The sequence below is a fragment of the Anopheles gambiae genome, chromosome 3 (genome assembly GCF_943734735.2).
Source record: "Anopheles gambiae chromosome 3, idAnoGambNW_F1_1, whole genome shotgun sequence".
NCBI classification, from domain to species: Eukaryota; Metazoa; Arthropoda; class Insecta; order Diptera; family Culicidae; genus Anopheles; species Anopheles gambiae.
This window is the reverse complement of record NC_064602.1, coordinates 7,381,034-7,485,132: the sequence shown is the minus strand read 5'-3', so window position 1 is coordinate 7,485,132 and position 104,099 is coordinate 7,381,034. Positions and strand designations below refer to the sequence as shown.

Genomic DNA, 104,099 nt, shown 5'->3' with positions numbered 1-104,099 from the left:
AAGAAGAGAAAAAAAGAAAAAAAAATACCAGGACTTTCTTCGCTAGGCGTCGTCGTGTTACCGTTGCTGTTCGTGAATGCTTTCACGTGGGTTTGTGGAGCCATTTTTAAAGGTTTGAGTTTGGCTTGGTTATGCTTTCATTCGTTTTTTTTCTCCTTTTCTGTTTCACTTCATCTTTTGAAGGATGGATTGAAGATCAAATTAAGTGGTTTTTCGGTGAATTGAATCAAAGACCAAATTCCTTAAATTCGTATTTGTTTGCAGCAGCAGTAGCAGCTTCGTGGCATTGCGTTTTCCCTCCCCCACAAAGGTAACAAAAACAAATAAAAAGTCGAGCAATCATTAAAGCGATGATCGGATTTACGTCGATAGGGTGGCAAGGGGACGGTTTAGTGCTTGAAAAGGTGAAGTCCCGTCACGACATGATTCGTTATCCTGTCGGTTCGCTTGGCATGGATTGGCATGGCAGGAATGTCATCCATTAACCGGGAACAATTGTAAGCGTTGTGTGACGCAAAGCTGGAGCAGCGGTTGGAGCGAAATCAAGATGTTTGTGTGCGCTGGGAAATGTAGCCAAAAAGGCCAACAATGGTATGATATGGGATGAAGAAGGATAAATTTAGTTTGTTTAAGAGTGGATTGGAAAAAGCGATGAGATAGCTGTACTGATGAATATTGAAGATTTTAGAAGTTTAACATGAACAGGTACCATGCGTCTCCATTGAAGGTTGAGCGGGAGGGAAATCTCAGCAAATGCAATGACATATTTAATCAAAATTAAGTTTACAGTACTTTTTATCTATTTATGTATCTTTTTCATTATTTTAAATCTATAAAATCTCCCCCAAATGTCTTCATCAAGCAAAATTATCGTAAAGAAAACCTCCCATTCTCAGCTGAGAGCTTCCAAAAATAGCTCCAGACTAAAGTGGAAAGAGTGCAAAAGTGTGTATGTGTGTGTATGTGCAGTAGTTGCGTTTGGGGAGGGATGGTGCATTCATGGTCTATGTGTGTTTTGTTTTCTGCAACAACAAAACCCACCGTCGGCGGCCAAGGCCTTCGGACGGCTCGGTCGATGTCGAGTCGATTCGGTTCCGCTTCGCTCGTGTTAACCCGCTCACACACCACATGTGCGATACTGGGCCACCGTATGGAATGAGGGGGAAAACGCACCACACATCCACACACACACATATATGGGGTTGGGTCGTAAAAAATAGTTTTCTTTGCACATTTGACGCGTCGCGAATGGGAAGCCTTCCCCCATTGTTTGTGTGTCTGGAGGTATCGTTCGGTTGACGATTTCTGCCTTTTGGACCTGCTTCGCTTAAATGAGTGTTTGTTTGTCTTTATGAGTTATAGCTTAATTAAGATAATTTAAAAAAGTAGTTAACAATTTAGTGAACTGTTGCAATATTATTTAATTTATTGACAAATTTTATAATAAGAGCATGCAAGTCAAAAATCATAATAAAGAGTGAAAATTTTCGAAAAAGAGAAGCAAACAACACAAATAAAATAAAAAAGTAAATTCAACCAACACAAACTATCACATTTTCAGACATCCCATTTATCTCCTTTCTCCACCAACGACATTCCAACATGTCTTCCATCCCCACCCAAGAAGCTCCCTTACAAAAAAAAACACAAAAGAACAGCACAAAAAGGGCCACCCTTAATTAGGTGGAATTGAATGAACCCAAGAGAAACCATCCCCCGGTGAGAGTGAGAAATAGTAATAGTGAACGCCTCGCCTCGTGGAGAGAGTGAGCAAGAGAGCGCACCGCGCGCAAACCACGGAATAGTTTTTCCACCACCAGGGCATCGCGAGAAAAAAAGGAAACTAAAAAAAAGGCCAACAATTTTCCGAAGTTTTCCGAAGTGAGTGTAAAAGCGAATACGCCACGGTGTGGGTTGATAGGAAAATCGAGTAGGTTCGAGTGTGTGAAGACCTTCTCCCTGGGAGGTCTGGTCCGAAGTGTGTCCTCACGGGTTTTGGTCGGGCGACGGTTGAAAAATCAAACACATTTTGAGTCACATCCACTTGGGGCGTGGGGCGTTTTTTTTTCTCTTCTCTCTTCCCCCGTCTCGTCTGTTCTTAATCCGTTTACTTCCATTCCCACACTAACACACAAACGCTCTATCGCAGCACACGCTCATCGGGCGGCGGCGACGGCAACTACCGCGACATGAACACTAGCCCCGGACCTAGCAGCAGCAGCAAAAAAAAGAAACAACAAACGGGGGCCCGCTCCATGGGCCGGATAATTCGAGTCTGGCGATCAGTCGTCGCGAATACTCGCCACCCAGCAGTAACGGGTTTACACAGCACCCGACAGAGCGCCCGAGAGTGTCGTCCGCGGCCTCGAAAACTATTGCCCAGCACAAGTGTTAACGTCGTCCGTCCTGAGCCCACGTGGGTGGTTTGGCGGAGGGGAGGAGTGAGCGTGTCAGTGGGGTGACCAAAAACAAAACAACGGCAAAGGAAGACTTTTGTGTAGAGGAGAGGCCTCGAGCGCGGACAGTAGTGAACGATCCATCCCAGTGGACAGGAGGTTGAACATTTGCATGTGTGTGTGTGTGTATGGGTGGAAAACGGGAAAACACATATTGACGGTCGGAAAACTCCTCATTTAGTCAGTGGAAGTGCATCTCTGTGAGTGTATGTTTTGTATTTTTGGAGTTTGTTTTCGAATGTAGGCGCACCGATGTCTAGAACTGTTGGTGTGGTGTGCGTTTGAAGTGATGCTGGTACTCACAATGCAAGGTGTTCTGTCTGGTGCATGTTTCTAAAAAAAAACCGAGTACACTGTACACTATTACTCGGGGAGATGACCACTTCGGGCGTGTAAAACCAAAGACAACTTCAAACGAGCTGCTTCTTCTAAACCGGGAACACGTGTGTCGAGCTGATTCTATTTACCTTGGGCGAAAGAGCGAAATTCCCATGCTCTTTCTTTTTGGCATCCTAGCAAGCTGTGAATTTTGAACAGATGTTGTTGATGGTTGTGTGAGCCGCTGTCAAACGGTGCGTGTGAATTCTTCCTGTACTCTTGTAAGCTCTGTGTGTGTCTGTGGATTTTTAAGTGATCTTCAGTAAATATACGTTCTAGTTGTGCTGCTCCAGTGTTGAATATCTCGTGATGACTCTCAATTTACTGGGAGCCATAAAACAAACCCTGTGAAACAAAACCTCACCAAGCATAGAAGCGTCATATCAGGATGCGGTCCAAGTCTGTCGCACGACGATTCGCTCAAGGTAAGTGTTGGGAGCTGATCGGTCTCTTGGCGTTACGGAGCGCGAGCCGCTTCATCATGAAGCCGCGCGGCTTAAACCGTACACGCCCGTTGCTCAGTTGCTTCTTATCGCATTTGCTGATAATTGCATTAGTGACGGAGATGTGTGCCGTACATAGCAGTTGTATCGTTTGTTCTTTTTTTGTTGGGAAAGTAGAATATTACTCGCTTGATGAATAATGTGCTGCAACTGGTTTTTACGCTATTAATATTGAAAGTTTCACACCAAACGATAAGAGACGTAAAAACCCAAGAATAGTAAGATCAAAGTCTAAAACCAGTACAAGTCATTTACACACAGCACAAAGACGGCTCCCCAACATTACCTTAAGTCTTCCTTACCGACAAAAAAAAAGAACAATTTCTTTTCCTTCCCATTTCCTTTTCGTGTGCCTGCTGTCTGCCGATCAATATCATTATACTGTTCGCCAATGACGCCAACGGTCACTGTCTTCAAAGGTGGGGAACTTAACAAAAGAGGCAAAACGGCAAACCCTAAACAGCGCACGAACACCGGATGCGGACAGTCGATTAGAAGTGTCCTGTCGCATGTCCGCATGTGCCAAATGGGCAACCGCAGCGCTAGCGGTGGTCCACATTGTCATATCACTAAACCTACCCACCAACCTACCGCCTGCGTGAAACTCCGTACGTCTCTGTGTCCCAAATGACAGTCCCCGCGGTGCACGAAAAGCGACCAATCACCTCCGGTACTTCAGTGTTTTAGTTTCTGCCTCCCAGCACATCAACGACGCCCAGGCACCTAGACCCAGACGACGCAACGTCGGCAACGACGACACAGACGACCGAATGATGGTAATGGATGTGACACAGAAAACAAGAAAAGGGACGACGATTCGCATAGCAGCGAAATCGTTTAACCCTGGAGTCGCCAGTGTCCTGACAACTGTGTCCTGACTCCACTACATTCTCTCTCTCTCAACCCGTGGTCTTTGGGTTTCATGTCCAGTTTTTATGAAACGTCTTGCAGGAGGGATATGATAAGACTGAACTACTCTCTCCACCTACCCCCTCCCCCCCCCACTTTCCTCTGAAAAGAAAGACGCAATCACTGCGCTGCGCTAATGGAACATCGGCACAGGGGGTTTCGTTGTGCGAGCATGTTGCGGTGGTTGTGGTGGTGGTAGTAAGATCTCGTATCGAGATAACAATTGACAAGTGAAATAAGTTAATATTCCTACGGAGGGATGGGAATGGGGTCCTTGAAGGACATGACATGCAATCATATCATAGAGCTACTCACACGCGCACCGCTGGAACCTTTTGAAGACGACAGAGGGAGAGAGAGTTTCTTTGGACGTTGGGTTTGGAGCGGAGGGGTCCTGACCGGAAATACAGCGGGACGAAGGGAGACGCACAAGGTAGCGAACTTCCGGCAGTGACGCTGCTGTGAGGGTCGGCTGTATCGTGTGTAGATCGTCACGAAGTTATGGGTTTATGTCATATTTTTCAAAACAGGTACTGACCCCAAGGGTTCCATGGTGAAGGTCCCAATGCTTTCTTCTACCGTCTAAGTAGTCGCCAAGTCTCTAGTTTATGTGACCACAAAAGCGTCAATAAATCTTGGGATCAATGAGGTGCTAAAGTAAGCAGCAATAGTAGCATTTCCCTTCCAATTTCCCTCAAAAGAAAATGGTTGAACAGATGAACAGAGCACCACCGCCCAAAAGACCACCGGTTTTACTAAATCTTGTGACAGTGATGTAGTGTAAGAGCGAACCGTGCGGTGCATACCTAACGTCTCCAGCGAACTCCGAACTGCACACTAGCTGGCACTGGCCCGAAAAACCCCGCGGCAATAATTATTACCCTGCATCGTTATCGAACCGTTGCTTAGCTCACAACGAGCTAATGGACGTTGGGATGCCGGACGCGCCCCAACCCAAGAAATAAAAAGAAAACCCCATGCGGCGCCACTCGTTAATACCGGCGCGGTCCTCGGGCGTGTCTATGCGCTGTCCTGAATTCGTCGTGTCTGAGGTGCTTCCAAATCCGCGCTGCCCAGACGGAACAGTAACTCCTGGCCACATACACAGACACGTAGACACACAGACACACAGGAAAGACACTGTTGGTCTTTGGAATGGACGAGCTGGACAGTAGCGGGAATTTTTATGGCCCCATTTAGGCCCATTCCAATCGTGTTACCGCACGATCCGTCCACTAGAAGTTACTGTTATTGCCGACATGGCCCAGCGCTGTCCCCGTGCGGTACGGTGCACAGGGATTGGTTCAGTTTCTACCTCCTTATCGTATCTCAGTCACTCTCAGCGTCTTAGCGTCACCCTTGCCGCAACTCCCACGGAACGCCGAGGGAAAGACATCGAGCGTCATTAATAAACTGCGGCGTGTATAACGTCACATGCACATCTTGCCCCCTTTGGGGTGGGTAGGTGGAAATAAAAATGTTAGACCCTACAGGGAACTACCGAAGGGGGTACTGTCCTTGTCCGGGGTGTCCCCTGTGAGCGATGAGAGATAATAAAGGCACGAAACAAGGAAGGAAAGGAAAAAAAAAAGAGCCGGATGTCAGGTTTTTGATGGCTCCGGGCTCGACCTTCTCCACCGCAGGAGGGTGGACACGAAGTGGACAGTCGATGCACGGCTCCCGGGTTTGTCCTCCCCGTGTTAAGCGCTTTTTTATGGTAAACAGTACCAGGACCTTGTCTGGGGCTCGCTTCCTTCCCTGCTTTCCTTCGTGGATCCGTTTTTCGAAAAGGACAACCAATAGGAACCAATTGTTTTAATTTATCATTTGCCGTTAGGAGTTTTCGGTTCGTCCTGCGACCCTAGCAGACATTCAGGCGCGACCACCACCTATCATAAACGTGAAGTACTGCCGGGAAGTGGTTTCATCGTACGGCTTGTGCTCTCTCTCTCTCTTTCACTGTTGTGTCATAAAATTTATGATTACAATAAACGATCGCGTTCGTAAAGCGTGGAGACAGGGATTTCTGGCTAGCCCCGATTGTTAGGGTGTAGAGGGGAGGGGGGCCCAGGCAAGTGCATGACCGGGGGTTGGTTTTATGATGATGGGCTGGCCTGATCTCCGGGTCCGGACTGCCCGCAGCGCCCGGAATTGTCCTGTCAACTGTCACACCGGACACGAAACCGAACGGGAGGGCCCTCCTTTGTGACCTCCTTCATTTAGTGGCCGTGCACAACACGAAGACATGGGCCGGCGAATGTGTATGTGTGTGTCCTTTTACTGCCACCCATTTCATTTATGGCTTCTGCGTACATTAGAAATCCTTTCCGTTTCCCACTGTCTTTTGCTGGCTCCTTTCCCTCCCTGCCCGGTTTCTTCTGGACACATCAATCTTGCTCCGGGGTAGCGGGAGTTCGTGTCCGCATGGCGCACGGATTTGCTTCTTCTTGAAACACGCAAAGCATACACACACACACACAAACACGCTGGAAGGGGGAAAGGCAAGATCCGGTGCGGTTTTGGAAAATCCTTGTTGCCGCCCTCCTTGTCAGGAGCGCAAGCATTAATTGGCGCACAGGCGTAGTGGGCGCACGGAGCGGAGCCGGAGAGATGACCGGGTGCAGATAAAAACTTTATTTATGACTTTGATTACACGATATTGAAATGTAGCGAGTTTATGTGCGCGTAGGGTGAGGCTACACAGGGTACTAAGGCGTCTTTCGGGATCGTTCGGGGTGCGTGTGGTAACTGAGAGCGAATTTTGGCGCATTTGGTTGAAAGGAGGGGGTCTCCCTGTTTTTATTTTCGGTGGGTCCCAACAGTGTCAGGTTGACAGTTGGCGTAGCTGTCAAAATTGGGAGCGTAAATCAGTGGAACGGGGAGCATCATCACCAGCGTTTGCGTGAGCGATCGGTTGGCGAGTGAATTGGTAATAAATTTCGCCTGCGTTAAAATTCTCCCCCTTGGTGGAAATTGTCATCTTTTATGAATTTATGGCATTGCGTTGGAGACGTGGGAAACGGTTCAATGTAAAAGAAGTATGGACGTGGAACATGTTGGTCACAGTTGCGGTAGCAAGACGAAAGATCACACAGATGGAAGCGTTTGACCATTGCAGTGAAAGTACAGCACTACCTCATCATCTAGCTAGCTGATGATCGTGTCAGTTTGGGTGGTGCTTATTTTTAGCGTTTCGAACTAGGTTTCGATCGTAAAACCGCAATGCGCCCTTCGCAGAGGGCACTGCTGTGATCACGAGAGTGCGAAGGAGTGGTGGGTATTGCAACAGTGAGACACGTGTTTTGGCGGTTGGCAGTGATTCCAACCCGAAGCGGATCGTTTGGTTGAGGTAACTTACGCCCAAACAGAAGCGTGTAGTGCAGCTGCAGTGAAATAGATAGTTGAACCGCTCGCGATGAATGTTGTGTATTTAAAAGGGTAATGATTCTATTTTCAAAAATAACTCATTTGAGAAACATTTGCTATGAATCGACAACACTTACCAACACTATTTGGTTGCAGAGCCAAACATGACCCAGCACATTCCAATACTGTTCCATTTACCGTACAGTTGCAGTTGTATGGCCGTTGAAAAATGTGTTCAAAACTGTGATTACCGGGTTGAAGAAGGAAATTGGGACTTCTAATTGTTTTCCTGCCGTTTGTTTTTTTCCTCCCAGTTTTGCAATGAATGAAGGAGCTTTTGCCAGTTGAATTCATAACAATTTATGTCAACAGTTTGGCAAAAGTTGTGCATTTTAATTGCGATAGTTTTTGCAACAAGCGGTAAAGCGACTATTAGAAAAATGATATGTATTAGGCAAGCTGAAAGTATTGGACTGCAAATATGAAATTTACTACCTTAATTAGTAGGTAATTACAATTCAGCACACTGCTTGTGACATTGAAACATAGTTGAAACCTTATCCGACAAAGTCATAAAGGAAAATAGTAATATTAGAGTTGAACAATTCTTCTACAAGCTGTTACTACTCACAAATCGATTCTTGCTAACAAAAACTAATCAGGAAAACCGACACAAGAAAGCAGCGCCAGTTAGTAGTCGATTAAGAGTGCAACAAGGATGGAGGGACACAGGCCGTAAAGGGGTAAACAAAAAATGGCCGCTTGCATGTTATCATCATTATCATGCATACACGAACCGAATGCATCTTGTTCGTGGAACGCGTCCCGCACGAAAGGGTCCCGCCTCTTTGGAGCAAAAATTACTTATGGAAATCATATTTTTCCATGCGCGCTGCTTGCACATCGCCCGTGGAGGAAATTTCCTTTGACTGGACTTTGTGCATTTAAAGACAGTGCAGAACTAAAACACACACACACACACTCACAACAAAAAATCAATAAACATTTAGTACACTGGTCAGCGCTGGTCAGAATGCAATGCATTTGTGCGCCTGATGGGCGTCGCTGTTTGCGAACGACAAGACACGACACACACACTTCCTGCGGTGAGCTTTTGTTAGGATTTTTTTCTTCATTCTTCGTTATGCATATTTTCCACCCTTGCACGTAACGCACGGGGCGCAGTCATCAGGGTGCACCGACACGGAATGATACTTGTGCGGAGCAACGGTTATGACCTTTTTACAACCGTGTTGAACATTGTTTCGACTTTTCTTGGGCGGGATCGGGTTCGTGTGTTCATCGTTATCGGTAGGGCGGGAGGAAAACCAGGACAGGACAGAGGAAATCATCCTGCACCAAGTGGACTGCCATTATTAGCCGTTGGTCATTTAGATGGTGCCGGAGGGGGCCCGCGCAGTAAAACCTCAATCTTATCTTCATGACGGAAAATTACTACACAAGGCCCAAGGACCTTCCTTCCTTCCGAATGTGAAGCGTTCCGCTCCTTATGCCTCTCGTACATCACTTCCTTTAATTCTTATTATCATCGTCACGCTCTGCCCCGTCGTGCGATAGTTAGTGCAAAGGATGGCCCCCCCGGAACCACAGCGGGTTAAGTAAGTGCAGCAGTGCAGTTGGCGTGTCACGCTTAAGTATTCAATTCTTAGTCACCATTACCATCATTAAAATCAACATCACCATCATCATCATCATCATTATTATCAGCGCATTCACATTATCATTAAGAGGACGGGTCGTCTGTCGTCTGTCGGGCTTTCTTTCTGGCGGTGCATCACCTTCGAGCGCGCCCGTCCTGGCGCTGTGTTTGTTCATTAAAATTCTAAGGAAAAAAGCAATCATAATCATTAAAATAAATTGTTTTAACCCGACCCGAGCGTTGATAAATGGATATGGAGCCTTTTGGGTGGCAAAGTGGTTCGTTCCTTCTAATGCATGTATGCGGTTTCATCGTACGACGTGCTGAGTAAAAGATTGGAAGAGCGCTGGCGCGGATTGCGTGAAAATGGTGCTCATCAGGGTTGAAGTGGTTTGCGGGGAAAGCATTACAGTAGGAAGCGCCAGTAATGAGAACGGTATGAATGTACTTTTGCGTGCATCGAGGTGTATTTAGAGTGATATTTAGCGTGAAGTCTTACAGAAGCTGGTGATCGATCGAGGGTGCAATTGATATGAGTATGATTTAGGATGGATTTTCCATAATTATGCTTTTAGTTTGGTGCCATGACCAGGATATGGATGATAAAATGGTTCTGAAATACAAAAATTCTCCAATATTATTTAAAAAAACTCATTTTCCAATGGAATCTTGTCGTTCCTGGATCTCCTCAAGAGGGCATGAGAAGGAAGGATAACCCTAGCAAGATACACGAATGAAAAAGGGTTCCATTTTCCTTACTAAAAGGACATTTTCAAAGCCAACTAGGCATACTTGGCTCAATTGATTGGGCCAGTTGTTGCGCAGTGCCCACTTTAGCTCAAGCCACGATGCACGAAAGGATTGTGTACCCCTTTTCTTTTGTACGTCCTCGCACCGGTAGCCATGACAATTGAAATACGTTCGAGCGGCCAATTTTTCGTACATACAGGCAAACGCTCGAGAGGATAGAGAACGCACTTGAGCGTCTTTTTCATCCTATTGCCGTTCTAAGATGCTGAAGTCACCGCATACGCGCATACGGCTGGCTTGCCGAAAATTGTTCATGTGAGAAATTCTCTTGACAAATGCATAGGTTGTGTATAGTTGTGCGCTGAAGCCGTTTCCATGAAAGGCAGGGGCTTATTATGGGACCCTGCTGTGTATAGATTTGATCGTTGGACAGCTTTGATGGTTGACTGAATTGGCTAGTCAAGAGAAAGTAGTGACCGTAAGTGGTTATGGGCTACAACAGAATGCAGTGAAAAGGTTTAAATCTCTGCTGAAATGCAGTAGCAAACTGTGTTTGTAAAACAAAAAGAATAATAGCAGTTGCAGAAGTTGCCACCCCGTTGCACCACACTTTTTATGTGTATAATCTTCTAATTAAATGCATAAATAAAACATCCAACCATTGCCGGGATTCGGAGCTAAACAGATTGAAAAAGAGAAAGAGAGATGGTGCCCATGTTTCACCAACACTTTCATCGATTGTTCTAATGTACTTTCCCAAAGTAGAGAGAGCGACTTTCCTCCACAAAAACTTTCCCGTGTACTCTTTTTTCTACTACTGAAAACTTTTCCCGCAGGAAGAGAATCAACCATACGTACCCCGAAAGGAAAAGAATGTCGGGAAATTGGAGAAAACTCTCGATGAATTATTGATCTGCAAACGTCGGGCGCAAGTGCGCATCGCGTCACAATGAGAAAATGAAAGAAAATGGGAAGAGATATTTGGCCGGACTTACACCGGCAACGTTTCGGCTTCTTGCTGCTGCCGGGGAAAAATACATCACTGTAAAAGCGCAATTTTGGGATCCCGGGAGTGAGTTTTAATTTCTTTTGCTTTTCTGGACGTTGCAGGGAAGACGATAAGGAATTACTGGAAAGGAGCAAGAAGTGGCAGCTGTTGTTTCGGGAGAAATGATATAGACGCTTCGATTACTTGCCTTCGTGTATGTTTTTTTATTCGCAAGAGAATTGGGAAATTTTTGCAATTCGTTCTGGATTCCTGCTTTCAAATCCCGATCTCACAAAACTCGACTCGTAACTTAACCTGCCTAACTTTAGCCCAAGCGGGCAAAGCGAGACGAGACTCCCACATTCAATTAACTTTTCCATTTTCCCGTGCCCGTCCCAAAAGAACAAAAGCCCGCGTCTCCCGGGGTAATAATTATCAATTTTAATTATCAAAAGATTTTCACACACATAATTTTCCCCCGGGCTTTGCGTCCCGTTTAACCGTTATTCCGGATGGCGGCAGAAGGGGCCGAAATGGTTTCCCTATTCTCGAACGACTCAGCCTTCCGCGCGAGTGCCGAGCGGCCATAAAGATATGACAAGTGAAGGAAATAAACGTTTTTGAGCTCGAGACATTCTGGAAGTATCAAAAGCTGAAGCTGAACGTGTTCCGCTTACCGTTTGCTTTCACTAAAACAGCGGAGGATCGCAGCGCAGCGATGGTGTGAAGTAGTTTACAACAGCTGCTACACCGAGCGAACCTGATGAGGTTTCCTTCGCTTCCGCACTAATTAGCCGAGGACGCTAAGAATGATGCCGCACGCGTGCGAACGAACGATTCAGAACGAATGCGAATGTTGGGTTGGGATGATGATGGCGGATGGTAAATTGGAGGAAGCAAAGTTTGGCCCTGACGATGTCGTTTGTCTGTTTGGGTGACTTTGGGTAAGGATCGTGACTGGAATTCGCTACCAGGTTGCGAACAGGATAGAGTGAATATTCTTCATTGTTTTGCACAGGGGAGTTGGTGCTAGGTGAGGCTCAAGTTTTTACCATTTGTCTTAATTTCTGTGCCATGCCGGTTGGCGCACGCCCGGTCCGGGTTTGAAGAAGCTCTACACGCTGGTGCTATGTGTTCTAGAGGACAAAACGCTCCCACCATCTGAAGAAGGCGTAAGAGAGCGAGCAAAGACATTTGCGAGCAAATTAATTTGTTTATTATTATTCATAAATTTGGGCGCGTGATTTTCGGCATCAACGGTTTCAGAAACTAAACGAGGCTACAGGAAAAGCAAAGCGTGGGAAGGTGATAAAGGTTCCGTGGGTGGGTCGGGTTTTAGTGTTCTCCAGCTCAAGCTGATCTTTGTCCTAAGATGAAGAAGCATATTTTTCATCATTTTCTTACCAAGGAGGGCGAAAAAGGGACCTATTTCTGCGTTCACAACAGATTTGGTGCTCTTTTATTCTGACGGTTATTGTTATTGGTAGGCATAATTCATCCCGGACGGTGTGTCGAGTTTGATCGTTTGATTTGCTGTGTTAGGAGTAATTCTCTAAACGGATTCCATTGATGCCGTTTTGGATTTGGGAGTTGAAAGCACAGCTTGATGCTTGATATTGAGTTTTTGGGGATGGGAAGGAGTGGATTTGTTTGCCGGATTGTGTAAGGCATTAGTTTTGCTGGTAGAGTTTGTGCATCGAGTGCGATATGGAGTGAGGTTGTAATAATTATTTGTTTAATTATGTTCAGCTTAATATCAAAATATTGAGAGCTTATATTCATCTTTGGGTTAAAACTTAAACTTGTATTGCTTTAAAATGTCTGAAAAATTGATGTTTTTTTATTCTTCTTTATTTTCGAATTGTTTCACAAAATGTCATTATTCTACGAACATTTTCCTCATTTAAATTTGATCGTAATAAAGCTTTACAATGAACCCAAATTCGAGTGAAAGCGATTTTTTACGGAATGAATTGATTAAATATAGAAACTTATCATTTTCTCACTTCAAACCCTGTCAAGCTGATCCAGCGTAAATTACAGGTGAAAAGTTAAATTGATTTCCCCTCCACCGTGCAGGAAAAATTGACATCTTCAACCACTTGCTGAAGGTGTGTATACATTTTATTTATTTAGCTCCCGGATCGGAGCAACTTTTTATCTGCTGTTTTGTTCTGACGATGAAAGGCGGAAAATTGCTTCCTGTACATTTCACCTACTACTGTCTATTCAACTCACCCTTACCGAATGATGGACATCAACCAACGCTTCTCTTCTGGCTATCGGAAAAGTGGCTAGAGTTTCCCTTTGGTGTTACTACACCGCTGCTACATTGTAGCGCGATAGCTATCTTCCCCTACCGCTGCGGAAGGAAGCCCGCTTGAACCATGAATCGAGGTTTTGGGCGGTGGCGGTGATGGTGAAGTTGATGATACTTCACTTCCGGTGACAATTGCTGTATTCCTTCCTTTCCAACGGGGCGATGGTGTGTGTGTGTGTGTGTGTGGGTGGATAGCAAGCAATTCCGAGGGTGTCGAGTGACATAATTGGTGTCTTTTGTAACGATCGCTTGGTTTGTTGTTTTTGTACGCTGCACAAACGAGCGCTCAATTAGGGAAGACGACCTTCGTTCGCGGTATGTTGGGGGCCTGGTTATTGTATCGAGTAATTGAAAGTGTCCTTCTTTCGGGGTAGGGAGGCGATATTGCGTGGTCGTGTGTCATCTTTCCGTTGTTTGTGATCGATTATCTGTACTTAGGGTTGTTGGCCGTAAAATTATGTCATTAGAAAGGAAGGAGGATAGTACAGCAGATAGAAGCGGTTTACTTGTTGTCACTCATTATTCAATTACACAAACGATGTCATAACACACCTTTGGGACTGGGCAACACTTATATCAACGAAACACAAACGTAAATATGGAACATAATTTGAATTTATCTTTTGGTGTCTATTTAAGAACAATGTTCTGCTAGCTAAGCTGTGCCATTCATCATCTGTGCAAATTTAAGCAAATATAAACTCGTGCATTGCATCAGATACAAGCAAACAGGGTAGATACCAACCAGCTATACCAATGCAACACGACGATTTCATTCTATTTTGCAAATTTAAATTTATGTCTGACGATAAATTTTCATCTAACCCTCCAAATGGGGACAAACGTTCACGCTTTGTACCTTTTCGCTGTATGTATGCGGGAACGTATCTGCCAGTCGTGTGTCATGGTAGGATTTGTGAAGAAATCATTCCCACACATGATTACAATGATACATTTCTGCTAGCAGATAAAACGTTAGAATTTGGAGAGAAAAAAGGCATTAAATAGCTTGGCAGTAATATAGTTCAATAAATCACATTTTTGGAAGGTGTTTTGGATCGGGTTCGAAGGACCAAATGTTGTCAAATTACATAAAGGTTGCTAATTTTGATTTAGAAATTTAAAGTCATGCAATGCATGCGTCTCACTTGAAGGTCTATCGTATGTGCACCAATTTTGCAAAAAAAAAAGAGATTACACGCACACCAACTATAAGGTGCACGCACTACTGCCAAAGTTAAATCCGACACCTCATCGAGCACCGGAAATCACACGGATCGAGACTTCTTCACACACACCAGCAGTCGCTACTTACTGCTGGTGTCAGTTTCGCCGTTTCGGACAGGTTTGTGGAGGTTGCGCTGCGGCAAAGAATGCTGCACTGGTGCTGCGGACATTGATTATTTGGCGAGTTGGAGTACGTATTTTGGATCATAAAATTTACTTGCAAGCAAGGCTTCCGGCCCATACCTGCCGGCTGGGTGCGAGATGACAGCCCAATTTCCTGCGCTATTGCTGGGACCGTCAGATCTGCGCTGGTGGTGGAAAATTTTGCGTAGACACCAACCTTTTGGGGTCTATAATGTGGAAAAAGAGAGACAGAGAGAAAGAGAGAGAGCAGGGCGTTTTAGGTAGATTGCTTCCCATATATCTTCGGTGTCTTCGGACGGGACCCTCGGGTGGTCTGAGCAACAAAAACCCCGTCTGTACGCAAAGTCTCATTCGCATCATGCGGAATGACGGGGGGGCGTGCGTGCGTTCCGGTGCGTGTGTGCACTGTCAGAAGTTGCTTCTTCAACGTGGTGGCCAAATTGGTGAAAAACGACTCGCTTGTACGCACTGCCGAACGGGTAAGAACCCGATTTCCGGACGTTCCATCTGGTGCGTCACTCAAGGTGTGCGCTGCCACGTACTGCCGTTGTCAGCTGACTTCCGGACTTTGTTGTATTAACTATCTAGGCAAACTGGTGGCGCTGGTTGCGAACGGTTTGCGATCGAACGTGCGAAAAGTTTTAATTCCATGCATTTGACTGTGCGTGTAGAAGTTTCCGTGGAGCAGCGGACAGGTGCGGTAGTTGTCATTTACTTTTGGGCGGTGGAATGATAAGTTGTTTCCTTTGACACTGGTGCGAAAAGAAGGAGGGAAATTAGGAACAGTGGCAAGTAGTGCGAACTGTCACGTTTAATAAAAAACAACTTCATCTACTTAAACTACCGATAGGTACCGAAGCCGAGAGTGGCACCGTGTTTTTATAGTGGAGTTAAGAGCTTCTGAGCAGTTAATGGGGTATGAGGGCGTTGATAATGGTACGGAGGTCAAAACAGGGTGTTATGTGCTATGCGTATTTATGAAACATCTAGAATCAAGTGAACATGGATCCCCTTTTCCGAAATAACGAGCTGCTGGGCTGAAAGTTTATCTAATAACTCGGCACATGATAAGACAAAGTGAGTGCTGGCAGGGCTCCAAAAATCCTGACCAACGCTAGCAACAGTAAGATAGTTGAAGTGCGACGACTCATACAGATAAAAGTGCTCAGCGACAGCGCGTCTGGATTGAATGTCCACAAACGGCACCAGCCTGTCTTGGGCTGTGGATCTGTTCTTTTTCGTTTTTTGGACGCTAGGTCCCTGGGTCTATCAAATGTTTGCCCATTGGAGAGAGCAAATCAGCGTTTCGTGGGTTTTCCCGTCTTATCTTTCGTTTGAAGACTTTTGCATTAGTGAGCTGGTCTTTGGATGGGTTTTGATTCCGTTCTGTCAACAAACAGCCACTCAACAAACAGTCTACTTGGAAAAAGCTGGGTCAGAGAGCTTGGCGAGATTGAAAGTTACAGGCGGAGAAGAAACATGATATCTTAATTATGTAAACTGGTTATATCTGTTCTTAAGATCTGGTAGCTCTTTCCTACCCAACTTCTTCTTTTCGTGTGTAGCAGCCGTGCATTCCATTCCAAGACGACAGACGACCATATGGTGTCAAAAAAACTGTACCCTTTTGCCTATTCCGAATTGAGAGTTCTTTGCTCAAAGACCAGCTTAAAGATAATATCCGGAAGGAAGCAACACGTTTCATTGTCCGCTCCGTCGTTCCGTGTTGATAATTTATGAACACTGTTTAGGGGTGTTCTTCTGTGCAAACGCACAATAAAAGCTATCATCGCCCCAGCGTTTTTTTTACTTTGCGCCTTCCCGAAGATGTACCGTTTTGATTCACCAGGTGCAGTTGGCAATTTGAGAGATAGAGCGTGTGCGCGGCTGTGTGGAGAAGAAGCGCCCGGAAGGAGGCAACAGCGCACACGATGCCAGCGGTGAGCGATGACACGTGGCAAAGGGCCTGTGACGATCCTTCTGTTCGCCCTCCGGGTGGTTGTGGTGATGAGGTGTTTTTTTTTACGGTGTAAGGCGGCGTTTCTCATTTTCAATTACAGGAAACACGTGCTCGGGGATGCGCTGGAAGGAACATATGTTTGTTGCTTGGTGTCTGCCCAGTAGGGCGTCGTGTTTTGCGACGGAAAGGGGATGATCCGAAGCAATGCATCATGGTATCTTCGGTTTGGTGTTTTCCCTTGGTGTTTGATATTTACATTTAGCAATGAAAATTCTATACTGCGATGTTAAAGCATTCAAGCTAGAAGAGATAACATTATAAAAGATAAAAGGAGTAACTCTTTCAATCTTTTTGTACACAAAGTACATAGCAAAGGATTGTTGTAAAAAAGTTATATCTCCTGTATGAAAACGGTTGAAATCTGCGTTGAGTGAGACACGTAAACTTTTCAAACAGAGGGTTTTCTGTACTGATAAGATAATAGACACAATATCCCATTATCAGAGAAACATTAGCTCAAGTTGTTTCGGAAAGCACTACAGGGACACAGCGGTCAGGCTCATTCATTCTCATTACTGTTCCGTTGTAATAACTTTTCAGCACACCCAGCCTGTCCTGTTTGTGCTCCATACATTCCCGAAAAGGTGCTCCAGTACATAGACCCTTGTTTTTTTTTACAAAGGGTCACTTTAGGCATCTGTCTCCTTGGTTTCGATAGTACATTTTGCCGGACTAATTAGCAATTCTAATGTTGAGATCGTTAGCGTTTTTTTGGTTCTAGTCGGCCCTCCCTAAGCCCTTACAATTCCACTCGGAGGTCAATATATATTCATGACACGCTTTGTGCTTTGGGGTCATTCGTTTTCGCTCGCTCGGTTCCGTGGACTTTCGGCGAAGTGTAAAAGGGTATGATAAGCGAATTATGATTTCATAAATTCGTAACCATACTACTGCCAAGGGCTTGGTGGTGGATATGTAGAAAATGTGTAGCAAGAAAATCGTTGTTCTACATGACGATAGGGTGTGCGATATGAGGGTGCAATAAGTTTACGAAAGTTGTAACCAATGAGTCAGGTTGTGGAGCAGCAAAGTCAAATATTTCTGTAACAGAGAATGCTAATGGTTATCATTTCTTTACTAATTATTCCAAAAAATGACTGTACGTCCGTATGCTCATCGAATCCGTTTAACCACTTGCTCTGCATTCATGTACGGCCTGCTCTGTAGCCCTCTAAATGTATATAAATTTAATTAACCTTCCACATCCACATCGCTGGCAAACACGCTTCCGGCGTTTGTGGTGAGCAATTTTTTCACCCCCTACACGGGACGAGCGAAAAAGGGAAAGTGGAAAACTTTCCGTGGCTTCCGCGGTCAAACGTGCAATGAGTGTGTGAGCCTGTGTGTGCGCAAACGAAACACAATTATAACGCAAGCAAAAATCAAAACGGCGAATGCCTGAGCCAAATGTTAAAAATGTTGCCAAAAATGCCTTTCCCCTTGTCACCCGGCCAGGGATAGAGGACAGTTTTGGGAAAGCAAACTCGGGCGCCGTGGGTGTAACACGAACGTTGTGTGAAAGGTTTTGCGGTACGTCATCGTTGGCAGGAGACCGTAGGTCGTAGGCACAACTTTAGATTCGAAACTTTGTTCATTCTCTCGTAGACTTTTATTTTCTTGCTCGGCCGGTAAACGATGTTGAGCAATTTTTCGGGAAAAACTTGAGTTTTTATTCCGACCTTTGTTTGGTTTGCTCGCTATTTTTGGGGCGGCACGTCGCGTGTCGCTTGCGTGGCAGGACAGCGTGATCGTTTGGAAAGTTTGCCGAATTCCCCATGCAGGTTGAATGAATGCATGCTGCTTCATATGTAAAGAAAAAAAAAAATACATTCACTGGAATCGAAATTCAATCATAAGCATGTTGAATGGGGCTTGCAGGTCGTTCATTGATACGTAAAAATCTGTTACAAGATTAGTATTTACTTTGGCAGTGATTGGTACGGGTCTAAAAATAAACCCCAGCGTTGGGAGCCTCAAACGATGATGTATGCTTTTGATTTTGTTTCGACGTAGGGACGTTGCAATGGGCGAGGTAATGGAAAAGATCTGCCGCGCAAACCTTATTTCAGTCACATACTTTGAAGGTTTTGTGAGGAGCGAAATAAAATAGAAAATTTTGTGCTCAACCAATGGATGGAAATCGGAAATTCCTTCCCTAATTTAGCTGTCTTTCAAGAGTCAAGCAAATGGAGTCTTACGGTTCAGTTGAGCTCGCTTCCTTGTACGGGCTCTTCAGAAGTTTTCTATGGGAATAGGCATAAAGTGGTTATTTTGGGAGAGTAGCTGCTTCCTGATCAAGAACAAATTGGGGCAAATTTGGAGCAAATTTGAAGCGTTTTGTGCTTTTTTGGAAGCAGGTGACTATCACAATCAAGGATGCAAATACTTTGTTGCGAGGCAAAAGAAATATTTCTCAACAAGCGTTGTTTGCATCGAATTTGAGTTAAATTTTACAAGATTGTCCTATTCCAACCTTTATGAGAACTTCGTTTAGGCTCTTCAAACTAACTTAACGCAAAATGTTATCAGATATATCGTTCAGTCACTGTTTGCACACCTCACCAGCACTGGAACAGGTATGATTCGTCGTTGGCTGCATATGTCCACAGCGCCTATCCACGACTTCCACAACTTTATCAAAACAGTTTATCATTGTCGTGTAACCAAACGGTTTGCGTTTAGGTAATTATGGGCTTAAAAAATATTCTTATCTTCGGTTATTAATTTCAAATCCTCGTTCTATCAATGTCAATTGCGCAGAGCGACGGCACCATGACCAGGGGTTTATGCGGTGGTGTGGCATCTCTCACTCTTGGAACCGATCCAGGGAACGACTACAGGCCCGCTCGTACCTTATCAGACATTGGGGAAGCGTTAGGAATCCAAAATACCTCCAATCAAGCTCGCCAAAAAACCCAACTCTCTAAAAGCGTGAATAAAAAACCCCGAAACCGGAGATAATGCTAATCCCCTGCGCTTTCGGACTGTGAGGCTCCTCTGCTACGAAGGCAGGGGTGTATTCTCACGTGATATATCGATAGACTGTTCGAGGAGTGAGTTTGTGTTTTGGTCATACGCATTGTCGATTGATGTTTATAGTTACCTTTGGGTCGGTGAGCGTTGTCCGACGGTCTTTTGAGTGCTCCGACAAGTGAGTTGGATTAAGTGATTTGTCACCATAAATGTGCCACTTCGCTGGCACTCCACGTATCATGGCGGATCATGTCAGAGAGTTTCGGGTAGCCCGGGCTCGGTAGCCATCGAACGAATGGGCGATACCCATGGTGGTTGTCTTACAGCATGAGTACAAATTGAGTAATCGCTGGAGAGCCCAAATTGGAGATAAAATGTAGCCTTTGTTCGGAAGAGATTTTAGGTAGCACTCGTTGTGATTGATTTGCTATCAGCAGTTTTGGTTAGATTGCTAATCGTTTCGATTTATTTGAATTCTTAGAAATGGGAGAATAAATTCAGTAGCAACAATGATCATGACACTATATTTGTAGCCAATGACTAAAAGGAAACATCATTCGCCTGGTGATGCGAATCATCTTAATTGGTCATCTTAATGATGTAAATGCCGAACCAACCAAGTCACAAATGCAGTACATTGTTATCACTCAATCTTCCTGCTTCCAACACAAACCACTTACCCAACATCTAGAGATAGGATTACGTCGTTGCGCTCGCGTGATTTGCAAAGCCTGGCGTCATTGATTGAAGCTTGTTTTTCGATTACCCTTTATCTCCTTCTTTCTCCCTCTCTCTCTTTTTCTCTTTCTCTATCGCGATCGTTCGTCCGAAGTACAACTGCAATTCACGCAATAGCGGCACAAGTTTGCAGTAGTCACAATCAACGACGGTGTCCTCGGTGAACTACCGCCAGTGAACCAATCAATTAGTAGGCAATTAAAATGTCATTTTTGCAGGCCTCGGTGTCGCTATCGCTTATCATAATCCCATCATCGCGGGCCCCGAATCGAGTTGATCTTCCTTATCGCGGGAAACGGTTGCTGCCGGAGTTCACCCGGGTTTGCTTGTTGCAGCATTTGTGAAAGGGTGAGCGGTGGAGCCATATCTAGGGGAGGCATGTTTGAGATCTTACTATCTCTGAACGCATGTGATTGATGACTACCGTATTATCTTCATAAGGATGACAAAGGTGCACATTATATAAGATTGTTAAGAAATATCAATGTAGTTATTGATATTTGGAAGGTGTAATATTTCATATTTTATTTAACTTAATCAATTATAGGACTTTAGTTAACTTGAAACACAACATTGAATTTGAAGTTTTGGGTGTTGAAATAGATTTTTGAAAACTCCAGCGACATTCTTTTCCATTCCGAAAAACAACTCTTAACTAATTTGTGACATTCACGCAAAAGCAACACCGTCTCATGCGTAATGAGAGAATTCGTATTCAAAAGCAGCTCCCAAGCAAAAGAATTTCTTGCTTAGAAACCTTACTAGATCCTTATCATCCGTTTCCATCATCCGCCACTCGCTAGTTTGGGTTGGGTAACGAAAAAAGGGTCAACTATGCCTAAAACAGAAAGGGAAAACGGGTAACAGCAACAACTGACAATTGCTGCTCGTGAGATTGCCGTACGTAGGCGCTTTTAAGGTAACAATTTGTGTTCTTAATTTAATAAGAGAGCCTGATTTCTAACGGAAATTATTCAATTGCGCTCGAGGCGAAAGCGTTTCTTGCCCTAAGTACGTTTGGTGCGTGTGCACTGATTACATTGCTGGATTCCGCTGTTATATTTTGGATGGTTGATGAATTTCGTCTAAGAACGATGATTTAATGCACAGGTTGACCCGAGAGGTTGGGCGGAGTAATAAAAACGCAAATACACAGTACTTCTTAGTTATTCGAAGTCTGGGTGTTGAGTGTGCAAAATTATGATAATGTTCACGCAACTCAAATTCCTGCATTTATCAGAGCGATTGCATCGATTCTGAGGTTTTGAATGTTTTGTTAGGTTTTTTTTTGGAATTTCTAGAAGGACGCTCGGGGTAAACTAATTACAATCAAAATTCCTGAATTGCTTTACTGAATGCTAAGCAATTGCATGAGCTTCTATGATGAAGAAGCGAAGTTAGAAAATAAGCTAAGATAACACAACAAAAGGTATAAAACCTTGTGTCTGGAGTAACAAAAATGACTTGAGGAAATGAAAACAATCGATCGAATTAAAATGTTTAAAAAACAGCATTTAGAAAACTTTTCCAATAAAAGGCGAAACTGTTTCAAATACATGAGGGGTCATGTTGATACTTTTCTTTTAATATCTCTAACCCTCGCCGTGTTAGAGAACCCAGCGAGGGTGAATCCGAGCACTGAACAAGTGTTGAACAGGCTGGTAATGGATGTCAATTATCACCCACCATCAACACCAACCCAAAACATCGACCAAGTGTAGCCTGGAACGGATGGGATGGTTGGCAGATAATTGAATGTTATCCTTCATGACACAATCTGGCGAGGGATCTTCCCTCTTTTTTATTGCAGGGAGAGTTGAGAGTTCGTGTCTACCGTGAACAGATATGAATTGTTCGAGCTATTAAGCACACGTAAGGTCATGTGTTTTTGATGTTATAATAGAGTGTAACACTCTAAAGGGTGATTTACAATACAGGAATGAGTGCTACCGAGAAAAAGTGTCCAATAGAATGAGGTCATTTTTGTTTCTTTTTAACTGACACAACCTCGTCTCCGTTAATTTTGGAGCGAAAGTGAGTGAGTTCATCATCATATTACCAGAATTATATGCAGCGCGCGTGTACAAATTTGCATCTTGAAAAGCGATTACTGACAAACAGAGGTGGACGTAGATGTGCTTTGTGTAACTGCCCAGAACAACGGCACGATGGGCTAAGAGCGGGCACGCACACCGGCATGAAATCTTCCTTCCGTGCCGTGCCAGCTGTCGTACACAAACCGTACGCTTTAAACGGCTTCTTCCTGGCAAACGGCGCCACCAGCAATGAGTTCCTTTTCACCTCTCCAACACAACGCACAATGAAGTGCCTCCTTATGCTTCAAGGTGGAGTTTTTTTTCATGTTCAATTCCGAGTTGATGTCTCAATTTGGTCGAGAAGACGGCAGACTACGGTCTGCAAATGCATCCGTTAGTTCGGTGCGTTCGGTGTGGAAAGGGAAGTTGTTAATCATATGACACCGGAGCCCTCATCCATGCCCTCCGCGGTGAAACGAGGTGATGGTCGGCCGATGTGATGAGGCGGATACTTGTCAGAACACACAGACAGGAAGAGGGAGTGTACCGGGAGTTGTAGGGGCTCGTACGAATGAGTAAGAGATTTTTATCTTTCAGCAGCACCTGGCTAGACATTGAGGTAACAGCGGGTCGTTGCGTTGCATTGATTTTACCCCTCGAGTCGGTGGACGCGTGTGCAGTTTGATTAATGCGGAGACGCGTACATCCAGCCGCCGATGATGTGTGCGCCGGGCGACTGTTGTCTGGGCGTTTGTTGCAAAAACGAGATTGACCTTGATCTGGTTTCGCGATACGTCATGCGCTATTGTGGAAGGTTGAAGAGCAGTTTTTCTTCTGAGTGAGTGAGAGAGAGAGAGAGAGAGGGGGAACAAATCCTCGATATGTTTGGTAGTCGGTTATCGAACTTCAATGGGTTGTGTTATAAAATACACTTATACATCGTTATCATCCTATGGGTTGATCGTTCCGGCTCGTGTTATCATGTCCATTAAATGGCTGTGCAAACCGAAAGTTTAGATCTTCCTCTCCTTTGCAGAACTCTTTCCTCAAAAAGATACCACTAGAAGCGCCAAAAGTTACATTTTTGGTAGTCCCACGGGAATCCATCCCTCAAGATAACGATTTGGGGAGCGCACTTTCCACCATGCCCAAAGCAGGCTCAACAGAGGGTACCGCAACCGATTATTATTACGATGCTTTTTTATATGACTGGAGCTATGATGAGTTTATGACTTCCGCGGAACCCTGAGCTGTCACTACCCACCGAATATGGTTCCGATGCGCTACTGTCACTCTAAACATGGGGACCCCACAACGAGAGATACTGTCGCAACTGTAGGGAGAATAAAGTTTTATTGCACTTCTGATATCTCTCCTTGCCATTACTTTTTTTGGTGGTCGATTTGCGCAGATTGTGTGTAGAAGTGAAGGGTTCTTCGGAATGATAGACGTTGATGACGCCTTATCCCGAATGATTGACCGTGGTCGGCGGACAAGCTATACAGTGGTGAGCTTCATTTTCGTAATATCGTTACGGTAGGTTCGCTGATAGATAATCGGTTTGTTAATAATAGGCTGTAAAATGGCATTGATAGCGAATGATTGTTGCTGCTGCTGGTTGCACCAACCGCATCACTTTGCTGCTACCGTTTCTGAGACAAAGATTTCCGTGCAAAGGGCATCTGGCTGGAGATATTGCGATTGTTACAATCGTTCAATGATTTCAGGTGAAAAATACTTCCAAAACGGTAGCATTGGCGTATCACATTTGAGGAACAACTCAGATTATGCAATTTAATGAATGTGTGTCATGCAAGAGCTGTTAAAATAATTGATGCACTAGATATATAAGAAGGAGAGGAAGACTCATGATGGTGAGCAGATTATTTACAGATTTTTTTAATCAACTCTCCAGAAATTGGAAAACGAAGTTACTAGTCCACCAACACGGTACAAGCATGCGCCTGACGCACAGGAAAAGCCGGCTTTATCTGTCGTACAGCGGGCCAAACTGACAAGATTTATTGTCGCATCAGTCATTTCACTAAGTCCGCGACCCAGCCTAACCAGACACGATGCTATAAAACGGTCAATGCGTATGAAGCAGCAACGGCGAGAAGGGGTCAATAAAAATCCTATCGCTATCATATCCCCGACCAAAGGAGGGGATCATTTTGCTGCCGTTTATCTTGGAGGGCGAGGTTACTTACGGTTGGAAACGGCTCTTTTTTGTGGTATTCAAATCGAGCCGTAATCGAAGCTTCTAGGTGTGTTTTATGACTATTTTGTAAATGTAGAAAAGATGTATCTAAAATATAAGTTTGAAAGACTTAAATGATAAAACAAAAACACCAGTGCTGTCTTGTTGGACATAAATCTTCATTGATCTTTGCTCAAACTAAATGAAAGTGGCTTAAACGATCCTCATCACCAGATCAAACAAAAAAGCTATCTCACTCTTTAGCCCATCAATAAATGTTTATCTGTCGAGCAGTTTTGTTTGATCGGCTTCTGCAACTTCTTCAAACACACCACGCCGCCAGGGATGTGTCACGATTACACGTGTTATTATTATGTCTTTGCGTCGCATGCTCATCACTGGTATTATCTCTTCTTTTTTTCGACACCGGAACGCAGAATATTTGTCCACATTCGTGTGTAATGATGTTGATAAGCCAATACCCCCACACGACACTAAGGAAGGGAGCTCCGGTGAGGTGAAATCGATAAGGGAAGACTCACGCCCCACTCTGCTGTGAAGAGGTATGGATACGATTCAAGAACAGTTATTAGGAGGTTTTGTCGGTGTATGTCGCCGATGGAGGCTAGAGACGGTGGGTTATTATCATTTAATTCGAGCCCAAATTCGGGACGACCCCCTGTGGGACTGCGAACATGGTTTAGCTTCGGTAGGTAGAGGTCTAGATTAGTCGATTCCCTATTGGACCGTTCAGTCAGTGTGGAGTCGGACGATAGCGCGGAACACGAATTTCGCGCCTTCTGTGACGCGTGCGTGCTTGTGCATTGTGAAGTTAAGCTCGGATTGTGTGTACGTGGTTTTTTTTGGTCTACCACTTAACTACTCGAATCGATTGCTTCGCATACAGAGTGTGCAGCTGATCAATTCTTTTCTGGAGTATAACCGTGCACGTGTAACCGTTTTGCGACGAGAGCGAACACCGAACGAATCACAATACAGCGTGTAGTGTCTTTATAGAAATCTTTAACCGATTGTGGCCGAAACTGAATCGAATACTTGATGACAGTTAAATACGCCAACATTATTAACTGAAATAACGAACGAATAAGTCCTTTCCGGACACAAAGAAAGACAAAACAAGTTGTGTGGAGAGAGTTGCGCATACAAAACTGTGCACACAACCCCTTGGTGGCTTATAATTGTGGTTTCAACATCAAAACAAGCTCGATCAGCTTGTGCGGCAGTAGCGTGAGCTGAACTCCGTACCATCGTGCCGTGATTGTTGCTGCTGAAGAGGAGCAAATTTTCGAGTTGCATGTTTAAGGAAGCGTCAACCGTATGCCGACGGATCGAGTACGGCACGAGGTCGTCTATTTGGCTCGAAACTGTTTGCAGCATTGTTATTTTGTGTTCTAATTGCCGTGCGACGAGGTTTGTAATGGTTGGTGAAGTGGTTTGCCAGTTTCGCTCTTGCCTCCGATAGGGAGGACTACAGATTGTGTATGTGTGTGTGTTTTTTGCCAACCCCACCGAACAGTTTAGATTGGTTCCGAAGCATAAGGATTGAATAGAGCTGGTGGAGTGGATGTTGATTCGGTTGATGCGGAACAAACGAGTTGAGCATATTGAGATGCATTTCGTTTCCGGGTTTGTGGCCGATGTGTTGTGTTCGAGTGGTTTGTAGAAAATATTAATTTTCTGGCTTGGCGTGTAAAATACAAGGTGCGTTAGCTATTTTAGATCATTTAAATTAAATTTGTTTCCAATCAGTGCTAGTAAAAAACTAAATTTGAATATGGTACATGACCATTTCAGATATGATTGATATGTTTTTATAGAAATGCAATCAAATTCAGTAAAATTTACCAAATTATATTAGTACAAGCAGATGTGGATTTACCTTCAACCTCTGTAAAATGCCTGATAATCACTTTTGATCTGATCACAATATAGAGTTGAAGTGTCACATATTCTTCTACTTTCAGTATGCATTCTTCGCATGCCCTTTAAAAAGTCCCACAAAACGTTCAATCGCTCAGCTTTGGGAAACCGTCCATACAGTCACCCTTAAAATGTGAACTCTTGCTCGCTGTTCACTTACCTATAATTATAATTTCGAGTGATACGGTGAGCGATAAAACGGTTCCATCAAGACAAAGGAAAATTCGTTAGCTCTTTCGGAGGAAAAAAGACCTGCAAGATAACCATCACACACGGAGGGGGGAAATCAGTGAGCAAAAAGAAAGGGTAGTTTCCAACCCGCTCCCCGATCGGTGCGATAGGGAACGATCGAAAATATGCACGCAATGGGATTATGAGATTTTCATTCGCAGCCCCGAGATGAAGGTTGTCGCATATGAAGTGGGTGATTTGGCTGGTTGTGTGGTTTTTGCGGGACTTGTAAATGCATTAAAATGAGTGTGCCACACCGTTAAGTGGAAGGTGGCTGCTGCTGCTGCGGTTTCTATTGATTCAACAGTAGCTGCAGTTGGTCGGTTGGGACGAAGGAGTGCGAACAACGGACTGAAGTGGACGACAGTTCTTGAAACGGGCAGAATTGGATCAGCTGTTTGAGTTTATTGTTTCAAGGACTTGCTTAGAGATGCAAGCCGGCCAGAGTGCTGCCACCGAATGAGGAGGGCTTTCATTTGGGCGAGGAAGTAGCGTGTTTTGGCGCGAAACTGCTGCTTTTCATTTTACAGCTTTGAAGACGAGGCGAAGATTTCGTTTAATTGCTGGTTCCTCGTCTATTTCAACATTCAATGATCCGTTCCTCTTGCGTAGCCTCAAAGCGTAATGATTACTCGTAAGGCGCGATTTTTTGTTGCTGCATCCTTTCATAAAGTTCTTCGCTTTAGAGGGGAATCTTACAAATAAACGCTGGAGGTCCTTTTCCTTCGGCTTCCGACAAGAACACCGTACAATATCTTACAGTCAATTTCTTCCCCGAACCTGGGAGAGATGGAACATTTCGGTGAGAACCAGAAGCTCTCTTCGCCCTCCCCATGTACTGTGCGAGACGAGCCCGGTCGGCTAAACACTATAATTAACTCCGTCAGGGGTCGCTATAGTTTAAAGAAGTCAGCTTGTTGGAACATTTCCCGATACACGCAGGCACCGCCGCCTACCCTTTTCTTCGCGAACCGTTTTTCTATTGCAGTGACGATGCCGACGGAAACAGAAGTAAAGGGGAGAATCGCTTCGGCAGCATGGAACCTTTGCAATATCAGTTTTGTGCGTCGTTTCGCATGGTTCAGCTGACACGGGAAGACAGTGGCTGCTATGCTTGAGCATTACCCAGGAACTTGGGAGGAAGTTTTTCGTTGAGAATAACAAAGGAATTTCCTACCCGGGGAAGTGGAAGTCAATTTGTCAGCGGAAGTAGCACCGGTGATGGATGTAAAATGCGAGATAAAACATATGTAGTGAGGTTGTATGTGTGATGATGACTTTTTTCTTTTAGGAATCGACAAAAAGGATGGTTAGTTTCCACACCATAACAAGATGCTTTTGTTGAATTATGAATACTTTGAGTTTATTCACGACCAACCTAGGGGTGTTTTTTTGAGGAGATGTTTAGTACAATCCGGTTCGAAGGACCAAAAACTGTGGTTAATTTGTGTCAGACATTTTTTGTGTAAAAATCTGATTTGCTAGAAATGTTGCTGTTATCACTTGATCTGTCACAACTAAGGAGCAATAAAAGTGACTAGAATTGGACTGTGATAAACATGCGTGCTGGATAAAATCGTGATAATAATTCAATTTATCAATAATGAGCTGCCATGCAATCAGCCGTTAACTTAAAGCACGGTCTGCAAAGATTCGGCGAACAAAAGTGACAGACGAAATTTACAACTTGTGTCGATCATTAGCCATAGGGTCAGGAAGCTACTAACGACCCCAAAACCAACAGTTTGCTTCAGATTCATCGCCTTACTGGTAGGAGGTAAACAGTAGCAAGTTCCACTAAATCATAAACGATCGTATCATGCTTGGGATGGAGTCGAATTGGGGTCTAAAACTAAAAGAAAAAAACGTAGGGGTCTGTTCAACAGTTCGACGGTAACCGAATTAAAGAATCACCGCCTCCGAAGGGAGGTGTAGAAATGGAGCTATAAAGGTGTAGAGTGTTCGATGAGAAATGGCCATCATTGCTGCGTAGGGCGCTGTGTTGTGCGAAAGGAAGCTCGTTTGCGCGATAATAAAGACACAGTGAAGGAACTTTCCGAACCTCGCCCCCAATCGTTCCTGCCCATGCGAACGTGCTTAATAGACCACCACCACCCAGTAGTGTACATCTCGTTAAGGGCTAAAACGGTGGGTTCTCAAAATTGACTCATACCTTCCCGCTCGTAAAACATTATGCCATTAAAGGGGGTAAAAAACTGTAGGGGAAAAGTGGGAGGATTTGATCAGGTTTGTGTGGTTTAGTTAAAAGCAGTTCGCGCTCGCTGTTGTGTACCGTGCGTTGTTTGCATAATACGCACACAAAACAGTAGCGAAATGATACGCCACCACTGGTAATGAAGCGAAAAGATATCGGTGCGATGTAAATATTCACGCATTCCGTTCGTTTTCACTGAAGAGAGAAGGGGGATGAAAGCTTACAAGGCTAATAAAACCTGTGGTCAAGAATTATGGTAAGCCAAAGCGCCATCAGTTTCCACGGCACACTTTCGGCTGGGCTGTGTGTGTTTTGGCCCCGGCCAAAAAAATTATGTGACCATAGACTGTTTTGAAGTCATTAAACGCAATACCTTTAGTGTGAGCCATGGCACGATCGGTGTGGCCCCGGCGGTGGTGGTTAGTTTTATGGGTTCTTGTTCCCTGGAATGAAAAAAAAAAAAAACAGCATGCCGTATCCAAGAATCATTAGCATGGATTCGGAATCAGTTGGTGGATTGGATTTATTTTATTTGGATACTTTGGTTAGTGAGACGGCGCTACTTGCAGCATGTAGGGTTAGTTTGAGAGTATTATTTACGATATCGAATAGAATTTCATTGTTATGATGGTTGTGGTGTGTGTGTAAACATCGCAATTACTTATTATATGGCAAATATGAAAAGGAAATGTTGTACAGCGTTATCGAGGTGTAATCAAATGTTGGCTTAGATTTTGAGAAAAGAAGCGGAAGAATGCAATTAAAAGGGAGTTGTTTATGGGCATCATTAAGGGAAGCAAAAGTAAAGATTATTTTATAAGTAAATAGAAAATAGGCATTACATTTTATACATCCTTTGCAAATAAAAAATAGTGTTAGTGATTAATTGTTGAAATTATTTAACGACTTTTGATACATTGTCACCCTACAGTGCAGTGTCCTCGCTGAACGTACAATGATGAAATATCCATCCTTCCGTCATGGTACAGCTCTTCCAAAAGGATAAATCTGTACCTTTTTGCGGTCAGCAAACCTCTCTCTCTCTCTCTCTCTCTCTCTCTCTCTCTCTCTCTCTCTCTCTCTCTCTCTCTCTCTTCATTTATTTCATCCCATCCTGCTTCAGCAGGCTACGCTCGTGTCAAAGCGCAATCGAGCCCGGGTGTCCTAAAACCGGATGGCGAAAAGCGTAACGAATTTGCTGCCATGATCCGGCGCCAAGTGCACTAATGGATTCCACTCGAGGTGTGCGAGCCACCCCGAGCCACACTTGCTCAGCCTTTTAAAGTGCCCGCCACCGTTAGTCAGTCAGATATGATAATACAAACTTCCTTCCGTGACCGCCGTCCATCGGCCACCGAGGGTTTCTAGCTGCGGGAAATGAGCTGGCAAAAACGGGCATCGGGTAAATCGGCGCAATGGAGTGGTTGATTTTTCACGGGCGTTTCAAGCGAATTTTACAACCACTTTCGACCGTTTTAGAAATTGACTCTTGTGAGGGCGACGGAGGCGAAACCACCCTGGTTTTTTTCCCTCTGTTCGATATACGGTCTGCGTGGATGGGGGGAAAGGAAATTAAGAAAGGAAAAATAAATTACTCCGCTAAACTGCGTACGGTCACGTGACCGTATCACGTATAGCACTTTTTCCACTTGCCACCGTCCGTCCAAACAGTGTGGGTTCGTGTCTGATTTTGGGGATGTTCTTTTTTGATCACACGATTAATGCGTGGGGGAAAAAGGGTGCTTTGGCAACCGTTGACAAAGGGTGTATGCAGGTTGGTTGGAGAGAGTTGGAAGGCAAGGTTGATGGAAAGGTTTAAATGTGGCGTGTCTTTGTTCTGTGGGACTTTACCAACCAACGCACGAACTTTCTCCAGATCCGGGACTCATTGGTGTTATGATTTAGGGAGAAGAAATTGAATCAGAATTAGAAAGACAATTAGCGCTTGAAAGTAAATAAATCAATTAAAGCTAAACACGAAACATCATGGTGATAATTCGAGGGCAATTTGGAGGAACAGATCTATTACTCTTAGTATTACTGTCACATTTTAAATGATAATTCAAGAATAAGTATCACCTATGTGTAAGAATAATTCATAGACCTATATCTGATTAATATACGTATTCTTGCATTGTACTTGTACTTTTCAATAGCTCTTTTTGCTTTTCTTTTAACATTCTCATCTAACATCGAATGGTTCAATTGAACTTTGGCAAAAATATTACATTGAAGTTCACAGTTGAACCGATAATGCATCATTATGTACGTGTACAATATATTATTTTAGTCCTTTCTTGATGAATTCAATGCTTATAATTGGTTTTATATGTGTTCTTTTTATTTAGAATAATAGATTGGCTCATTCTGTACGAAGAAGTATGTTTTTATTGGTTTTTATTGCAAAAAATCCATTCACCTATTGGTGCAACCGTGAGAAGCTTCACAAAAGAAAGGATATTTTTTAAGTTCTCTTAAAGAAACTCAAATCTAAAAATCTTACAGCAAAACTCTACACCTCTGAAATAAACAATCGATCGTTTGCAGATTCCAGTACCAGCCCTCTTTCAAACCGTGCGAAACATCAATTGTGCAGTAATGTTGCTGGGAATCAATTAGGAATGCAATTCTATTTTGCATACCACCAGTGGAGGAATGTCTCAAGAAATGTGTGCAAACGTTCGAGTAGACTTGTCAAGAGGGTAGTTTTGACGTGTGTTTCGTACGTCCATTGTGACATTGTTTCTCGGGGCGTTCTTTTTGACCTTCTCCAAAAATTGGAAACATTTTGTTCCCTTCAACTGCTTGATGTCGAAGGTCGCGAAAAGCGCTGACGTACTTTTGCACAATCAATGCAATACATGGAATACAGTGTTTCAACCGGTAGGCCAATGCTTTTCGACACAATGATTACAGGAAAAACAACGCATATTGTGCAGCACAATCGAATGCTGGGGTATGGTATGTAGCCTTAACCTACAAACAAAGTCGCAGTATACACACACACGACCACCTCCTTGTTCCGATGTCTGAAGGACATTGAGAAACGCATGCTCAATCAAATAATGGCGGTAATGTCGATGTTGGTATGCAAGAACATATGTACCGTGAGACGTTCCGGTGACTCTAGCGCACCATCCAGACAGATGTCGTTCAATTCGTAGCGTTGAGCACGGAGGGAGGAATCCCTCAATTCCTAGGGACAATTCTCGAGGATACTCTCTGCGAGTCCAACATGGGCATGGAAAAGCATCTTTGTTTTCGGTTTCACTCAAAGATCTAAATAAGGTATTTAGGGGAGGTCCAAAACCGACTCACAATCGGTACCACGATCTGCAGTAATGGGCAAACCCAGCTCCATTGCCGTGACTGATTGACTGACGAGCAATACAAGAAGCTCTTTTCAGATGCAACTACCACACTGCTCCCAACATTAGGGGTGAGTGTATTTCCAAAAGGCAAAACAAGGGCGAAAAAACAACGATAAAGTGTGTATCCGCGGGAATGAGCAGAAGTCTACGTTGGCAAGAATTCTTGGCCACACTCATTCGCCGTGTCCTTGAGGTTCCGTGACGGGTAGTGGTGGTGCATTTGATACTTTACGCCGAGGCGTTTCTGAAAACTCCGGTAAACGCGGGGCTTTTGAGATGCATTATGTGCGCGATCCTGGCTTGGAGGCGGAGGCGATCTTCTCGAGTGCAGCGTGCTCCGAATGGCAGTCAGTTGTAAGGACAATTAGACCGAGGGCAGCACCGGAAGAAAGGTGTGTGGCGTATCGGTGCCTTCTGCCAGGAGGTTTCTGCTGGCGTGGTCTTGGAAGAACGGTTTGTGTGTGTGTGTGTGTTGTTGTAAAAGATTCCAGTTTCCCCTCACGGCAAAGGTGAGCGGAAGTGCTTGTCGGTTTCGAGGAGGATTGTTTTCTTGCTCTTGGTTGGTTTGTTGCTTGAAGTATGCGGATTGTTCTGACGGCTGGTCGAAGATAAAGTCGTCGAAGATTTGTGTAGTTAGTTGCTTCAGCAGCTCTACTAGACATTACGATTCATCACATCATTTAGCAACGAACTTCTGCACCTTGTCAATTGTCTATCCTGCATATTTCATTGGACGTGATGTCTTTCTGTGTTTTTATTTGATAGTTTTGTCCTTGTCTTGAGTTTTTTTCCTCTTCAAACAAAACGTGTAAGAGTGCGAACAGGCAAAAAACTACGAAACAGAGCACCAGCGGGCTTCTCCGTGCAGTAATTATAATCGAGGAATAATAGACTCCGAGGGAAGGAGAGCAGTAGCAGCAGTAGAACATGATAGGGGGAAAAAAGAGTCGATGATGATCACGACCCACCTTGGCAACGAGTTTCGCCGAGGACTTTACCCACTGCAGCCGGACTCCGGACCGGAAGTCAGGCCTTGATGCGCGCAAAAACGACACAGCACATTTTCTTCCCGCTTTGACGACACGTGAAGAATGTATATGTCTGTATGTGTTAGGCTTGTTGTTCGTGTGTTTTATCGTCAGGAGCATGTTGATGGCGTGCACTGGAAGATTGTCCTGAGCCAAGGGGCTTTTAACGGGACGCGTAAAGTTAAACCTATCAATCTCTTGAGCGACGGTTATTGCCATTGTTCATCGCTGGAGGCAGACTGGTGGTTAAGAGCATGTAGGCTGAAGAATTGGCTTTAGTTTTACTTTTTCTTGCTGTGGTTTAAATGAAACTAGTTGGTATCTTCTTTCTACCAAAACCTTCAGAAAAATCAATAGCTAACATGTCTTCCCACCTATAAAAGTGTGAGCAGTGTCGAAGCAATTAATTTTATCGTTTGATCGCCACAATCCTTTCCCGATAAGAACACCATTAAGAAGGTATCTTTCATAAGGTATATTTCATAATAAAGGTATCTTTTTGGGAAGGGCATTAACCCATGTTTGAGCTATCCTGTGTTCGTGCAGAACAATCACCTGTTAATTGAAAAGTAATTTATCATGTTATTGTTATGGTATAAAAGGTTGAGAGAATATCTTGCGGGATGTGATTGTTAGGGGGTTCCGGAAATCTGTCATCTCAAGAAAAGAAAGTAGGAAGATAGATCCAGGAGAGCTCGTCGTAGTACATATCCATAACAATCCTAGGATATTCTATAGTGGGGAAATTGATATTTGTCTTGTAACAAGGTCAAACTTTTCTTAGTATTGAGACAGGATTATCATCTCTTTGGCTTGTCCTTACAGAGTCTTCAAAGTACTTTCGTTTAATTTCAGTAAGTGTAAGAAAAAATCAATAACCATGCTATTGATTTAACTACAGCGTAATACATATTGTTTACTCAAGAACAACTACATAAATTCTGAAGAAGCATATGAACTTGAAGTACTTCGACGTTCTCACGATGACATCTTATTTAGCGACGGTCTCAAACCCTTCTGTTTCTCAACAAATTGAATTCCAATCAAACTCTTTGTTAACGTTACCTTGGTAAAAAAGCAGAACCATTACCAAAAGGGTTCGTTCATAACAATCCTTTCGTTCTGGGAATCGTCTGAAAGAATATTTTTGATGTCTTTTCTCAGTGTTTGTACCAAAAAATGCGAGTGAATCTGCACAGAAAAAAAACGATTTATTCATCGAGAGGATCAGTATAAACCCCTCACGATGTCACAAGGGTCTCATCTAAAGATCAGTTGATTAACGAAAGAGAGAGGGTTCGAAGGAAGAACGTTTTTTTCCTCGATGTCGATATCAAATGAATATTGTGTCATGTCTTATTGATTTTATTAATGGGGTTTCCTTTTAATTTGTAGGTCAATGTGTGTTGAGGCTAGGGCAACAAACCGAGGTAGCATTAATTATGAACCTATGGTGATCCCTATAACATTGTTAGCTCAAACGAGCCGATGAGTCTACGGCTGATGTAAGGCTTTACCGTAGTTATTTCTGCTTTGTTCCTTAGAATGATTCTCAGTTCAATATGATTAAGAATATAAATGGAATACAAATTTTGATTTAACATAAGTTTCGATGTTTTGATCTTTGAGTTTAAGATTACAAAATTTAAGGTATCGATGTAATATTACATCAGAAAACGTGATCTAATCTAAGCTCATTTTATTTTCTTGTTATTGCAGGTAAGACCCATCCTAAGAGATCAAAGCGTCAAACTGCTATCTTTGCGAGAAAATGATAGACTGCTAGTTCGCTTATCATCAAATATCAGACGCCACAAGCTGTGAGCCAAATGTATACTTCTGTTGCTGACGTGTGAAAAATTAGATAAAGTGTGTGAGTATCTTACAGACATATCGGGTGCCAAATCCTATTGAAACCACCATAGCAATCAAGCGATTGAATCTTCAAAGGCATAACAGAACCGTTTGATGTGTGGAACGTGTGAGAGATTCACACGTGGATGAAATGTCCACTCTAGAGGGACACTCTTACTCAAATATCAATTGACTGTACCTGATTGGTAGTATAACCTGTCAGCGCTATCACCCTGTCATTGCTCGGTATCCCACTATGTGCTGCAAACCCACAAAGCTCCCGCTGTTCACATATGTGACAGCGCGTGATTATAAATTCTTGATTGAAAATCAATCCGGCACAGTGTGAAGGGACACTTCAAAAAGCTTTCACGTATGGTTGACGTGGACCAACGGTGGGTGTGTGTATTTTTTATTTATATTTTGTTTTCAGCTCTCATCAATACTCACATACTAGCTGTTGGTAGTTGCTTTGATGTGTAATCGGCATGCATGGTGATTGAAGTAGTTGACGATTGGCCATCTCTGTCGTTTCTGGTTTGTCAATGGTTTGAACCAGATCAAGCACAAACCGTAACGATTTCGATTAACCATACCAACGCGCCTGAAAGATATGACACTTCATTTGTGCAATTGAATGTTCATGTCCTATCGAGGTGATGGGGGGTGTAAATTGAATGTGTTAAAGAGGAGAGAAAGTGTTGAATCACCTTTTGAAATGGCGTCTCGTACTAGCATGGTCGTTGAAGTAATTTCATAAGAGCTCATCTATGACGTACGATAAAAAATATAATTAATTTTCCCAGCAAGCGGTCGTTTCTCTCGTCAGCCCAAATCACAGGACTGATAAATCTTGGTACCAGCGTCAGGTGTCATCATCAGTGCTTTCACAATTTTCTCCGGTGCGAATATTATACGCCAACGCTCGACATCGATTAGCGTTGTTGGGATGCTGTATTTAACGTCGGGTTCTGCGACAGCAAGCGGGAAAATGTTCCCTTTCTTTTACCAGCAACACTTTGCTCTGCTAAGCGTGCTGCTAGTATTCTCCGGTGTGGGTTAGCCACCTGTTTGCAACAGCTCGTCGACCTTCGGCTGTCGGGGCAAATTCATTATCATGTTGTTTCACAACTTTTACAGCTTCCCTGCGTGTTTTGCTTTTTTCCACCCTGTGGGTTGAGTTGAGGTGCTGATGGCATGTAAGAAGCAAATCGTTAGATAATGCATTGTGAGGAGTAAGGAGGTAGAGATTACCCGTCCTTGATTTTTTGCTGAGTTGAAGCTGACAAAAAGTGAAATAAAATTGCAAAATAGAATATAAATTGTTTATCATCATCCCACCGACGCTGAAGAGAGAGAGAGTGAGAGAAAGGTATGAGATATGATGAAGGTTCAGTCCGCAACTAGGGCATAGATGAAAGATTCTGGGAGGAGTAGGACGACCCGTCAACTGTCAGAAACATACTTCTTCAGTCCCGACATAACCAAAGAAGTGCTATAAAAAGGAGCAACATTTTAAAACGACAGAGGATGTAACTGTTACAGTGTGTACAAGAATCACAATCCAGAAGAGCAAAAACTGTGAATGTTTTTTCTCTGGAACAAGTCAGGTGAAGGAAGATGGATTGTTAGAGCATATATTTTTCATAATGTTTTCCCTATTTTGTCATATTTTTTGCTCCTAGCTGCGAGACAGTGGTGGTATGTGTTATTTTTGCTTGCAAACAGCGCTTCAGCAGAATTGTATTGTATTCGTGTTGGGATTTCTTTCTGCGAATCGTGAAAGAGATTAATTTTACGTCGCTACATACTTATCATACCTTTGTAGGAGGACACTTTACGACTTCCCTAGATTGGTTTGGGCAGTTGAATTAACCGAAATAAGGGAAAGGAGGAAAAGGAGAGCAAGCAAACTCAATTAATGATTAACAATGGTGAAAAACTGTCAGGATGACAAACAACGGTGGGCAAATTGTCATCGTCGTTCGGGGTTTCTTCTTGCTGCCGTGCGGCAAGATACTCGGGCTAGGTTTCGGGTAAACAATCAGCGTCCAACGCTTGTGGGGTTTTCCCGCTTTTCTTTACACTTCCCTCGTATTCGAAGAACGCTGTCCCGGAGGTGCCGAGGAAATTGTCAAAAGGAAAGGATGATGCGGAGGCACATGGCAAAGACGTGGAGGTAGAATGTCAGAGTTTGTGTTTTTGTGGCGTTTGTGGTGTGATCCCCGGAACGAACAGTTTGGTTAATTGTGGAACGCCTAGCAACCTTAACTTTTGGAGGAGGTGGTATTCTGTTATTGTTTCTAGTTTCCCATCCCTCTGTGTCTATCATGATCTTTTGCGGCCAGAAGGGAAGATTGCAAAGCTATGATTTTCCGTAAATATAGAAATAGGAAGCCATAGTGAGTGTGTTGTCTTGTTTGAGTACACTTCATGGGAGGGTGTCTTGAAACATCAGGTTTGTCTATCGTCCATAACAACTTGTTTTTGGTGTAGGATGCGGAAATATGCTGCGGAAGTTGTTTTAAATAGAAAACCAGCATCTTTCATCCTCTAGAGTGTCAGGCGTCTCTTTCTGTTGGGAGCAAGGATTGCACGTTTGTTGGGTGTCTGGTGAGGACAAAAACCATTTTACGAGAAAATAATAACATAATTTATCACGCAATAAATCATTCCGAAGATGTAATTGGGAGCTGAGATGGAAAGGAAAAGGATGAATTGAGGAGTTCTAAAGAAGATGAGATTTTGTGTAGATCACGAGAATGAAATGTGTTAGGAATTTCTTTTTCAAACTGGAGTAGCAGTGTGAGTTATGTAAGTATACATGAAATTTACAAACTGATGTGTTGGAAGAATCTGATTTATATTTGAGACCATGTTCTCTATAAAACTTCCTTTAAACTTTCCTTAAAAAACTGCAGTTTATAACAAAATCATTCTACCTAGTGATGGTATGAGATCATCTTTCGTCTTCCATTTTGCTTAACCGCAGATTTTTTGCATCTTCAAACACGCGGCACGTCAAAATTCATCTTAAAACTTGCCCGAGAGCTATTTACAGCCGCAGATGGCAGAAGCGTATCATGTCATGCGCATTGCACTGTGCCGTGTGCCGTTGCGGTTTGCCGTGCTGTTTGCTGGCAAAATTGCATTAATTTTTTATGACTCTGCCGTTCATGTTACGTTTCATTTTGACGGTCGCCATCACCGCAGTACTATCTTAGAGCGTTGGGCGCTCATCGTTTCATCAACGTTTTGTGCACTGTTTTTTTTTACCGCCTCGAACAGACGCTTTGATAAAGTTCTGTGTTCTCTAACAAGGCATGAAAGAAAACGTTTGCTGTAAGCAATTTTCCTTAGCTAAGACTGTAAGACATGCTAAACTGTAATGTCCATGACATAAGCTGGCAAAGTGTGTTATCAGCTCTACACGATACGATAGGCCGGATTTTACGCTTCATCTTATGGTGTGCGCTTATTCGTTTCTGAGCGTTGTTCACACGCTCGACACAGTGTGTTTTTGTTGTTTTTTGTTCTTCGTCTATACATCACTAACAGGGCACATATATCAGCTACAGCTAATGATGTTTGGAATGAATGCACGACACAGTGGAAGCGTTGTTTGTTGTTGAATGATATTTGGTTCAGTTGCGCACTGAAGCAGGCCGGTTCTAATCTTCGACATTCGTCTCGGTGCTGCGGTTATGTTCTGTCATCATTGGAACGAATCACAAATTAATATTGGAGACGAGAATGGTAGTACTTGTTCCGTTCAAAGCAAACGGTAATTAAGCACAGGTGCGCAGAACAAATTGGCAATGATAAGAGTAATAGATTAAAGTGGCAGATTATGTACGGTTAAAGTCAGCAACTGAGTTTCCTTGGTCTCATTTATGGAATAAAATAACACTATAACAAAGATATTTAGTGCTTTGATGTCTCTATAATTATTAAAACTTGTAAACAAATACTCAAATTTCAAACAACAATGTTAAACAGCTTCAATTTAACTAGACATTAAACAACTTTACCCGCTCCCCTTGCGTTGTTTACCAGTTACTTTATTAGTCTACCGTTCTTCATCCTCTTTACCCGCATCATGTTGATATTTTTCCAAGCCTGTACCTTTGGGCGCATAATGTCCATATTTACAGAAGCTCCCACCAGCCATAGGGTTAGCCTTTTCATGGCCGGCTGGATGATGCCTAGGCTTTTCCCGCCTTTGTGTTTGCCCAGCTCGATGCTCATTCCGGCTGGCGTAGATCAACTCTTGTCAATGGGCCACTGGTTAGTGGTGAAGTCATCCTACCGGACGAACCAGCAGCCCGAGATGGGATTGAATTTTAAATGATGTTTTATCATCCACTCGAGCGTGTTACACACGATGGACGTGTATTATTTTGCATGAGCAACCAATCAGTAGAGCGGTGGAATCCGTTTGCTTTATCTGCACCAGGGCGGCATGGATGGTTGGCTGCCTGGCGGGTCGACAGTACAGCAAACAGTGCCTGCCGGGCACTCTGTGAAAACGTGTGCAGCGGTGAATGTGTGCCAAAGCCGAATTGGTCGTTTCCAACTCGACCGTGAAATTGAGTTAAAAAAGAGTCACAAAAGGATCATCTCTGGTGAAGAGAGGAGGAATGATTAAAAATTTATGATTAAATTTGTACAGAAATGAATGAAAAAGGATAACGCATCTGGGATGTTCCGTAGGAAGTTCCTGAGTGTGAAATATGTGACTTTTAGTGGAACTTATTTCTGGGTAAATTTATTGCTTTATCGACAAAGTCATTCGAAAATTTGCCTAAGACACGGAGTCAGAAAGATGGTTCAATAGGCAAACCATAATTTATTTATACGGAAGGATTTTTTGCATGCATTGCCCAGCTGTAAGAAGGGTGCTTTGGCAATGCAGACAAAATTATTATCTTACGAAATGCACTACGAGATCGTTTTCTTGGGTGAACAACGCAAATTTTCCCCTTCTACATGAAACAAGATAGATCACATTTTAATGTCTTGTTCACAGTAGCCCACCAAGGGACGCTAAACTCTTTCCGAATCTTTCTCTTTACCTTTTCATTAACCTACGAACGTGTCCCAATGCAGTGGAAACGGTCCTCAATACATACATTTGTCACCTTTTTATTCAACGTAGAGCATTATCAAACATATCGATAAATATGCAACCCATCGTAGATTCACGAAGGGTTTCGTACCAATAAATTGTGGATGCATTTGAAGCTAATAAATTTAAATACGCACGCTAACAAGGTTCCCTGCGGAGAGTGGAACCAAGGATGGATTTAACGCTCTACATGTAAATTCGTTTCGTAACACCTTCCATTATGCGTTTATGATGATGCTCGCGATGCTCATCGGAAAACGAACCGAAAGGAAAAAAAGGCGCAGGGAAGAAAAAAAAATTGACAGAAAGGATTATCTATTTTCACACCGTTTCACCCTTCATCGCGTGCTTTAAACACATCGACAGCGAAGGGAAGCGCCCCTTCGGGGGAACCATCTTCCCGGGTCAATTCCGTGCGTGTAATGATCCCGATGGGTATAATACACTGTCACGACAAGGCGACCTTTTGCTTTGCATTTCGTTCCGTTTCGGTAGTGCCGCGATAAAGAGTGTTACCTTCTGAGCCTCTTCATTGTTAAGCGTCCGTGAAACCGAGCCGTAGTTTGTGCGCTGTGTTGTTGTGCACTGTCTGTTTGCATTCAAATAGGTAGATTATCTTGCTACGCTTTCCGCGTTTGAAGTTACGGTACGCGGTGTGAAGGGGTTGCAAGAAAGCAGGTTGTGCTGGAATATGGTTTTGTTTGCGTGCTGTTTGTCGTGTGATGTTTGTTAAACGCTTACATTAGTGGTTGTTTGTGGGGAGCCTCTAGTGCCAGAAGGAAGTGCTATGGATGGTGCGTCGCTGACTAGTTTGTATGATAATATTATCCCTTCTGTGCTGCAGTGTTGTGCAGTTGGCACCGACGTTGTAATTTCACACCTTAATATTTGTGGTGTAATCACGGGAGTGTAATCGATTTACATAAGCCTGTATAACACGTTTGACAATTTGTAGTATAAAGAGAATTGTGACAGAAGCCTACAACCAATCAATTACACCGATAATCCTTTTTATTTTTAATGTAGATGTGATATTTCGAATTAATGGGTCATTCGTAATGGTACATCAAACACAGCTCGAAGGTCAATACAAATATTTGTGATGTGCTACTGTACGTGTTTCTCGGCAGGAAGCATTCAATGATCGTACATTATCAGTACAAGTAGCAACGAACTTGAGCGTCAGGGGGTACACATTTCGTTTGATTGACGCAGATGGTTCGTCATCCTAGAAGTCTTGGGTTACACCGCGGACCGAAAAGGAGACAGCAACCTCATGTGTAGCCATGCTGCGCAATCTATTCCAAGGGTGCGTCAAAGTACGGGCCCACCGATGACAATTCTACTACGTCAGCCGCCCCATGAGGTACAAGAAGGAAAAGTAACGCGATAGTACGAGATACATCGCATCGCAATCACAACTCACGGTCACGATAGAGGTCCAGCGTGTTATTTTGATATAAGGACCCTAACAAGGTTGTGTGCTTTTGTCGAGACGGCATGACGTCCGGCTACTGTAGAAGCAGCGTTGGCAGCAGGGAGTTGTCCTGTGGAGTTCGTTTCGGGAGAGCGCGGTGATGTACGTTGTGATGTTTCTGACGCTTCTCAAGAGCTCGGTTGGAGCTGATGTATTCTTCTAGATGTCACCGTTGAAGGCTGAAATATACAGGATAAGGATACTCTCGAATATTGCTGGAAGGCTTTTACTATGAGTGTGAATAATTTCCATATAGAAATATGCATGGACGACCTCTATATCAAGATAGGCACCTCTGAAGTATTTGATTCCTATGGAGCATCAGGCGTAAGTCTTCTTGGCCATTTATTCAAATTGAATCTGAAAGTAGTTTGGTAGCGTAACGTCCATTTCCACTCAAAATAATCTCAGATCTTTGAGAAAGAGTATCCTCAAGAGATAAACCGTAATGTGCCTTTTACTGGCTTGATTTATCCAGTAGCAATTCAATCGCATCCTTTTTGGAATGGCCTTTTCCAATTTCAGTTTAAAATCGGAATTCTATTTGTTATGTGATCAGATAACCGTTGCCTGCAAGAACAGAGAAGTCACGTGAGTTAGCTGCAGAATACCATAAATTTTATCCCATTCGCAACGTTTCGCCAGCACGCAAGTGTTTGTGACCGTTTCCTCTACCGTCTCGATGACCAACCAACGCGCGTTCCAAGTTGAAAATCGCGCATTCTGACCATAAGGTGCAAAAGATTGCAAAAGACTGTCTTAAGTACAGCTCACTTTTTCATTGCATTCTTTCCGCAGGCTAGGGTCGGTCCGTTATCGGCCGAGAGCTTCTCGTTGCGATTTTTTTGCTCGTGCGCAAAGAAAGAAGAATAACTTGTCACTTTTATGTGCCATTCGGCAATAAGACGAACGGGGTTGAGTGTGAGTACGTTTGCCAATGAGAGCATGTGCTACTGTGCTTCCTGCTCACTTACACGGGGCTGGTTGGTTGTTTGTAGTGACCGAACGCTTCAGTTTGGGGAGGAATTACATTTTATCCTTTTGCCTTCTCCGGGATGTCGATTTCGTTCCTTCTGCAAATAATAGTATCGCCTGAACAGGAGAAGAATGCAGTGAAAAAATCACATCGATTCCGTTTTGAAAAGTACGGAGCGGAGGGGCTTTGTGACATGAAACCGGGTAGCGCCTGAAATAGTTTTCCACTTTAAAACATTTATTTTTCCACCTCCACCAGCACCGTTGGCATTGTGCGAGATAAGGGAAGAAAAATCGAACTGCTCACTTGGTCAACATGGAGCGCTATCGGTTTTCGGTATTTCGCAACGATGCTCCTTGGTACGGGGTTGCATCCAAGCGCCCGGCTGCTCAGTGAACGTGTCCTTTGATGGTCCATTAAGGGAAAACGTTCGAAAGGAAAACGGTAGTCTTTTGTGCAAACACAAATAAAATATAAATACTTTGGTGCTGATTCTCTTTCACGGAACGAGCGCTGTAAAAGGTCGAATGGGCATCTTGGTTGTTGGTTGCCGGAGAAATGGAATCCAGTAACCGGTAGCGATTCGTGCGATTGTTCGTGCCTTTCCAGGTCGATTGATAGTCCCGGCACGCATCCTTTCACCTGCTCTGTTGCGGAGTGGTTCGCTTCGTGCTGGATCAATATTCTGTTTCAGTATCAGTGTGGCATCGAATTGAATCGAAAATGGTTCGACCAATGAAAACGGTGCACACTGATGATGCCAATCTATTTTCTAAAGCACCACATCATATTGGATGAAGGCGAGGAAGGGGTTTGTGAAAGAGAGGTTATTTGGTGTGATTGGAAGATCTTAAAAACTCTTTTTAGACACTAAAAGCATAAAAATATAGTATGTTATAGAAGGTGCTTTTATCCACCGACCAACTCTATTCACTGTGAAGCGTCTAATTGTTTGATGATAATTGAATGAATCGGGCATATCATGGCGCCTCGCATTGTGTAAACGAGATCGGATTAACAATTATTGGTGCAAGCTGTCGGTTTGCTGTGTATGGCAGCATATGGCACCCCTGGAAAGAATGATACGAAAAAATAAGCAGCAAAAAAAAAAAACAGAATGTATACCTTTCCGAAACGCCCCACCAGGTTAAGGGCGGGTGATTATGATCGTAATACATCGCTCCGGATCCAAAATCGGTAGTCAAACAAAACGGCTACAAGCAAAAGTTTGCTCTAGCAAAACCTATGGTAGAGCACACCAAAAAAAAAAAGCCGGAGACTATGTAGTGCCCAGGGAAAATTGCGCCGAATGGCCCACGCAACAAAGAAAAGTGCAACGGAAAGCGTCAACACACGGGCGACACGGAAGCCGTGGTGTGGTGGTAATGCAATGGACCAAAGACAGCGGGAAACAATCAGAAACAGAAAATGTGAGCACACTAACAGGAGAGAAAATCCGCATTAATGTGCGAACAACTTTATTATATCATTATGGGATCTGTTATGGCAAAGGACAACGCGCGAAGGGGGAAAAGCAGAAATGTGCCAAACACAGAGGGTGAACAGAGGGAGCGGACGGATGTGCGCGCAATACATGTGCGGCATAGCTTGCAGTTAGGGCAAATACATGCGGTTTTTCGGCGGTAGGCAGCTTTGTGCGGAATGTTGGCGATACTGCTGCTGCTGCTGCTGCTGTAGAGTGTGCGATAGGGGTGGTAAATTGAGCATAACCTTGCTTTAACGGTGGCAACGGGATTATCTGGCCGTATCGGTAGCCGTGGTCGTGACCGCGATGATTGGTTTGTGTCGGATGTTGGGTTGCGAACTGTTCGGAAATGATATTAGAAGAGATTAAGTTATTATTAATTAGAACCTGATTGCAGTTTTTTTTTTGGAATAACAAACAACATATGTTGTTCAACATCTTGTAATATCTTTTCAACGCCTCCAAGAAGGCAAGAACCAGATAACAGCAATGTCTAAAAATATCATACCACTATCTCGGTACACTGTCAAAATGTCTGTTTCGGGTCCTTTCTGTATGTTATCTGCCATTGCTCTCCGATCATTCTTCATCGCATTCACATCACATAGCTCATGGGACCCGACCGACCCCGACCCGGGCCCCGAGATGGATTGTTACATAAAGCCAACTCCTCCACGGTCGGTTGTCCCATCATCATCCCTCGCCTCCGTACATTAGAACGATCCATTCTCCAAGTGTCCTCAGGCATGATAGCAAAAGTCGTTACATTTCATCCGTTTCCATGCGGTATATCTCCGAGGGTCGGTGGCGGCGGCGTTGGTGATGGTGTTGTTTTTTCTTCGTCTGTTGTTATTTCACTCTGTTGCCAACGTCTTATGTATCCTCGAAGCTGCTGCTGTGTATCCCGGTAACTGCTGCTCGCACCCCGTACAGTCGCAATCTGTAAACCTCAGTCGGTCTCTTTTTCGTCGCGCTCGTTCACGTTCCTCCGCCGTTCTCGCACGGGGTTTTGCTTTATTTAGAATCGTTGACAGATAAATGGAGATAAACCACGACGATTGGACGAGGGAAAAACATGTGCTCCACATGGGTGTGCCCTGGCTGTGTGGCGCAGTCGACGGAGAAGGACAAAACGAAAAAGTCCCTCCAACCGTTGTACATGTGTTAGCACACTTGCGAGCCGAAGGATAGTTACCGCATCCTACGGGAGAAGGTAACAAAAAAAGGTTATGTCATGAATTCTGCTTCCTCTGTGTAGGAAGAATTATATAAAAATATCTCTTATGGATAACAAGCTTGTAAAGCAGGGCTGGAGATATGTTTTAAGAGCTATCCAGCTATCCAGAAGATATGATACATGGAGATACATGGCTTATATGCTTTCCACCTCGATCTCCAAAGAACTGATGCTCTATGTCAGAGATTCAAAACTTACAAATCAGCAATGGAAACAAGCGTCATGACATGGCTGAACTGTAAAAACTCACACAAAATGATTGAGACCCCAGCTACCGCTATCACTGGAATTCCATCGCTATCACACTAACTCTCTCGCTTGTATGCTGCAGAGGGCTAGTGTGTTAGTGTCAACGAGTCTCATGGTTACCATGGTGACTATGTGTCGTCAGTCGCATTTGGAGCCTGTCCATCATACATCTGTATCAGTGTATCAGAACTAGAATTCATCTCCCCGATATCTGGGCCGAGGTTTGCTACATGGAGCAGCGCCGAGAGGACACTGTGCGCACACTCGTAGTGTCGTTGGCCGTGCCGTGTCGGTAGATATATCACCTTTGCTACCGGGCGTAGATAACGCAAGGGGGAGCAGGTTTCTCAATGCATCCTATAGAATTGCGGCATCATCCTCTTGTAAATCCCGCCTTCTGTCGAGAGATAATGAGATGAACACACACACATACAGCCCTTGGAGTGCGAGATTCTCGCTGAGTCGTGGAGTATCCTACGTGATGTACTGGGGGAATCCCGTGCGGGAGTTGGATGATATTGCGCCCTTCTCTTTCCAAGGAAGGTACTGCTCCATTCTCGGTGCAAGTGTCTCGTTTTCGCTCGGAACAACGATTCCATTCCGACCCGTGGCAGTCAACCCTCCGTGTTTGTGTTCATCGTCGTCATCATCCCCTATCTGATAGTGCCGCTTCTGCTTGTGCGAATGATTGTGGGTTGTCTTTGCTTATCTCCGAGTGTTGTATGTGTGTGTACCCATCGTTTGCGTAATGCCGCGTTGCCGCGCACTGACTGGCTGGCTTCGGTTGGAATTATGCTGCTGCTGCTGTGCAGCATAATTGGAGAGGAGGAGCTAAATACAGCATAGAATTACACACAGAGAGACACAGAATGATGATGATGGTGATGATGATGCTGTATGCCCTTTCCGCAGCACGCAGGAGGGCAGAATGAATGCGATGAGAACGAAGATGTGTATGTTTAGATCCACTGCCAGTGTTGTCGTTTTGTGCTGTGAGAAACTTTTTGGACTTTTGAGGGATTTTTACATGCGGCGAGTTCCTTGAACCTGGAATGTTATGTTCAAATCAAAGCTTTCAAACTAGACATCCGTAAAATGCTCTTTTTGCAGAGACACAACATTTAATAGACAATATTTTTTGTTGCCTTTCAGTGACAAAATTCATTCTCTCTTTTCGGTTGTTCCTACTTCACCAACTTCCATTCCCTCTGCTCATGGTTCTCTTGCCCGTGATTTGTTATGCTCACCAAAATGACTCGTCAGTCATTCATTCCGTGAGCTTCCATTCATTCTTTCTTCGCCCTATGACCTCGAGAAAGGACAACAAAACATGGAGACACCGAACCGTCCCGACCGAACCACCGAGAGAAGTCAAGAACGAGAGGTTCGAAACGGTAGAGTGAACGAGCGACAGATAAAAGGACCTGGCAAATAGCGGAAGGATACGTGCGCATGTGTGTGCCACCCTACTGTATAATATCCCCCCACTTTTTGTCACTTCCCGTACCTCCCGTGGGGGGTTGAATGATACACCCAGCGCTCAAAACCTCGAAAACTCGAAGGCTCCTCCTCGTGGCACTGTCACCCCAACAGGAGATTCCATGACTGTACGAGGATGCGCCGTTCGGTACTATCTCACAGTCACATTGCGCATTGGCTGTGGAGTCCCGTGTCCATCCCTTGACAATGGGGGAGCAGTATACTATTTTTGTATCATTCGCGTCCATTGTGGGCTGATGTATCTCTCTGCCCCTTTCACCCTACACACACACACACACACACACACGCTCACATGGCTCTCTTCCGTTTTCGCAGAAGATACTCGCACACATGCGGAGTTCGAGTTCATTTTTCCCCTCGTTCACGCGGTCGCTCTCTGACACTCTCGCATTCTGCCCTTTTCTGTCTCTTTCCTTTCTGTCGGTTTCAGTACAGTTTCTCTCGTTCAAAATGAACCAACGTTCGGAAAAACAACCCCTGCGCTGATGTGGCACTGATTGTGTGTGTGCGGTACGGGAAAGGGAGAAAACACTGCCGTCCCCGGGCTACAGCTAGGGTAGTTGCGAGTGCGAGAGCAGGAGCGGCCGACCGGATCAGAACCGGATGATGTGTGTGCGCGCGGCCTGGCCCGTTGGGAAGAATTTTTACTCTATTCTTAGCATCTCCCACAGACAGACAACTGCTGTGCTGATCAGTGCCGCTTTCGCGCTCGGTTTCCCGATACGGTCGGTCGGTTTTGCGGGAAATATATTTGTATCCGTCCCGGCAGGGCACAAGGCGCAAGGATTCACAAACGCGATCGGACGAACGGTGGTGGTTCTTATTAGTGGTGGTGTGTGTTCTAATGATGATCAAAACAGATAGGAACGAAAGGAAGGAATACTGTTGTAAAGTGAAAGGATTTGTAGTGAAGTGATTTAAGGTTTTAATTTAAGAAGCAATTGTGTACCCGCTTTTTAATGGAAAAATTGGTGTGATACGTCACATGGAAAGTTGAAAAGATAAAACGCCCTGGAAGTGTTTATTCGATTTAAAGATTAATAACTTAATGCTCCCAGTGATCAATCATTTTTGCAAGAAACTAATCTAGTGCTAACACGAAACTTCCTCCCAAAATTGGAATTAATACCCATTGAAGACATCCTAAATAGTGTCAGTGTGGCGTGATTGAGTTACTGTATTGCTCGTGCGCTAGAACAAAATCGTACACAAAACGTGTATTTCATCCAGTCAAAACTTATCTCGGTGTGAACAGTGGAATAAACACACACACAGCCATCCATGCTATGGTTGATATCGAATTAATGATGCCAGGTATGGAAAACCGTCCCCGTACGGTCACCGTATTCTAAAACCGTAGAAAAGCGAACGAGTTAAAAGATAAGCCATTGCGTGTGATTAGTGTGTATATTTGTAGCAAAACTCAATTCCTTATCGCTGCTCACGAAAGCCTAACGCCGCGTTTGCGACACGGCCCCATCCACATGATTATAGAAATCAATTAATTATGATTAAACAGTTTTGCTGTTTACCTCAGGGTTGCGGGTTGTTTTTACTTGTGGCTGGCTGGCTGGTTGCCTGTCAAGAAAATGGCACCTTTTTCCCCCGATACAACACATCCATTTAGCCAATAAAAAAGTCAAACCAAGAATCGTTGTGATTCTGTTAATCGTGCAACAGTACAATCGCCCGGGGCAGCGTTATCTGATTTGCATAAATTTTATCGTTCGCGGAGTTTCTGTGTGTGTGTGTGCCTGTATGTGTGTGTGAGGAAAAATGGATCCCAAAGCGGCCCCTTTGCAGCATAAAATATGCGAGTGTAAAGATATTTTTCTTTCCCGGCCATTACGGGCGTTGTTTTATGATTGAATAATTGGGATTTTTCGCGGAACCTGTAGGTATTTTTTTTGCTGTTGCCTTGAAGACATTCCGTGCGCCAGAAGTGGGATTATTTGTCCAGGTGGGGGACACCGAATTTTATGTATCGCTATATGAGCGTGCTTGTTCAATATAAAAATCTGCTCCACCCAAACGCTTGTTAGTCCCTTTTTTCCAAGACGGGAACCGTAAACGTAATAGAGTAATAGAGAGTGTGGTTTCCTCCTTTTTGGTAGCTCGTGCAAATATTCCGATGATTATTAACCACAATTTGTGTGTGGGTATGTGTTTGCATGTGTATTTAAAGGACGATTAATTTTGCTCGGTTGTTTCTGTACCTGGAGCGGAGAGTTGCGTACGCAAATGAAGCCCGCCCGGACACAACAGTCCAAAACGAAGTGCGATATTAAAAATAACACTCCTCGTTCCCTCGTGTGGGGGTCATTTTTTTACGTGACAGATTTCCTTCCTCCGTTCCACTTTGTGTGGGCACACACCACACCGTAAGCATGTAGATTATTGCCGAATTGATGTTGTTTTTCCTCGCCTCCACCTAAATGAAGTTGGAAAGAAAAATTGAGGATCACAAAACAGCACCTGATTAGCAGGAGCCGAGTGAATATGAAATTTAGTACCATTCTGTTTCTCGGTGGAGCTTCCTTCGTGCCCCTAAGCCCTAGGGGTGGCGTTTTAAGAACTGTTGCTTTATTTTACGACCCTTCACTGTCGATGAGCTGAAAGGACATTGCTTCAAGCGTCCATCGAGAGCGCTGGCCTTTTTTTGCTGTAGTTTTACGAGCTTAGAAATATTTTATGTCCTCAGTTCGGGGCCGCGATAGCGATAAGTTAACTACCACCTACATGAGTCGGATTTGGATTTATGTGTCCAGGTTTTTGTTGCTGTATTCGGATGCCAAAAACAAAAAAAAGCAGAGCACCCAATACACAGTTTGGTTTCAATTTTACGAGCTTTTGCACATGAACTGGTTTAATGGTTTAGTTTTGCTTTGCAAATCTGTCAGAGATTAGCAGCAGTAATTAGATGCAGGTATTATAAATGACGATCTTGTGAAGGTTTTATAGGATGCGGTAAACAGATTTTTCGACAGGATCCTTTTGCTCATTTATCGCAACAAGCGCAGATATTGATTTTATTACATTATAATTTAGGTGCGTCTACGCCACCGGCAGAGGATCGCTAACCGACCTTTTCAAATATTGGTTTGAAAAATGAGTTTATTGGCCCGGCTATGCCCTTTTTGGAGTGTTGTTTATTTTCTATGCCGTTTCAAAGATATCCATGCTAGGCAGTGCCAACCGCATCTATCCTACGCGTGGTAGAAGTAACTCAAACAAGTAAAACAAGAATGCCCTAAGCGAGAAACACGTGATCTTTCGTTATCATTCAAAGTCTGTCGGCCGCATCGTTTCCGCTCTGGCTGTGCAATCGTGGGCCTTGTTGGGAATGAACGTCTCGTTAAAATAAGCATAGACAGGATATTACGATTCCTCTTTGTTCTTTCCAGTGTCTAATGTTGTTCTTCTTTTGTATGTTGGAAGAACATATATTCTTGTGGTTGTGCTTTGCGGTGTTAAAACTTCTCTTGTGTCCACACGGACATACCTGCTTACGAGAGATTACCTTGTCAGGCAAGGCTTGGGATGAGAAGAAGCGAATAAGCAGCTTCATCTTGTTTTCAACCTTCACAAGAGACAATAGAGTGTAAAGTTGGTCGCAAAAATGTGATGATCAGGCAGGATGAGTTTTGATATGAATTATCTTCGCTTCATTCTTCTAAAGAAACGAAGTCTTCCCTCCGACACAATCGTACGGCGGAGCGAGAAGCAACGTGCCATCAGATCGGAAACGAAGCAATGTGCTTCCTGTTTCGCTGTACAGAGAGATCGAGAATAGGGAATCTGAGAAGAGATAAAGCAGAATAGGCTTGAATCTTGTGTACGGTCAGATGATAAACGCTGAAGAGGGCCACCGCATGTGGCCGTGCGCTACACGTTGAGGTTTGTCTCGTTGACGCCTCAAAAAAAACAGCAAGCATCCCAAAACGATTGATGTTCAAGCATGCGAAAAGATTTTACGAGAGATATATCATCGCCAGCGTAAGGAAAACGTGGAAGGAAATGCATGTCGTCGTCGTTTTGTGGTTTATTGAAAGACGACTTCCGATTGTGATGTTGTAATGTCCCTTGCAGCAGTTGGATATGATGAAATTGGATACGATTACAGGTGAATGAATATGGTTTGTCTGTAATGTGTATCGTTGAACTTTTTTTGTAAACTTCTTTGTTGTACCCATATCAGAAGCACTATTTTAGTTTCAAGTGGCAGTTGCTTCATTCCCGTTTTGGTTTCTGATAGCGACAGTATCACAACACAATGTACACACGATGATCCAATCCAAATTATTATCAAGCACTGGAGCGGAAGAGCTCGGTCAATGTTTATTTTCATTGGGCCGTTCCCACTCGAATGTGTAGAATCTAACATTGCTAAGCAGTGCACGCTGCAGATACATTGTTGACATGCGGCTTACCATATCACACATCCCCGACTATGCTCGCTACGAGAGGAAAACTCGGGCACGCACGATCATCAAAGATCAGTTGGCTTGCTTTCGTATGCATCTTTTTAGCTCGTGCAAGTTAAGTTTGTTTACAAGTACTTAATCATCAAACTCGAGCGGGGGAGAAGAACTTTGCTCGAGCGAAAATGTATGCCGCTTTGAATCACCATTTAGTAGTCCGGTGTCCGAAAATGCGTCGTTTTTTGGGAAGGAGGTTTTTGGTGACAAGGCACGTTTGTGGCATTAATTTGGTGACATTGTTGCATTCATTCAGTTTTTGGAAGCAAACTTTGAGATGTGATGCGTAGCAACTGAGCTGCCTGGATGCTGATCGAGGTTTTGTTACAGCCAAACAAACGTTACAAATACGTTCCGTGAATCCATCCTGTGGAAGGGTATCAACTGTTGGGAAGAAATTTGAGATGAGTCCACCAATTTGTACCCATTTTGGGATGGGATTGGTTAGATCACGAGAGGAGCAAACGGTTGATCAATGAGATGATTCCAATTTGTTCACAAATCTCGTCTATAAACCCCTGGGCCATCTTAATCTTCCGACTGATTAAGGTCTATCGAGGTGTTAACCTATTCCTAGGACGGAAAGAAACAGACCAGGGAAGCGACTGATGTAATTGGCTTTTTGCACCCCTAATATCACGGAACTCTCAAGTAGTGTCGTAACTGTGTCCCTGGTTTCTTCTCAAAGGCTCGTAACAGACAAGGGCTAAACAAACAATTTCGGCCAGATTAGGACGCACACAGGCGCACCCGTCTCTCCAGGAGGAAGCGAACGAAGACGTTAATATCTTTCTTTGGGTCTTCGGTAAATGTTTACCCATGTTTTGCCCACTCTTTCGGGCTGTCAGTTTGAGTACGCGAGGGGTCCGTATTCTTACACGGTGTCGAACCGTTTTGTTCCAGCGGTCTGGACATGTGTGCAATTTCTACTGGTTTTAAAATTTAATACTTTTTGCGTGTAGCGTTTGATATGGGTACTTTTTTCACGGCTACAAAACTATCCCTAGATTGCATTAGGCTAGGATTTTTTCACGGCTTCTCCAGGTACAGTGTTTTAAGATTTGTTTTTACTTCCCCTGGTTGTTTTTTTGCTACCGGTTGCCTTTGCTGGTGACACAGATCAACGAATCCTAGATCCGATTTCACGCAGGATTAAACAATATCCTAGAAACATCTCTCTCTTGGGGTAGCGCCCGGGCGGCTTCGGTTCCGGTTCCGGCATCTTGATCCAATGGTTTTAAATTTCCTTTCGGACCCTTACCGGCTGCGCAATCATGACCTGGTAATGATATTGAAATGTTTGTCGAGTGTTTGTTGTTTCGGTTTGCATGCGATTTGAGTGGCCGATTGTCGGCAAATTAGAATAAAATTAGTTTACTCTAATCGGTTCGTATTTAAATCGGATAGCTTACCCGGTTGGGAACCGCGTATAAAAGGGATGGCTCGTGCCACAGCTTTGGTTTCCTTGCTGTGTTTGTGAATTGTTTTCGTTTCGCTCAACACAAAGATTTTACATCTTGAACAATAGAAAAAGGGTTAGTAGAAGGTGTATTATTTCGTGGAGTTTTGGTTAGGAAACCGATAGCTTGACTTTAAGATCAATGACCGTAGTGTGAATATGATCGTATCGGTGCCATTAGGGCAAGCTGAAGTGATGAAATTAGCTGTTAAAATGATGCTGATGCGGGATAAATAGGTCAGTTGTGGATGGTTATTTTAACACCACTTGCTAAGCACATTGGCGTGGCGTTGCGCTCAAGACAGTGATTCAATCCTTCTTGGAATCATTCGCGTATCGTCGGCACTGGAGTATGCGTGGAACGTAAAGCAACGAGATCTGGATGGATATCAATGAAACCACTCATGCCAGTACTCATGCCCCAGGCTCAAGTGCGTGTGGTGACAATCCAGTTGACTAGAAAATGGGAAAAATCAATTATGAATTGCCGCAATCCGCATCGGCATGGGGCCATGTGTGCGCTCGTCTCAGACAGGCAATGATCGTAAGTGTCAGTTCTGGCCACGGGTTGCCAGACGCTCGAACGCATCGAATTATCTCGCGATGTGTCTACGGAGAGAGAGAGAGACAGAGCGAACAAGAGGCACGAGTTAAAACGGTCTTTGTGTGATGATCTTTATGCCATCGAGTTTGAAGACAACCGCGGCTAAGCTAAGCTCTAATTTCGATGGATCCAAGACGGTCGTTAAATAATTCTTCAGCATGACAAGTTGGGACATTGGCGCTAATGTGTTTACACTACATTGTGGTTAGCGGGGTGTGGATGGGTTGAAGAGGTGTAGGAATGCCGTTGAATATATCTTATTAACCGTGGTTAGATGCGCAATTGGTACGCGACGGTTTGACAATGACGCTTTTGGACAATTCGGTTGTGGACAACAGTCGTATGATGTCATTTGTACAATAGTTCCAATTGTGACTCCAGTTTGTTGTGCTAAATATAGCAGATTTTATGACGATGATTTATAGCTCATTAATCCTTTTCCAAAATCTTGCAGGCATCAGTGGTGACGAATCGGACGCATCCCGTGGACTACCCGTCAATCTAGAAGTGCCTCCAGGGCTGCAGGTGGTACCGATGAGCAAGCATCACGAACACGGTCCAGCTGATTTCAGCTTGTCCACTTCTCTGCATCATCACCTCCTACCCACGGCGGATGATGTTCGCGAGCGGCTAAAGGTATGAGCTAATCATGTCTCCAAGAAACTCCGGAAATCCTTGAATGTCCTTTTGTCTTTCAGTTACAGAGTGCGGAACAGTTCCTTCTTCAGATGGCGAGACTGCAACGATCACCACCCGATCTGGACATCCAGGCGGGATCGGTTGTGGCGCTCAAAACCATCCCCAAGGGCACACAGTACGGACCATTCGAAGGGAAGCTGTTACGTGAGCCAATGGATCGACGGTTCGCCTGGGAGGTGAGTGAAGTTTCTAGCACACAAAAACATAAAATAAGCAGACACACACACATTTTCTTTCCGGATTGTTAGAAACACAGAAACTGCAAGGAATAGCAAAAATCTGTTAACGCATCATTAAGATAACAGCTCCTTGGATGCCTCTCAGTGGGTTGAATACACACTTCAAAACGCTTTGACTTGTGTTGTCTTGCGCGAGGGATATAAAGCATGATTGCTTTCTCACTTGTTTCGCCGCAGTAATTGTGCATCCGAGGGGGTTTTCTGCCAGCCCGGCACAATATATGGGACTGTTGCGCTCTATCTCTGAAGCAGAACGGCCTACCGTCTACCTTCTCGTAGTACGGTACACACACCACAATTACTGGCAAATAAGTTTAAGCTATTTAACGTTGGTGCCATTTTGTGCCGCAAATCTTAGGCTCGTAGGAGAGCGAATCCCTCGGAAGGTTTTTTTGTGGTTGTTTTTTTACGGGTTTGCGTTTTGTGCTGCCAGTCTGTGCGGATTACATGCATCACTGACGGGTGTGTTATTTGTACTAATGATCGTGATATGCTTTTTTTTCGAGGGTATTTTTACCGTTTGTTAATCCCGATTGAGGGTGCTGTTGAGTTTGTTCGGCAGTGTGACTACTTAGGGTTTAATGCTGTTTTATCTTTGATCTTTTTTTCGCAACATATTATACAGTAATGCGTGAATAAAAAAAATTGTATGCTTGTTAACATTTGTGGTAAAACTAATGTTATGGGACATAGCTGGCTTCCAAATAAATGACTCAGTAGCTTAACAAAAACGATTGATAACTTTCTTCAATTATCGTGCGGTACATGACATGATCAGAGGAACCAATGGATGAGAGTCCTCTTGAATCTGTCTCGTGCTATTGAAGTGTCGTATCAGTATTTATTGTACATTTTTCTTGGTACAATCCGTTTCTATTGATATTTTAGCAACATCATCGTCCCAAGTTCAGCTGCATCCCTCAACATTTGTCATTAATAACCGCCTTGTCATGGGACATCTCTATTTGTTATATTGACAATGGATAATGATGAGAGTTTTTGAAGAGAAGATACCAAAAACCTCACTTTTATTTTGCCAATAAAATATTTCTTGCTGTAACTGTAATTTATTCCATTTGTGGAAGATTTTAACATCCCTAGTAATGAATTATTATACTATTTTGATTTAATATTCTCGAGTTATTTCTGTTGAGTTGCAAATGCTCATTGCACAAGGAAACAAATGATGCAATACACTTCTGCTTTCTTGAACACCTTTCAAGGTGTATCCGGTGAAACGCCCAAAGACAGAAGAAATCGATCTCCTTCCGGTGTCTGAACTCATCGATCCCTGGGACGGCGCTACTTGACAGCACGTCACGTACGCAAACACTTCTACGTCTCCGTAAAAGGGCTATTGTCCGGCGAAAACACTCATCAACGACCCGCACCCGAATATCACAGGCCAATGATTAGGTGATTGATAGTCCAAGCTCTTCCGAAGATTGCTATCGATCTTCATTTAATTCCGCTTAAGCGCACCTCTGCATTGACTGGTGGTAAGGTGGTCTGGGAAGCGTAATGCTCTATTTTCTATTGGGTGACAGAGACACTCTCTGGAGGGATTCCCGCACCCGGTTTGGAATAATTACGGTGAGTCCCCGACACCATCCCGATGGCCGTTGATGGACATTGTGTCCGGGTGTCACATCGATCTCTACACCAAACCCCCAGGTAAATGGGACAGCGACACTGGTGACAGTTGGAGATAAACGATTGTGTCACAACAATTGTGTAGTGCACGAGCCACGCCGAAGGTGTGCGCAATAGAGTGGCTATGTTGCGAAGAAATTGTTACCGAGAACGAAGAATCCATCGGAGGAGAGGATAAGATAGAGCTGTAGGGTGATACGAAGCTGGAGGAGGATAAGATTGTCGATGGTGTTTGTTGTTATTGTTGTTGTTGTCGTTGATCGAAACGGGCATTTATTGATGGCGTTAGGTGTGTTTATATTGTCTGATGACCCTGTCTTCCCTGGGCCAGTTTTTTATGCCTCATTGTGTTTTTGTGACTCTCCTAGCCCATAGGACCGAGCAGGACTAAGATGATCGATTTCTGAAGACAGGAGGCGAGTGTAAGTGTGTGTGTGTTTGAAGAAAAGATAACTGAATGATTTGCGACTGAAGAGCGGGATTTACCAGGCTGGCCAGTCTGAGTTGACATGTCATTTCAGCTATCTTCAATTCGCTTTCAATCGATTGACTTTATCAGAAATCGCTCAATTGTCTTTAGCATACCTGAGTGATCCGTACAACCGTTTACGCAAGACACATCCTTCCGAAGAAGTTATGATAAGCACTACCTTCCCCTTTTCTTTGAGCCAATCGTCAGGCTAGATAATCACTCATCGCAAATGTTTCCCATGTCGATTATCGAACGTTTTCAAAATGAGCTCACGCGTTGCGCATCTCCGCAGCCGTTCGAAGGGTTTGGCGACGCCTGTTAGAAATGGATTCGCGATGTAATCGTGCGTAAAATTGTGCTGAGGGATAAAAAAAACAAGCACTAGCAAACCAAAAGGAAAGGTTGCAATCGTAATCATCCTTCTCTCGTCACTTGAACTTGGTTGCGGCCGTCAGTTTGTTGGCTTGCGGGGTACGCACGATCATCGCGCACTGTTATTATTATTGCTTAATCATTTATGTTTGGGACCGTTTGTCGGTTAGGCGCTGGGAATGTGCTGTTTTTGATTGCTTGCGTATGAGATTTATGATTTATGTTACGTGCGGTGCACCGGATGGATGGTGCCGGTTGAGTGGCGTCAGTGGGATCGGTTATTGATGGCGAATGTGGGAAGGAAAACAATCAATACAGGAATTGCGCGAATGATCTAACTGATGTGTTGCAGATGTGGAGGAGTAACATCTGATGTCAAGCACAATTTAACAATCCATTATTCTTCAAAACTTTTTAAATGTGTAGTTTAGATACGAATTGACAAGATTGTCTTTACCAATCCAACCCAAGGCGGGTTTTTCTTGCAACGAAGTAAGATTGATAGGATGAAATAACTTCCACAAACAAGCAACTAATTAATAGCAAAAGGGCATTGGACGTGATTTGCCCCAAGACAGGATGAACTTTCGCCAGCAGGCGAACAGAAAGCTAACAGGACTTCCCTCCTGCGGCGCACACACTCTCATAAAAAGTAATAAACGATAAATCATAAAGCAATATCAAGTCAGTCAGTTGCACGCACTTGACCTCCTCGGCACTAACCGGTCCCAGGACACCCCTCACGAAAGGTTCCTTCTGGTAGGGATATCCAATACTTAACACCGGTTGCTAAATAGACATAAGGAAATCCTGCTACATCCTTGCCAGCTTACGACGGAACTACTGTCCGGGGTCTTCCCTAGGCCGGTTGGCGATACTAATCGCTAGTGGCCATTCTTTTCCCTCTTTCCAGCAGCGCGTTTTGTGAAGAATGAATTGTGTAATAATGTAATAAATTTCCTGAGCTCCCTGCTTTCTGTGTCGAATTTCCCCTTTTGTTTTCTGGCTTGTTTCTTGGCAAAGGTGAAGGAGGGCTTTCACCCACTTGCCCAGTGGGTTGGGGGAAATTTTGGGTTCGAATCCGCACTTCTGCAGAGGGTTGCGAATCAAGACACTAACCCGGTACTATCACCGCAACATGACACAAACACATTTATTAAGATATACCTCGCTCCTTTGTACGTAGTGCAGTCGTACCCCTCTTCAAGTAGTGCTGGTTGTAATACACAACAAAAAAGCTAAACAAGTCGTTTACCGAAGCAAGCCCAACTAGAGAGAAATTGGGGATGAAAAACTACTGTCCAGTAGGTGGCTTCTGGAGAGAGAGAGAGAAATATGAACGAAACTGAGTGAGTGAAGATGGCCATCCAGGCCCCCGGTGGGTATTCTTCGACCCCGAGACACAAGACACAAGTTGTCGTCACATGCTAACATGCCATCTGAACAAAGCAAACTGGGAAAGAAAAGGAAGAATTAGCACGACAAGCTAGCATAACCACTCGGTTTTCGTATTTCTTATGTTTTTTGTAGCCTATTTCTTAGTTCCTCGTTTGCAGGGAAGGACTCTTTCCGTTCGAATCGACAGACTGGACAGTAGAGTGGTCTTGGGTTTTTAGGTTTTAGTTTTTTTCCCTGCCGTAGCTGCTCTGCACCACAACCACAACCGTTTGTCTTGTCGTGTTTTTGCCGGGCCGGATATGGCAAAGGTGGAAGGAAGCTAGGACATTGTCTGTTATTACCGTCGTAAATTTTCAGGTCTCTAGGTTGAGCTACTTAATGCAGCGTAAACTGATGGCAGTTTAGTGTCCAAAACCAGTGTTTTTGGGAACGAAAGTGTGTGTTTGGAAAAGGGAAAAATAGCTTAAATTTTGTTTGCAATATTTGCAGTGTTTAGTTCAAAAATTCGATCTGAAACATTAGTACCGTATTTTTACTGGTTCGAAATATCTTTTCCTGATGTTCAATTTAAAAAATCTCGTAACACATTTTCCATAAAAAACCATTCATCCTATAACAATAAATTATACTCACAACCACAATTGAAAGGCAACCATCCGTGGAAAAGTCCACGCGTAATGGGCGGTTGATATTGCGTTTGCGGTTCCATGCATCTCGATCGCCTCATTACTCTGGTCCGAACGTGTGTACTTTTTTCCTTGAATTTTGCAAACATATTAACGTGTTGACAAATTAATTTGCAATGAATAAAAAATGGTACCCTACGACGAGATTTTTCACGTACACCCTACCATCCTACGGGCACATCAAACGTGGACAACGGGAACGCAAGTTTTATTTAGAGTTAAATGAACAATCAGACTGTTGGGTTGAGTTTTCCCCGCGCTCACCCGCCAGTCCGCTCGCTTGTTATCCTGTTTTGTAATGAATGCTTTTAGTTATGAAAGTTTGCGGTGAAAGAAACGGGTAAAAAGCGCTCCCTTTCCTGGGGAAGGGAAGGGAAAACGGAGCTATGAATGCTCAGTGCAGTGGGCAAGTTAAAATTAAAAAGTTGCAATAAAATTATGATTAAAAATTTATGCTTAAAATATCATGTTCATCCAACTGGGATTAATGTTGGGAGGTGGTAGCGTTCTTTTCCGCTTGCCTTTTGTACGCGCAACATGGCATCTGTAGTGCTGTGTGGCTTATGGTTGATTGTTGCAATGTTCGTTTGCGTTTGTTTTTTTTCCTATGGGAATCTGAATTATACTTTTCACAATTGCATTTTGTGTGAAAGCTTTTCCGCGCTTGACAGGATAGCTCGTGCACATCAAAGCGAGCTAGTGAGCGGGTGGGTTGATATTGCTATGTAGTTTGCTGCTACGTACTGGACAATCGCAGCGCTCCCAGTATGTGACGGGAGTGAAATATTAATTATGTTGCTGTAAATGTGTTCGTCAAACTTTTCACTGCAGCCACCAGATCTGTGGGGCAGAGCGGCGGGCAGTCGGGATGTTTAGTCGGGATAGCCCTTTTTATCAACGCAACTCCTCCCACATTCATTATGCACAGCCGAGCATGAACAGTTGTGTCGTGATGTAGTTTTGTCACAGCGCTAAAATTTTAATGAGTCGCCCCTTTCCCATGTTGGTGCCGTTCTGCTGCCAGGTTAACGATGATGGGGGATGAGATGCTAGGGATGAAGCATAATTTACGCCCCGATAAATCGACACAGGCCGTAACCGAGCATTGCATTAATTACCTCGAAATGTGACGCCATTTATCGTGTGTCATCAACAACATCGGGAGCATAGGAGTTGTATTTATTTGTTGGTGGAACATGTTGATGAAATTAAGCGACAGCGCAAGTGATACGCATTTCAAACAAATTGTATTTGGCCCAACTTCAGAATGAATTTATTCTATTAATTTATATTAATTGCTAGAAATAGAAGCTGTACTCAAAACAATTTTGAATTATATCCTTCTATCTTCAATATTATTTATACTGGAATGTTGAAGAAGTTTTACAATAAAAAACGTTCCTGAACCAAACAAGAAATTAAAAAAAAAACCGTTAAGTTACCCCTAAAATTTCTTAAAATTCTTTCTTGAAGAATTTGTGCCTTATTCCTTCAGCTAGCTATGTCTCATGGAAGGGTTAGAGCAGGTCGACTAACTACAATATTTTGATTGACAGATGAACGTTATGATGCATTGCCGCTTACAAGTGGGGTGGTGAACCCGTAATATGATATTTATTTTGTGACGAATGTCTGACTTTTACAGGTCATCGCGTTTCTGATGGCGCCCGGACGGGTTTGCAGTGAAACAATCAGTTAACAAGTAGCGACATTAGTTACCATTATTCAATCAATCGATGTCCCTTTCCAATGAAGGACTTCAGTGGTCTGTGCGTAATACATTGTGCTCGTAGTCAGACGTTTTCTAGCAACGGTTTTCTTTGGATGCTAGAAGAAGTCTTTTGATATGGTAATTTTGGACATTCGGACATTTGGAAGTTAGATGTCCGACATGTGATATTTCCTCAAGAAGACAAAGCTTTGCAGGTAACTCGTCTTCTGTCATCTTCGTGTTGAATGTTAGAAAATGATTGACAGTGCTAGGTGGCTGCAATGCAATCCACCAAGAAAAGGGGAAAAATAGTGCGTACTAGACATCCAAGCAGATTCAACTGCAACTTATAAGAAAGAGTCACTGGATTTTGCCAAGAGGGAATCTAACTGTCCACAGGAAAATATTTTAGAGTCCTGCACTGAGGGCAAATTTCTTCAGGTTATCACAAACACCGCTGCATATTGAAACTGTAACAGATGCCTTTGAATGCGAAGGACACTATCCCACAATTAGCCTCATAACTGTCTGAAGAGACATACAGCGCCACCCAGAAACCGAAACTTCTGGGGGTAATTTAGAGCAAATTGACAAATCTATCAAAGATGTGACGAGCCTTCCGGGCCTGTCGCTATAATCTTTTTTGAGAAGAGGATAAGATATGGTTCCAGAAACAGTTGAGGAACAATTCTTAAAATATCCCGTTTTAGGCTCTAATCCTTTTCGATCCTTTTTTCCGTACATTTTTTGTAGCTTCAAACGATTTCGAAGGAAAAAAAACAAGAAGGTGCAAAAGAAAAAAGGCTTCCTGATTGAAAATCGAATTAGTTGAGGCGGGTTTGATGATCTTCGGTGTCAACCGTTTTTTCCCCCTTCCCGCTGTATTCTGGCGGCATAGGGTTCCAAAACGTTTCCCTTGTCCTGTCTCTGCACCAAACGCACAATCAAAGCTTCCGTATCTAACTCATCTGGAGATGGTTGCACTCGTCCAGGTGTAAATGAGGAGTCCCTTCCCATGCAAGTTCCGCCAGCCAGTTTATTGGCCGTATTCGTAAATTGAGAAGCGACCGAAGGACTCATCATCTGTCCTTCTGTGCACGGGGAAATGTTTGCGTTCGGAGATCATGCAGCAACCTGGAAGGGTCCATGTTTTGCTGGCTATCACACACTCTCCGTCACCGTTGTTGTCACCGTAAAACCACGCGCGATTTGTGATGGAAAAGTAGATCATATCTTGTATGATCTGCGAAACCTCATCATGAGGTTCCTATTCCTCTTTAAGCACCCTAAGCTACCCACGGTATGGGCTGGTGCAGTAAACTTCAATCTGAGGTCCTTTTGCTGTTGGAACATCGCTTCTGCTTGGTGGTGCTACTGTCGGTGTCCTTTTTGCACAAACAGAATGGTGTGAATTTGATGATTGACATGTACAGGGACATTCAAAGTGAGAGAGCGCGCGCAGTGGACTGAGCAACGGCTGAAAAAGGGGTTGGTGTATTAGGGGTTTAGGTGACCGGATTAGCTGGTGCGAAACAAACGTTGGAAGTTTGTAGCAACTCGGAACTGCTGCATTTTTCGGTCGAATTTTAGATGTGTTTGTTCAAATTTTTCGGATGTATTGGTGTCTAGCCGTTCAAGTTAGAGGCGTATCACCATTAGCCAAAAGGTGTTATACATGTAAATGAATGAAATTTCTCTCTTTTCCATGGTTTTGGTTGTTCGTTGCGATGTCCTCTGTGTTTTGTTTGTCGTGCAGCATTTCATTTTCTGCATTGTCATGGACAGCCCATAAGGACGTCGACGTTCGTCGGTAGCGCGACAGGAATGGTAGTGAAATGAATATTAATGCTACCTGCGGGCCTTCCTCAGATCGTGCCGTGCCTTTTACCGTTTTTCAAGGAAAGTCTCCATATTTCACCATTTCCAGAAGTGGACGGCCACCGCACAAAGGAAGAACGGATTAGAAGCGAACAATAAAAACCGCTTACTGTAAAGTGGTGAATAACTGAGCGATGGAGCTCAATTATTGACACCTTGCTGGTGTGACAGTAAAGGACGTTCGGCAATGCTAAGAAGGTGTGGAAGGTCCTTTGCTCGATTGGTTCTTTTGTTTAATGAAGAGAAAGAAGCATTTTTGTCACCTTTAAAAGATGACACCGTTACATCTCCCGAGAGACACTGACAAGAGTGACGTTTGTTCTTTGCCGAAGTGTGAAATTGAGATAGAAAAAGGTTTATTGTAATCTGAAGCATTTGCAGCTTAAAGATGATTGGATGATTTTGGAAAATTGGTATATGAATAAAATACATTATCACCCTTATACTGTTGGTGTTAATATACTCATAATCGTGTATTTATTACATGTTTATCGCAAACGAATAAACTCCCTCGGTGAAAGAATTCAAACGTTAAGATACATTACTAGATCACGTTCAATCACATCCATCACAGTACACTCTTCCCTCCGGTACCCGTTCTATCGCACCCGATTGATACGAAAAAGATGTGGGAAAATCAATTGCCCTTATCAGACGGCAACACGGTGCACCGACTCGTTTCGTTGGGGTGGTTTGGCTAATGTGGGAAATATGTTTCAATCTGCTTCGCACTTTCGGCTGTGTGTTAAACGCAAAGCCATCTTCTCGCAATTGACACGCAATCACACACACACTCGGGATCCATCCCTTACCGAGCCTAGGCGAGGCATCTCAGGAAGGCAGTAACAGATTCCCTATTCACGCCCGGTACGCCCCCGAGACATTCTTCGGAAATCTCTCCCCCTTTTTGCTGTGTGCTAGCGTGTGCGCCGCAAGGGGTTTTCTGTTGGTTGGTTGATTGTTGCTCAATTTTGATTAAATTACCACCGCTTGGAGTGTTTTTAAATATGTTTTCCTTCCTCCTGTTCACGGCGAACGTTTGGCCGCCCTCACCGGGAGGATGTGTTTACTAGCGGTTTTTGGAATGAAAAACAAGGACCTGGAATGGGGGTGACGGTTGTAGGCAAACGTGCGTTAGCAGAAAAAATAGAAACGCTTTATCAGAGGGGTTCGGCTTTTACGTAACGACGACGATTCGCTCCGTTCGCTTGCCCGTCCCGACAGACAGATCGGGTGGCGGTGAAGAAGTCAATCAGAGGGCCGGGTTTGTGAACTGTTCGAGAATGAAACCGTGGAAGCGACGTCACGGAGTGACCGGACTGGAGGGTTTGACTTTTCCACTGCACAAGGGAAGTACATTTTTTGGGTAATGGAAATTAGCATATTTCCTCTCCGTCTGCAGCCTGCAAACGGAGGCACTTCGATTTGACCTTCGAACCTTGCTTTGCGGTGCCGGGAATAAAAACTCTCATCGGAAATATTGGAACAGCATGGGAGAAAGAAATGTGTTGCACGTAAAAGATTATTGACGATTGTTGAGATTGGGAGTTGGTATTGGGTACATCACGATGGATTGGTAATTGAACCGCACTTGAATTGCTGTTTTCGTATGAATGTTTAATGTCCCTATGTCCCAACTCATCCTGACGGTGTTGGTGCAAGACGCTAACCACAACATCGAATGAATAATTATTACATGGGATTATGGGATGCAAATCGAAGGCAGGCGCTTCGATGGGTATTGGGATGACCAAAATCGTAATCAGAAATTGACAGCTAGCATGATTGACGTGCGTACGTTGACGGTTGACACTGTGGTGGAGTGTCCAAGGGTTTGACAATAGAGTACTCGTTATCCCTGGGTTTTGTGGAATTGATATGCAAATAGTATCGTTGCGCTACACCAGTGTTGTGTCTCATACTCTCCATACAACACGCTCCGTGTTCCCAGGAGCTAGAAACAAATGGATGGCACCATAGGGTCCAGATTGGTTGGACATCTATTAATTGCTGTCGTTTATTCTCATTTTCCACGAGAAGAAAATTGAGACACATGGTTCCCGTTTCGGATGGGCGGGCGGATGTCCCTTTTGTCACACTCGGCTGTACATTCCAATCGTAGAAGCCACGCACGACCCAAGTATCGAGAAACCCCGAAAGACCATTAAACCGACTCGTAAATTTTCAGTTTAGCTGTCATTCTTCGCAGAATGAAGAAAATCATTGTTATTGTGATTGGAATTTTAGAACCATGTGGACCGCATAGATCGAGGACGCATACAAGTTTAATAAGTTTATAATTTAGCGTGAAATTCTGGCTTCCGCCTAGTGGATTCGTTCAAGAGGGGTGTGACACACAAGATCCCATTTATTAGAGCTACTTCGAAGGAAGCGATTCTTCATGGTTCCAGCCGAAAGCATTTTCCGAACAGATGACTTCCCTTGTGATACCTCGCCAAAAGTCAAGAGTGTGTTACTTTCTTCTGTATCATCCACTCAAGTACCTCATGCCTAAACAAACACACTCGATATGCTACCGATACTGCTCTAAGCCATATGCTGCGAGCGCTGAAGTTCAACGCACCCTTTTTTGCATCATGCATGACTGCAGTTGAACTAACCGTGGGCATTGTAGTGTTGTCTATCGGGTGTTTTCTTTCCTCCGTTAGGGAAGGAATCTTCTTGACACTGTCCTTATGCCATTGAATTGTGTGTCTGTGTGTCGTGTGATGAGCTTATCTTCTCAATGAAGCACATTATGTGGTTATGGATGAGATGAGCCGTTAGAGAGCTCTATTTGAAAGGGGAAGTTTTGGAAAGACCTTGTTCAATTGATTAAAACCATCTTGTTGAAAACATTTTTGACTTGTGCAATCTCTCTGATGAATAGCTTACTGACGCATGAAGTAATCCTGTTTTATTGGAGCCTCTCGTTTCATGTGATGAGCTAATAAATGCGCAGAACGACATTTTCACTCCGTCACAGCTATTAAGTCCGTCGCCACCGGACATCAAACTGGAGTGAAAATAACACCCCGAAAGGAACGAAACAACCACCAAGAATCGACCCATTTCTCAAACTCTTTGCACCAATTCACCCGGTCCTCTGGGAGAGAATAATGAATTCCTGACGCTTCCATACACCACGTTTCCCACTGGGTCCAAACAATGTCGGACGATCGTGTCCCGATCGTTAAAAAAACGAACCGTGTGCGTTGTGCGTTCGACCGATGATAGCTCACGTACACACCACCGAGGTTCCGTCCATAGAAACGCGCCGGACTCAAAAGTAGGTGAATGGTAATGGGTTGCGGCATCAGGGCGAAAGAAGCGGCACTTGTATATTGTACAACATCACGTACGAAGATCATCTTTCGTCCCCGGGACCTGCGCTTGTCTGACATGCTGGGCATCTTCTAGAAAATCCTGCCCGGGGTGCGATGCTGCTTCTGTCTGTGCGTCTCGTTCTCCCGGGAGCGGCATTGTCTATGAGCCTCTGACGGGGTTTAATTATTTTCCTGGCCGATCTTCCATTGAGGAGAATTGGATTTCGAAATGAGAAATTGACCGACAAGAAGATATGTTATGCGTATCGGACGTGCCAAAGCGTGTGTAGATACCGAGATAGAGAATGGGAACGGTTTTTATGGAAAAGCTGAACTTGGTGTTGCCATGTAAAAGGGCCTTGGACAGACAGGGTGTGAATTGTTGACGGTTAGGTGAAAAGGTTGTATCTGATTTTTGCCTAGAAGATTTTTTGAGGTTATGTCTCTGGACCAGAACACGGTTTTTCGATGTCACTTTGTCGGAAAACTGCTTTTATTAAGAGTTCCGTGGAAAAGAGATATCCTTTTCACAAAGTTAAACGTATTCACACGAGCATTTGGTATAGCAAAGGTCCTTTCACATTGTCCGCTAGAAAAATATATTTCATATGTTCTGCCCGATTTTGCTATGTAGACGGAACAAACGGGATTACAACGGGCTACCGGGACGACTGTCTAATCTACTCAAGATGCTAGAGATTGCATACGTCCATGTGTCCCTTAAAGCATCCCATTATCGGTCCAACAGGATCAGTATCCGTTTCTTCACACCCTCGGATTAGAGATCGAAGGTTCTGATGAGTTTCTTTATGCTGCTGCAGCGAAAACCCGTGCGGAATGGAAACTGGGACACAGCGTTTGTCCGTGTTGTAATCCGGTTTTTGAAATGAAAATTAAATTTTAATTTGCTTTCGCAGCACAACACAAAGGAACCAGGTTACACCTGAAAGTCGCCTGCGTTTTGTTGTCAGTTGGATGAAAGGACACACCGGTCAGGAAATTCGTACGTGTCAATCGGGTCCATCGAACGATTGTCTTCACGATTGGTTGTCCCGGGATTATCGGAAGGAAGCGGCCAGGGAAAGAGATGGCTTTACCGCAAAAGGAGCGAATGCGATGTGCTTTCCCTTTTGTAGCGTGTTCAGGGGTTTCCCGTTCGTGATTGGACAATGGCTGCCGGGCTATTCTGTTGACTCGATACAACGGACAAGGAAAGATGTCAAGAATGTAGGGCTTTGCTTGCGTGAATTGAAACGCTACCGAAAGGTGGAAAGAAATAGATGGCAAGGAAATGTATGAAGAAAATAGATAGAAAGAAGATGAGAAGCGATGATGGGCTACGGTGAATGGGCGAGAAACAAGTTGGCTGCCAGAAGGAACAAGAACTCGGACATGCGCAACTTGAAATGTAGCGACAACTGTCGAATAGTAGGTTGACGAGGTGTGAAGCTCAGCCATTGCATAAAGTGGTTCAGATTGAATTAGGAATGAATATAAAGATTAAATATTCACTGCTAGGAATATGCTTAAGTTATGTTTTTTTAACATCCTTGGTTGCATTTCTATCAAAATTTGTATTTTTTCGAAATTATTATAATAATTTTGTATTGATAAGTAATCATTCAATTAGTAAGCGAAGTACATACATTCAAACGAAAAACTGATACACATGAAATGTAGGACCCCGGGGGGTCAATCATGGGGAAGGTGGGAGGGGTGGAGTGTATTTATTTAGTCATTCAAATTTGCCCACCAACATAATCGTACACCAGCGCGATCTTTTTGGCGGCCATCGTGAACCCTCAAAAGTCCTCGCTCAAAACATCAAAACCGTCGCCAGCGAGGGAAATTCGCACCGACAAATCCTTGGCGAGCTCACAAAAACTGATTTTGTGACGAAAAAAACCCGTCAATTTGACAATCACCCTGTAAAACTGATCTAGATATAGGTGGTGGTTGTCTTCGCTAACCTAAGACACAGCTGCTTAAAGGAGCAACCACAAGAGGGCGCTCTCGCTAATTTCAAAGTCAATCTGTTTTACAGCGAATTCGAAAGAAGAAACTGTTTATTAGGACGAATTATTAATGTAATTTTATGTCTCTTCCATTTCTAGGTGATAGATTTAGACGTTCGTGGATGGCTAGACGCCACGCTGGAACCGACGAACTGGATGAAGCACATACGCTGCGGCTCCAGTTCGGCCGACGCGAACGTGCAGCACTTTCTGAAAGATGGTCATGTGAGTCTGGCAGCGAGAAAGATAGAAAACTGTTTTGCTCGTTTTGTTCATTGTCCAAAATCGTTTAACGTTTTGTTTCCGTTTCTCTTCCCCTCCGTTTTTTATCTACTTGCACGGCCGGTCATCCGGGGTTTCTGCTCGTCGCGTCGTCGATCTATTTTCAGCTGTGGTACGAAGTGATATGTGATATCAGTCCCGGAAGGGAGCTGTTGCTACGACCAAAGGTTCCTCTTCATCCGCGCGATGGACAAGACGAGCGAGGCAGCGAACGTGGCTCGGGTAAGTACAGATTCTGGTGATCTCATGCAATACGGTTAGGGTCCACTGTGATGCGTGCTTCTTATCAGCGCGAGCTGATCTGCTTAAAAAATGTATGCAGATGTGGCGACAGTTTGTTTTTGTTTGGAAGGATTAAAAAGTGTGAAGTAGATGCAATCATTTAATTGCTGGAAAGGCTTAATCAGCTTCTGATCACTTCTCACATACACTGCACACTCAATAAAAACAAATCAGGCATGCAAATATCACTGTATATTTCTTGCTCTATTTATCCTACGAACTGGATTAAAAGATTAAAAAAAAAGACCACAACGGCAAAGTCCATGGCAAGTCTATCGCTGGGAGGGGTGCGCACTGGAACAATTAAAAACAAATATTCTTTTCCGCATGATTGGCACGTGCCCTGCATTCGGTTTTGCATCGTGGTGTGAGACTCAGTGAAGTGTGCACAATTAATTCAAGTAATCGTTTTCCACGGCCGGAGAATGAAAATGAAAAAAAAAAACTGTCTTTGTACGTCTTCGAAAAAGGGAATAATTTAAATCCTCACGATTAGATGATTATCGCGTGTCCGTCGTTACGCCGTTACTACCAGGTGGCTGCATACAGCGCCACCTAGTGTTGGGTGTATAGAAGTATGGGCGCATTGCCAGACACGAGCCAACGAAATCTCTTTCCCCTTTTGCCAATGCATATGCAAATTGGATTAGTTACTGTTTTTATGGCTTGTTTTACTTGCCTTTCACAGACCCTGATTTTTTGTTTGGTAAGTGTGCATGTGAGGAGTCTATTTTTTTGTGCATAATGCAGGTTTTTTTTGCTGAGTCCATGCTGCTAATTTATGATCCCTGTGTGATGTGTTTAACAAAGATGTTTGTTAAATAAAAAAATGGTAATAGTTCGTCACACTTCCATGTAAACGATTGGGATGGTGCTGATGAATTTGTTAATGGTAATTGTAAAGTGTAGAAAGTGTGCCCCACACCGTCTGGGGTGAGATTTTGCTTGTGTCACACACAGTTTTTTTTATTAGTTGACAGATACCATATCGTGAGAATATATTTATCTTTTTTTAATATAATTTTCTATTGGGCAAAGTAAGCAATTAAAACAAAAAAAATGTCACTTTATCAGCAATAAAGATAGTGTTAGGAATGGTAGCGTAACAGCTGAACGTCTGAGAATTATCTCGATATCAACCATCCAGTCCAAAAGCCAGTCGCCCGCTACGCGTTCATTTATTACGTACGGCGTTACGTACGGCTTGAAGATTGATTCCCTTTTTCGTAGCCCATAGGATGGGCGAGATCTATTAATCATCCATCCCACATCGAACGGCATCGATCGATCGCACGCAACGTTGTCACCAAAGATTATAATGACCGATACACAGCGAGAGTGATGACAGCGACGGTCATGCGGGATAAAAAGAATTACCCACACAGAGCAACCGGCGCGGAGGGACAAATCCTCGCACAACCCGTTTACGACCTTGAACTGTGTCCGTGGGGCGATCGGCAAAAGGTGGGACAATTTTCAGTTAATTGATTTTGCCACCACATTTGGTCACAACTCTGTGCCTATCTTTTCTTCTTCCCCTGGAGATGACGTAGCCCACTCCTCCCGTCTCCCACCGGGTGATTAGGAACAATGCGAGGAAGCTGACAGTTTATTAGTTGACGTAAAGGATTAATGTGGCAAAGGCGGGCGGTGTCGGCAGGCTGTCGGATCCATTACAGGACACACCATCGTCATGGGGAGGACCACAACCACAATGAATGCACCCGAAAGCGGCTGCAGTTACAGGATTGTTGAATCATGCGATGAGCGTACGCGTTACATCACGGACGTCCGAAAAGGGTCCTAATCGTGTGCTGCTGCACGTCCGCTGATTGCGTCCGTGGTGCGTGCCATGATCCGCATAGGGGTGGATTATGATTGGCAACCTTTTTTGTTGCTGCCTTCTGCTCATGTGCGTGGTCCGTGTGCCTTTTCAAAAGGACATCGTTGTGTGTGTGCCTTTTCCCCGTATCACCGGGTACCGGGCTGTAACATTTTATTTATCTTTCGATTACAATTATATGCCCCAGTGCGATGGGTGCGTTGTATGTTACACCGTGTCGTGAACATGATTTGTGACGCGACGGTGTAATCTCGGAACGGAGAGATACAAACAATGGGGGCAAAGTTGGTTGCACGCGGTAGGGTCGAGAGCGGTCGAGAGAGAATCCCCGATGAAGGATAATAATTTCACACATCAGAGGGGCATATCGGTAGCGGTACCGGATCGGCACGAGTGAATCTTCCTTTGAGTATCGGGATGCTTGTTTTTTTTTTGTTCTTCATTCTGTTCTGCGTCGTTTGTGTTTGTGCTTGCGGGGTGTAAATTGATAAATTATGTCATCTAGAAATGATCGAAAGCGAGAAAGCGGCGGAACGGATGTTTAAGGGGAAAACAAAGCGAAACGATCGGACGGACAAAAAGTCGACTCGCAATGGGCCATCAATTTTTCCATCGTTGCGGGGATGGGCGCGTGCATCGCTGTTCGGAACCGTAACCGATCATTAACTGCAAAGTTTTTACGCGTAAGATATGTGAGTGTGTGCGCTTTATGGGTAGCAGTGATCCTTATTTGAACAATTTTGTAGCGACGGTAGAATAAACCGGTAGTTGATGGAGATTTTGTTCCTCTGTTCCAATCATAATCTCACTAGAAATTCTAGCAAACCATAAATCTTGATTGGATCAGTGATTTAGATGTTAGCAGTGTTAGCATTTGTAGCACACAATCGGAGCGCTAATTTTATCTCCCGTTTTCACTGTCGCTCGGGAGAAAGCTCAGTGTCCGGAGTTTAAAAATCCTCCTAATAGCCTTCTAACGAAGTTATGGCAATGCCGTCTGCTTCTGCTACTTCTGCTGATTGCATTAAACTAACTTCAGGCGCAAGCGCCAGGCTTCGAGGGAGGTGGGTAACGACAATCGAATGGTGGTCACGAGCTCCTCGTCCACGGGACACTATCAGCAGTGTCGCATCTCATGATTCCGCTGATTGCCTAATGGTGATAGGAGATTTGGTCATAAATTATAATTTCTCTCGAGTGTGCAAGGGAGTTGGGCACGGGCATGGACAATTGTTTTCCACGACTGTACGGTGGCCACATTAGCGAGCAAACTCTCGGAGCTAATTTCCCTCGCACCATTGGGGAAAGGCAGTGGGAAGGACATTCGTTTGATACTGCACACTTATTGACATGTGATTCGGCGGGCGAGTAGGTTAAGAGCATGGGGGAGTTTGCGTTCGGTCCGGGGCGAAAGGTCGGCACGGTGATGACCGGGAGATATATTGAAAAGTGGGAAAACCCGCATCTGTTTGCAGGGAGGGGTGTTGCTCTTTTCACTCCCCGCATGACATACCAATGTGTGGGATTGTAGTGATTATTGTGCCATTACGAATGCGTTTAGAGATGTGTGTTTGCAGGCTGCTTTGGTGTGTGGAAATGTAACACGCAAGCGTAGCTAAAAGTTTTATGAGGATGTGTTCATGTTGTTGTTACACAATGTGTTAAATTTGATATCCTTATTATAGCCACAAAATTGAATTAAATTTCATAAGCAAGGAATGCCAAAAGACATGAATTTAAAAACATATTTATGTAAATTTTTACGTATGTGAGGTGTATACTTCATGTACTGCAAGAAAAATTCCCAACAGAAGATTCCCATAACCTCAAGGGCATCGGTAATATCATTCCCTTTCCACGGCAGCTTTTTTATTGTTTCTCGTAATTTCGGTACCTCCTTTTTACATACACATGATCGCTCTCGCTCGCGGTCCAGTACGGCACGATACAGCGAATCTTTCTCACGATCGCGTCCACCGAAAGGCGGCGTCCACCAACGACAGCGCCTTCTTTCCTTTTTTATGTTGATTTTATTTTTATATAAACGCAAACATATGAGATCGAACGGTTAATTGAAACCGTGGGCACAAAAAACACACACGCCGCATGGAAAGAAAGGCAGACGCAATGTGATTACGCAGTATATTAACGAGCGTCGGTGGCGATTTTACTGACTCGTGTAATAAAACTTGTTTACCCCCGGCTTGAGAGCATCGTCCCCCCGACGTCTTATCGGTTTGGTGGCGTTTCGATTCACACGTAAATCGTCACGTGGCAATAATGTTGACCTCAGCGCATGGGAGCGAGTTTCGTGATTTGCTATCGCATCTGAAAATTAAAGGTAACTTATTGGCTGCTTCGTGCAGTTCTTTTGGACTTCTTTTCTACATGGCGTGTACATCAAAATGTTTGTTTCAGTGTCTTGCTAGCCTTTAGTGTCCCCTCTAGAGAACAACCCCTATAGAAGGGTTAAATCCTGACTCGATGCGTAATGTCCAACACATTACTGGAAAACCGTTGCTCGTGCGCGTATTTGACTTTTCCAAGCCCACGGGGTCAAAAAAACCACCGGAAGGTACCATTCTGTGCGGGGCCGAAGCAGTGCCCCAGACATTTCCATTATCTGGTAAAATCATCCACTTGGAACCGAGTTGATAGTGCCTGTAGTCTTTTTTCCTGTGGTTGCGTTTGACGACCGTTGGTGATCACGGATCTCGTCCCAAAATGCACACGCACACTTGAGAAAGAGAGAGGAAAAATCAGATGAGGCCAGGTGGATGATGCGGGGGTGACCTGCGTTGTGGACTACATCCGGTACTGGGGAATTAAAGACAGCACGCGCCGTTCTGTGCACTTCCGCTGTGTTATAATGTGAGGGTTATGCAGCTTGATGAGGACAACAGCTACGCTGACCTTATCTGTCATCGTTTGATTTACTCTGGACATCGCAGCGTGAAGTCATGCCATGTTTGGATTGCGTCCTTATGAGTGGTGCGGAAATGTTGGAATAAAAACCACAAGAAGAGTTCTATGTACAAGTCGCGAAGAGCGAATGTACAAGTCCTGATTCTTGTTTCAAACAGTTCAACAATGTGGTGAGCATTCGTTTGCGGTTTTATTACATCCGTGGAGTAGTTAGCTTGGCTTAGCTCAGAACGTTATGAATTTCGTAAAGGCTTTTACTGCAGGTTGTCCCTGCCCATTATAATTTTGTAGTGGTCCAATGCAGTTGAAGGAAGGGTGCATACGAAATACACACCTGTCGGAATCCGTGATCCGTTGCAAAGTTTGAGAGCCGTTTAGGAAAAAAACCGTTACTAACTAAATTATCTCCTTTAATACATATCAATAAGAACTATTTTTGCTTAAACACAGTCTAACATATTATTGAATTCTTTAGCTAATAACAAAACCAAAGAGTAGGCTTATTTTGAAGCAGAAATGCTTTAAAAAAGTTATTTCCCTGACCTTCAATTGCATCAAGATGCCATATGGCACACACTAGCATTGAGAGAACTTACAGTTCTCACAAACGTAACGCTTCCTTGGTTGCGATGCGTTATCATTCTTCAGCTCCAAAAATTGTGCTCCTCCACGCAAATTTGAGGTATCTTCAACGGTAGAACGCACCTCGTGGGAAAACCATTTTCCAGTAAGTCACCGCCAGCAACTTGAACCATCTGCGATCGTCCTAGGTCCACTCTAACTTGAAGGAGAAGAAAACGGACGGTGCCATATGACGGTGCTTGCTCTTGCGATGCAAAAGGGGCGCCTCGGTAGACTGGAGAAACTGTCGTAGGGGGTTAGCCCTTATTCATTAAGGAACGTTACTGGAGGCCCATCTGTTGGAGGTGTTCCATTTTTTTGTGTGTGTTCTGTGCTGAAGAACGCTATTGCTAATGTTTCTCAGACCAGACCTGAAGTTGCTGGTGCAATATGGTCCCATGAAAATGGTTCTTATTGTGGGAGCATTTCTTTCTGGACGAGTTGCGTGGGAAACTTTCGCTAAGGGGTCATATTTTAGGGAAGATGTCTTATGATTATGTTAAAAAAGTGAGTGAAGATTTGAATTGTGTGTAGCCTACAAGAGTATTACAATGAAAACTTTAATTTCAGTCTAGTAATTATACATTGCTATCGCTCATGAAAGGGAATATTGAACGGAAAACGGGGAATTTCTAATTAAATTAAACGTTAATGTTTCAATCACTTCTTTTAATCGCCTAACACTAATCGAGTCGAAGTTTTCAATCATTGAAACACCGAAAAGGATAGAACCGGATGATCTAGGTCGGAAACGTAGCAACTCCAACGAAAAGCTACCAGCGAGGTCAATTTTCCCGTTCCGCTTACGGAAGCAGCAATTATTTCCATATGGAAATTCGATTGGAGCTGAGCTGCCGCGTTTTTGGCCTGCCTGCTGGTACAGGTGGTAGAAAATCGTGTGCCCATGGTCAACCAGGCTGGATGGTTGGCTGTTACGGTGTTCCAGGGGGCTATTATCCTTTATCATATCGTGCGACACGTTATGATTGTGTGAGCGCAAGTAGGGGAAGCACAGATCGAGAGGTCCTTCGGTCGGCCAACCAAAACAACTCTCGCGCGCACAGGCGGGGGATATTCCTTCCCATCCAACCGTGCACTAATGTGCGTGACTTTCTGTATGTGTGTGTGTGTGAGGCTTCCTTTTGTTCGTTGTCGCTTCCCGGAGCACCCATCCGAAGTACTTACGAGCTAGGAAGCATGAATGAGAGAGAGAGAGAGAGAGAGAGAGGTAGAGAGTGATGTGGACGTTTTAGGGTTCTCCCTCACCTGACGTGACTTATGAGTAGCCGCCCGATACGATTGACTGCGTGTGCAGGTCCTAGCAAAGAGGGGTCCGTGTGGTTTATGCCTCCTGCTTGTGTGTGTATGAAGCATATGTGACCTGTGGGGGGAAAGGATTTCACGTAAGCGGGTGCGAGCGGAAGTGCATGTGGGGGGAGACATCTAGGACGAGAACTTGCTTTGATGCGACGTTGATTCCGGACAGTCCAGCAATCGTGCTTGAGGTGAAGACGTGTTCGGATGTTCTTCCGGCAGTTCCGGGAGATCCTCAGAAGCAAGTAATCGGAGTGTCTTCTTGATGCATCTTCATACTTTACTGTGCGGGGTCCAATTCGTGACGTACAAGTTGTAGTGAAAGGTTAGAAGTGGAAGTTTGCAAAGGTTATACCTTGAAGTGAGTATCATTTTAAAGGCATAGAAACTAAAGCTGTGTGATCTAGAAACGTGTTCCAAAATCCGTGACGGGAGCTCATTTGTTTTGATTTCGGTGACACGGCTCCACAGCTCCACAGATTGCATTTGCACACTTTTCAGCACATTATCAGCCGCACAAGGATGTGTCACGGCTGAATGGTTCAAGATCTAGCTGAAATATGCGAAAAGCAAAAAAACAATTAGTGCTCGGAATAATCGAACCGAAGACGGCGTTGCAGTAGAAGGGGATGTTTCGCCAGTGTTTTCGGCGCCCCCGAATAAGACAAGACAGAAAAAAAACACTGTCCCTCTCCACGATTCCGGTAATCTTCAATTTTCGAACCGAGTGACGGGTGGCGTCGGCGTACGGCGTTCGGAATCGAAATGATTGATTACAGGCACCCGACCTGACCCCTTGGCTTGGGTGAGCCCGACGAGAGGCGATCTTTGTTTTTTGGATGTCGATTGTTTCGGCTCTGAAGGAGCAAACCGCCGACCACCCTTTCCTGGCCCCTGAGGTTTGGCATCTTCAGTCACTGGGGTAAATGGTGGTGGAACGTTTGCTCAACCTGTGCGCGCATGATGATGACCTCGGCGAAGACATCGTTTGTGTTGGAACGAAATTCCGGGCGGAATGTATGGCATAGATTAGTTTTCGGGGGTCCGTTTTCGGGTGTAGTAAATGTGGTTCTGCAATCCTGAGGACTGTGCGGGGTGACCTGCTGGGGTTGGACGTTAGGCAAGGTGGACGTTATGAATGCAGACGCGGTACCGTTAGCGTCGCTGGTAGGATGCTGCCGCTTCTGTCTCTCTGTGTGATCTCACTTCTCTCCCGGGGCACACACGTTTCGGACCGGTGACCAGTGAATCTGGACACGAAAAACCCGGTCGACTGGTGCGCTCACCGATCGCGCGACCATAGCCTCTCTCCACACGATCACCTTCAAAGCGGGCGCGCGTGAATGCCCGGGCTGCCGGGGTCTGAAGCAAAAAGTGATTGATGCGATTCAGTCACCGGTTTGTATCAACAAAACTACTGCTTTTTTGCCTCTTCTGGCGGATAACGGGGGAGAAAAAAGAATGCCCACGAAAACCTATTGGATCGTTTTGCTTTCCTTTCGCTCTCTCGTGTGTCCTCCGGTGCCTCCGGTTGGGGAGTGGCCCCCGGTCCGGGTGTATATCATTGCTTCACATACCGCCGATTTGATCGATTATCTGTCTAGCGATCTTTTGGCCTGCCGAAACTAGCTTCCACAGCTTCTACACAGCAGTGTGCAGTGTCTACCGAATAGATTCGATGTACATACCATTGGCTTTTGAACGGAGCGCTTCTTTTTCGCAGCCGGGCAAAAATAATGCAATGTATGGTACGGGCAGCAAGTCTTACACACTCCGCAGCGCACAGATAACCCACCACTGCCCGACACATTGGTCTCCGTGTGAACAGCGCGTCTTGGGCAGGGCCAGGTCCATTTTTGGACGACACGAGACATTTATCATTATTGCAGCACACTCACGCGGCGATGTTATTTGCAATTGTATCACCAGCTTAATTGTTCACTGGATGTGCTCTTGCGGCCACAATAGAATCCTTTCACCTTTTCACGCGTATGCTAATGAAGTTTTGTATTGTTCTTTCTTCCTTTTTTTTTTCTTCTGCTCCTATTGTTGCCTCGTCGTCATTGCAACATCCCGCAGGCGGTTCCCAGCACAGCGACAACTACGAGGACGAGTACAATACGTCCAATGATCTTGACTCTAGTCACAACAACAAGGAGCAGCACCAGCAGCAGCAGCAGCAGCACTGTCACAACAGTAGCAACAGCAACAGCAGCGGCAGAAGCAGCAACGGCAGCAGCAGCGGCAACCGGGCGAACGGTCACGGGCCGCACCCGGCAGACGACAGTGGCAACGGAAGCGGTGACCCGCACCATCACGGCGACGTCAAGGAGGAGGACGAGGACGAGCACGGTATCGACGCGCGGTGTGTCGTCTGTGATCGCCAGTGTCACGATATTGATCAGTGAGTAGCAGTATGGGCCGCCTCAATTTATTATGATTTCTTTCTACGTTACCGTCGGCACGGGGAGTTTCACTTTCCGCACGATCTATATACGCGCCAGCCGTGGGCGTGGGTGTGCGGTATGACCGCAGGTTCTGCCCTAATGATCGCCCCGGTTCTTACGTGCGCCCAGGGAATTCAAATCGAATTATTCACCCGAACGTGTGTAGGAGCGAAGATCGATCGAAGCCAGAAGCAAATATTTGTCGGACGGGAAATCAATTTTCCTACCGCGGCCCACCTAGCTGCGGGCGCGTCATTGCTCCCTATGTGAAGTGACCCCTTAGCCAGGAGTTTGTTTTAGCGAGTAATTAATCTTCAACCCCGTGTGTGTGTGTCATTGTGTTTGTCTTATAGCGCTCCACTCTAGCTGCAACAACCTTCTCGGTAGTAGAAAAACCAAAACCTTCAACAGGGAGTTAGGGTGCTTGGGCTGGGGTCATCTGATTTCAGCGGATACAAATGTGGCGGGCTCCATTGCGCCCTGCGCCCCAGCAACTCATGCAACAACCAGGTTCGCATGTGACGGGAGATGTGCCTTCGCTGGCGGGTTTGAAATAATAAATTTGCGTCCACCTACGACTCAATTTGTTTTCTGTCTTCGGGCTGGAGCTTGGAACAATGCTCCGAAGAATGCTGGGCACACAACACAGCACAGCACACCGCTCGTCACCGCGTCGGTTTTGATGGCGCGGGGACACGGCCACGCAAGATCACGCTAGTGGCCCGGCCGTGGCTTCTACCGGGATCGCTGCCACGGGCAGCTTCGCTCGGGTGGTGCTGGTTTCAGCAACCATAAATCGTCTACAAATGAAATGATATATACCGATGTGCGCATAAAATTATTGCCACGGTTGCAGGTGAAACAGTATCCCGCGTCCCGGCGGCGGCGGCGGCGGCGGCGACAGGGAGAAAGATGCAGCGGAGAATTCTTATTAAGCACATGTATCACGGGATCGTGTGCACACTAGCATGCGGGATTTGAAATTGCTGCGATCGAGTACGATCGAGGGCGAGTCGGGGCGTTACTTTTGCCGTTTGGCGCCATCACACTGCGGCATGGAATAACGCGCGCGCAGACTGGGACAGAAGGAAACTCCGCTTTATGAAAAGCGCATAAACCAACGACTTAAACGACGTTCCTCACGTGCCAAAATGGGTCCCACTGAGTCGGTCTTTTTCCACCCCCCCGGGGACGCATCCATTGCAGTGTTTCCATTCGGAGTGGAATTTAATTTACGGTTCACTTCTCCCTACGCTCGTCGTTGTCGTCGTCGTCGTCTGTGCGCATACAAGGATTCTGACGCTTTGCGGAGCCGGTACATGCCGGCGCGGTAGTTTAAAGAGATCGATTATCTTGGGGAATGCGGAACGCACCAACCATCAGCCGGTCGTCCGAACCTAGCAAGTCAGTGGCAGAAAGGAAAACGAAAGTTTTGTGTGTTCCAACGGGACAGCGGGTCTGTCCGCCGCCGCACGGTGTGTCATCTGGAAGTCGAGGACGTACCTTGCGAGGGACTTGGTGTTGCCGCAAACATTAATTTCTTTATGCACGGCCTCTGGTCAACGTTTAATCAGTGCTATTAGCTCTAAATGGATTAAATTCAGAGCGCGGTTGGATTGAAAGGAGCAAATGAAATGTCGGCCGTTTTGATGGAGTTGTTTGTAGCGTGGCGGTACAGCGATGAGGTCTTTTAGTTGACGCCTGTTTGGAACAGTTCAAGAAGTTGTAGTTGTAGTTGATGTACTTTTGGTGCACACATCCAGTTGATGGTATGGATAAATTACTTGTTTCTGTAAGAGCACCCTTTCTTCCAGGCAGTTGCTCGACTTGATGAAGAACAACTCACTTAAAGAATTTGCTCCAAATAATGCAATGTCTCTGGAAGGCGTCGAAAGTTGCCCCGTTTTCCCAAGGGACCCTTTCCGAACCTGTTTGTTCGGGGAGCAAGATCCACTTCTACCCCACGTGTGTGTGTGTGTGTTTGTAACAACAGTGTCATCTGTCATCCACGGACATGATCCAGTAGTTTTTACCCCGTTTGGGATGTTTCACCGAAAACCGGGTCGCAAATTATTTCGCTGCAAATACATCAAAACATTGTCCACCCTCCGGCCCTTTGCACAGCCACAGCTTTGCGCACAAATTGAAATCTGTTTGTGTGAAAATTTTTATGTCAACCACACGGCAAGCGCACGATGTTTAACATGGCACAAGCTGTCCACCGAAGTGTCCGAGCGAGTGTCTGTCCTGGCCGAACGGTGGTGTTTAGGTGCAAAGGGGCGCACTTTGTCAACGCGTCTGTTTGCGTCAGGTGCACTGTAGTGAGCTTCCCGCACCCAGACCTGTGTGGCACGAAAAGGGGATGGAAGGTAATAATTTATTTGGTTTGTAACAGATTCACGGCACGCAATAATAAGTGACTGATTTGGTGTATGAATAATTGACCACCTTCGGGGACAGAGCGCATTGCGAGAGTCCGCTTCCGTCGGTTGGAGGACCTTAGAGCTCGCTCGCTGTGCAAGGGGGTCCGCTTTTGGTAACATGCTAACAGTAGCCGGGTACACTGAACGGTGCCACCGCGTGACAACAGTGTTAATGGGCCCGACGCTGTGTATGGAAGCGTGTCCTGAGCGCGTCCGATGAACGCGTCGGGCTCCCAACAACTGGGCTCAGTACATCATCGCAATACAGGCTTGATGATGTATTCGGTTCACCAGCAATGATGAAACGACCTGGGATGATGAATATTGCAGCAGTAGCATTACTTTGCTGAGATTGCATTTTAATTACTAGCCCTTCGCTTTTAGATCCCCTTTCCCGCTTGGGATGGGTTGGGGATGTGATTGAGCAATTGGAGCACGGCGTTTAGAGGACGTCGCCGGCAGCACGTGATAAGCGATCTTAATTGAACGGAATATTGTGGTTAAATATTCCGTTCGCACCTTCTCTTAGCAGTGGGTCACGGGGGAAAAAGTGGGTTTCAAACTATTCCCAAAACATCCCCAAACCAGACGCGAGGTTTCAGCGCAATCGAGAAAGTGACAGTGAAAAATGTCTTCATTTGTCCGAGTCCGTGCTAGGTACCGCCTCATCGACGCCTTCCATTTCGAACCGATTTCGTGATCGATCGTCCGAAACACGACCACAGCGCACGGACCGCACAAACGGAAGTGACCAAAATGAATCGAAGAAATCAATCAACGCTCCTGCTGGTAGGTATGGTCTTAGCCGCCAGCCAGCAGAACGTAAGCCGCATGCTTGTAATTACGCGCATGTCACTTTCGATCTCGATCTCTCCAGCCGAGCTGGGGATGCGTGAATGGATGTAGTAGGCGCGCACCTGGTGTCGATTCTTGGGTTTGTATCTCTCGCTCCGTTGAAGTCGCGAAGCCGTTAAGCTAACCTTTAATAACGCAGGTTTCGATTGAACGAGACTCTCGGTTAGTCGGTCAGGGCGGTTCGTATGGGGGTCGTACCCATCGCTAATTACAATCAAGCTTTCCCGTTTCTCCGCACGTACCCGCGTTCGAGGGCAGCATGCGGAGGTTTCTACTAGTTTCCGCTTGACCGCGCTTATCGACCACGATCGATGAGGTGTCCCGGTGGAGAGAGAGAAGCGCCAGCGTTCTATGTGGCACATGTTGAACATTATTATTACGATGATGATGATTTTGTGGTTTCGAGGATCGTGCACGCTCTCCCGCTGGGATGGTTTGGGTGATGTTTTGGGGTCCTCGTGATCGTGCGGGCACGCGCGCTCGCACGCGATTACTTCGTTGCAGCCACGGCGTCCAACGCACCTCGGAGCGGTTTGCACAGGCGAGCACGAGCGGACCAGGCGCCCTGTCATCGGGCGGCCCCTACCGTTTCGGTACAAGGGTCTTATCTAGGCTACTTTATCTCCCTCCGGGGCCGAACTACTTTTCGTCGCACCGTGGCATGAAGCGCCTGTTGAAGAGTTTGAAGTTTGATTAAAAATGTGTCGATCGACCATGCAGCCAGTCTGCGCCGATCGCGTGGCGGTGTAGCAATTATAACTCTGCTAGCTGTCGGTTAGCCGATTGGTAACTTCGATTGGTCGATCGATGTCGTCGGCCAGACAATCTACCACGAGCCGAACAATCGGTCAAATGTCTTCGAACGCTTGCCAAAGGGAATGAGGACGATGTTTAATGATGGCAACCTTACCTAGGCAGACCTAGATGTGTTGCCACCCGTAGCATACAAAAAATAAAAAAATAAAACAGCAAACACTTAGATGCCGATCTGCACCGGATGTGCATTGGCGCACAAAAGGCCACCTCTTTTCGGAGGACCCATTGTTTAGAGTGCGAACGATCGCGCGACTGCTTGCGATAGATTTGAATGTCCGGGTTTTGTAGCCTTCGCCAACTGTCGCACTGTCGCCGGCTGACAGGCTGGCCCAGGCAGCGCCGGTGCAGCCAAGGCGTTTGTGCAAATTATTCACGCCTCTAATTGTTCGCACGTTCGGTTGTGTGTGTGTGGCATGGAGGAGCTGTTTTGCAGCCAGCCTACACACCCGAGTTTCGGGCCACGGCGTCCGGGAGATCCTCGCGAACGCCGCGGCCGTCGCTTGTGTGGCGCGTGACTCCTCCAGCGTTGGAGGTGGCCACACGGTGACATTCAAAGTGCGATATCCAGAAGGATGTCTTTGCTGGGGCGCCCCTGGGGCCGGTCGAGACTAGACGGGTCGTTCGTCGCCGTTCGGTTCGTGGTCGTGATGAGTTATGTGACATTTTCATTAAACGCGCGCGCGCGCGCGCAAACTCACGCCACTCCGGACGAACTCCGCGGTGGTTTGGGCGAGGTTCGTCTTCTAGCGTGTGCCTTCGAGTACAAAAAAGTACGGGGAGGGTTTTGGGGCTGACTGTGACCACACGCGCGTGTAGGTGGGCCATTGGATGTTAGCAGCTGTCTTGTCTAGGAGGGCCCTCCGACAGTGCATCGTCTGCGTGTCGCCCGATCGAGCGAGTACGCGATCATAACTATTTTTTCTTGTTCGTGCTACACAATAATGTGCGGTGTGTAGTACATGAGTTTCTTTGGCTGTTGGATTTCTTCGTCCGTCCCCCGAAACAAATTATGTTTTAGTCCTCGCGAGGAATGTTGCATTTTATGTCACGTGTCGCACAGTGTGTCAGGGGTGGGTAAGTGTCTGAAGGTGAATATATTGGTTCAGGTCTTGTTTGCCTGCAGGAGTTTTAATAATAGTTGATTACAGTTGTTGTCCATTTTTTGCTTAAATTGCTCTATTTTATGCTGCTTAGTGTTATGAAACAATACAAAGCAAGCTTCTCGCTTCTACAAGCAAGAATCGCTAGCCAAATCAACATCTTTGCGAACGCTGTTCCCTCCAACTCGGGAAGAAAAAAGGTTTGCTTGTTCTGCTTTGACAGCGATAAGATCAACATGTTTAGAGCATTTCGGAGAACGGAGATCACCCTTCTCCTCCACTCCCGCTTTTCAACAAAACCGGATGACAGTGGTGACAGTGTCATTGACATGCGACAACCGGAGACAGAAGGAGGACGAATCGAGTTTCCTGTTTTTGCCGCCACCCCCCCCCCAATCCCCCAAGACACGTCAGATCATCAGATGGGAACGAATCTTTGGAAGTTTGCATGTTTAGTGGCGTTGAGAGGAGATTTTCGTCATTCGCTCTGATCACCGGCTTGGCTTGGCTTAAAAAGAAGAGCACCATGTCCGCACAGAAAGTGATCTGATGGTGGAGGAGAAGGAGTAGGAGCGAGATCGTTCCTAGACGAAAAGTCTTGTCTAGGAGATGTTGAGCCTTCGTTGTTTTTTTTTTCGCGTGTGATTTGAATTTACCGAAGGTGTTCCCTGCTTGTGAGGTTTCGTACGACTCCGCTGGCCCCCGGCCGGGATGTCTTCTGCGCGTTGTGTGTCTGCGCGGAGGCGTAGGCAACACGTTCAAAGGCAAAGTTTAGCGAACGTCAGAAAAATTCACCATGCCGATCAATCATCCCGCCGGAGTGTGCGGTAGGTAGTAGGCAAACAGTGTGCCGACATTGGGGGTGGGATGGCGCGGGAACACGCTAGCGGTCGTGTCCCGAGTGCGCGGGGCAGATCGCGCTGATCTTGTTCTTCATTTCCGCCTGGACGGCGTACCAGGTCCGGCGCAAAACCCGGCGTAGATTTCTAATCTATTGGCCCGGACGACGGGCCGGACGGACGGTCGACATCTTGGCTGCACTGCGCGGTCTATCACTTTCACCTTCGAAAATTTGCCAGCCTTTGCCAAGGGAGGATATGTTAGTGGGCGATGCGGGCGCGATAGCTGTCGTTGGAGGGACGTTGAGCGTCACAATCTCCGCTCTTTCCGTGTTTTCGTGTGCCAAAAGGAGTACGATCGATTGCGATTGGAGTTGATCGATTTCCTTTCGCTTTTTTTACATGTTTCGAGTGAACAACATCCTAGTCGAAGAGAGGCTGGACATGAAGATGGTTGTTATCTGTGGCAATAAAACTGGAGTGCATGTAGGAAGAAACATCCTACAACTATATTTGTTCGAAGCTGTATCGAAGGAAAGTATGCTATTGGATCCTTAACTCAACTCTTCTGGAAATCAAACAAACACTTTCAAACAAGAACGCTCTTTTGTGTTTAAAAATGCAACGAACACACTCTGCCATAGTTGTGGAGGGGTGTGATAAGAATCGAAAAATCAACACCCATCACACATTGCCCAGCTCCACCTACGGGCCACCGATAATGGCTAACTGTGGTCAAATCACCCCCTTTCAATCAACAATGCAACAACAATGATGATGATGATGATGACATTAGGGTCGTCACTGTCCGCGCCACACGCTTAAAAGCACCTGCCGTGTGAACATTCAATCGAAGGTAATCCTTTTTAATGATGGGAACCAGCGCAGCCCGTGTTCGTGTTCCATCTCCAGACGGTCGTGTGTCATCCACTCAACCGCAAACACCCGCCGCACAAGCCATCCTTTGCGACATTGTGATGGAAAGCTAGCCTAGCTAGCCTTCGGATAGCATCAGCAAATTAAAATACTCTTCATTGTAGTTGTTGTGCCGCCGTTTTCACTTGTTGTTTCAGTTGGTGATGAATCACAAAACAACTCCCTGCGAGTCCTGCTTTGGCCGGCGACAGGGCAGAGGTGTTGTTCTACTGATGAGGTCCACCCGCAATTACGGTTTGCCTCGTTTAGTGAATAATTAACAAATTTCTGTCCCTTGGCTACGTTCCCTCTCAAAGCCTCATCAGAGTAATGAAGCCAAACACGGGGGTTGATGAGGGCCTTGTGGAATTGATTTTGGGCCGCACGCTTGCACGAGCGGCCAGATAGCCAGAACCTTTACCGAACGATGAACATTCAATTTCTGGTGATTGGTTTGGGGTCTGGGGAGGGTGCGAGAAGCGCGAAGAAGCCCACAACTAATGTTGATGTTATGAAATTTACATATTATGTCGCTTTATGGGCGATGTTGATGCACGCAAATCAGGAATGCGTCCGTCCCTGTGTTGCGATGCGTTGGAAGGAAGGTTGTGTGGCATTTCCAACACTGCCACAGACGGGTGACGTTTTGGTGAGATCTGCCACCCACTAGTTAATCGAGGAAGCGGGGGGGGGGGAATCATACCGTCGAGGACAAAACGGTACGCCTGCACCAGTGGGTGGACGGACAATAGTGCTTTCGATGGGGGAGCATAACGCGCGTTGAAATTTGTTTGACTGTGTTCCTGCACCGCCTCTCTGATGTAGTGTGGCGTACTTTAGCTTATTTTTTGTCTGATTCCCTCGTGCCATGACGATGATGATGATGGTGATGATGATGATGAGACTGAGAAATCGTGCACTGGATTATTCATGAATGGGCCTTTTCCTCGGGCTCGTGGCGGGTGTTCTAGGGCGGGCATCCTAGGTCCAATGAGCGGTGGCGTTCAGATTCTGGGCGCACGAGGCGGTAATGGTGATTTATGCTGCCGCTTGCCATTATTCTATCCACCAAAACGCCCACGCACGGTGGCACAAGTCCTCCCGACTTCGCTCCACCTCCACCGGGAAGTGTGGCAGGCTTTTTTTGTGTGTGTCGGCTTGAATATTCATAATCACACTCAAACACACGTCCCTTTGAGGCGTTTATGTTCCGCTGCTTTTGTTGCTGGGTTCGTAGTTTTGACTAATTTTTGATTTCGTAACGATCGGCAAGTTCGATGCTGTCGGCATTTCGCGCGCGCAAGGGAAGGAGGCTTTTGATTGAGCCCGGGAGAAGCGTGTTTGATATTCATGTTTTTACTGGTTCTTTCTCTTCCACAGGCTCGACGATCATCTCGTGATCTCGCACCATTATCCAAAGGACGCCTACAGGTGTGAGCTTTGTCCGAGAGCGTACAGCTACAGACCGTCGTTGCTCCGTCACCGGGCGATCGTGCACGGCGAGCTAAGGCGCTTTCCGTGCGAAAACTGTCCCAAGGTAAGTAGACAAACGATGGTTGGAGTGTGTTGTTTTTGGTTGTTGTTATTTTTGTTACGTTTCTGTTTTACACTCGTTTTGAGATTGCGCATGAAGGTAACTGAAGAGACTTTTGCGATTGGATGTTCGTTGCTTTCCTACTAATGCCTTCCATAACCTTTACCGATCATTTGCTCTCTAATCGCTCCTTCCCTCCCTCTCTCTTTCTTTAAACATTCCTTCTCCGGAAGTGCACCGAAGTGGGTGCACATCTGCTCCTTCCCCTGTCCTGTGTTGCTGTGTGGTAGCCGTTTCGTTAAAAATGCGATTGTGTAAATTATTTTTCTTCTAGAACGAAGATACCGATGCGAGCACAGCAACAACCCCCAACACTTCCTCATCGAGCGAACTATTCAGTTACCTTCTGCAAGCTCATGATACTAGGGTAAGCCAAATCAACCAAACAATCAACAGCGAAATTGTTCATGATTTTCAACCTGCTGCGGCGCGATCTGCTTGCGGAATTGTGTAAACCCTCGGCTGGGAGAAGAAAGATTTGCTTTATTGCTTTGTTTTGCTGCCCATCTCTGGAATTGTTCGGAGCTGTTCAAATATGTATATGCACACAATGGACTCGGTCTACAGTGCAACGTTCCTCCTGAGATCACGCCGCGGTTGAAGTACTCAGTGCCCCAGTTATGGGTGAAATTGGAATGTAATTCGGGCAAGACCCCTAGACGATAAGCTCTTTCGGGGTTAAATAATCGATATTGCAGAATCGAAACCATAACCTTCCAGGCACTCCAAAACCCCTGAAGTCATCCCTGAAGCACCCAGAGCTCTTCAAACACACCCCCATGCTTCCATTTCTGCAGGCAGTAATAATCAATGCGCTTGAGCAAACAAAACCTTTTGGCCCGGGCCTGGAAACCTGGGCGCGCGATGTTTTCTTTTGCACTGCGGCGCTCCACTTGTGGCGATCGGAATCGGAAAACGAAATCGCTCGTGCGCGGTGGATGATTTGAAACGAAGCGATTATTATGGATCTGGTGCTCTCGCGGCTCTCTCTAGGAACGGCAGCCGGCCTGTACCTTTTAATGTCTGGAAGATCGATCAAGCCCCCAGTCGAAAGGGGTCGTCGGCACTTGGGCCACCTCTTGGGCTTCTTCGAGGCGACGAGATTTCGTGCTTCGTGTTGATATCTTTTGGAAGGCTGTATCTATCTGTCTGTGTGTATGTGTTGTTTGGATAGGGAATAGATCTTCAAGGCGGGGGGAGACTAGGGAGGGTCTGTGTGTCGTGGTCGATCCAGTTGACGAAGATGGGGTAATCAATCATCGAAGCGCGAGCAGCTCTAATACACCCGCCGCTCGTTTGCTCGTCCGTGAGCATTCGGGTTTCGGGAGAAAGACTTCGATTGAACTCGATAGATAAGCGCTCGTGACCTAAGGCTCTCCACCGAGGGCGGTAATATTATGGATCTTGTTTGCGCGGGGTGTCTTGCAGCAACCGAAACGCCTATAGCCCTGCCACCATGCTGCCCCTCGCCCCGGAGGATGTGTACAAGTGACGTGACGGAATTTGACAGTTGCCATCATGATCACGGATTATGCAACCGGTTCGGACTTATTAGCAAATGGTTGGGAGCGCTTCGTTCTACGGGAGATCACGGCAGATGTTAGGTGGGTGTTGTGAAATTCTGAGCTCACCCGCTCGCTAGAACTAGCCAGGGAGCTGGAGATTTTCTAGTGGTGGGTCTCATTAATTATTATTAATGATAGCCCCCGTCCGGCCCGGTTGCGAGTTCTTGGAGGAATTGGACGAAAACTGTTTCGAAAAAGTATTTGGAAATAGAAGCCATTACACTTCAGCAGCGAAGAACGGTAGTTCGGCGGATACCTGCGGTGAAGATGATGATAAAGCCAGCTAGTAAACAAGATCACCAGTGGCAGCAATTTATTACATTATTCCACCGCTTTGTGTATGCGCCCATTTCCATCGGACTTCGGACATTGTCAATGGGGCTGCACACGTACCTGGCTATTGTTTTTGGGCTACTCTCCCTGAGGAAGGGCCCGAGTAGGCTTATCTGTTTTGTTTTATTGAGCTAGAACCGAGGCAATAAGAGTGACCACCTACGGTGGCAGTATTTTATTCTCCCCCCCCCCCCCCCCCCTACCCGCTCTAACAAGCCAGGGCTTGCGGGTGGAATCATGATTTGGAATAAAATTATGATTTTAATCCCCTCGCGTAAGAGAGCACTCCAAACAACTAGACCCCAGACTGGCCCGGAAGATCGATCGATCGCACCCGGATCACCCTTGGTAGGAGGGCTGTTTTCCATTCAATTCACTACGATCACGCCAATAGGGCGGTTTGGAGAAACAATGGATTCTGTGTGGTTAGAGTACGTTCGCGCAGCGTAATGACTTCGGTAGCGTACACCCGAATGTCCCCCGTTGTTGTTGCGGGAGTCACTGGAAAATGGTTTTCGGTAAGGTAAGAAGGTAAGGTTTATCTCACCCACCTCCAATATGGATAATCGCGGCCAAGCTTTCATTAAGCGAGCAGCGTTTCCGAAAACGGTTGCACCACAGCACTTGGGAGTTGGGCAAAAAAGGTCCCAGCAGGGGCGAAATGGAATTAAAATGCTGTGCCCGGTTACGATGCTGCTTTCGGGGCGATAGACGAAAGCGATCCTCCGGAAGCGATATACATTCCCTGCCTGCCCTTCCAGTGTCGGTCCTACCCGCGGGGATCATCTCCTTCTAAGGCAAGCAGCGTGCGATAGTTGCCTCCAGCTGCAAAATGTTCTCCAACAGGGTACATACACACCCTTTGCAGTTTTGTTTCGATTCTGCTCGTTATCGTTACCCAACTTCCTTACGGAGCTGTTTTCCCTGAGCCCGTGGTCGTGTCGCAGGCAGGCGGACCAACCAATGTATGCAAAAACTAGTGCAACACACATAAACAATCGTAAACAGTAGAAACGCAAATAGGTAACGCCGTTTGTGTAACCTCTTTTTCTGCGCTCGCCGCCCCCAACGGCATTTTTCCATTTGTGTCGTGTGCACGTGAGCGCTCAGATAGTGCACAAACTTCCGCGTTTGGTGTTTGCAGCCACCACCACAATGACTCGAAAGCCGCATAAAGTATTGCTTCGAAAAATGATTACCGTTTGGATGAGTGTTCATTAAAATAAAATACTCATCTACATGTCTTTTGTGGTGACAAAAAAAAAGATCCATAATATCTCAAAGCGCAAGTGATCAATTGCGTAACAAAGACATCAGTTCCTCTTCCGCTTGCTTGCACAAACGATAATAGGCCTCCCATAGGGGTGGGGGCGGAGGGTTAATGGCTGGCAGTATCGAGAACCTATCGATTTGATTAAGATACATCGAATGTTACCGATCGATTGCTAACTTCGTTTGCGGTCAGTCTGCAAGCTTACACCACTTGCGTGCAGTCGAGCGGTACACGGGGCACGGGGTTCGTTGCCACACGTAACAGCACAGCACGCACCGGACCGACCGACCCGGTCCTCCGAGATGCCTCCGATTGATCAACAACCAACGGAAAGTGACAGCACGGAACAGAAGCTAAAACCAGAGGCGCCGCCAGCTAGCTGACTTCTAGCCATTTTGATTGGATTGTTTAGTTTTCGCGGTTGCCAGTTACCGCGCGGTGACTGACGTGAAGGGGTTTAGTTGTGTGTTTTTTTTGGTGTGTGTGTTTGTACCTCTGGTTGTGTGTGGATAAGAAAACCCTAAAGCCGTCCCTTGGAGTGAGTTTTAAGACAAAAAAAGACATCAAGAAACACAGCACAGCCGTTCGTGTTGCATTGTATCCGTGTCCCGCTCCCGCGTGTAATGGTGGTGTGTCTCTCGCCATAGTTCTTCGTTTGGTAACCGCAACGCACCGAAACACACACACACACACAGTGATCGCTAAATAGACATTTCCAATCTAATCATTTTGATTTATTTCAATCGGGATAGCGGGTGTAAAAAAACAACCGGGGGCCGGTGGCTTTTTCCGCGGTTTCTTGGTTACGCAGCTCTTGCGCCGTGTCGTTTTGTGGGGGAACTGTCAAAAGCGAGGGCTGTCCCGGGAGCTACTGCCTAGATCAACATCCAAATCTCCACTCTCCCTCTCACTAAATATGTGTCTCAACTACACTAGCCAAAAAAAAAAAAAAACAACAACACAGAAAGACTACCGCTGGGCACGCTATGGGGTCTCGATCGGGACTGCCAAATCTGACAGCTGATTTTGCTAATCACATTTATTCTTCGCCGCCTTGATTTGAAAGCAGCGTCGGTCACGCCGGTACTCTCGGCCTACTATTCGGGGGAGTTTTGATTCAATGATTTCAACGGTAACAAGGGAGCGCGATCGCACACACGCGAGAAGCGTCCGACGCGTCCCGTAGTAAAACCAATGGTATTCCTTTCTCCTTTGCCTTTTGTGCGCAATGTGCTGTTGCGGGTGTCCGATTACTGTTGCGTCCGTCCAGTTGCGTGCGTTTTCCAGCGTCCAGGTATTAAGACGATTTGATTCGGTATAGTGTGAGGACTTGGGGATCAGTCGCCGATCAGTCCTCCGTTCTTCAATACCCACATACGCACAGCAGGTAGCTCGAGTTCCTATTCCTTGATTTCTGGGAATTGTACACCGAGGCTTGTACCTTAATAATTGGACGTTTTGCCGTTCCAATTAATGTTAGAGATGGGAAAGAGATGTCTTAAACTATGGCGGAAAATAAGCTTTATGAGCTTATTCCAAAGCAGTAGTTTCTTAAAATCAATAGCTCACAAACTATTCCGTCGATGACATCATGAGCAGTACACCTTGACAGCATCCTCTGTCCGTGGCGTGGCGTAACTTTCATTGATGCCGTTTTTAGCTTGCCTTGCCGGCTGCTCTGCTAAATCAAACCACGCCGATGGGAGGAGTAAGTTTTGCTTTCGTTGTCGACTTGTTACACAGTTCGGGGCGGGTGCACGAAAGCTCACTCACCGATCACAATCGGCAAAACCATCGTCACGAACTGTCAATCTTGATTAGAATGTGCGGACGAGATAGCAAACAGAAAGGGCTTTGCAGTATAGCAAGCCGCGTAGAAAGGGCTCCGGTCGGTTGTTTCTCTTGTGGCAAGTGTACGATGTAATGGGCGCTGCCCTTTTGGGATGCATTTAATCAAACAAGGGGGGGAGTTTTAATTTTTGGTCCAATAATTAAAGTCGATGAAGAAGGCAACTTAATCGGTTTCAGGTTCTGTTTTTTTCACTAGAAATAAGTTATTTGTTGGACATTAAACTGATCGATTCGCTTCCTTTCCCTTTTCTTCCAATCGCTCGCAGGTTTTTACCGACCCGTCGAACCTTCAGCGCCACATCCGGACGCACCACGTGGGAGCCCGCAGTCACGCGTGTCCAGAGTGTGGCAAGACGTTCGCCACCTCGTCCGGTCTGAAGCAGCACACGCACATCCACTCGTCGGTGAAGCCGTTCCAGTGCGAGGTGTGCTTCAAGTCGTACACCCAGTTCTCCAACCTGTGCCGCCATCGGCGCATGCACGCCGACTGCCAGGTGCAGATAAAGTGTAACAAGTGCGGCGACAGCTTCAGCACTACGACGTCCCTGTCGAAGCATAAGCGATTCTGTGACTCGACCGCTGTCACCCGTGGCTCACTCCATCCCGGAGCGCATCCATCGCAGCTGCGTCATCCACACGACCCCTATCCGCACGGCACACGGTCACATTCGGGTGGCAGTCAGCCTGGTACACCCGGCGGTAGTGCAGGAGCATCAGCAGCAGCAGCAGCAGCAGCGGCAAGTGGAGGACCAGGAGCACTTCATTCGCTACCACCCGGTATGGCGACGCCACCGAACCCATTCCTGATGTTTCCGGGCGCTCCGTTCTTTGCTCCGGGCTTCCGGCCATATCCCGGAATGCCTGGAATATTCCCACCCGCACCCGGGCAGGTTCCTCAGTTCCCGCTGTCCTTCTTTCCAAAGCCGGCAGGACCTGGCCCACTGTCTGATCAGGAACGTCGCACACCATCGCCAGCCTCTCGGCATCTCAGTCTGCTCGAAAGCTACGGCCAGCAGTCGATGAAGATCTCTCCACCGACTGGTGAGGAAGCGTCAAACCATCTGCGTCCCTCACCAGCACGTCCAATTCCGGTCAGCTTCAACTCGGCGGCGGCAGCAGTGGCATTGCTTTCGGGATCTCCTGGCCCGTTGATGGGCGGCAATCATAGCCTGCCGGCGACGGAGCCAATGCAGCCCGAACGCGGCACCAATAACAATCACATCAAGGAGAACAACAATCACAATCAAACGAATGGCACTAGTTCCTACGGTGGACAGACACAGCAGCAACAGCACCAGAGACGAACCTCGAGCCGCAGCAGCTCGGTGACTGCTGTGAAGGAGGAATTCAACCGCGAGTCTTCGGATGTTGAAGAAGGAGAGGCTGGAGTTTCTACGATTCGTGTGAAAAATTTCTCCACCCGGTCGAAGAATGCATCGGGCGATTCGAGCAAGTCGCCGGCATTGTCTGAGGATAGAGGTTCAGTCCACCGTCGGAGAAGTCGCACGGTGGAGGATGGTGACACGTCTGAATCTGAGGAGTTTGCTTCTGAAGCCAAGAAGGTATGTTTTCTGTAAAATATATTTGATCTTATCACGTTTCTAACATGTTCTGTTTCCTCCTCTTTAGGCAAAGAAAGATGGAGACACTTCTGGTTCCGCTGAACAACCGTTGGATCTGAGTCTTTCGAAGAAGTCAAAAAACGACGATGAAGATGATGGAGCTGAGGCGGATGAAGAGAAGGATGCTACCGAGGAGATAGACAACCGTAGCTCCAACCGAAGCCCAACTCCGATCGAAGTGACTAGCCCAAGGTCCACACCGACACCGTCAGTACCGACGCCCAACTCGTCGGATGTTCCGCACCATGATCTATCGCTCAGAGCACGTGCCCGCAACAACACTGGATCTTCAATTTCTCCGAAAGCTGCGTCTCCACTAGCAGATGCGTTCACACTACCAAGTCCTTCTCCGTCACTCTCACCACGTCCCTCTCCGTCGCCCTCATCACCGGGAGCCGGAGTCACTGGAGCCGGAGCGCACCATCAACCCATCTCCTACCCACGACCGATCTACCCGCTTCTTCTCGAAGCCATGTACCACCGTGGACCGGGTGGAATGGGTGGCTTTCAGCGGCCCGCCTTTAACTTCCTGGACTCGCTGGAATCGAACCTAGATCTGCTCAAGCGTAGCCGTCAGTACATGCCCTCGAAAGCGTTTCATCAAGCGGCAATGATGCCACCGGGCTTCGGTGTTGGTGGTGCTGGCACCGCAGTTCCTGGCAGCGCTGGAGGACCCGTCCCGGCGGGCAAAGTAAAGGATCGGTACTCGTGCAAGTACTGCGGCAAGGTGTTCCCTCGTTCGGCCAACCTTACACGCCATCTGCGTACGCATACGGGCGAACAGCCGTACAAGTGTCGGTACTGTGAGCGTTCGTTCAGCATCTCGAGCAATCTGCAGCGACACGTCCGCAACATCCACAACAAGGAACGTCCATTTAAATGTCACCTGTGTGAGCGTTGCTTTGGTCAGCAGACAAATTTGGACCGGCATCTGAAGAAGCACGATGCGGATGCGGCCGGGCTTGTGCTGGGTGACTCACCTTCCTCCAACGAAGCGGAACGTGGGGAAGATGTGTTCTTCGATGAGATCCGCTCGTTCATGGGCAAGGTTACGTACTCGGGCCCAACGTCCTTGCTGCCTGCTGGAGCGGGACTTTCCGGAGCTTCTGAGGTGGAACCGACCCTGAAGGGCGATGGAGATGATGGTGAGAGTAGCGTATCGGGAAGACGCCGCTATGCAACTCCATTGGATGTGACGGGCGGTGATGATGATGAGGAGGAAGAGGATGAAGATGAAGAGGAGGACGCAGCCAGCTGTGACGGTGAGAGTGATCTGATCAACATCGATTCCGACAAGGATACGATCAATAATAATGACACGATCGAGGTGTCTACCTAAAGATGTAAGGAAAATGTAATGCGCACACCGACACACATACACATAAACACGCATGTAAATAGGCATTCTGGGGGGAGCTAATTGGGAGTTTTGCTTTGGATTTGGTTGCAGTCACTAGCGGCAAGCTGAAGCATCAAGAAACGACAAGAATAATCAAACATTAGGCAGTAAGATATGCGGCACACGATGCATCGACGGCGTTCTGAAGTAGAAAGTGAATGTATTAGGCTAGAATTTATCTAAAAGATACTGCAAGGATGAAACTGCGTTTAGTTTTGAATTGCTTCTGATTAGATCGTGAAATCTGCCCGCTTGGGTTGCACTATGGGTTAAATGCACTATTTTTAATTTCTCAATGAGTTTACGTGAACACTTCAAAAGGAAGCTACAGTTGAACCAAATATACAATGGAAGCTTAACCAAATGGCAAACGCTGGAGACAAGGGAGACTGATTCGATGAAGGGATTGGGCTTTCGTGTTAGCAGAACGCCTCTATGGTATGTTAAATTGTACGATAGAAAGGTTGTGGATGCGCGATCGAGTAATTTATTTCTGTCCTATGTTACGAGCTTATTGGTTTTACACAAAACAAATGAATTAGGCTAATGCAAAATTAAACAAACACACACAAAAAACACTGTGAATATCTTCATAATCAATGAATAGTTTAGCATGGTAGGGTTTATTCCCCGTTTAGGTTTATTTGGATTGAATACTGTGCACCATGTGGTGCAATTTGAATGTTTTTCAATTTAGTTCAAAATTAGACAAAAAAAAATGGGCAACCACGGCACATAACTCTCCAGTAAATAGAATATAATCTGTAGACAGTAAGCAGCAAATTGTTAGTTAGTTTTAAATTTCTTCTGTAATAAAGCATAGTCACACTGATAATTTAAGTCTTTACACCATTGGAATTCGCTTAACATCAAAGAAATGGAAAGGAAGAATTTGGCGGATTTGTTTTCTACTCTTGTTGCACGGGCATGTACGTTTATCGTGGTACTAAAAGAAAAAGCACAGATAATGGAGCTCAAGCTAGAAAAGGAGATATGTAATCAGATAGAAAATATAAGTAAAAATTGATATCAAAGGAAAGGATGGCATGGAAATCAAATGAATAGACGACGAAACCTTTCCCAGTTGGAGGGCAAAAGAAGAAACTCTTCCCGTTTTTCTCAAGCAACGATTTCATTCACGGTCATTGTCACTATTGAAGCATATTTTTCCCGTTCCAAAATGTACAATATATCGACTAAAACCATCACCCCAAAAAAAAAACACTATCTGAATAAAGCCGAAAACTCACAGTTATGTATGAATTTGAGGTGTCCGTTGTTGTTTTTTTTTCTTTTGTCAATCTGCATTAAACTGTTCGAATTTATTATGCATTTATGAGGCAAGTTGTGTAGAGGAAAAAAATGAACATTTTACTCATTGGCTCACAATCACAATACATCCTTTAGGCATTAAGGCATTACATTGAAGTCTCGTTACCGAAATGACGGGGTGCGTGTTTTTGTCTTTTTGCTGCTGCTGCTGCTGCTGCTACTGAAATGTGAAGCGATTGTGGTGGTGTCGCTTCTGCAGAGTATCCGCGAGTGTGGTGTTTCAACGTTGTCGCGATTCCCGCGGGTGACACCTGATACACCCGAGTTCGGTCGCGTAATTGGTTTCTCTTCGCACACTGTCAGCAAACCGTAATTGCACACCTCCGATCGCCCAAGCAGCAGCTGAACCAGCCTGTCGGCATCCTTTGTCTTGACACTCGCCGACGTCGATACGTTTGTACTAAAGCATCGAGCAAAAGCCCTTCTTGGGCCGAGGGAGCCGCCGTTCGTCCGGGGGTGATAACGATCGATGCAAAGTGGCGGTGGGTATAAAATTCAAACCTTGATGTCCGGTGGTATTGTGCAATTGATTAATTATTGACACTGCAGGACGTACGGCGCAGGGAAGGCACTACACGATAGAGGTGTTATTTTTGTAGACTGTATTACCCTGTCTCTCTCCCTTCGCATGATGATGATCTTGATAGGATGTGTTTATAATGAATTAATGGCAACGAATTGTAGTACGCCTCTAGTTTAACGACACATTAAACACGTGCAAGCTGCCTTCTGTACAATCTGCATACAATTGAATCGGTTAAATCGAATCGAAAATGTGTTTTTGATTGAGAGCAATCAACACGAAAAGTCGTTCCAAAAGCTCAGTGACTACCGTCACTCGCTCGCTTTCTGCGCAGCACAACAAAAGTCTCCAAACGCAAAGGGGTAAGCGACGAACCTTCGACTACCGAACCGCCAAATGTTGAAAATAAAAATAAACATTACACCGGTTAAAAAGGTTTAAAACAAAACGCACAGTTTTGGACAGCACATGGGGCTCACATTCCGCGTGAATTTTTGGAGAAAAATACGGCACAATTAAGGGAAAGTCTCTCACAACAGCGCAACCACCACGCAATGAAGAATCGGTCCCATTTCGGGGGGAGACACGAAGGTGGAAGCTAAGAGTTCCGGCATCGGTTAAATTGTAGCTTTCAGGCTTTGCAACCATTTCGCACACTGATTCCGTTTTGCTTTTATACCACCAAGCAAAGCAAGTCTGTACCATTTTCCGGTGTTTCACCTTTTCGGATGCATTTAGCGAGACATTTCGGGGTTCCATTGCACCATGATGACACCATAAAGTAGCCTAATTCATTGAGCGGGAGCTCATCGTGGTGGCTGTTCGTCTAAATAGTGTTGTGCTGCACCAAGGCGCACAAGCAGCAGCAGCGGCAGCTATCACGGTGCCAGTGGACGATCGCCATCGCCGGTAGCACACGCCGGGTGCAAGATTAAGTGTATAAAGAAAGGATTTGGTCCCGTGCATCGAAATAGCCGCCCGTCAATCAGCAAACGATCACTGTGTGTTTCAGGGTGCCATTTTCGTGCAACCGATCGGTCGAATGGACGTCGTACCGTTGCTGTGTGGTTGCTGTTGATGATGATGGTGCTGGTGATGATGATGATGGCTTGCACATTAAATCTGCGATAATCTGGATCAGTGCGGCGTCCGGAGGCAAATCTCTTTTTAAAAGCGTCGCTTCGATGCGCAGTACCAGGTTTTGGCTTGTGCGCGGTTACGCGGTCCGTGCGCAGCTGGGGTGATAATTTATCGCAAATGTGACGCAGCATGCTAGCAAAGGAAGATGATCAGCTTACGGACGGAGGAGGTTTTGAGTCATCCAGCAATTAGTGGATTACCGAACTGCGCAAATGCGGTGATTTAGGATTTTTGGAAACATTTTTGAAGGAAGCATTTTGGAATTTCGGCATGCAGTATTGTTGTGCTAAAAGCTGTTAATTTAAAATTTTAACAAAACATAATGATAAACTTAATGCATCGTTTAATTCGCAAGCTTATCTTCAAGCCACAACTCCTCCGTTAATCCCTTTATCGAGCGAAGAAACTCATCTTGGCAAATCTTGGAACGGGAATCTTTGTGCTGCTACAGTGGCATTGTTTTCCACAGGCGCGTTGCTTTCACAACAACAAGGAAGTACAACGAAAAAACAAATGGAATGCACCGTACGACACCGTTGCACCAACACCCTGCGGACGGCAAACGTCGTGCACTGCCCACGGGACAGCGCGGGCCAAATTGAGGGCAGGGCAGTTAAGCAGACCCCGACCCGCTACTGTTACAAATAAAACAAACAAACGGAGCTCCCGAAGCCACAGAAGCCGCGTTTGAAATGGTTGAAAGAAAGGGGGAGAAGCGCGGGGGAGGCTAAGCTATTTACCGGGAAGCCTTAAAGGTAAGGGTTTAAATTCGTTTCGGGCAAACGGGATTCAACCGGCTAAATGAGTGTTTCGTGAAGCTCCAATCAGCAGTCGAGGAGCCGTAGCTGGAGGGAATGAAGAAAATAAAACATGAAGAATTACGCGATCGCAAGGAGGTAGACTAACTAAAGCAGGTAAAACAGAACAGTGCATGTTTAGTTTTTTTTGTGTGTGAATTGTTTTAAATCATGCTTGATGTTTCTAGTTATACGTTTGATTGTGTTAATCCTGGTCCTGGTCTGGCTCTCTGGTCAAGCTTTTATCAACTTCAAAATCATTCATTCATTTCTACCTTTCATCCGAAGGCGTATTACCCCAGCATGATCATGATCATGCAAAAATTCGTCAACTTCCTCAACAGCCTCAAAAAAAGGCATTAGCCATTCGTTGTTGTTTCTCTCGCTCTCTCTTTCTCTGCCACTTTATCCACGACTCCGTTCATACTTTATAACCAAATTTGCCAAAAAAACATTCTCCACCGCCGATGATGGATTTGATCCGGACGTGCGCCCTATCGGGAAAGGTGTATCTTGCCATTTTGTCTATGATTTATGATTTCACTCAATTGATCCACCCCCGATTTCAGTGTGGACGTAACAAAAAAACCCTCCCGCTTAGGTCATACAAGGGTGAGCATTAATTTAAATAGTAGCTCGTTCTTTTTTCTGTCGGTTTGTTGTACCGGATTCCATTTTTTGCTATGTGTGTCTGTTGAAGTATCTGCTTTATATTTAGCTGTCATTCCTATCCCTAGTGGGTGGTCTTGCTGAGATAATGAAACGGGCGAAGGGGATGCTTTGCAACACCACACAAAAAAAAACTACGCGAAGCGCACAATGTTGTTCTCCATTTTTCTCATAATCGAAACATCGAGCTCACCCTGAAGGTGACATCTAAAACGGTAACTGCGAAACGAAGGAAGCTACAGTGCCCGTGAGTCATCGCAAAAGAAGGTGTGTGTGCCGCCGGCTACCAGGCATCGGGTTTTTTGGTTCGTCCGTTTTCACGCGGTGACGGTGGTAGTACTATCTGCAAGGCAGGGGGATTAAGTTTAATCCGCGAGCTTCTTGAATTGGCGATTGTTTGGTGGAGTGTCGTTTTTTGCTTCTTGTGTCCGTGCTTTTTGTATTTTAATTTAGTGCCTGAGCAGGTGATCCATCATGAGATGTTTTTTTGTGTGTGTTGCGTTAAGCATACAATACGAGTTTAAGATAGGAGATTGAGCAGAAGGAGACTGCAGAAGATGAGCCTCAGTGAAAGGCATAAAGGCGTTTTTTTTGTTGAGCCAAAAAGCCAATCACTCTTCGACCTGTTTGACATTTATGGACTGTAAATGCATTGTAAATGCCATCATTGCTTCCTGTGGAGGGAGTAAAAGAAGGAGCTTTAGTTGATGCAGGAGTCTCATCCTTAATAATTAAAAAACAAAATTTTAAGGCGTTTTTTGTTTAAAAAAATGGCGATAGTTTTGCTTACATATCAATCACACTTTGGAAACTAAAGGGATGTATGGGGCAAATTAAAACGTTCTCTGTTGCTCACAGGAAGACACAGGCATTTACGGACGCAAAAGCGTGCGCACGAAAACACCCCATTGCGGATGCCATTTACGCAAATGCACGGTGCGCGTACATCACACGATCGTCGTCGGCACAATAAAACATTCCCCATTTCCTCATGCCAGCCTAAAGGTATCAGGTTCGCTTCGGTTTCTTGCATTGCAACATTGGACACTGCGCAAAATTTCACGTTTACCCATTTACCCATCAGTTCGTCTGCTTTCTTGGAATTAAATGAGCCAAAGAAGCGCGATCGCAACGAAGCAGCAGCAGGATCGCAGGCATTGGGCGGCCAGTAAAAACGCGGAGTGTCATGTTGTACACGTTTTTATCTCCCGCCTACCAAAAAAACCACGTCAGGTCATTGACGTAAGTATAGGTTTATGGGTTCGCCTTTTAGCACCCGTCGCAGGGGCAGGAAAATTAAGTTATTTGCTGGACGTGCCAAACGACACACTCACACTGCATGTTGCAAATTTCGATGCATCTGTGCCGCCGGCGACAAAGCCAGCAGATTTTTGACCGACTCGATCGGGGCTTGGGGGAGAATGAGGGAATGTTTCTACGGGGGACCTGGGCATTCGGTACAGGAAAAGAGCAAGGATTAAAAATCTCCACTAGCCGTAGCTTCCGTTGGTAATCGGTAATGAGGATAATTGATTATGGTTGCGTTTATTCTCCAATTTACAACCATTGTCCTGACGGTACTCCGATGGTTTGCATGGGCGCAGCCTTTAACCTTTTTGCGTGCGGGTCGGTTTTTGGGGTAAAGTCAACATGCGATTGTTTGCACCGTTGTTTTGTAAAGCGAAGATTCATGTCCGGTGGAGAGATGTACACAGTGCTCTCACCGAAAGGACGATCCGTTACGCACGAAAAGCGCCCAGCAACGCCTATTGAGTAGGTGAAAAAGTAGTGGCTATTTTATTTATTTATTTTTATTCAATCTCCACCAGGTCTCTGCTTATTGATTAGTGGCACTTAAAAACTCACTTCAGACATCATTAACACGTGCGAAATAAAACCATTCATTTTGGACGATTAACTGCGGGCCGGTGGAGCATCGTTCGCTCAATCCTTGCTTGAGATCGTTTTTATCCTTATATGTGCGTAAGTGCCACGTTGCTGTGCGCTAAAAATTGAGTCTTCTCCGGGCAATCGGGCACATCATCAGCCTGCCGGCATATTTTGACAAAACTCAGCAACGCTTTATCCTCCGCGCTAGGAGCGCGCACAACTCTCAACACGGTACGCCGCCCGAATGTAAACATCATCGGCCCATTAATTTGAGTAATTATAGCACGTCACGGGCGCATAATTCAGCGCACCCAAGTACCGAGCCGAGGGCTTGGAAACAAAGGACACACAAAAAAGGGGATGAGCAGGCGGCGCATAGTCGTAATCATGCGATGATGACTTTCGCACACCGTATATGTTGCCTTTTTCCCGCGCCTGATAAGATATGCAACGCTGTAAGGGGCCATTTTTCTCTACACTTTCGACCGTTCCCCCCTCTTTCTTTGCGTAACTAATCAACCGTTGGAGGAGGGTGGGAGAAAGTGCACGATCGATGTCGTCCGGTGGGTTCGGCTACGCACGAAACACACTGACCGTGCGATTATTATTGAATATGCAGCTCTTCTCCCCCGAGCAGCTCTGCAGCGCAAACATGGACCTTAAAACAAAGCTGTTTGGGGCTTGATATGCGTGGCCGATTTCTTATCCCAACCCTTGGTTTGCCCCCCCCCCCCCGCTTCCCCGCTATTTGTGTGCCAGTGATTAAGTGCATCCGAACAGCACGGGAAGGGATGCACCCGTAATTTCGGAACCCGCGAAATTAAACACGCCCGTTGACGGGATGGGTAACTGAACCGAGCAACACGATGTGCAAGCGTGCGCACGTCCACTGTCGTCCACAGCCACCGCAACCGAACGGGCATCGCGTTTAATAAAGTCATTATCTCACGTTGGTTTTTGGGGTGTGCAAGAAGCATGCGGCATGCGCTGGAGAAGGTACAGAAAACGTTCATCTTAATGCATTTTAAATGACGTATCACGCACCTTTGGCGGATGCGTGGAGAGCGTTTGTGCGAGGATGCTTCTGCCAGGATGAGCGGCAAAAGGTCATCCTGGAATGGTAATTTTGCACGGCATCCGGCATTGCCGGTTGGTTGGTGTGTATTTGCGCAGTGGCTTATCAAGAGAGGCGGGTTTGACATTAATGTGCAAGATGGAAATGAATGTGTATGTAGAGGGAGGGTAAGGCAAAGGCTCAGAATGAGGCTGATGAGTGAGTATGGGAAGCACGATTTTGGAACAACATCCCATCGTTGTGCGTGTCAACGAGACTGATGTTGCTTATTGTGTTACGACAGAATAATAAAAACTCCCTGCAGTAATAAAATCTCAATTAAAGGGGATCATGAAAAGAGCATCATTTGTTACATTTGTTGTGTTTATGTACAAAAATATTAATTTTAAAATTACCGTTATGATTCAAATTACGGATAGCTTCAAGCTCTGGGGACTCATTATGTTTTTGATGATTTTTTTTCATATCCAGTCCCTGGCCATAGTCCCTGGCGCTTTTTAATTTTACATAATTGCTAATGATGTGAATAATGTACTAGAATCAATTGAAAATGTGTCCAACCACTAATAGGATCTGATGCCACAGTAAATAAATATTTTCTGTCGGTCAGTTAACCGCCGGAGGCATTTTTAGAAGTTTTGCTAAAAAAACTGACGTCAGTGTAATTTCTTCAATGACTCCTATTAATCTGGTTCAGATGCATTGAAGTAAATGACAATTCATTGGAGAGTTGTAGTTGTTTACATGATAACAACAGTGTTTAAACATTTTGTGCTATGAATTTCATTAAAACACGTTTTCCATACTATCCGGAATTTGAGGCTTTTTATGTGAGGCTTTTTATATGGTTTTTAATTCCGGACATCCGAAGTAGATTGTGATTAATTTCGTAAAGATGTGGTATAAATGTGTGGTCGTACGGGAAAGATCGTCCAATAATGCAGCAGTATTTTGGTTGCATGTATTTACCTACTTAGGATGAACATCTAATTCAATAAAGTGTATTTAAAACATTTATTTATGTACACAAATCACAGAAGACCAACCAAAAACAATCGAACAAAAAGGGTTTTGCCGAAGCACTAATCAAAAATTGTGTTAAGTATAAAACAAATTGCAATAAGAATAACAGTTCCTCGAAAAAACGACCAAATTTACATGAAAATAAGGAAAAGGTTAAACCATTAAGCCAAAAAATATTGTGCTACACTACTTACGACATTTGTTTCAAGCTCCCCGAACCAAAACCACTGAGCTTGCTTTCCGCTTGCACTGCTTCCTGTTGCGATTATGTTACACCGCTTGATCGCCGACGGTGCATTATTGTACGTAGGAGTTGAACAATGTGATCTATGAGTGTATTTCATCGGGTAAAAAATGGTTGCTCTCAAAAAAACAAGCGACCCGGGTAAACGATGTCGCAAAAGCTTCGCTCCAAAGCTGCGATTGCATTTTAATTGGATTATTGGAAGGTGTATGCAAATGTGCATCGATCCGGATCGATTCGCGAGAGAGCTCGAGCCTGCGCGCACACACACACAGACGCTGCTACACTTCGGAAACCCCGGCCTGAACGAGCGTCGACACTGTTGGCCCCCTTTGCTGCTGATGAAGCTTTGCTCCGGTTACATCACACGGATCCATTGCATCTCGGTGCACGGGGGGTTTGCAATGTTGCGGGTGGAGCAACCAACAAGATCGAGCCGAAGCGAGCGCTTTTGCACGTCTCTCTTACCCCCGGTTTGCGTGATGGTTATCGCGGAAAGGATGTGGGCAAACTTTGTCGCCAAATAATTAGCCCCGGGGACACATTTTCGCTTTCGATCGCTCTCGCCCAGTGCACTGTGACGCTGCTCGTCGGATGCTGGGGAAGGGGGTTTTGGTACAAAAGGGAAGGCACTAATGAAGCGGGAGCGCTGTCAGGAGTGGGCGTCGGTTGGCTGATTGACGATTGATTGAAAAGTACCGCCGGTGTATGTTCCAATTTGCTGTACACGGTTTGAATGTGGGGCGAGCGTATGGG

The 104,099-nt window shown here is 45.3% G+C and overlaps 1 protein-coding gene across 7 annotated transcripts; it reads left to right on the top strand.

Moving 5' to 3' along the window:
• Positions 1–491: 491 nt before the first annotated feature.
• Positions 492–95,913, top strand: LOC4578130 (transcription factor hamlet). 7 transcript variants are annotated; one of them, XM_061652985.1, is made up of 10 exons: positions 492–3,259; positions 54,357–54,538; positions 54,601–54,777; positions 68,451–68,576; positions 68,741–68,855; positions 77,698–78,022; positions 86,394–86,550; positions 86,882–86,974; positions 91,896–93,191; positions 93,259–95,913. In XM_061652985.1, exons 1-10 carry the CDS (start codon positions 3,223–3,225, stop codon positions 94,588–94,590), a joined length of 3,840 nt encoding a protein of 1,279 aa, XP_061508969.1. In that variant the 5' UTR covers positions 492–3,222; the 3' UTR covers positions 94,591–95,913. The 7 variants fall into 7 exon arrangements, with proteins under 7 accessions (XP_061508969.1, XP_061508971.1, XP_061508974.1 ...); XM_061652990.1 differs by lacking the exon at positions 492–3,259 and adding an exon at positions 25,433–26,099; XM_061652988.1 differs by lacking the exon at positions 492–3,259 and adding an exon at positions 26,124–26,390.
• The last annotated feature ends 8,186 nt before the right edge of the window (positions 95,914–104,099 follow it).

Coding starts and splice junctions, on each gene's coding strand:
- LOC4578130 (XM_061652985.1), top strand. CDS start 3,223: ATGCGGTCCAAGTCTGTCGCACGACGATTCGCTCAAG. Junction 68,856..77,697: donor AGGCAGCGAACGTGGCTCGG/GTAAGTACAGAT, acceptor AACATCCCGCAG/GCGGTTCCCAGCACAGCGAC. Junction 93,192..93,258: donor TTGCTTCTGAAGCCAAGAAG/GTATGTTTTCTG, acceptor CCTCCTCTTTAG/GCAAAGAAAGATGGAGACAC.